The 144179-nt window shown below is 39.6% G+C and overlaps 6 protein-coding genes and 1 long non-coding RNA gene across 12 annotated transcripts; 3 read left to right on the top strand and 4 right to left on the bottom strand.

Moving 5' to 3' along the window:
• Nucleotides 1-52775: 52775 nt before the first annotated feature.
• rpap1 (RNA polymerase II associated protein 1) lies at nt 52776-67133 on the bottom strand. 2 transcript variants are annotated; one of them, XM_078277357.1, is made up of 27 exons: nt 67041-67133; nt 66265-66464; nt 65916-66064; nt 65067-65159; nt 64610-64796; nt 64318-64482; nt 63921-64154; nt 62273-62388; nt 62072-62170; nt 61370-61471; nt 61121-61288; nt 60676-60855; nt 60416-60550; nt 60132-60302; nt 59517-59674; nt 59131-59301; nt 58841-59036; nt 58436-58545; nt 58001-58196; nt 57519-57665; nt 57253-57395; nt 56521-56953; nt 56163-56281; nt 55838-56069; nt 55482-55658; nt 54903-54959; nt 52776-53621 (listed from the first exon to the last, which is right to left on the bottom strand). In XM_078277357.1, exons 2-27 carry the CDS (start codon nt 66458-66460, stop codon nt 53472-53474), a joined length of 4284 nt encoding a protein of 1427 aa, XP_078133483.1. In that variant the 5' UTR covers nt 66461-66464; nt 67041-67133; the 3' UTR covers nt 52776-53471. The 2 variants fall into 2 exon arrangements, with proteins under 2 accessions (XP_078133483.1, XP_078133484.1); XM_078277358.1 differs by lacking the exon at nt 67041-67133 and adding an exon at nt 66771-66990.
• A 130-nt stretch (nt 67134-67263) lies between these two features.
• LOC144535085 (transmembrane protein 151B) lies at nt 67264-72486 on the top strand. The gene is made up of 2 exons (XM_078277359.1): nt 67264-67773; nt 70259-72486. The coding sequence occupies exons 1-2, from the start codon at nt 67654-67656 to the stop codon at nt 71888-71890; spliced, it is 1752 nt and encodes a 583-aa protein (XP_078133485.1). The 5' UTR covers nt 67264-67653; the 3' UTR covers nt 71891-72486.
• Nucleotides 72487-75222: 2736 nt separating this feature from the next.
• Nucleotides 75223-81156, top strand: lrr1 (leucine rich repeat protein 1). The gene is made up of 5 exons (XM_078277736.1): nt 75223-75837; nt 77978-78076; nt 78807-79059; nt 79889-80354; nt 80457-81156. Exons 1-5 carry the CDS (start codon nt 75655-75657, stop codon nt 80710-80712), a joined length of 1257 nt encoding a protein of 418 aa, XP_078133862.1. The 5' UTR covers nt 75223-75654; the 3' UTR covers nt 80713-81156.
• On the bottom strand, nt 81154-83813 carry dnaaf2 (dynein axonemal assembly factor 2). Its single transcript, XM_078277734.1, has 2 exons — nt 81771-83813; nt 81154-81687 (listed from the first exon to the last, which is right to left on the bottom strand). Exons 1-2 carry the CDS (start codon nt 83475-83477, stop codon nt 81283-81285), a joined length of 2112 nt encoding a protein of 703 aa, XP_078133860.1. The 5' UTR covers nt 83478-83813; the 3' UTR covers nt 81154-81282.
• A 1927-nt stretch (nt 83814-85740) lies between these two features.
• klf11b (Kruppel like factor 11b) lies at nt 85741-89422 on the bottom strand. Its single transcript, XM_078277831.1, has 4 exons — nt 89222-89422; nt 88114-88386; nt 86620-87583; nt 85741-86376 (listed from the first exon to the last, which is right to left on the bottom strand). The coding sequence occupies exons 1-4, from the start codon at nt 89258-89260 to the stop codon at nt 86075-86077; spliced, it is 1578 nt and encodes a 525-aa protein (XP_078133957.1). The 5' UTR covers nt 89261-89422; the 3' UTR covers nt 85741-86074.
• An 11841-nt stretch (nt 89423-101263) lies between these two features.
• On the bottom strand, nt 101264-117370 carry grhl1 (grainyhead-like transcription factor 1). Of its 3 annotated transcripts, none has more exons than XM_078276753.1 (16): nt 117188-117370; nt 114768-114957; nt 114419-114492; nt 113460-113593; nt 113135-113370; nt 112458-112540; nt 111974-112127; nt 111759-111870; nt 111228-111322; nt 108168-108411; nt 107391-107518; nt 106107-106135; nt 105799-105881; nt 104153-104238; nt 103542-103606; nt 101264-102691 (listed from the first exon to the last, which is right to left on the bottom strand). In XM_078276753.1, the coding sequence occupies exons 1-16, from the start codon at nt 117205-117207 to the stop codon at nt 102577-102579; spliced, it is 1848 nt and encodes a 615-aa protein (XP_078132879.1). In that variant the 5' UTR covers nt 117208-117370; the 3' UTR covers nt 101264-102576. The 3 variants fall into 3 exon arrangements, with proteins under 3 accessions (XP_078132879.1, XP_078132881.1, XP_078132880.1); XM_078276755.1 differs by having other exon boundaries at nt 113252-113370; XM_078276754.1 differs by lacking the exon at nt 117188-117370 and adding an exon at nt 116646-116991.
• Nucleotides 117371-127915: 10545 nt separating this feature from the next.
• LOC144535325 (uncharacterized) lies at nt 127916-138369 on the top strand. Of its 3 annotated transcripts, XR_013503656.1 has the most exons (4): nt 127916-128196; nt 130363-130633; nt 135717-135926; nt 136448-138369. It is a non-coding gene; the product is annotated as an uncharacterized LOC144535325 (long non-coding RNA). The 3 variants fall into 3 exon arrangements; XR_013503657.1 differs by lacking the exon at nt 130363-130633; XR_013503658.1 differs by lacking the exons at nt 135717-135926; nt 136448-138369 and adding an exon at nt 131867-132840 and having other exon boundaries at nt 127917-128196.
• Nucleotides 138370-144179: the final 5810 nt, after the last annotated feature.

Raw genomic sequence — 144179 nt, 5'->3', positions numbered from 1 at the left:
GCAGCTTGTGTGTTGGGTCCTGCCCGCATGGCATTAGATTGATTGTCAATAGATTGACCATTGATTTTGTGTCTTCTCCCCTCCCGCAGGGAAACTAGTTATTTTACTATGTATTATTAATACATATGCATACCTGTCAGTTATAAGTAGCAAAATTACATTCTTTACATTCATAGCGCAATAATTAGTTATTCCAGTGCAATAAAGGCATTGTATTCATTTATTTATTTCACTTATTTTAGAACATGTAGTTGGCTGTGGTTTGTTTTGCTCACGTTGTTTTATTTCGTTTCCTTTCCCTGTATTTAAAGGTGCAGTAAGTGATTCTGCGCAAAGATTGTTGATATGCCAAACAAATACAACCCCCCCTTCATAAGCTCCGCCCCCTAAATTCACAGACCGATAACTACACAGATAAGCACATTCAAATGGTGCCTCCCTCCCCTCCCGCCCCTACCATCAACTGTGGTTGAAAAGTGTGTTGTATTAACATCACTTACTATACCTTTAACGCACTCTAACACATTCCATGTTAAAGTCCCTGTTGATTGGATCCCTCAGGCTGCTGTAGGGGGAAAGGGGCGGGGCGCAGTGCCCCTGAAAAGAAGTGAAAGGGGAGTAGAGGAGTGTTACTAAAGCGTTTGGCTGGTGTTTAACTGGATGCACCATGTGTGTCGGTTACAGCCCTGATCAGTGTTGATCAGCGCCCATAAATCCCGGGACCCGCTGTCTATTTTTTGGCCACCCGCTCTCAGCAGCAGCCCCCGTTAAAACCGCCCGCTCTCGCGAGATTTGTGTCCTGTGGGACCCCAATCCCAATGCAGTCCTCTACCCTGGAGCTCCTGGGCCTAGGGACCCTATACCTCGGCTCATAGGGCAGAAGTTGGAACTCCTGGTGCAAGGGCGGGATTGGTCGGCCAAGACGGAGGTGGCCTTTCTGACCAGGTGACTGTTGTACAGAGCAGAGACTATTAGTGGACACCCCTGTAATCTGAAAGCAGGTGTTCACCACTCTCTGTGGCTTTGTTTTACTCACCTTAAGATTCTCAAACCAGCAGATCAGGACAAAATTGATTCAATAAAAGATCTATAACACAGAGTCATAACCGTTTTGTCCACATTAAAAAGAGTTTAGCTTCCTCACAAGTTTCTTGTGGTGGACAATTGCAATAAATTACTGAACTTTTAGAGATTTTAAGTGTTCAACAATAACGTTTCCTTTCTTAATTTTGGTTTCCAGTCAAACCAACTCAGATTAATTAATGACTACTTACATTCATGCAGGTAATCATTGCGAGTAATGAGGTTTTCTTTTTGTCTCTTACTTTGGCTGTCCAGATGACGAGGAAACAGCTGATCTGAGAGGTTCTCCTCCAGAAATCTGTCCAAAAGAGCATGGCAGGTACTGCTAACTGAGGAGAAACAGACAGACAGACAGACAGTGAGTGGTTATGGTACTTGTTTTTGCTTATGAGGGCGAGTCATACATGCATACAGTACTTCAAGCTGCTATACAATGCATTTTAATCATTACAATCATTTTGAAAACCGTTGCAGAAACAAACAGGTGCTTGGGTGGAGCTCCAGAGCAACTCAGTTCCAATGTGTATGTATCTGAGGAATACATGGCTGTGTAAACCCTGTACTCTGCCCCTTCCCTGATGTGAGCTAAGATGGGCTCCAGGACAGAAGATTTGTAATGCATAAATAAAAAACTAAATCAAACAAAGAAATAAAGTAAAATACTAAACAAACAACTACAAAAACATAAATGATTTCTGTTATGCAAGATACTCAACACGACTGAAATTCCTTCAACGTGTTTGCTTGATGGCACTTTAGGCACATTTGTGTGACCAACCTCTCTGCATTAGCTGTAGATGAGGCAATTTACCAGTTCTGGGCTCTGGATCATTTGATGCCATTCATCATAAGAGCCTTTATACTTACCTTACTTTGTGGCTTATGAAACACAAATGACCTGATCAGCTATTCTGCAGGATTTCTGATCATTTAAACAGATAAAGATTTGCTTTTGCAGTTTAGAAAGCCACTTCTCAAGAGCCGATGTGTACGGACGTGTTTTTCTTGTTATAGATAATGAAGATAATTTCCAGATGAAAGGATAAAAAAACAATTGCCTGTGGATGTGGTCCACTGGGATGTTAGTCCGACATTCACGCCCACTTCATGCATCGATTAGCCAGAGGTGGGACAGTGACTCCCCCCAAAGGTATCAGACAACACATTATACAATCTAGTTTATTTCAAGGATAACCTTGCCTGACCCTTTAATTGGTCTGGGCAGTATGGAGTCTGAGAAAATTATCTTTAGAAACTGAACCACCTCTGGATATTTGTCGGGGAAAAAACATTTAATCCATATTTTGATTTACAGTTGACAATATGTAATTATACTGTTCTTCTAAAAAGCCACTCAAATTGAACAATAATCAAGATGAGGCAGGAGAGGACAGTTTGCGGTCTATCATTAACTAATAGGTATCTATGTATAAAAGTAAATGTTAAATTTGGTTTATTGCATTAATGATTCAGTAATTTACTGTGCATTGCATTTGTAATTTGTTCGACTATTGCTGTGGAAAGTACAATGACCAACTTAATTATAGATAGTGTATTATTTGTGTGATTGGTTAACATGTTAATGTGACATAAATGTAAAGATATGAAGGGAATAGCATTAACATACTAGGCGTATCTATTTATTTAAAACAAAAACAATTAAAAACCCATTTAGTCCCCATGACTAAAACCAAACCTACACCCTTGGTTGTGCGTCTTGCCTCAGCCCATTGCATGCTGGGAATAGCTTTAGTCCACATAACCCTGAACAATACAAGCTAATAATATAGCTGATGGATGTAAGGACCAAAGAGTTGATCCAGAAACAGGGCCACTGCAGACTGACTAAACACTCTCAAAAACGACCCACAGACATGGTGTTGTTCTGGAGGATGACTGAGAGGGAGGGCACTTTACACATGACATGACGCTAAACATACTAACTAGCATGAACAGTAAACACTGAGGGAGATGATCATGTCCCACTGGGTCATCGCAACGTATCCTATTTAATGGCATCTGAACAGCGACTTTACTGTTCTCTAGGGCCTGTAAGGCAAGGTCACACAGGTCAAGCAGGACAAATTGAGATATAAAGAAGACAGTCTATAAAAAGCAGTTAGTGATGATAATGATAAAGGGTGAGGGGGGTCATGTATTTGAAGGCAGACTAGCTATTCATCTGTAATTATGGAAGAAAAGCAGCTATAGATAGATTTCTGAAAAGAGAAACCGGAAAATTGTAATAGTCCTTAAAGAGGGGGATTCAGCCAAATAACAAACATTAACATTCTATTATTAGCATAAAATAGCATATGCTAGTAGCAGCTAATGTAGCCTCGAGCCGCTAGCCTCAAGCAGAGATGAAGAGCAGACATCTCACAGAACAGATATACTTCCAATTTATTAAATGTAATCAATCCACACTGATGACCCCCTGTACCTTTTTTTACACTTCAAGTCTATTTGTCACGTTTAGTGAAGTGTAATCTACTGTCCATTTTTGTTCAGATCACCAAAACATGTTTTAAAAACAAGTGTAAACCGGGCCTAAAAGGCCAAGAATCCATCTCCATGTTGTTGTATGTAGGTAAGTATGTTGAGTCATTATCTTCTAAGATGTGAACCTTTATCTCTCTACACCCGCTTAAGTCCTGATCTCCTCAAATTCCTTATTTCCCACCGGTAAGACACATGATGGCTCAAGTGACTACAGAGAGAGCCATGATCTAAAATATCCAATAACAACTTTGCTGTGTCAAGTGTGAAGACAGATAGAGGCTAAGAGGAGTCATTGACAAAAGGAACAAATACAGACAGCAACAAAGCACACAAAAACACACAACACCCAACGCTGTCACTAAACCAAATCCTAAGCAGAAGTTGCAAATCTTTGTCAGTGAGATGTCTAAAAACTGGCTGGGGAAGCTTCTTAATGAACAACAATGGATGAAGGATGAGGGCAGTATTTTCTTGGGAGACAGATGGTGCAACAGTGACAGTGAAATGACGTTAAACTGACTGTAGAATTACAGCATTAGCTGGCACTCCCATCCATCGCTGCCATTTACCAGAGCTGTTGATGTCAGAGGAGAGGCTATGTATATAAGTGGATGGTGCACCTAAATGCAGTGAATCATTCACAAATTGTTTTCAGTGAAGCTCATTGGAGAGAGAAAGAGAGAGAGAGAGAGAGAGAGAGAGAGAGAGAGAGAGAGAGAGAGAGCGAGAGCGAGAGAGGCTTTCAGACAGATAACCAGTAACACTAGCCTCGTGAGACCATCCTGATCTCGCGAGCTCCAGTTTTCCACTCGCAGATCAGTCTGGCATCTTGAGACAGAGAATATTTGGGCAAATAACTGCACTGGAGGCTTTTCTCGGAGGAAAAGATGTTTTTGCTCTTCTCCCGACTGGTTTCGGCTAGAGTTTGATACATCATTGATCGGATTGGTTGATTTGGCCCGTCTATCACCAACATAGGTGGTGATAGACAGATGGTTTATCCAATCAGCTAACCAGTATTTTCACCCCTTCCCAAAAGTTCTCCAACGGAAAGTTCCCAGATGAATATGCCGAGCAAATGCGAAGCAATCCATCTGGCGGAGAAAAATACAGTTTTATGATGTGTCAGCTCTCTGATAAAGGTTTGGCTAGGTTTAGGCACAAAAAATACAACTGACAACTCACGGTCTAGCTTCACCGCTTATCTATTCTGGGATAGGTGGAAAAAAGGCTTGACTCTGGCTTGTTTGTATTTCTTTAAACTCTAAGCCCCGGATGCAGCAATGGTGCCCTTGCAAAATAGTGTAAATAGTGGAAGGAGAGGTCTGTCAGACTTTATCCCAGCACTGTACATCCTGTAGCCAGACTATACAGAGAAAGACTATCATTTGGAAGAGGAGACACTTGCCATCAGTCAGTCCTGCAGCCAGCTTTTGGTTTGAAGCCCTTGAAAGCCTGTTTTATATACCTAAAAACCAAATGTATTCAATCTACTTTCATATATGACAAACAAAAGCATCACATCTTCTTAAGTTTGAGATATATATATATATACATACACACACACACACACACACACACACACACACACACACACACACACACACACATATATATATGTCTTTTATGATGAAACAATAATTAAATTTCCTCTCTGGGATCAATGAGGTTTAAAATGATCTAAGTGAATTCTCATACAGGCATACTGCAAGTTATTTGTTATAAATGAATTAGTTGTTATTGGATTCAATACTGGATGTTACAAAAAGACAAAAAGATGAAAAAACAAGCCAGTCATACTTTTGTTATTTTTCTATTTGTGTATTTTTATTTTGCTTATGTCACCAAAGCTAGTTTGAAAATAAGTAAACATTTTGAGGAATTTGTCAAGCACAGCATTTGAAAAACCCTTAAGTCAAGTCAGTTTTATCTAAAAGCCAAAAATCCAATCCTGTCTCCAAGAAATTATGTTGCATTAGCAAGGAACACACCATCAACAAGATGTGTTTAATTTATTAATGAAAAATCTATGATTGGGGTGCGAGGTTTGAACTCACTTGTAGTTTTTCACTTGTGCCTGGATTATGTTCATAGGCAACGTTTTTTAGTATTAATAAAAGCACTACATTTATCCATGGAGGTTGTTGGGGTGGATGATGGACATACAAAGCGCAGGACTTTAACACCAGTGATCTTTTATTGTGCACCCTCGGTCCTTAGAACCGAGTTTCTCAGTCTTGGGGTCAGGATCTCATGTGGGGTCACTCACACAAGCAGATGGGGTCCTGGAAGATTTGTAATATACTGACGTTTGGAAAAAATGGGAAATTTATATATTTCCATTTTATGTGTGACATGTGTGATGATCTCCCTTTATGTCTTAAACATATAATAGTAATGTAAACGATAGTCATGATGCTTTGAGGATCGAACAATAGGGCCGCAGTTGAGAAACTGTGCCTTAGACAATCAATTCAGATAAAGAAAAACTCCCCTGGAATTTTTGTTTTGGTAACGTCAGACATAAAATAATCATTCTTCCAGAGGCGAACAGCTTGTTTGTACTGGTGTTTGATACATTATCAGTCAGAAACAATTAATATGAGGGAGCTTTAACTGTAAAAACATTAGCGTCATCATTTCAGTTCAGGGTTTATTTTTTCAAATGCAATGTGTAGCCATTTAAAGCTTAACTTAACCTTAAACCTTAGCTTTAAACACATTCTTGTTGCATTTTATATTCCATCTCTCAACTGCCTGTCACAAACTGCAAAAGATATTTATGCTCGTCTGCGCTCTGAGGCCCGTCCAAAAGAAGCAAACACTGCTATAACCTCCCAAATCCTCATCTTTTAAGCTCCAGACTCAAACACACATATTTGGAAACCATTTATACCAGTATGACTATGAACTTTCTACATTTAGGCAACTTGAAAACAATTGCTGTAAGCTTTCATTAGCACAATAACTGGCCTTTGCTCAGGGTTATGACTTATGTTTACAGTCAGGGCTGTAGTCAAGTCCACCTTTGTCCAACTTGTCGAGTCCAAGACAAGTCCAAGACCAGGACTAGTCGAGACCGAGTCAAGACTGAGTCCAAAGAGGTTAAAGTCCAAGTGAAGACCGAGTTCAAATGAGAGACAGTCAATATCGAGACAGAAAAAAAAAGAATCCTCTTCAAGACCACTTACTTACCTGTTCATAATGTATGTGATGTGAGAGAGTGTGACAGAGTAACACACTATAGGATCTTTTAGGCCATATTATTTACTTAAAATATAAAATGGAAATGTTCCCATTCTTTAACTTATTACTTGTCCTTAAGACTTCATAGCATAAAGTGCTCACTGACATTGTGTCTGCGGCCAAAATGAAAATAATTGATGCCTGATGATTGAGGTATATGATGCTGCCAGGTGTATACCAGGTGACTAATCTCGATGCCTGTTCTAGATGGATTTTGAATTAAACTAATACCTGTTTTCTGAACGAGTGCACTTCATCAATGGTTTTGTTTTGAAGGAGGAAGTTACTTTAGAACAAAAGCATACAGTGCTGGACTTGGTCAACACCAACTAGAATATTTGGCGAGTCCAATGGCCAAGTCCGAGACAAGTCTGAGTCCAAATACCAACGAGTCCAAGACGATTCCGGGACAACAGAAAAACGTCTTGAGTCCGGATTTACTACAGACCTGTTCACAGTTATTAAATCATCTGGCTTTCATTGAACCTTTAGATAACCTGTGTGTTTCTACTAAAACTTTACTGTAGCACGTACAGTGTTAGATGACATTGAAAAATAAAGCCTCCAAAACTTGAGGAACTACTACGACCTGCAAGGTAAGCCCATACTACAACTATCCTTAATGAATGAGTGAAAAAACTTGGATTATTATAGAAACAAACTGATAAAAGACTTAGCAAGACAAACTCCCTAAAGTATGTCATACCCTTCATTACACTCATCAGATAATACCAAAGAGCAGCTCACACACTGTAGTTCAAAAGACAACAAAATGTTTCAATTCCTATTGAAAACATGTCCATTGTGACATTTTTTATAAAAACTCACAAAATAACATTGACAACCCCACGGCTAGCATGGTGTAATGAATAGCTCACACAGCCTTTAAACATTCAAACAGAATAGCGCTCTAGTTGGACACTAGCAGCAAAACATGTCATCATGGGTCATTGCTTTTCAAAACACATTACCATTTTCTGATGTGACGCCACTATCCTCTTTTTATCAGTGCCTTCCAATCGGTTATATATTACCATTACAAAAAATAGACAGTACAGAGTAAAAATCAGGAAACAAACGGTGTGTCTTCTTTGGCCGAGTCACATGCTTTGTCTCCCATCCATCCAAAACATACAAAGTTTCACAGCCGCTAGAGTTCCTTGCAGTGGTAGATGAAGTATTAAGATCTTCTGCTCACGTAAAAGTAGTAATACCACAGTAAAAAATTATTCAATTACAAGGTAAAGTCCTGCATTCAAAATCTTACTCAAAGTATCTTAAAGTAAAGTAAGTACTCCTTATGCAAAATGACCCCACTCATAGTGATGTACTGTTATATAGTTTAATTAATAATGAATCATATTTTGAAGCTGATTATGTTTTACATGTAAACTCTTGACATGGAAAGTAACTAGTAACTACAGCTGTTAGATAAATGTAGCAGGATAAAAAGTACAATCTTTACCTCTGAAAAGTAACAGAATGTACTCAAGTAAATAATAAGTACCTCAAAATTGTATTTTAGTAGAGTAGGCTACTTGAGTAAATGTACTTAGTTACATTCCACCACTGGGCCTCTGTCAGGTAAACATAACCATACTTAGACCAAATCACCAATGCAAGTTAGTCTGGAACCTCCAAGTTCATTTTCAATTTTCAAAGGAGCGTTATCAATATATGTATACAAAAAGGCCTTTAGATGCGATTTGATAGACAACAACCAATCAGAGCAATGGAACGTGCATAGCGCTGAGCGACAAACAAATGTAAACAGACAGCAGCATGCAGAGATGAGCCAATGATGAGTGATATCATGACTTCGCATAAACATACACGCCACTTTCCTAAAGCCAAGTGGCGTGTTATCTGTACGCATTTTGAGCTATCAGCGTGTATGTCTACGTTCTATACAGCGGACGGCAGTCTGCAACTTCACAGCGTAAACATACGTGTTATCGCGAGGCTACGTGTTATTGCGAGGCTACGGTTGGGTTTAGGAATGTCACACACGGGTTGGGTTTAGGAAAAGAAAAACTGGTTGGGTTTAGGAAAAGAAGAATGGGGTTGGGTTTAGGAAAACAAACGTGGAAAGAAAACATCACACGCGGGACACAAAGTCACACACGGGACGCGACACCCGCTCTCCTGGGGGAAAATCCTGTGTTTTACCCATCCTCCACCATGACCAACTTCCCTTTGTGGATTTTCGTCCTTTCATACTACTCGCTATGGCGTTAATTCACACACAATAGCAAGGTAATGTATGTCAATGGAGGCCAAACGACGTTGATAAACACGCTAAAAAATTAGTAGGCGTCTTGATAACACGCCAATAATGGCATACGAACTGGCGTGTCATACATACGCTACTTCATGAGTTCAGTCTGCACACAGACATGCTGGTTAAGAAAAGTGCACAACATTATATGTAGTATGTAACAATTCTTTAAGTGAAGAAATGCACTTCAGAGCCCCAACTTTGAACTAACTAAGAATGAATCAGTTCACTGGATCTAACTCAACTCCAAAATACAGAAAAACAATATAGAGTATATTGGTGATAAATGGAGTAGCCGAAGAAACACAATAGAAAAGCAAGTTACTATATAGGGATAATAAATAGGGCTGTGTATTGGCAAGAATCTGGCGATACGATACATGGGTCACGATTCAATATATTGCAATATATTTCGTGCGTAAGGCGATATATTGGGATTTTTTTAAAGTGTAATTTTAGAAAAACTAATATTTAAAAAAAGACATGATGTGCATAAAAGTCAAAGAAGTTTACTTTAGGTAAACAATTCAGTACACAGAAAATCCAACTGCCAGTTTGGGATTGTGGTTCACAGGTTCTTATTGAGCAAATTTTTATATGCTAAAGTAGGCCAAAGTTCAGCCATTGCTACATTGTTAGCTTCTAGCAAAAAGTCAGGCACTGCGAGGCACTGTTAGGCAAGTACTCTAGTGGTGCGTCTCAGCATAGCCATCTAGCGGTAGGGGGTTTAAGCACAACATAAACGTGAACCACTGTCTTATGAATGAGTATGAATATTTTTGCACGTAAAAAAAAAAAAAAAAAAAGATCGATAGTGTTTTTGAAAACCGATACAGTATTGCTACATAAAATATCGCGATACTCAAGTGTATCGATTTTTTCTTATACCCTTAATAAGAAATATACGTCAAACATTTCAAAACACTGTTTGTTCTCAAAAAACTCCCTTGTTCTTAGACAATGACTTGAAATAGACACTTTTTTTGGTAAGGGGCTTTCCTAATCTGACATCCAAAAATAAAAAAATTTCACATTTATGCAATCAAACATTGTATGTTGTAACTAGACTACGACTGTGCACGTCCATGTCAAAATATGCATATCTTCGCTGAGACCCTTGAATGTCTGTCTGCATCTAGACACGCTTCTGAAGACCCATTCATGAGCAGTGAATCAGGAGTTCGGTATTTCCAAAAGAATTAAGTCCAATAACTCAATTTATGATTTAATTGGTTGCAGCTTGGCTTCAGTTAGCTGGTATATCATACCGGTATGCAGTTTCTTCTCAGATGGTCCTTAATCAACAAAGATATCCAGACTTTCAGACACACCATGTCGGTTTTCTGTGACAACCATTTAGGATAGGAAGATAAAATGCAGCATACAAATAAGCCAATAAGCATTTTAATTCAAGGTGACCTGGAACAAGGTAGAAACAGAACATGTGATTTTGAGGAGACTAAAAGCATGATGGTGATGGTGAAATGCTTTGCACTTATGCACTGAATTTTACACGTGTAGTATACATTCTTGTATGAAGTCATGAAAGAGTGTGTTTGTAAATGTCAAGTTCTGAAAGGTCAAACCTTTACTGCTACAACTAGAGTCTAAATAAACTGCCGCTGTCCATACATGTATCAATTTGCATTTTGCTCAAGCAAATAGTAAAATCCACAATCCACATAAAAATGAACAAATTCAAACTAAAATCAAGACTGGTATCACTTTCATATTGATTAACAGGTCATATAATAATACTGTACGTTCTGATGCTATGTAATGCTGTTTACATTAGCATTATTTGTTTGTTAAAGATACAGTTTAATGCTTATATTGGATTAAAACAGTGGTCTGTTGCAAGATGTGGGTTTACCGAGTTATCTGGAGTAACCTAAACAACAACAAAGACCTGTTCTAGGTTTGACACAGGAAATCTGTCCAGTTAACTCAGTAAATCACCTTTTTAGAACAGCCACAGGGTGGTTTGTTGAACCGCTTAAAATGAAAATGTTTTCCTGACAGGAACCTCTTGTACAAATAATGACATTGAATGTTGTCTGGCTGGAGCATTGGTGGAATTAGCATTACCTCATGATATTTCCAAGAAGCAGAAGAGAAACAAAACCAAGCCTTAAAAAAGGTTGACATTTTGGGAAATATGCTTATTCACTTTCTTGCCATGAATTACATGAGAAAATGAATAGCCCTCTCATGTCTCTATGCTAAATATGTAGCTACAGCCAGCAGCCAGCTAACTTAGCTTAGCGCAAAGACTGGAAACTGAGGGAAACAGCTAGCCTGGCTCTGTTATCAGTCCTCACTTTATTGTTTTGGTTCACTCTCACTGCTCTCATAAGCGCAGCAGACAGCGGTTTTCAGCGAAAGAGCTCCTAAATCACACTGTACACTACCTGACCAGCACCTACGACAGTCGATAAAGTTAGCAACTAGCTGGTGAACACTGGAGCATCTACGAGCCAGATATTTCCCTCAGGAGTTTGCAGACACCCAAATAGAGCTCACAGTAAATATTGGACACCAAATTAATGCTAATGTTGCTCCATACCTTCTGGATGATATTGGCCACTGTTGGCTATCTCAATCCCAATATCAACTTAAAAGCTGCTAATAAGCCAGTGTTTTGTTTACAGCTTGTTATGCTGCCCCTTAGGGATTAAAAATCAATTACCTATGGCGATGGAAGATCAGAAAACGGTCATATGCACAATCTTTGTAACATTAAAGGTTCTCCAAGGTCTCAAATTCTCCAGACACTGTAAATGTAGCCCAACATTTACAGGATTTGGTTAAAATAAGCCTTCTACAGTACCAACTAGCAGTGTCTGTACGGGAACTGAAGGGACTAAAGCCGTCCTTCTCATCTCTAACCACAAAGTCCAACTCCCACTCAGTCTGAATGCGCTGGTGTGGCACTGTGCGGACCTTCCTTCACATATATCAAACAGCAGTGTCTATGAAATATGTGCAGACACACTTCACTCATAAGCTATGTCTGTGGCCAACCAAAGCCAGCGAAGTCTCCTGTGTGACTCACTCGCTGTGCTCTGGTGGACCAAAACGAATATCTGCTGCCCAGTGATTTAAGACCGATTCTCTTTGATAGTGTGCTACAGCAATGTTTCCAGCAAAATGGAGAACATTTTAATCACAAGGTCAAATATATCAACATACTTCCTGGTAACAAAATGTTGTTTGTCTGTTTGAGCGAAGATTTGCTATAAGAGCACCAGAAGAGTCCCTCTGTTTCTTATTTCCCTGATAGACAGATGCAGATTATTACAGGAGTCTGTTAGTCGCTGTCTCGGCTGTTGATTATCTACCACAAGCTGCAGCTTCAACGTTTCATGCCAAGTCTAACATTTCAAATGTCAGCTTGATGTCATGTTTTATCTCTAAATGTTGCTCCCTGACTGTGTCTCCCTTGTCTATTTATATCAATCTCTCTTTCTTTCTCTGCCGCTTTTGATGAAACTTTAAACAACATCTGACGAGCCTTTCCTCGACCCACGGGGTTGCATGGTTGCCCTTGAACGTGAGAGACGCACAGCTGGCTGCTCATCTGTCTGTTATCCAGGCAGCAGAGTGACACCCTTGAGGCACAGCTTTGATCTGCTATCTCTCTCCTTTTGCAGACTGTAGATACATGATTATACTCTAACTACACCCGAGCAACAGATATGAGACTCTAATCCAATAACATTATTACAAGGACGAAGGAAACACTCTTTGTGTAACCAACTGTTACTGGTTCAGAAGGTGGGAAACAATCAACACAAAGAGCTCAAGCAAAAATAAAGAGTATCACAAGATGAAGTTCCCAAAGCCTGCCAGAGAAATTCTGAGAGGAGACAGACCACGAAAACGCCACATGTTGCAGGGAAAAGAAAAATTCATGGATGCAAAAGGGATAAAGTTTGCACCGCTGAGGAAAGGCTGAACTGAGGGATCATACTGTATTAAGACCAGCGAGACATCTGACATCATCATTTCTTTTGATCTAAAAAAAAAAAAAAAAGTTGTGCACTTTACCGTTTATGCCTCTTAATACGATAAATGTCATACCTAAATTCCACCAACAGGATTAAATCTGACTTAAATGGAATTAAGCAGAACGTAGATGTAAGAGGTGAGTTTGTCGAGAAATATATCAAAGCATGAACTCTGAAGGTCTACACTGGTATAAATGGAATCACCCAAGTGATGGGCTGAGCGACTGCCTGCACTGAGATTCAAACTCGGCTGATTAAGTGCAGATCAGACTCGTCTTTTTTTAACATTCATAGACCCATGGAGACTGAGAGGTGCAAAATAAACACAAATGATTAGTTTATTTTAACGCAACACACGCAAAGTTTGAGCTTCACTGCTCTTAAATTACCAATCAAAACAACATAATTTACAGTTATGACCTGGGCCAGTGTGACTTCTTAAGCGCACATTTTCATTGCAGTCAAACATCCACAGTAATTAACTAAGAGCCTGCTGGTTCCAGTATGAATTAGTAATGAAGTACTGTCTGACGTAACCCTAAATCCGTCTCTGTTGCAGTCAGCCAATATCTTCAATAAGACTAAAAGCTAAAGTCAAATCAAAACTGGGGCCTCTGCTGAAATCTAAGGACGTATTTAGCCTGACTTGAAACTGGGTAGCAAACTGAAAAGGTACATAGACAGAATTACAGGATGGGATTTGACTTTTTGTACCCCATCTTTTTGCATATTTTAATTTTTTTCAAGATAACAAAAGCATTATTTCCAATCCTTGTTCTTGGGGAAAATCAGCATAGGCTTCTCTTTCTCTCTTAATTACTAATGGCATAGCTGCATTTTGGCTGTGCTCCTCTTTGTGCCATTTTGAAAGATGTTACTTGGCATTTGAAAAAGCTGTTAGAAGAGGGGAGAAGGGAACAGTTAACAGTCTGAAACAGTGATGAATACCTCCAGTGTTTCTACAGTACAACATCAGGCTACATAATGTATACAATAGGCCAAAGTGATTGCATTGCCTTTATGTAATTTTTTACTAGAGTACCAACAGCAAGCAAGCACTGAGTGACTGCATGGAAAAGTGATAGAATTCTGCCACTTTTGTTTTTAGCGTATTTCCAAGAGGCTGAAATGAACTACAAAAGGAGCCACATTCTATTCACTCTAGCCACAGTCGTTCTATATTTCAGAACAGTAATCATGGTGTGTCTCGTGCATCAAATCAGTCAACTTTTTCAATATTTAGCCTAGACCACACTCTTTGCCCAAACTTAACCAAGCCTAAACATAACTACTTAATCGTGCTTTAGCTGCTACCAGCAGATAGGTATGGCTACAGTGCATATATAATCATTTTGCTGATAGAATCAGTGTGAACATTTTGCACCTTTTAAAGAAATATTTATTAAAAGCATTGCCTCATTCGGTTAATAAGAAAAAACGTTTCACTTACTGTAAAACCCAACTGCTGTTGCAAATTAGTAGTAGCCTATAAACATATTTTCAAGGAGATGAATGAGAAAATTGTACCTCACTTGCTGCTAAACTAGGCTGCATGTTGGAGAGGACTCAGGAACAGAGAGGGAGGGGGGGTCTGACATAAGACTGTGAGTTTTGGCAAAGCTTGCCCTGGGTGTTCTCCTTTCACTGGTATTGACTGCAGTGAGATCCACTTACACTGGTGCAGCCTCTGTGGCTACTGAAGCCAAAGAGGGCACAAGCCAAGAGACACACTTCTCCTGTCTTTAGTTTAAGAAAAGGTGGTGTTGTTGGAGACGTGAAATAATGAATTCACTGCCATCTTAATAGGAAAGCCTCTGGCATGAAGTACAAATTCAGCAGATACAAGACCCTGGGTGCAAAGCATGTGGGGCCACATTAGAGGAGAGAACCCTGTGTGAAACAGCACAAGCTACATGTGCATTTACCAGACAGTTTCCTAAAAAACAAGCCCTGGCATGAGGCATGATCAAGGGGGTAAGCGTCTCCTCACAACCCAAACCTCCTACGCCATTTTGATGCTAATAAGCACTCACCCCCCATTAGCATTCCATTGACTGCCATTCATTTTGACGTCACTTTGACAGCGAATAACTTTACATCTGAAGCGTTTAAAGACTTTATTTGTCAATTGTTTATTTCTAAAGAAACATGACAATGTATAAAAGGCTCCATTACCTTGTACCTCACGTTGTGGCTCCATAGCAGACATTTTTGTAAAAATAAGCTAACGATTGCGTCATAACCACGGGACTTACTGTCGCATAGTAGAGGAATTACCGTATAGTACAGGAGAAGCTCGCAGACAGTTTCGACTTACATTAGCTGTTTAAGTTTAATTACTAATGTTAACTAGCATTTTAGTTAGCAATAATTAGCTTGTGTCCATGTTATCTCCTTACATATACCTACGCTCTCCGTCTCTGCAAGATTGGGAATGATTGAGATTTCTCTTGGCACAGCTACCAGAAGACTTCCAACTTTCAGACAGGTTGCTCACGTCACATTTACGTCATCTCTCTCAGTTGGAGGCAGCGCAGTAATGCTCGGCGCTCACCGGAAAAGTGCTTCTAATATACTTCACTGGTCTCCATCCAGAGCAACGGGATCTGTTGGTCCATTCTTATATACTGTCTAAGGGCTTCATAATTTCTACGCCCACATGACAAGCCTCTGCAGGTCGTAAACACTCACTCCAATCACATGGTGTTAAGCCTGTAATTTGGATTCTATAAAAAAAAAAAAAAAGATAGACTGATGGGGGATTTTCAAATTGAAAAAAAATTGTGAATAATTCTACTTTTTTCAACAGTTTGTATGTTGTTGTTTTTTCAGTCACAAGCTTAAACATAATTACAAAATTAACAAATTACATCTGACCATTACACTGCTTCATTGCTACCTTAACTTGTGAAGAGAAAGGTCATAGTTTTCTCTATTATTTTTGTTTCTATAAACATTCAAACTAACACTACAATATTGTGTTCCTGCAAACCCACTAACTGTTAAGAGTGCACTCTTGCTAAGTCTTGTAGTCGTGCAGTGTAAATGAATGTAAATCAAATTCCCTAAAGTGTGCCTCAAGAGAATATGACACCTGGACTGATGCCGTTTTTCAAAGTGGATGTGAAAACACCTCTGGAGGTGTGCGTGGAAATGAGAAAGAGAGAGAGGGAGTTGCTGTAACGTTATACTCACAGGCACTCAGAGAGATGAAATCAAACTGCAACAGACTCTGGCTAATTACTGGAGTACGTACTCAACTGGTGATCCCTTTTCCACACGAGCAGCGGCGTGTGTGAACAGCAGCAGCTAATTGATTTGACACATGCTAGGTGCGTTTGCATCAACCAAACAATGTTTGTAATGCTCATTTTCAATTTGCGCATAAAGAAAAACCTGAAAGGAAAAGTTAGTGGATCGATAAAGCCAAATGCGAAAAAGTTAGCCAATTAATCATGATCTACTTCCGACTCATTGAAGAGATGAAAAATGGCGGCAGACATCAGATAAGTGGAGACTGTAAACTTCAAATTAATACACGAAATAAATTATTCTATTTTTCCTAGGTTTGACTGGCACTGTTTTCATCGTGTTGCGTCTTCTTCTGTAACTATTTAATGGCCCCTGTCAGGAGAATTAGCGCCACCGAGTGCTTGTCTCGATGAACCAACTCCTAATGTTAGTGGATGGAAACGCACACAGACTACATTTCTGAAAATTCGGTTAAAAATATGCGCTACGTTTGAATAAAAACCTGTCTATTGTTGGTTAATTGGTTAATTTAATCATTTAAAGAAAACATTTAAAAGTAGCCTAATAAAGGAATGAAGAGGGAAAGGTTGTTGTGTGGTTAAACATTTCGTCTTGCTTCGTAAAAACACTAATTGAGGTAGGCTAAAAGTTAATTACGGTACTTACTTATCAGAATGACGATGGAGAGATAAGTATTGTAGTTTTTTATATAATCCATGGCTCCCTTTTTCCGGCAGGTCCACAGAGAGTCCGTGTAGTTTTTGGCACCTTTATGTCCTCATGAATACATTTACCAACAGGCTCGTGAAGCACAAAAACGGAGACACACACGCGCTCGCTCTTCGCACAGTGTATTGTAGTTGTTTCTCCAAGTTGCGCAGTTACTCATTCCAGTGATGCTGATGCTGCTGCAGCTCCTAGTGACGACAACCCCCCCCTCTCTCTCTCTCTCTCTCTCTCTGTTAGTCACCAGTCATAAAGGCTCTTGGTCCTAAAGACATTCATTTCTCAGGCGTCACTCTTCACTTTTATCTTCAGTTTTTGAGTTTTATCTGTGTGCTCCAACTGCAGGTGGCAGCTTGTCCATAAAGAATAAAGATAAAACATTTAAATCCTTACAACAAACAGCAGAGACCATAGGTAGTTATTATACTTTGGTGGAAGAACCTATTCAGATTCTTTATTCAGGTAAAAGTAATCTAGACCCTACTTATTATTCTATTTTTGTATAGTGCATTTAACATGTTGCCAGGGCCAACAGATGAACTAGCCTTTAGGGCTCATTCTGAGTTTTTTTCAACAGATCAAATAGCATTACCCTGTCAAATAAACAAAATATGTAAATAATCCCCTAATTTACAAGTAAAAGTTCTGCATATAATTTACCTAAAATATGTCTTGTACTTGTTTTAGGTATACTTACAAGTAAAAGAATATTTAGACGGGCCCTTTTTGTGTGTTAAATTATTTGTTTTTGTGTGTTAAATTATTTGATATACACTCAGTTGCAAGTATATAGGTTTATTAGGTACACCTAGCTACACCTAATGCAGTCTAATACAACAGTCCTGCAATAAATCCTATGAAGACCATAATGTTCATATTTTGTTAAATAATAATAAACTAATAAACTGCTCAGACACGTAAACCCACTTTGCCTTTGTGTTGAAGAGGTTTTTCACCTTTGAATGATGATCAAAGATCAGAGTAAACTAAGCAGTCCTCCGCTTATGGTGAACGTGCAAAACTGTGGATTTCTGAGATCTATATTTATGCTCAGTTTGAACAATGCAGATGGTGATGCAAAAAACTATTTAATAAATTATACTATGCCGTCTTAATTCTTTTCAACTATATAATAAACTTTTTGTGAAGTTTATTGATGAAATGCATGCCTTTGTGGTATTTCAATCATTCAAGGCTTCTACCTGTCAATAAGCAGCAGTTTGAGTAGCAGGTTTGTCACTCTTCAGAGCCCTTCACCCTGCAGATTAGCAGAACGACAGTAGAGGTGGCTGTGGACAATAGTAACTTCTTGTTTCAGGTGTAATGTGTCTTTGTGGTTATGAAAGCACCAGGAAATGTACTTGATTTTGACAGGTCATCTTCTCTGAAAGACTTTAAGAGCCTATCTAATTCATCCATCCATTCAATGGAGAAGAAGCGACAACAGATGCTATAGGCTCATTCAAATACACCTCCTCAAATGAACAGAAAATAGAGCACCTATAATGATTCCATGTGTTCCGCCCATTAAAAGGCTTTTAAGACTGGTTTTCAAACTGGCTTTGTTGTTTTGTTTTTTTCTCTCTTCTCTGGAAACTTTTCAATTCAACAAAAAATGATAATAGGTGAAACCATCTTTTAATGATTCAGTATTCCCCCCAGAGTCAGGTATGAGCTCAGAATCCACATATGTTTCTTCTTATCAGGCTTTGGCAGCCATTTTCTGATGTCTGATTTCTGAAGTTCTTGACCCTTATAGTCATCTTTACCTGTTCATGTCTGATCCTACAGCATTATACATCTACACATGTAAAGCCATATGTCAGCCATGGGATTTACTTGATATACCTTCCTATTTCAGTCAGAGACATTTACCTCAACAAATTAATTCATTTCTTGGATTGTGGTGGCACCTGAATTGTGTTTGCAGCTGCTGCTGCTGTGGTCCTGCTCAACGCCCTGCACGCGTTATTATGGAACCCACGCAACTTCTAGGCAAGACCCGTCCTTCAATAGCATTCACACACTACTATTGGCCAGGTGTCCATGCTTACACAAGGTAACGTAACCCGATTTGTTCAGGTCCTATCCCCTGACCAAGCAGCTATCCTAACCTTAACCACTCCAGGTCTGTTAGGGAAAGCTGGAGAAAATGTGGACCCAAAATGCAGAGGCGGAAACTGAGGAACGTTAGATGATTTAATAAAAATAAAAGTATACAAAACCAAAGGAGTCCTGGAAAACTAGCAGGCAAAAACAAGTAAAGTACAAGTACAAGTAAAACGGAAACTAAAACAGGAAAGGCAAACAAACAGGAGACAAAACACACGGGAATGCAAAACTGGCTACAAGACACACACAATGAGCTGATACAAGACAAGAGGAACACAAAAACTAAATACACAGGGTAACGAGGTAACACAAGACAGGTGACACAAGGGCTGGGAAACAGGTGAAACACATTAGGTCTGGGCAGAACAATCAAAAAAGGCGGGAAAACACAAGCCATAAAGTAAAACCAGACTAGACAAGACAGAAAACCAAACTATCAAAATAAAACAGGAAACTGAGCAAAATACAGAACAGAAACAGACTACCAAAATAAGATAAAACACACCAACCCATAACAAGGTCAATGCCTAACCCCAACCAATCGAGCTGCTTCGTAGGGCAGGACTTCCCTAGAAGTTACGTGGGATCCATAATAACGCGCCCTGCAGTGATCTTACTATTATTACTAGTCATAGCTCTATTATCGTTATTGTTACTATAATTGTCACTGTTCATCATGCCCACTGCTATAATTATTATGCATAATATTTCTGTATATCTGTCTCTATGTCCCAACCGGCAGCGGTAGATGGCCGCCCACCAAGAGAGTCAAGTTCTCTCAGAGGTTTTGGCCTGTTAAAAGGAAGTTTTTCCTCGCCACTGTCGCACCAAATGCTTGCTCTTGCGGGAATTGTTGGTAATTTTAGGATATGGTCTAGACCTACTCTACCTGTAAAGTGTCCCGACATAACTTATTTATTATGATTATGATGTTATAATTTTACACTATAAATACAAAAAATGTAAATGAATTGAATTAACCATTTATGGCAAAAGGTTCTACAGTTACAGATTTGGTGGAAAGCGCTTTGATCTTTATGGGAGCTCACAAATTCTAATAATTCCTTAATGAACAAATACATGAACATTGATCAGCAGAATAATAGTGAGAGGTGTCAGATTATAAAGGTCATGTTGCGCCTGTACATCGTTAGATATTGGTGTACTCACCAACCTCCAGTTACTGTACCTGCTGCTGCCTTCAATAAACTCTCCTGACATTTTTCCTCTTACAGGATGTTGCAAAGGAGAAATTCATTTTCATTCTGAAAGGCTGAGGTGAGTGAGTTCAACCCAAAGGTGATACACAAAAACTTGTGTGCCCATATGAACATTTCATGTGAATAATGACCTCCCCTTACAAGATTATGTCAACAATAACTGAGATAATTTATATTTTTGTGTTTTTGTACAGCACTTTATCTTTGTGTATCTAGATATTTTTCAACTGTTTTCAGATATTATATTATCTCTCTCTCTTCAGGAATCGTTCTTAAAGCTCAACGTTTGGACATCCTATTTTCAGCACAAATCTGCCAGCAAAAGAGATTTCCACAGGGCGATCTGGCCACAATGGTTACAGAGCTGAATAAGAGCAAACCACTGATTATGATTGTCTGTCTCATATTCTCCACAGAGGTCTCTACCAAACCGGCTGCCAAATCCTCAGCCAAATCTGACCAATGAATTACTTCAAATTGCCCCTCTGCTAAATCTGATGTTGTGAAGGAGAATTCCCCATGTTTGAATTACAGCCGTAGTTGCCTCTCAGCATCCAGTGTATCATTTTATCATTGTCAGCTTTGAAAGCTGTCCAAAGCAAATATACAATCTGCCACCGCTGCTCATCAGTGTGGTGTGTGCTTTTGTCAGAATCACAAACAGTATAGATTTCTACCTAGAATACAAGAAAATTGTGTCACATTTTGATAAGTTGGGTTTTTGCAGAAATCCAAGAAGACATAACATAAGTGTACTGCATCTAAAAAAAAAAAACATACTAGGGACCGCTCAGTATTTATGGAATGGACCACCGGAGGAAAATAGGGGAGGGTCATGTCTTTTTATTCTTTGTTGAGGAGAGGGTCACCCAACGTTTTTTAGTCTCCAACTTTTGTATTCATGAAAACAGCCACATTTCAAAGTGGCTTGTTTGGTGCATACTTTTCCATGTAGATTTCAGTCTCGGCCCCCCATCGCTAGCAAATGGGTCTGACCCAACAAAAATAGCAACATGACAGAAACACAAGTTTGGAGCATAGACAGTTAAGGACCAACAGATCCCGTTGCTCTGGACAGAGACCAGTGAAGGATATTAGAAGCACTTTACCGGTGAGGGCTGAGCGTTACTGCGCAGCCTCCAATTGAGCTTGAAGACGTAGATGTGACGTGAGCAACCTGTCTGAAAGTTGTAAGTCTTCTGGTAGCTGTGCCAAAAGAAATCTCAATCATTCTGAATCTTGCAGAGACGGAGAGAGTAGGTATATGTAAGGAGATGACATAGGCACAGGCTAATTATTGCTAACTAAAATGCTAGTTAACATTAGTAATTAAACTTAAACAGCTAATGTAAGTCGAAACTGCCTGCAAGCTTCTCCTGTAGGCTACTATACGGTAATTCCTCTACTATGCGACAGTAAGTCGCATGGTTATGACACAATCGTTAGCCTATTTTTACAAAAACGTCTACTACGGAGCCATAACATGAGATACAAGGTAATGGAGCCTATATTGTTGGGTTTCTTTAGAAATAAACAATGGACAAATAAAGTATTTAAACACTTCAGATGTAAAGTTATTTGCTGTCAAAGTGACGTCAAAATGAATGGCAGTCAATGGAATGCTAACAGCGGGTGAGTGCTTGTTAGCATAAAAATGGCGCCATAGGAGCTACGCTTGCCAGACGCTCGCTTACCCCCTTGGTTTGGAGTTGCTTTCTTTGAGACTGCAACTGCGCCACCTGTTGCCAAAGTATCGTCACTGACATGAAGATGGAATATAGCTGACTAGCTGAAAGGTTTCACGTTGCCTCGAGCTGGAGCACCCACGGAAAATACTGAGCATCCACGTGTGCCAGACTGCCAGTAGGCTACATTCATTCAAAATTAAACATTGCAGTTGTGGCTTAGTGGAGCGTGTGAGTCGCGATTATGTGTCAGTTAAACTTCTCATCTTCAATCCTATCTGTATTTGTCAGAAGTGGCGCTTTCCTACTTTACAGCTTTATTATCGAGTTAATAGGCGTGTGTGTTTGTGTCGGCCGCTGTCCATTTCCTAAGGTTCTGAAATTTTGACTACTACTTTGACTATTGACTATTGAGCACCCACGGAGGAAAACAAATTGTCAGTGAATTTAGTAATGAAATAGCAGACGAACAATGTTTAAAGTTTCCAGTTGTAGTTCCAATGAGACAACCTGTAGGGGGACCGTAGCGCGAGCTGCAGTTCCAATGAGACAACCTGTAGGGGGACCGAAGCGGGAAAAGTTCTCTAGTGTTTTAACTTTGAATTTCTGATTGGGCGGGCCAGCTGTCAATATGGGTTATTACCCAGTGTGCTTTGTTGAATGGTCTCAATGTTTTTGTATTGTTTTATTTCATGTGAATACTAGTTTACTAGAGGAATAACTTAGTATTTGAAGTAATGCAGTAATGTAGGAAGTGTGCATTCTTATTTTATTTCCACAACAATGTTAGTGAGTAAATCTACTGAAATGGCCACCATAATTGGAGTTTGTTCACTGTGACCTGGTAGACACAGAAAATAACACACATGAGGACAGGACAGACCCTTTGCATGTTAGGGGAGGGGATCTACATTATATCAGGTGAAAAACGGCCTGATATTTTGTGTATCCCCTATGTATCTTTTGCTATAAAAGAGCAGACATCTCCATATTATCTCAGGCTGTTCACTGTGACCTGGTAGACACAGAATATAACACACATGATGACAGGACAGACTCTTTGCATGTTAGGGGAGGGGATGCACATATCGGGTGAAAAACTGCCCGATATGTGTATCCCCTATCTAACTTTTGCTAGAAAACAGCAGACATCTCCATATTATCTCAGAAAATAACACATGAGGACAGGACAGACCCTTTGCATGTTAGGGGAGGGGATACACATTATATCAGGTGAAAAACTGCCTGATATGTGTATATATATGTGTAACTTTTGCTAGAAAACAGCAGACATCTCATTATCTCAGGTTATTTGTGACCTGGTAAACAATGGAGTGTGGTGTATAAGATGAGAAAGCAGAGGTTAAGTTGTGTATGTCATGGTTGCATCAAAAAAATTTAAAAAGTGGTTATTTTGTACATCTTTGCCAAGCGAAAACCAGTACAGAAGGCATCAATAAGTTGTTGGGGAGGGTCATATCCCCCCCCCAATAATTTTGGAGGGTCATAGAAAAATGTATTGCTGGCGAAAGGAGGGTCAAGTCTATTTTGACTAAAGATACCAAAATTCCTCCGGTATCCCCCCCAAAAAAAACTAACAGTCCCCTAGAAACTGAAACACATGCAGCAAATCAGTTAACAAAATTACGTTTTAACCTATTTTTTAACCTCTTTTCTTCACTTACGCAAAACAATTATCATTTTATAGCTATTTTTGGTGAAAGGGAAGCCAGTGAAGTTCCAACCCTGCTGTGTAAAGCATGCAAGTTACAATTATACTGATGTTCATATTCAAGTTCAAGAAAAGCTGGCATAGATTTAAAATGTCAGTCATTTTTCTTGTAGGTGGCCCTGTTTCCTGGTCTCGTCATTACCTCAATCACTTTGATGCTGTACCACCTTGTTGTTAGGGATAATATTTGTCTTGTTGCTGTGGTGACTTGGGAAACCGAGAAAACAGATCTGTTGCATTTTTGGAGATTGGCGGACCCAAAAGCAGAGACAATTGGCAGTGGAATAGTTTAGAGAATTTAATAGCAATGAAAAAATAAACAAACAAAAAGGAGACCTGGAAAAAGCAGGCAAAAAGAGAGGCGGGGGGAGGCAGGGGGATCCTCCCACACCGTGCAGCGGACTCTAAAGGAGACCATTAGCGTCAATAACAACGACAATGGCACCTGACCAAACGTCCGTGTTTTACGAGATGGGAGTGGGAATGTGTTGGAATGCCACAAAGCTTCTTAATGTTTTTATTTTGGTGCTGTCACCCATCTGGGAGTGAGAAAAAACCCCTGAATAATAGGCTATATTGTTTTACAGATATGCTTACAGTGTGTTTTGACGTCACTTACTTCTTTTTCTAGTTTTTGTCCAGTCATGTTTGTTCTGTATGAACATTTATTGTAGAAAGGTATTTAGAATTAGACATAGCTTATAGAGATTTGTGCATATGGTTGTAAAACATATTCTCGCAATGTGAATACGGGTTTGAAATTAAGCCTAGTCCTTAGGGTAAATTCCCCAAGGAACATTAATTCCCTCTGCTCACTTTTAAGGCAAAGTAGGCTAAATAATAAAACATTTTATTTATAGTGCGCTTTACAGGCTACTCAAAGACACTTTACAGTAAAACCAGCACATTTAGCACATAAACAGATACAGCAATACAACCAACACATAAAACAAGCATATTCAAAGCAATTAAAACACAGTGTACAACTTTATAAAAATGTGGAGTGACTAGTAAGTAGCTCTTTTTAAATCCTTACGCATTCAGTCGGTCTGCTATTGTCTGTTGGGCTTTTTTTCTCTGTCTGATAACAGCCGTATTTCCCTTTCTGCATATTATATGTTTCACCTCCTCATAATTTTCCATTAAAAGCTGCTGCTCAGCGGGTTAAAGATATGCCGCACGTGTCTTCTCCATTTCTGCATCAGTAAATCTGTGATCGATACGGTGGTCTATTTAAGAAAGCTGTGAACGTGCACTTATCCCAGCTATCTACACATGGCTTGACATAGCTTCACCTTCTCATCCTGGCTCGGCAAACGTGCAAACGATTAAGCCCGCAATGAGCGGATCACACTAAGTCAAGCTGCGCTTTTTCAGTTATCCTGGATTTCTTCATTCTACTTTTGTGCAACAGGCCCCAGGAACACTGAGACCAAAACAGGGTAAAGTAACACACATGCAAGCCAAACTGAAAACAGTACAATGATCTGACACAAGACACGGGCAACACAAAGACTAAATACACAGGGTAACGAGGTAACAAGAGACAGGTGACACAAGGGCTGGGAAACAGGTGAAAGACCTCAGACAATCACAAGGGCGGAAAACCAAAAGACAGGAAGTAAAACAAGGACAAGACAAGACAGAAAACCAGACTACCAAAATAAAACAGGAAACAGAAACATACACAACCATAACAAGATCACTGTACTTCAGCACAGCTTTAACAGTAGAATGAGTTTCCGCCATATCTAAGACACTAACTGTATCAGTTGTATTAACTTTCAGTTTCAGCACCACAAAACCACAGAGCAGGAGCTTCTTTCTAGATTTACCATTAAACAAGTTTTTCCTAGCTATATAGACCAGAATGCAATGCAACTTGCAGGTTATTGCAGGTGTTCTTTACACCTATATGCACTTCATAAGTTGGAAACACAGGAAATCACAATCTAAAACATAAGTAAAGCAGGGAGGCCAGGAGGAGGTGAATAACAGCTAGAATGCACATGAACAAACAGATGATAATTATGTAAGATTATGCAGGGGTGGGAGAGTTAATAAGTAATGCTGACAGTATCATGGAAACCAAAAGCAACACAGCCTCTAAATTCATTGGGGTTACTAACAGGCCAAACACTAACAGTGTATCAAAAAAGTTAAAGCAGCTATTTTTATAATAATGATAGATCTATGATGGTTGCTGGCATGAAGCAGACAAAAAACCCAAAACACAACTTGAGAGACAACAAGTTAAGAGAAAGTCCCAAATCTTTAATCTATCTATATTTGTAAAGTAACGGTACTTTATTGTCACATACACATAGCAAAATTCATTCTCTACATTTAACCCATCCCTCAAGGGAGCAGTGGGGAGCCATTTACAGCCCGGGGACCAACTCCAGATCTGAATGAGTGTCTTGATCAAGGGCACTGACGCAAGAACCTAGTACATGTTTTTTGATGGTGGGGGAAACCAGAACACCTGGAGGAAACCCACACAAATATGGGGAGAACATATAAACTCCACACGAAAAGGCCCAGAATGACCGGGATTTGAACCCAGAACATTCTTGCTGTGAGGCCACAGTGCTAACCATTTGCATGCTGCTGTATTTTTGTTTTGTATCTGTTAACTCATTGTTTTGTTTTATGGCCTCCATTAGTGTCATTGTTCTCATTTTCAGGCACAGCAGGAAGATGTTTTCATCAAAAAAGCTTCAAAAACCCACTGTACATCAAACCCCAACACAAACAGAGCTGGTGAACAGAATGGAACATTTAGCACAAAAAAAACCCACAAATATTTCCTTAAGTAGTTAGTCGAGACCAAAACAGAGCCATAACTTGTTTGCCATATCAACTTATCAATCAAAAGTATAATATGCATTATTTTACTAAACTCAATGTATAGACTAATACGGCACTCTCTCTGTCTCTGGCTGTGGAGGAGGGGCCAAGTTTGAACGCTGTGTTTCCAAACAGAAAGCGATACTCACTACAAGCCTTTAAAAGGTGGTGATATGTCAATGTTGTGTTTATAGCTTGTTTCAGCTGCCAGGAAATGTGTTGTTTTTGGAGCTTAATATCCTAGAGTGTTTCTTTGAGGTCTCCTATACTGTGCTGCCCTACAAGCTAAAGTGTTTTTAGAGTGTCTGGAACTTTTTTTGTATGACTGTGCTTTGTAGGGTATTCATCCAACATCCTAGATCCTAGATTTTTTTACACTGTGAGGCCACTCTGGAGGTCTTTTGCTCAGGTCACTGAAATTACTCATTTCATGTGGGCATTTAATATTCCTCAAACTTCATGCAGGCTGTCCAGGTTTTCTGACTATACCTAGTGGCCGAGCTGGAGTTAAGGCAGCTAGCTGTCGTCTTTCTCCCACCACGTTCCCCTGACCTTTGTTTGACTATGTATACCATCTCTCAGGATGATCTCAAATCGAATCATGCAATTCAATTAGAAGAACCTCATTACTTTGAATCGCCTGCAGAAGTAAGGCTTTGTCTCAGGTCTCATTACATGACATTTCTTCTTCCGTGAACAGAGTCTGGTTTGTTGGGTGATGGAGGACGAGATGGTGAGAGAAGTGTAAAAGAGGGGTGTCTTCAATTAAAAAATATTAAGCCCACAAATATGTCTTTTTCTTATAGGAGGATGATGCATTCATCTGACGGCTGTCAGGTGTTTCATAACTTCAAATACAGAAATTTGAAAGGCTCCTTTAATGTTCAATTTCTGTTGAGACAGAGTTAGTGAAGGGTTGATTCAAGTGTTGCTTACTTTGTGTTCGTCTGTGTTTGAGACAAAAATTGCATTTCCACCGCTAAGCATGTGGTTTCAAACATTTCTGTGAGTCACATCTAATTAACTAATTAGAACAAGATTTTTCTTGTTACCCCATTGAGCATTGTTTGGACAAAACGTCTAAAAACATGGCTTGTCATTTTGGAAAGATTCCGACCATTTATGGGTTTGAAAGAAATCATCGCTTGTCAAGAAACAAACACGCTGATTGAAACAAGTTTTTCACATTGTCTGCTTTGGTTTAAGCATTGCTACAGGTATACACTCGCCATGAGTATCCATCTTGGCAGTTTATCGTTCGGCAAATGTAATTTCATTTTTCCTCTCCTGCAAGGAGGTCAGAGTTCTGGGTCATTTGCACCTTTTGTGGAGCTGCTGAGGGTTTGATGTCTTGCTCAAGAGCACTTTAGACATGCCTGCAAATGCAACAATTTGAACCTCTTGATCCTTTGATTGCATGGATGCAGCCAAATAAATGTGTGCTCCAGTAGGCTCTGGTTAACTTGATGTGGCTTGAAATGGAACTTAAGTGCCAGACATTAAATCTGACTTGAGCCATTCAGAGATATTTTGCTGATCATCCAGATTGCTTGAACATCTAATATTCATGAAGTTATTTACATACTCTACAACATTTGTGCAGCTGATGACATGAGGTGAACACAATTGGCCTAAATGTTACTACTTACTGTAGGACGATAACTGTAGGATGATAAATGTACTCTGTGTGTGCATATTTAGAACATTTTACATATTTCTTCTGTTAGATGTGATCCAGATACTGGACTGGTGTTACTGTGTTTCTAAAAATTAGATAAAAAGTAATGGAGGGGCAAAATGAAGATGCTCAATCTAATGAGAGTGACTTTTAAAGCTGCATTTAATTCTTTGTCAATATTCACTTGCCTCATTTAATCCCTTTAGAAGTTTACAATATGCTAAGCCTCTCTTAATGACTTAATTAGCTAACAGACAGATGTATTAACAGATGTTGTCATGCAGCAGCAAACATACAGTATTAACCACAGTTGGCAGGAAATAACTTGTTCTTGATGGCTAATCTAATAAATGTGAAATACGAAGCTGTCTGGGTCTGTCAGGTTGTGTTTCCTCTATCTTTAGTGTGTTTGTCTGTGTGTAAGACAGTCTTATCAGGGCCCATCAGAAAGTCTCTCCCCATTTATTGTGTCACAGTTACTGTAAACTAGTCTCCCTGTACAGTACCTCACAGAGTTGCTTTATGGACCAAAATGACAAATGAGATCAGCATATATATATTTATATTTTTGATGGGGACATTAGTTGGGACAGTAGGTTTACATCTGTGTGAGAGAGAGAGAAGAAGTAGAAATATTTTGTAAATGCACATATTATAATAATTCTCAGTACAAATATGACATTTTTCCAAAATTGTGGTTTGTTTTGCTGATCTTGGCATGATAGTAAAATCTCTGACCGAATATAAGTTCCTTCCTTTTGGCAAAAAATCTAATCCTGAGGCAGACTTTATAACAGTTGGAAGCACTGATGCAGAGCAAACAATGAGGTGATGCCCTCCAACAAATAGAAAATGCCTGAAAGTCAAGGACAGCTACATTAAGTAGCCTATCAACATTGGAAAGGAACAGAGTAGACAAGGTTAGAGGAAATTATGAAATGATCAAAAGAACAGAAAAAACAGTGTCCTGAATTTACTAAAAAAATTTAGAAGTCAGCATTATAAATTGATATATTAAAAGGAGGGCTAACTGTAATAAGTTTATTAACATTACCTGAATTGACATAAAGGAGAGCAGATGGGAAATCCAAAGAAAACAGACCTGAGACATGTGGCAAGTGACATGTGGAAACAAATCAAGAGACAATATAAGAATACAGAGAGAATAAAGGACTGTCTGGAATAGTGATAGGCCGATTAATCCTGCGCTCACCAGGCTGATTAACAGAAATGTATGCAGACACATCGACAGGCAGCCTTGTCAGTGTGGCGGCTGTAGAACAAAGTTAGTGCTCCTCATTGAGTCAATTTCTTCACTCTATCAGCAGACGTCATCATCACAGTAACAAGCCTTCAACCAGCTACATTAGCTTACAGGGCTCGAAAAAAATATTGTATAGGTGTACCCAGCCCCCACTTCTACTCCCAACGAGTAAAACATTTATCAGATTGGTCATTTGGGATGGTGGTGGGGTGGTAAGCAAATGTAACTGGGAAATCTTTTGGGGGATAACGGAATATTTTAAAAAATGACGTGCACAATCTGTGCATCTTTGCAATATTTTGATGATTATTTGTGATCTTGCTAAGAGTTAGATGAGAAGATTGATACCACGTTCATATTTGTCTGATAAATTTGAAGCTAGAACCAGCGACAGGTTAGCTTAGCTTAACATAAAGACAGCAAGAAGAAACAGTTAGCTTAGACTTAGAGACTTAGACTTCTCTTTATTGATCCTTTTGGGATGACTCCCGCAAGGAAATTAGATTTCCAGCAGCAGATTTTAGCAGCTTACAAAACACTCTTTAGATAAAGAGGTATAAAAAATAAAAAATACAGTATAGAAAAAATACAGTATAAGAATAACAATGACAATAAACTTTTAGCTAAATATTTTTTACAAAAAAGTAAACAAACAGTAAACAACAATAAACTACAGATAAATAAAGATAAATATATAGATATATAGGACTATGTATGGCATTGTGTTATTGTACAGTTAATAAATAAATGACATTTAGCATAAATTAGCTTTGTACAAAGTTCAAATAATTAACCTTCTCACTAAAGCTAACACGTATTTTTATATTTTGGTTTGTGAAAGATTAAATGAGATACAACATACATTATAAAAGCTTTAGAGGTGTTAGTGGTGTTACAGATTTTGTTAGGCTACCTTTGGACAAAGCCAGGCTAGCTGTTTCCCAGGTTCCCCGTCTTTATGCTAAGGGTGTACTAACACTTGGCCCAATTGCTTTGAACCTTGCCCGAGCATGATTGTCCCCCACCCCACTCCCCCGCTGGCCTGCACTCACTCTGCAATAAAACATTCAGGGCCAGAGCACGCTTATATCATTACATTGCAGGACTCGCCGACTACAATTCCCGTTCATCTGTAAGGTAAGAACCAGACCTGGGCACGTTTAGGGCAGCGATCACACTGATACGTACCGCACCAAATTCCAACCGAACCGAACCGTGCCCTGGCCCACCCAGGGAACGGATTAGTGTAGCGTGCCCGGGCAGATGAGCCAGACAGGCAGAAAACAGATGAGGGTGTGTTTCAGTGTGTATTCATCGTCAAAACCAGGACTGCGATCAGATCTTTTCTCGTTATTGTTAGCTTACATCTGGCTGCCAGCTCGGCCACACTGCTAATCACAACCTTCAGAGGAAGAACAAGAATTCTGAGCTCAGTGGCGAATATTATTATAAATGTCAAAAAGACAAAACTGAAGAATAATACAATTTTCAGAAGGAAGCCAGACAATAAGTTCAGTCAGAAACACACTACTATAGGCTTCTTTTTGGATCAGCTAAAAGACATATTTTCACTGTCTGTGTATTTGCGAGACAGATGCTGTCCTGGAGGTTAAAGACATATTCCTGTCTGCTGTCCTGCCAAATGTTAAGCTCAGCTCATACTTCCATTTCTGTTAGATATTACAGGAGGAGGTCTTGGCATAGATGTAAAGTAATTTAGCACTGATCACGAAGGAGTGCGGCATGTTCATGAATGGGTTTGTTATTACCTGTACTTTCAGTAGACCACAGTTCTCAGCAGATTAAATTGTCTTTTCCAGAATAAAATCCTCTACAGAAATCCACATAATAACAGAAAATGTACTCACATGTTGGCGCTGACCCTACATCTCTGTGCTTTACATCTACTGTAAGTCCACATCCAATTTAAATATTTAACATATTGGCCTGGGTATCTTTTGATATTCCAATAATAACATTCCAGATAGAGCAGCGCTGCCACTGTAGAGATAAAAATTCTCTAATAAAATGAAATATTTCCATCAATCCAATTCATATAAATAGTTATTGTCTCAGCTGGGAACTTTGTTGTCCTGTGAGATTAACAAAACAATGATAAGAAAAGCACTCTTAATATCAATTTAGACACAAATCATAAAAAGTAATAAAATGTTACAATGCTAAGAGGTAAGCTTTGGACTGAATACACAAAACACACAAACATGCACATAAGATTGTGTACTTTAATCTGAATGATACGGAGTCCCCAAAGAGACATGGGGAATTATAACTTAATTTATAACTTCTCGTCCTAACAGTAACCTTATCATCTTTAAGCTTGTTCATGACACTATCAGGTACATTTTGTTGCGTTTTCAAGAAGATGAATACCTCCTCCTCGGCAGCCATTCGGACAGTATTCAGATTGGTTTCTCCTAAGTATGAAATACTTTCGCTTCTTTTGCACATCAAAAAGTATCTCACACTCACAATAAAGTTTATTGTGGACACCAGAAAAAAAAAGATTCCCCATGTCCCTTTAGTTGCTCTGTAAAACATGTAGAAAAAAATGAAAAGATGTCACTAATAGGTTTCAGTTGACCCAAATGAATAAAAAGTGAGAGTAACAGAATCTTGCCAAACTTTGCTGAATCTAATTTTCACAAATAAAGCATGCCTATATCAAAGACATGTAATCTAATCAGCAGGGGAACGTATAGACTGCAGCCACTGTGCAAAAACAAATCACTTCAAGCTCCAAGTGGCCTACTTTAAGACAGAATGTTTCAGATGAAGTAGGATAATGAAGGAGTTGACTAATAATAAGAGAGAAACAGAGGTGCCGCAGACAGACGGAGTGCTGTGTAACCCATCTGTGAGTCTCTTCAGTAATAGAAGAGCAGTCATAAATCTCAAATCTAAATAAGAATTTAAACTTTACGAATTAAAACAGAAGCTAAGTTTACACAGCCCAGAAGAGATTTTCGCAGCTGTTACCTCCGTCTCAGGTGATATTTTTTTTGAATGATGTCCTGTAAAATACATCAAAATAGGAAGAAATAGGGGTGTGAGACAGAGATTTTCTGCTGTGCTTACAGCCTCACAGTCACCTATTTGTCAATAAAAAACATCTACCCCCCCACTGAGCATTACATTTTGATTATTTGCAGCTCAAGATGTCCAGACAGACTAACTATGGTTGAAAAGTGTTCATCTTTACCCTGATCTTGTACAGCTTCTGTAAAATTCTCTGTTGTTAATATGCAAACTAGATGTCTTAACAAATTTGGGGTTATCAAACAACCTGAGCCCGGTTTTAACCTTGACATCTATATATCTTCTAGTCTGTCGACAGTGTAATGAGACTTTTACTAAAAAACAAGACAAACAATTGTATCGATGGTGCCCTAGAGGTGAAGCCTGTCTATACTGTAGCTCTGGAGGAGCTGACTCGACTCGTTTTAACCACAGACCATTTGCAAACTATATGTGGCTCTTGCAGAAATGTATTAAACCGATATCACATATGCTCATGGTGTAGTGGAACGGATCAGTACATTGGGCAAGTCAATGTCACTGGCGCATTCTGCTCTCAGAATTAAAAGATGTGGCAAACCAACTCCGACTGACGATGGCTGTGTCAAAAAAAAAGGGGCTAGTGGGCAAACATGCTATCACATTCCTGTTAGTAAATGCCATAAACATATTTGTAAATCTTTACAATCATTCACCAAAAGAACCAAGCAGGGCTGCCTTATTGCACGATCCAAGTATCCTTTAAAACTTGCCATTTTCAGCATGTAGGTTGCTAACTCGGATGTTGTTGTTTCCTGTAGGAAGGGATTTTAAAAACGGTGACACACAGGCAGAAGGGGAAGGGCAAAGCCTGACACGCCGGATGTCAGGCTATATCCCTGCAATTTACTTCCTTTGCACCAGACTAGATATCTTTTTTTCTGCAAATCAGAAATATAAATGCTTGCTGCAGTTTGTGTAAGTAACTTGATGGGAGAGTTTTGTGTCTGGACACCTTGGGTGCTCTAAAGGTGCAGTAGACTGATGTCTTCAGAACACCTGCCCAGTTGCCCTTGATTTTAAACCATCCCAGGATAACTATAACCTGGATGACTGAGAACCTTCACAGACACCGTTCCACCAAGTTTCATGAAAATCGGGCCAGTAGCGTAATCCTGCTGACAGACAACAAAACAGACAAACCGAACCAAAAACATAACCTCCTTGGTGGAGAAACACTTGTTGTTGAGAATTCTGGTAATGGCTTGGATTTTTTTTGACCTTTACATCCTGCATTAGCCTCTCCACAGACCTGAAGCTAGTATCTCCTGTTTACCAGACTCACAAACCGACAAAGTGCTTCATGGTCAATAGAAAACTCACTGATGTTCACAGCCAGCCTTCGACATAATTGCCACAATTAAAAACAGGTCAAATAAGCTCACTGACCTGTTAGAGCCTCTACAATTTGCAACAAACAGCTCCATTAAAAAAAAATCAATGGTAAGCCATGCTTCATTTAAGGTTCTTCTAACCAAGCCATAAATACTTTTCCATAGACAGGATTTATAATGCATAAAAAACGTTGTTCCTTTTTATTTTTTATTTCACATGGTCAAGGAATATAGTACAAACATACACACACACACACACACACACACACACACACACACACACACACACAACATAACAATACCGCCAGCTGAAAACACCACAAATTAGAGAAGAGAAACAAACGTTTCCCGTTATAACGTAACTGTATTTTTGATGTTACCATTATCATTACATCAACAGTGCAATTGTGTGAAAATTTGTGTTTATAGTTAATTACCAAACGTTAGCACTTTACTGTAACATACTTGTGAAAAGGCTGCCTTTCTCCCTTTTCACTAGGCCCTGTTCCCAAGATTGATACGGTTTTGTGTCTGCTTAATTCTTGATATCACTGTAATGTTGTAGGTTATTGTTTTAGTGTATTTGTTACTTTATTATTTTACATAGGCCTGTTTGTAAGGTTTTATGGGTTCATAGTGTTTTTCTATGGTTCTGCCTGTGATGTGGGGGGTAGCTCAGCTGTTCACCAGCTTATTAATCATGGAGAGTGGATACAGGTTTGCCTCATGAGGGCTTTTCTGAAGGGAGGGGCTGGGCAATCCTAAAGTGAAGAACAATGGGTAAGATAGTTCTGCAGTAAATTACATGTTTATAATATTTGGGGTGCCTATTGCAGTGGGTATGTATAAATAGTAATGTTAGCAGTAATGGCTCTATCCACTTGTAATGATGTTTTGAGAAACTTAAGTGTTACTGTTGCTGAGGTAAAAGAGCATCAGGAGAAGAAAGAAGTTTGGTTGACAGCTTGCTGTGAGGTAGCCGTTTTGTTTGCTGTTTTTTTCGCCTCAGTTTAATATTCTGTTTTTGTATTTTGGTTTGAATATGTTTTGGTGATGGTTTTGTTAATAAACACACGCATTGAGAACTTAAAAAGCCTCCTCTCCAGTCGTCATTCGTAAGCCTCAGCATTAGCATTATCATTACAGTATGAGCATGTTAGCATGCTGTTATTAGCATTTAGCCTCACGGAACTGCTAGCATAGTAGACTTATTTCCTTGTGTAATCATAATGACCTGATGAAAATATTTTAGTGGCAATTACTCAAATACAACAACCCAAAAAAGGAGAAATGAAAAGTGTGATTTTGTTTCAGAACAACCATTTCTGAAAGGACCACACGAGGACATGTTTTTTATGATATGTGGAAGGGCCAAAATGCCTGAAAACTCAGGGACAGTGAATAAAAATACAATATAAATATGGTTAGCGACAAGCCACTGTGTTTACTATCAGTGCAGTAGTGTGATACAAGACAGAATCAAAATAAAAACACTTGATGGTGTACAGAAAATATGTACACCATCAATATCCAGAAGAAAAAAACTCTGCTGCAATGTGAGCGTCATGTTTCCTCACAAGGGACGCTGATTATTTATTAGCAGTCCTAAAACTGTAGTCATGCAATGTGTTTTAATGACAATAAGTTGGAAAACTGTTCATAAAAAGGAAGAAGAATTATGACCAAGTCATAAAAAATTATGTCCAGTCACTCCAGGTTAGACCACTGTTGTTGAAACTAACACAGAGATTATAAACATGTTAAGAGCAGCAGAGTCCAGATGTGAAGAACACGTATTGTATATGTAAGCTGTATTCCTGAAATGAAAGATGTAAAATGATATTGAATACAACGTGTGACGACTTTCACTTGTGTTTGCCCTCTTCTGTACAACTTACACATGTTTATTCATTCATACAAGGCGGTTAGGATAGTTAGACATTTTGTTTCCTGCAGAGAGTTTCAGTAAAGGCCCACTAAAAGCAGCACGACAGGATAAGCAAATCACTTCGCAAGGCATTGTTGGATTCCAGATAGCACGGGATTGATTAGCGACAGAAAAACTTACTTCAGTATGAGGGAGAAATTCCCATGGAAACCTAATAGCCAAAAAAAAAAATTACAAAGAAGAAAAAGTGCTTACCTGCAGTGGATGAATGTCTGTGAAGGAGATGATCTTTGGGCTGCTGGGCACAATGTCAAGTAAATTGTGGCAGAAAGTGCAAGTTGCTTATTTAAATAATGGTTGCTAATGAGCAAGAAGCTAGAATCCACCAACCACAGAAACAGGTCACAAATTGAACAAAAGTTCAGGACCACAACAAAAACCGGAGTGATGTTGGGCGAGTAAACTTGCAGTACTGTGTGCAACAGTATTTTCGGACAAACTGCTCCTGCTAATCCCGTCCGCTCTCCTCCAGCTCCGGTCGGACAGATAAGCAAAGACAGGCCATCGCTAGAAAAAATGATGGAATTACATGTGATGGGGTCGGTGATCACAGCACCTGCTTTGCATCAATCATTACAACTTTTACATAAAATTGCATGTTTTTTCAAATCTAATTTTGATGCTGCTGTCTAAATGTTACAACCTCAGATACATTGCATTATAAAAAACAGAACAAAATATGTCTAGGCTATACAACACTGACACGTTTGTGTTTGCATGCAACAGTTTGTATTGTAACAGCGGAGCCAAAAGAGTGCAGTGTAGCTACTACAGAAATGCTGACTGTTTTCTATCCATTAAAGGTAGCGATGAGGTAATGGAAATGATGACAGCTCTGAATAAAGGCTGAAAGAGTAAGTGAAAGAGTCTTTAACATGCTTTAACGTTACTTTTTACTTAATCACACACACACACACACACACACACACACACACACACACACTCGCATTTTTGCAGATTGGCTCTCAAAACGTGCTGGGTGGGTGCAACTGAACCACGCATCACTTAGAGAACTCAGAGTAACTGCAAAGCTGCATTTTTAAAGTTCCCATATTATGAAAAAATCACTTTTTCTGGGATTTGGGGTGTTATTTTGTAGCCTCGTGAGACCGTCCTGATCTCGCGAGCTCCAGTTTTCCACTCGCAGATCAGTCTGGCATCTTGAGATAGTAAAAATTTGGAGCCGTTCACCAAACGACCGACCAATCAGCATTGGTTTTGAGGCGGGTTTAGGTGTGATGCAACAGTTGTTTAGACTGTTCAGTAAACAACATGGCGGCTTCCACGAATGAGATGAGCGTAGCTATCGTGCAAGTTTTATCCAAAGTAGAAAGTATTCCTTCATTGAAAGAAGAGCAAAAAACGGCACTGGAGGCTTTTCTCGGATGAAAAGAAGTTTTTGCTCTTCTTCAGAAGTGTACCGTGAAAACGTGGTGGGGATTGTCATTGGTGAGGTTCATGTCACATACAAATGGTAAGTTTAAAAACGTTAACGTTAGCTACGTTACCTAACTTAATTGTATGTTAAACGATGGCATTAGAAGAACTGCAAGGTGCCAAACTAACGCTAGCTACACTAACTTAGCTAGCTTCGTTGATCTTATTGGTTGATTTGGCCCGTCTATCACCAACGTAGGTGGTGATAGACAGATGGTTTATCCAATCAGCTAACCAGTATTTTCGCCCCTTCCCAAAAGTTCTCCAACGGAAAGTTCCCAGATGGATATGCCGAGCAAATGGGAAGCAATCCATCTGGCAGAGTCAGGTTAGTTATTTTGTGTCTCTGGTGCTTCCACACGCATACAAACTTTGAAAAAAATCCATCCATGCTGTTTTGAGTGAGATACGAGTTTCTGAATGTGTCTTGCCTTCAGTCTCCGGGTGAGCTGTTCAAATCTGCACGGCTTTCTACGTAACTAGCTGAGACGAGGGGCCTAGGGGGCTAACCGTTAGCATGCTAGCGCTATCATGCTAGCTCGTTCTCAATGGCAAAACACTGCTACAACACACACAAATTCACCCTAATCTACAAAATAAATTGTATAGAACTACTTACATGTCCCTGTTCTGCAGGTATTCCACACAAAGTTGGAAGTGTGCCCTCGTTTAGAAGAAGTCTCCCAGCTAATCCTGCCTTGTACAGGCCGAAGTTGGAGAAACAGCTAGCTAGCTCATGTAATCCTTACCTAGCTACTGCGCATGTGCGACTGACAATAAAGATGTTACAGAAGTTGAGAGGTCTCACTCTGTAGCTAAAACAGAGACCTGAACACAGTGTGAAAAGAAGAGCTGCAGTACAACAAAAATATGGTATTTTTTGAAAATTAAACCATGTAAACCTATTCCAATACAATCCCAAATTACAATTATGAACCTGATAATGAGCATAATATGGCCACTTTAATCATTCAACCAGTTGTCGTCGACTAAAACAAGACTAAAAGTAAAACCTGAATCTGCAATGTAAAGTAAAGTAATATTTCTTTATCAGGTAAATGTACTAGTACAATATTTTCCGCTGAAGTACAAGTACACTAGCCTGACGTCGTCATACTCAGATTCTAGTCAGAATGTGAGTCCGATACTGCTCCATTGGGCTGTGATTATCATAGACAGTACATACAATGGACCAACAGATCCCGTTGCTCTGGACGGAGACCAGTGAAGGATATTAGAAGCACTTTTCCAGTGAGCGCTGAGCGTTACTGCGCAGCCTCCAACTGAGAGAGACGACGTAAATGTGACGTGAGCAACCTGTCTGAAAGTTGTAAGTCTTCTGGTAGCTGTGCCAAGAGAAATCTCAGTCATTCCGAATCTTGCAGAGACGGAGAGTGTAGGTATATAAGGAGATAACATAGGCACAGGCTAATTATTGCTAACTAAAATGCTAGTTAACATTAGTAATTAAACTTAAACAGCTAATGTAATTCAAAACTGCCTGCGAGCTTCTCCTGTACTATACGGTAATTCCTCTACTATGTGACAGTAAGTCGCGTGGTTATGACACAATCGTTAGCCTATTTTTACAAAAACGTCTGCTACGGAGCCATAATGTGAGGTACAAGGTAATGGAGCCTTTTAAACATTGTCGTGTTTCTTTAGAAATAAACAATGGACAAATAGAGTCTTTAAACGCTTCAGATGTAAAGTTATTAGCTGTCAAAGTGACGTCAAAATGAATGGCAGTCAATGGAATGCTAACGGCAGGTGATCGTTTGGGAGCATCAAAATGGCACCATAGGAGGTTTGAGTTCTGAAGCGAGGCTACCCCCTTGGTGATTATGGGGCGTGTTTCCGAACCAGGAAAAAGAATTCCTCTGCACTCATTGGATAGACCTACAATCAATCAGAGCAACGGAACTCAACTCAACTGTCAACAGAACTCAACACCACCAATGAGACGAGACGGTGTATCATCTCCATAGCAACCTCTTTGCACTTCCATCCTAACTTCAACTTTTAGACTTTTTTGTAGCTGGATATAGCATTTGTTTTGTCTAAATATGAATGTGGATAACGTTAGTGATAGTGAGATACTTGCTACAGTTGCATTTCTAGTGATGAATCGGTGAAAACATGTTTTATTTCTCTGATTCACGGCTTTGTTCTAACGCCGCTGGGCGCTCTCTCTCTTCAGTCACTCTCTATCTCGCACGACAATATAATGGCAGACTTGAACAACTGAGTCGCAGCGACACCATCAGCTGGTTTGAGTCGAGCTGAGATGGGCCGGTTGAGGATTTTAAAATTAATGCGCTGTCGATATCTTCTATAACAGACGCGATGTAAACAAATTCAAGTTCAGACGTTACTGTTACTGATCATCTGTCCATCATCGTATAAAGCCCACCCTGACAATTTGATTGGTCCGAACAGCTCTGTTTCGAGCATAGTTGCTGCTCAATGGATCAAGTCCAGACCGAACTTCCCGACCTCAAATGTTGTGGGCGGGGCTAAATTCGGCTGGCATCCAGGCTACAAGTACACAGTAAGTCAGTAGTAAACAGTTGAGTTGCATATTAAGTGCGTGTTGGGCAGCAATACCACAGGCCAAGCAATCATTTTTCCAAGCAAATTCAGTGGTGTAGTTGTTCCCTTAGAGCTAATCTCCCTCAATTTATACTGTATCAATTAATCCCTTCAAAACCACACTCGTGACATATTCTGTTACCTATAAACCATTTCATACAGCACAGATGTGTTTTAAGAGTTTGTTTTGTTTTGAGCTGCCAGCTGCGGTTTGTATTTGATGTGGTCTATTTATGCCGTTACTAAAAACCAGATGCTGGGAATCTGAGGTTAAACTGGTTTGAATATTGTTTTTCACATTTCACATTTTTGTGTTCAAGCTTACACAGATGACTTGCAGACATGAAAAACTCAGCCTTCAGCCATCATCCTGTATGCACAGTACACCATTTTTTTCAAATTGATTTAGTACGGTTGAGAGTTCTGGATTAGCGGAGCCAGTCTATCATCTCCCATCTCTCTGCCAATCACAAGAATGCATAGTACTGCATGGTCATTGTGTGTGCTGGTGGTTGGTGGAGCAGAGGTGAGCGGGGGCAGGTGTGGCCCGCTGGTGACGTAATCTCTATTGTTGTTGTTGTTGTTGTTGTGGTGGTGTTGTTGTCAGTTTTCTGAGACTTGCAACACATCTGTACATTTTGTCTGCACTGTTTTGAGTGGTTTAAAAACAGGTTAATGCCGTAACCTTACTATTGTCGTTGAGTGGAACATTACAGTAAGCCTGTATACAGAACTGTGAATAAATGGACTGCAGAATCCAAAGTACAGCGCACCAGACAATGGTTTATTTTGCCCAGCAAACGTGCCAAAACAAGTTCACGCGTTCACGCCTCATATAGGCCTACATTACTATTTTTGTGAATATGTTACATTCCATTCCATGAAAATTCTGAACAAAGCCTCTCTCATCTGTTTTAATTGGTAACATAAACTGTTACACTGTCTTCCTTTCTAAAGTTATATCTGCGTGAACCTATCTTGAACCAGTCCTCCTTCCTTTGGTGCCTCTTTCTTATCTATCTAGTCTAGAAATTGACAAAGCTGAAACATTAACAGAAAGAATAAACTTGTTCAAAAAAAGCATTTGTTGAGGAGGAATGCATTGGAACAGGAGTTCCAAAAAGTGTTCATTTGAACTGATTAAACTGGCTGTAATTTAACACTATTAATTATATGAGGTCAATATTGCTACAATTGTTTTTCATACCAAAAATGTTATCATGGAATTGTTTATGTTCAGATTGAGTCGCCTTTATTCAGTACATAAAAAATATAGTGGCAGGTGTTTTAGTGTTTGATAGTTTTCACAAAGTCTCAAATGCAGCTGGTGTTACAACTATTGTTACACCTGACTCAGGTCAGTGGAATATGTGTCCAGTGCAGTTATCTTTGATAATAGATGCCACCAGATTAGCATCACACCAATTTGTATTCCTATTTTTGTGTTTTATTTTCGGTGTTACATTTATCTTAATATATATGGGTATACATTTAATCTATTATCCATTGAAAAAACGATTTACTCAAAAGCAAAAGTTATTATGACTCATTACGTTACTTCAATAACTCAGCTCCGCTCAAAGGTGCCTTTAAACAACTCCAAAGCCTCCACACATCACATTTTATGTATTTAACATGTGTACATAGAAAATGACATATCATGGTTTAAGCAGACAGCCTACATTTTGGAGGTATTTCCAAAAGAAAAGAAAAAAATTATTATATCAAATTATATAAATCAAAAATTATATCAAATTATATCAGGTATTGCCTGACTATCAACAGCTAGGTTAAGGTTAGCCACTGTACTGCACACAGCACTGCAGAAGTCCTGTCTTAATAGTGAAGCTTTGGGAGTGATACCAGAGGATTCCTAAATGTAGGTCTACCAGTTGCTAATGCTAGCATACATACAAAAAATAAACAAGACAACTCACAAGTCACATTTCTCCTCTATTGGTAGAAGCTAACAGCTTCCACGTGCCTCCTGCCTCTGCTAACACGTCCTGGACTAGCTACATTTGTGACCTGTGAAAATCTTAGGGGAAAAAATTATGTTTCGACTTTTCTTCTGTAGCTTGCATGGGGGAAACTATCGAATCATAAAGTAACATACAGAGGGCTGAGGTCATCAATGGGGATAGTCCCAGACCGGTCTGTCCACAAAGAGAGATGAAACTGATATCAACCCTTTATCAAACTCCAAGTATGACAGAGACCAAGCCAACCCACAAATATCAAAGTAATGGCCTGTTACAGGGCTTAATAATGGTAATATAATCACTGGATTTCAAATTGTAAGTCATTTTTTTAGTTACTGTCTATGTTTTTTTTTTAAATCAGCTACATTCGCCAATCTTTTCTAAGGTTGGGAAATAACTGCAATGGAAGACTGGAAACATCATACATATACCACAAATACACACACACTAGACAATGCACCATATTTCAGGTCACAGCCACAAACTCAGTTCTCACGGGTAAATTAAAAGAAGTGGGACACTTTTGGTGAAATTCCACAGCAAATTCACTCTCTGAGCTGAAGCCACAGGCAGCAGATTTTAGGAATAACTTTGGCAAGTTTTGATCAGCCTGAACTCCATTTCCTTACAGATGTCTCCTCCCATGGACTCCACATTTACAGTATTTAAATCATCATATAGAGGAGAGGAAAGAAATCCCAGGAAATGCATTATGTCTACTCTGTAGCTGGTTATATATAAGATCCAGCATGTCAGGAGGTAGGGGGAAGGAAAAAAGGATTTCGGTCCAAGAGGAAACAAAGAACCTCACCCAGCTCCTCTGTATTTATTAAAAGAACATCTCCAGCTGCATTTTTTACATCGTCGAGGCAGTACAACTGCAGCTGGTGTTATTAATGAAGTCTCTTAAATCTGCATTTCATTGTCTAATGTGTATTTGAGGGTGATGGGGAATTAGTTACAGTAATAAATAAGCACAGTGTAGTTCTTTTGCAGGTCCATCACTCCACTCAGTGTATGGAGATCACTTGCTCAGAGATGATTTATGATCCCTTTGTATCTGGCAAAATCACCCATGAAGAATGTGAAAGCGATACCTTGACATTCCTGTTGAGAAGAACTCAAGCCAAACATTTTTGGACATGCATTTATCACTATGTCCTCTTATCCTTACATGACCAGGTATTCTAATCTGCTTTAGGTCAAGTCAAATATAGTTCTATAGGAGCGCCTTGGTAGCCAAGTAGTTACAGCACAAATATAGCCACAACCCAGGTTAGATTCTAGCCGTGGTATATAGCTATAGCCTGCTCATATTAAATCCCTATAGACTTTGAAGGCTGATAACGAGGAACCCACGCTTAAAAAAAAAAAAGGCAAGGCAAAACTTAGGACATAAGAGGAAAATACACATCAGGAAAAAAATAATTAAGGACATACAGGGAGAATTGTCAAAATATTCTGATATCAAACAAGACTACGCTTGTGGCTCTGTGAGGCTGTACGTTTGTTTGAGCTAAATGCTAACGTCAGCCTGCTAACATGCTAAGAATCTCAAAGCTAATAATATATTATATAGGCCTATATATACCAAGACTTATAGAGATATTTCATTTAAAGATATTTCATTTAATAACACAAATATGAACTTCATGGTGACACTAAAGGAAAGGTCAGGGGATCATCAAAGTCAGTTGGATTCATCATCTGGGGAACATAAATGTCTACATACATTTTCATGCGTTATTTAGATATTTCATCATGGACCAAAGCAGTAGACCGAACAACCGAGTTTGAGGAAATTAAAAATACAACAAAAAGATTATAACAGATCTGGTCTGGCTCAATGGATGTACATTGCTTGAATGAAGCCCAACATCCCGCGTGAAATGTCCCTCCTTCTCGCTTTCTCCACTATCGGGCTTTGCGGCACCGAGGACGGTTGTGACTTGTTTAATGAAATACAAAGTACAAACAAGCCAAAGAGCAGCAGATTTCCCTGATAATCCTACCACACGTCCAGTCTGTTAACATGTCCATCCTATTCACTATTTTCCATCCACAACATACACAGTTCAGAAAAAAAACATGCAACTCCAAATTACACTTGAATCTGAAATTCTCATAAAGGATCACATCAAAGCATGTGCAAGTTAGACAGCTGGATCAGGGGGGAAGAAAGTTCAATTCCAGATTTCTCCGCAGCATGAGCTGTCTGCAGCAGCCGAGCTGGAGAGCCGTGCACAGCACAGTGTGTGTCAGCGAAACAGGGACATAATGCAAATGAGAACCAAATGTGCTCAAAAAGGCAGAGAAATGAAGAAAACCTCTCAGAGTGAGTAGGTTTTGGTTGGTATAGGCTACGTGTCTTTAAAGGGGCCAGTTTAAGATAAGGACGTTGTTTGAGGGTCAACATTCAAAAAAGGATTATATAAAGGTGCCGTAGCTAGGATTGCGAAGATCCAGGACTTAGCCAAAAAATGTGAACATTGACAACTTCTCAGTCTCTCTCCCCTTTCCGCTAAAGCAGAAAAGCGGTCTCCCAAGCCCCTCCCCCCACAAGGGAGAATGAATGCGTGTGCATGAGCAGTGATTGACACCCCCCCCTGGCCCTGATTGGTGCATCTGAACAGGGAGCGTTGGATTTTTGCAAATCGCACTACAGGCTGTAGGTGGTGCCAGAGGAGCCCGATTTTTTTTAAATGACCTGCTTCATGTAGTTCTACTCGAACATAGGGTCAGTTTCAGCAAATATGACAGAAAGTTAGTTTTATAAGGCTTACCTACTGCACCTTTAAGGGTATGAGTTAAAGCAGCTACATTGAATATGTTTACGTTAACTACAGATCACATCTACTTGCATGTGAATGGGATCACTTGTAGCAATGAACCTACAGAGACTGAAGTTTCCCTTAGCGCTACAGAGTTGTATAGCATCTTGTGGCATCTTTTAGGTTTTCTGGCCCGCAACTTTACTGTTTTAGTTCATTCTCACCTCTCATCGCTTTCCGCCGCAACAGGCAGCTGTTTTCAGCATAAAAAGCTCTAAAACCCAACTGTACAATACCTGCCAATCACCAAACAGCAGATCACAGCAGACAAAGTTAGCGACTATCTGGTGGACAATTTAATTCCAATCAGTAGACGTTTTATTCTTACACTTGTTTACAATATCGGGGATCCCACCCCACCCCCTTTGGCTGTGTATTATTGTTTGCATCACTGACACTCTAGGATTCAGTGTTTTGGGAGTTCAACCCGTACTATAAGCATGTAGCCCTCTGCTGCAGGAAACACACAGATGGACTTAATTACATTAATAACAACTCTGTTACAGCAATTATTGTAATGCAGTGCAACAGCTTATTTTGTTATTACACTTTTTGGCAAGTGAAAGTGTTTGCTGTGAGAGAGAAAGATCTGGACAATCCACAGAACATGCTGTTAATAGTTTTCATAAGGATTTTTCTTAAGTCAGAATTAAGTTATGTATAGCCTATGTAGCCTAGGATTGTTCTAGAAGATTTTTAAATGTAATTTTCCACTACTACCACAAAACATTCCCTTCCATTGTGTGTTTTTGTTTTTAATTTTAATTTTAATAATGTTGAAGCATCCCATTAAATGTAGTAGGTTGGTTGCATACGTTGTTAAAAATCAACGAGAAAGGACAAAATCCTCACTCAGTCAACTGTGTCTATTGGATGTTCCCAAAAGTCTGCCTCCATGACTCCATTAACTGGGGCGACTAAATCCTAAAGTATGATCACCCTGCACAACTCACACAATCAATATCGCTCTCTGTTCGAAAGTGTGTGTTTGTGTGGTCACATCACATCACGCTGAGGGTGTTTAAGAGATAATGATTAACACAAAGCTGTTGTTCAAAGTGATCACTTCAGTATTGATGGTTTTAATGGGTTTATAAGCACATTCACACCCACCACACACACACACACAGCTCTAATTAATTAGCCTACTGACTCACTCTGAGCTCCTGTTTAATCACATCACTGCTGTTTGTAGGTTAATGGCTTAAATGCAAAAGCTTAATTTACATTTCCACCTTTCCATTTACATGCGTGTTAATGTGTTTTTAATGCTCTTGTGTAAATCAGTTGATTTCACGATGATGTATCTATCTATCTATAAATTGCAGGAACGTCTGTCTGTCTGTGTGGGTGTTAAGCGCATATCTCTCGAACTGTTAGTCCGATGGATTTCAAACTTGACAGGTGTCTTGCTACGGCACAAGTGAGTGCAGTGCCAAGTTTGACGTTCTTTGGATAAGAATTGCAAAAGATATTGTCGGTAAAAGAAGCACACACTGGCTTTTGCTGCTCTAGTCGCTGGCCACTCCACCCCTCTGCTCACTGAGTGAGCAGAGAGCAGGACCAGAGACAGAGAGAGAGCAGCGGAGCTTTGGCAGCTAAAATGTGACATACACCTCAGACCCACAAAAATGTACACACACGCACGCACGCACGCACACGGTCCGGTTCTGGTGGTTGATGAACGCAGATTTGTCTCATAACGGGTCAGGTGGGTAGCACACTGCCATGAGCCCATTACGCTAATGTCTGATTACTCCACATTGTCATTGTGATATTTTGTGTTACATTCTGAATCTGCAGCGTCTCTAGCAGGTAAATATAGTAGTACAATGTCTGCCTCTGATGTAGACGTAGCCTACACTGTAAGTCAGTAGTAGGCTATATAGTGGAGTTGCATTGTGGTTTGGGGTACAAACTGTAAGTAATTTTGGGGTACAATTTGGTTTTACAAGCAGCAATACCACAGACCAAGCAATCGGCCCATTCCAAATTCCAAATTTTGAGATACAACTGAAAACAAAAGTAGTAAAATAGTCTGTTTTCCAAGAGACATCACTGGGTTGATGCATAAGGATACAGTAAAACATTTAAACTATAAAAACCTCAGTAAAGAAGAATAACAATTTATTTCCCCCCATAATTCATGTTGAAAAATCATATTTCTGATATACAACAGCTGTTAAGTTGATGAATCAGTGAGCATATGAGCACATTAAGATCATCCATGGGTGACAGTATGAATTGAATCGTCCTGCAGCCTTAAAAGGCTTCACAAAGCTTCATGTATGTGGGCATACTGAATCCGAAGACAGCTCTGTCAAGCCACCCTTATGAGGCCAGAGGAGTTACGACTGAAATTGATGCAGAAGAAATCCACAAGCTTGAATGAACCCTGTCCAACATTAAGTATCATCAAAGATAAAACAAAAAAAAGAGCATTTGGGGTGTTTATGGAAGATTCAGCTGTGTTCGGTGTAACTTACAGAGGTTATACAAGGATATAACAAATCATTTGTTGTTTCAGAGTTTGACTTGGTCTGCAAGCATACCATTCCTGGCAGTAATAATTTAAGTTAATTGCTGAGATCTGGGAGTGTGACAATGTCTGCAATAATAATATAATCTTTAGCTTTACAATGGATCAAATGACTAAATGTAATGTAAATGTCAATGCTAAAATTGCTCTGTGTCTGCGGAAAGTGCAATAAGGAAATGTTTTGCTAAGACGTTGGTTCACCATAAACAGTGAAGATATGCCAATGTTGTGTTTACAGGTTGTTCCACTGCCCCCAAGTGGCCAAAAAAACAACCTACCAATCAGACTACCAATTACAACTTTTACAAGTGTACTTTTTTTGTAGAAGTTTTTGTTTTGTTTGTTTTTATTTTTTGAGATCTCAGAAATTATATAAGCATGCATTTAAGGATTGTTTTTGGCCACTTGGGAGAAGCACAATAAGCTGTAAACACAACACTGACGTATGAACATCTTTATAAAGTTATAAAGCATGTGAGCAAACGATTGTTTATTTACACATCCGGCAATCATGAATCAATCAATATTAGGTTTCATTTGCAGTTGTGTTTTTATCCACCTGGATGTAAGCATGAGTTTTGACACTAAGCAAAGTAACATGTAGTGACAAGACGTTTTTTAGTTTTTAGCTTCCAACTCTCCACACTTAGAAATTCATCAGAATAGGACAAGATTCACTAGACGGATAGAAATAAAATCAGCATGTGTTGTTAATATGCCCATTTCTCTCTCTCACACACACACACACACACACACACACACACACGGAATTCCCAGGTGTTTCAAGCTTAAAAAAATATATAAATAAAGAAATGAAAAAAAAATTAGCTTCACATCGCTTGACATGCCCTTTGAAAGAGTAATCTGGTGAATCCTTCAGCTTCACACATCTTGGCCAGGCTCGAGAGGCACAGTCCCTCGTTAGCTGGACGTTAAATATTTAATACTTACCAAACTACAAAGAAAGGAGGAGATAGTGGACAAGAAAAAAAGAGATGCAAGCAGCAAATCTGACTCAAACACACAGTGGCAGCGAGTCTGTGGTGTGTTTCGAATATGTATCCAGCAGATGACGTAGTTTGAGGGCGTTAGCACACACTACATCAGCTTTATTTGGAACAGAAAGCATTTTACGTGTGAAGGCAGACACTGATGAACATTTTCTGTCTGGTTTGTTTAATACTTTTTAATGAATGGCAACGGGCATTGAAGTTTGTAACACACACACACACACACACACACACACACACACACACCTCAACATTAAGATTAATGTATTCAGTGTGTTCTTTTTCAAGCACTGAATTCAGAGAGGCTTGGTGGGAAGCATTAATCTGTACCATTAATACATCTTCTATGGATTGTACACATTCTCTCATGTAGGACAGTGAAATGCATGTATGCTGGGCTTTTTATCGACACACATACCCCTTTCAAAAAAGTTTCACACCAGCTGCTCAAGTCACATTTGCATTTCTAGCCTCTTTGCCTATTATTCTTTCTTCTTGTTTTTGACATCAGAGTAGCTGTGGCCTGAAGGCAGGCTTTGTTAGCGGGACATCGTGAGAGCATCATGTCTCCCCTCTAATATAATCAGTTTCAGTGAATTACAACAGCGCCTAATGGCATTAGGACCTGGTGACACTCATTCAGTCCACTTAAGTCCCTGCATGTCTCCGACTTCGGAAAGTTGGAGCTGAGAGAGTGACAGCTGTCTAAACAGCATCTCTTCCTGGTGAAAAAAGAGAATTACAATGCTCAAAGAGCATAATCTCACTCCAAAACTGTCAAAGTCTTCAAAGAGGATCTATTATTTGGACTTATCTGGAAGCACTATCTGAATCTTAAAATACAGTAATTTGTCTGAAGGGGATTTTCAAGGAGTTTAAGTGAATGTCAATTTTGTCATTATAAAAAGGTAACCTATTTTTCCAAAATGCAAATCACAAACCTTGGAGATAGAGGAATGTTTGTTAAAACTCTGAACCAAGAAATTAAAGGAGCCAAAAAGAGACCACTTTCAGTGTTTTCTCTCTTAGCTTTGCTAATACCTTTGAAGATGCTCTGCATGTGATTCTGTAACGATCATCTTCAAAGCTTTACACACACACACACACACACACACACACACACACACACACACACACGCATTAGTAAATTATAAATAAAAAGGCACACTGTCTCAATCTCTTAGGTCAGAAGTATTTGTTGTTAATAACCTCCTGGGCCTCAACAGCTCAAATGTGTGTTTTTATCATTATCACAGAGACCTTGTTAGCCACTCTCTTGGACATGGTCCTTTATTTTTCCCGCAGGAATGAACATCTGACATTCTTTGCATTCCAGTCTCTTCAAACCATCACACTGTTAAATCTTGGTGGAATATTTGATGAAGCCTTTAAAAAAAAAAAAGTGGCCAGCTTTCTTTGACTCAGCATCTTCATGGTCAAACTCCTCTGGGAGCAGCCCTGGTGTATTCATTTTTTATGATTCGACTTCTCTCATGTCTGAGATTTCAGGCACTACAAACCCAGGAACTGAATCCCCAAAAGAGTCTCTTCTATCAGCTGGTCCTTAGACTTACTGATCAAATACAGCCACAATTGTTCAACTTCAGACCAGCACTGCTTTCCCACTACTAATTAGAGTAGACCAAATTATTAAATTAACAAAAGATGGCTATCTGGAACATTTGACGAATCAAAACAAAACTCAAAACAAACTTGTTATGCTATGCTACATGCTATGCTACATAGCTACTGCTATGTGGCATAAACATAAATTGGCAGAGTATCTCTTTACTGTCAGAGATACAAGGCAGTGAGACGTAAAGATTGGAGAAAAAAAACCCAGCCCCATAAGATTTTGCCATGCTGGCTAATGTACTTGGGCTTCTGTAGGACAGATGGGCAGGCTGAAAGATCCTCCAGGGCAAAGATTGAGGTGGAAAGGAAAGAGAAAGGAATTTAAACTGCAAGGAAAAAAGAAGTGACATGGATGATGAGCAGGACAAACTATTTTCCAGAATGTGGAATTATTCCGTTAATGTTTGGGTTTTTACAGTTACATTAAGTAACTTGTTTTTGCAAATCGACACGCAAATAACTTAATTTCCTCTCCTTTAATGTGGGCCAAGGCCTGTTATGTTCGAGGTTCACATTCATAAATCGTCCAATGCAATCAAAACAGAGAGGGGATATATCCCACTGGGCTGCACTGTTGCGGCAGTAACTGTAGATCCAAAATAAATAGAGGTCTTGTAAAAGTTCACTGACATTGTGTTTTTTCTACAGAGGAAAAGAAATGGCTTGAAAAACAGATTATTCTCTAAAGTGGTCTCTTCCGTTTTTCTTTTCTTTTTTTAAATCAAACCTTTTTACTATATCCAAATGAAGAGGTTCATTGAGAAATATTATGTAATCATCTTGGAACAAATCTATGTTTATCATTAAATATTTAATATATAAAATACATTATGTGTGTTATGGTAGAAAAGAGAAATAGCAACCGTACTATTGAAAAAAAAGTAGGCTGGTTTATTGATTTTCAAATCAAGTCGAAGTGTAGTTTCCCTGAAGGTGATTTACTTTTGAATCACATTGGGCAGTTTTACGATTAAGTTAAGTGGGGCTGTTTGCAGATTCCTCACTTTTGTCACGGAACAATCCTGCACAATTCCCCATGAATGAGACCAAATATACAGACCAGATGTGGAGTGAACCGCATGACCACTATTAGTACCCACAGGAGATGCCATTGTCTAATTCAATGGCTAATTACATGCCAAGGAATTTCACTGAGAAACAAGAATCTAGCCGATAAATCAATAGACCTTTTGTCTTAACAATATCACGTCAGTGTGGTCTATCAGAGAGAGCCAAACAGAGGAGTGATTAAACATGACATTAAGCTGCCTGATGCCAGTGAAAGTCAATGGTGAAACTGAAAACCAGAAGCAGATATTACTGCATTGTAGACGCAAAGACAAGTAAAACTGTATTAGAGACAACAACCTGAATGTTTCTTGCCTTTCAAGTATCACATTGCTTTTATTCTATACGTAGTGCAAGAAGGAATTTGTTACATCCCTGGAGGATGCAGGAGTTTAGCATTTAACTAAGAACATCCTGCTAATGTTGACAAAGATGGACTCCACCTGCTTCAGCAGGAGCTTCACAGGACAACAACAACATATACATTACTGTACGAATACAATCTGTTGTGAAAATTATTTACTGAGGTAGACTGATCTCACTTCAAAAACATGAATCAGGGAAGGTGAAGAGAGGGTTTTTACAGCTGCAGTAAAACATGAGATGTGTGGCTATCAAGCATTTAAAGATCTACATTTTGAGTGTTTCTTAGTGTTATGCTAGAAGCAGTGACATAACTTTTAGATAGATTACACTTGGATGTATTTTGCCAGAGGGATATTTGTTTTTACAGCCAGGACACGGAAACATAGCAACACTTAATAGGAGAAAACTAAAATTCAGACCTCCAACCCAACAGCAACCCACTATGGTTCTGCAATATGTGCAAACCCTGGAGGGTGGTTTTCCTATTTCTTTTTCTTTAACCACAGAGGAGTTTGTAATCCTTAAACTGAATAGCTATGCTTATAAATGATTAAAATAACCAAAACATGATTTACAAGGTTTTCTGGTAAACATGTATTTTTATTAAATCTGAATATTTTTTATGTGAATAAGTAATACAAAAACTATATTCACCTCTTCAAGTTGTATCTAAAAAATTCAAATCCAAGTGGAATATTATATATTATTTTAAATATACACAATATTTTTTAGATATAACTCATCCTGTTTATAGTTTTTGTATATACAAAAACTATAAACAGGATGAGTATATATATATATATATATATATATATATTAGTTACGTACGAAGTTTAACTTCATAAATATGTGATAAGTTGTTACTGTTATGCGGTGATACTCGATCCATTCCCACAACTTGTTATCTAACCGAGCACACGCACAGAAAACACACCGGCCACTTATGGGCATTTTCCAAATCTGATTTAACACTGGCAACAGTTAGAGAAGCTTTAATGGAAACCAAATAATAGGGTCTTTGTCTGTGAAGGACTTGAGAGGGAGTGTAATCGATCAGTGACACTGAGAGGTAACAACGCTTATCTCGATAGTCCCAAGAAACCCAGTCTGGATGTCTGTGGGTCTTTAACCACATTTTAATTTGTTTAAACCCGCTAAAAACAACATCTTTGCTGCAGTATTTTAATAAAATTGTGAGCTCCTGCATTTGTGGTGCGGCTGTCAATAAAAAATAGGCCTTACAAACTCAGCTATATTGTACGGGCTGTAATTGCAGTGCTGAGTCAGAGTGATTAAAGAATTAAAAACATTAAAGTTACACAAACTTGAAATCGTGTTTTATTCACAGAAAAAAGACAATTCCAGGAACTTGTAAAGTAGTACATTTGTCTTTACTCCGAGATGCCAAAAAAAGAACGTGGTCTCTTTTTCAAGCCCATCAGACACACATCAACTAGCACAGTACTGGTGTGGAAAGACTGTTTGTTTCTAGGAAAGGTTAATGGGACCTGTGTCCCGCTGCATCTACATTTCATTTTTAGCACTTGTATTTATCCTTTAGGTTGATCTGACTAGTTGTGTTTCAGTTCAGACAGGTTCAAGTAACCTCAGAAAACCAAAACTTACATTAAACCGACTATTTCCACTGACTGTCGGTAAAATATAGTCTCATAATGAAAAATAGACCTGTATTATGCTCGAAGCTGGTTCAAATAAGTGATAGATTATTTGCAATTGGTACTTCATTGAGGGCTGGCCAAATCTACCTCAGGTTAGGGTTCCTTTAAGGAAAGAGGCAACAGAAAATGTTCTTGTGGCCACATTGGCTCTGGTTCCAAGGCCAATCTTAACGTGAAACCTTAAGTAGTTGAAATTATTGTCTTACTTTGTCTCTTTTCTTTCTCAGCATCTTCTTCTCGTGTTCTAGTCTCTCCTTCCATTTGCTCCATACTGTCCCCTCCTCTGGATCTTCTGTTTTTGGCTCTCTACTTTTAATTTTTCCATTCCCTGCTGCCTTCAGTCTCCTTTGTCATCGCTGCTGTCCTGCCGTCTCAGGACGCTCTCCAAACGTTTCTCCCTAATGGGAGGCAACTGTTTGTACGTATCAAAGCCAAACTCTGAGTGCTTTTGTGGCAGACGGAAGAGCAGCAAGTGGTTCCTCAACACCTGGAAATGAGACAAAGAGAGTGAGAAGGAGATGAGAAGAGCAGCAGAGGTGGTGGTTGCCAGGAGTATGTGAAAAGACTGTAGAGTAGCTAATTTGATTTTTTTAATTTATTATTTATATTGACACATTGATTCAGCTGTAACACCAGAACACCATGTGCTGCATTTAAGAGTGCATGAAAACTTGTTAGCAAGTTAGCAGAGAGGTCTAAACAACAATTAGCTAAAAGTAATTGAAATGGATAGCTAAAACTAATGGATAAATAAGTTTCATAGCTTAAAGTAAAAGATAGTCAGTTAAATTAGTTAGCTAGCTTAAAGCAACACTACAGCACTTTTCCCGCTTCGGTCCCCCTACAGGTTGGAAGCGGAATTGTCCATTACCGCTGTCGTAATGTCTCATTATGTCTCATTCGAACTACAGATCCGCTACCCAATCTGGCAAACTTGCATAATGTAATGTAATGGACAATTCCGCTTCCAACCTGTAGGGGGACCGAAGTGGTAAAAGTGCTCTAGTGTTGCTTTAAAAGTAATGAATAAATGGTTGAAATGTCCAAATTCTTCCTCTTCGAGCAGTGGTAGTACGAATCAAACCAACCTTAACACTGACAGGACAACTATATGAAGAACTACTACAACGATATCCAATGTTCTATAATCAACATTGTTAAATAACATTCATTTAAGGATGAATTCAAATGAACATATTACAGGTATTGTCAGTATTCAGATTGTCAGTAAAGGGATACTTTGATCAGACAGAGGAACATCAGACAAAAAAAGGTTGGGAAGCACTGGTTTAAACAAAGTGTTTAGGTAAAGAACCACACAAGGTGTGTGATTTGCGGTGTTGAAGATGGGATGCATTAATTGGTCCGAGTATATGTTGCAAATGTATTCAGTGATACTGAAATTACAGAAAAGCTCTAAATAACCTAGGTGAAACTAAAAAACAAAAACTCTTGGACTCTTGGATGTACTGTAAAACTAATTACATTAAAATATTAAAAATGAGAAGATAACCACATGCATAACTAACACAAATAGAAAACTGAGGAAGATTTAAAACAGTGACTTGGATGGCGGTCAACAAGATGAGAAACAAACTGGGATGTCAGAGGAATGTGGAGAGATTGTGGAGAAAACATCATCAGAAAGTTAGGTGAGAGGCGAGGGGAAGAGTTGGTACAATCAATAAACACACTGAAGGGTATGAGGATCAGAGAGAGACAGAGCGAAGGAGAAAAAGCGATGGATTGCAAAAAAGTAGAGGAGTACCTCATCAGTCAGGTAGTAGATTTTCCTCAGCATACTGTGTCGAGCTGCTTCAACCTCCTGGAAAAAGGAAGAGGAGATTAAAGATCAAAAGCCTTATTGATGTACTACTGCACTTTACATCAGTAACAGTTTTTAACTCAATAAACTCTACACCTGCATACATGAGCGTTTTCGGCCGTACTGCTATATGAATGTGTTTCTTATTATATGGAGTTTACCCCCAAACCTCACAGTTAAATAAAAGTCACATGCCATGTAAGATGAATTTGTGAGACCAACCCAGAGGCTCCTCCATTGACAGTTAATCAATGACATGAGTTTTGCAGACACACAAAATCTTCAAGATTTTGCATCCAATGAGCTCATATTTGGCGCATAAAAATGTGCATAACTCCCTGTAAAGCCACTGAGCCCTTCTCACAAGCTCCTATTCAGTGCAGCTGAAGCCCCTTCTGGATTTGCTAAATCACTACATATGTGGCTGGTTTCATTGTGGCAAATTAGAAAAAGGCCCCAAAAAACAATCTTAACATAAAAACATAAGAAAAAGTGTGGCTTGGATGCCATGCAGTGCTATACCTGTGCTGCAGCGTCCTGAGAGAAGATGAAGGAGTTGACGTGAGACAAAGTAACCACATATAAGAGAGGGCACCAGCGGGGTTTCAGGGTCCCCGTTACCAAAGAGCGGAAGTAGAGACAAAGGAGAGGGAGGGAGTCTTCAGGGGGGGAAGTGAACCGCTCGATAGGAATGGAGAGCTTCAAATGAAGGGACAGAGAGACAATAACTTGATCCAAATCATGTGTTGTATAAAAATAGAATATTTGTGTTAGTAGTAAGAGTCAGACAACAATTGCAAAAATTACTTTATAAAGGCATCTTAACACATGAAAAGGCAACTAATGAGAATAAAAAGCAGCAACGCCCTCATCCTTACCTGTTCCAGAGTGACTCCCAGTGACCTCAACATACCCACATGTTCTCCAAACACAGCAAGCCTCATGCTGGCGCTGTACATCCTTTGCAGGGGTAAGAGGACCCAGCAGCCAAAGAGCCTGTCTCCAAAGGACACAGCTTCGTACTGGGTCAAAAGAGCAAAGTACAAGTCCTGGAAGGAGGCCAGACCCGGAGGAGGCACGTTCAGGTCCAAAGAGTCCAGCCTGGATTGCCTGTAAATGGAAAAGTTACAGTTTAATAACCCTGTTCTATGTACTCAATTCAGGTTTTCACTGCAAGAACAAGGGTATTAAACATGTTCAGACCTGGTCAGCAATCTGAACAGACCCCAGGTCAGTTTCTGAACAGGTCTCTCCAGGAACAAGTCACTGGAACACAGGAACACACAGGACAGGCGGGCGAGCTTGGCGACAGGAAGGATCACCTGCAACATGACAAGATGTTCTGGAGGTTAGTTACATGTACTATAACAAATATAATGCAATACTGCCTGGCAGAAACACACTAGAGGAGAAGCTTGGCCACCAGAGGATCAGTATTAATGACTAGTATTTATTTAGCATAAATATATGGTTATTAGGGCAACAATTCACAATAATTTTTTGATTAATTTGCTAAATTAAAAAAAATTAAAAATTGACCTGGCTTGACTTGTTTCTGTACCTTTAGTGCTTCCTCCCTCCAGACCTCCAGCAGCAGCAGCCACTGCAGACAGTGGGTCACTGCCTGCAGAGCCCCCTGTGGGAGTTCTTCCACCGCTAACCCTCCACCATCGGACACGCCAGTCCGCTCATACAGGCTGACGAGTGGGAGGAAAGGCCAATCAGATGGAACGGTGGGACCCGTGAGCTCTGGCAGGAGATGGGAGCTGATCCAGGGGTTGCGGCCGAGGAGAGCGTCTCGGGACGTCAGTACGGATGGCTCCAGATGGGCCAGTTGAGTGAGGAAGCAGCCTCGTATGGATGGCAACTGGACGCAGGCTTCTCTCAGCAGAGCTCCGACAGTGTGCAGAGAGGGAGAGGTGCGGTGTTGTGTTTCCTCATGGAGTTTCAGCTCTCCCAGCTCTACGGCCTCAGGTCCTCCGCTGTGGCCCTCTCTGGAAAGCAAACAAATGAGTGATACTGTAATAATGAGAAAGCAAAGAATGAGGAACATTACTTTTGGTGGAAAAGGGTTATTGGTTAATTTGATCCAATTCTAAAAAAAAAAAAGAAAAGCTATTTTGAATGTAAAATAATTTGTAAAATTAGACTATAATAATCTGCCCTGTTTATCAAGCACTAAACGATTATTTGGAAAGAAGAATATATTATATGCAGTCAAAACAAGAAAGGCTCTTTAGTTTGATTGGCAATCAATCCCAACTTAAACTTAGTAAAGTAAATGTAAACTTACGATATAAAGTCCTTGCTGAAGATGATGGTGGACAACAGTTCATGTCCCAGGTATTCGCTGCCTGGTAATAACCATGGCAGCAGAACCAGCGCCACCTGGTGGTAAAGTGAGGCATGCTTGGCTACGTCAGGCTCAATTGGAACCTGAGAAAAAAACATGAAATTGGTGCTTCAAGTTTGGTTTGTAACAGAAAGTACAAACAACCAAGTACAACATGTTGCTGACTAAAACAGAGCCTAAACTGAATGTTTCAGGTCAGAGCCTACCAGTCTGTGTGCCAGCCGGAGCAGCAGGTAGAGGAGGTGGTGTTCATGACGGAGAAGCCAGGCTCTGGTGTGAGACAGGGTGGGTGTAGCCTGACTGCAACTTCGCAAGTAACCAATCACAGGTTCTGACAGTAAGAGACCAGTGAACTAGAGAGGGGGAAAAGGGTGGGAGGTGGAGGAGGAGGAGTGGGGATTGGGGGGGGGAGAAAGATAAAACATATGGGATTTTTTGTTTGTCACCACAAGATGGAAGCAAAATATTGTGTTCCTGGTTCAGTGACCGGCCAACATGTGCACTCTACTGCCAAGAGGCTGCAACTAGAGACTGCACTGATTAGTTCTTTCATTTTTGGCTGAGGAATGTGCTTAGCAGTGATATAATCAAAAAGAAAAAAACTGCAGACTCTGTATTCCTCGCCTCGTTATTGTCAGTTCCTGTCCCTGCATTGTATAAAATACTCCCTAAAGCATTTAAACTTTACCTTGCAGCTGAGGCCTTTGTGGATGCCTGTGATCGTTTCCAGGAGGAGCCCCAGGCCTGTGAGAAGAGGGAAGGGGGAGCTGGGAACAACCAGCCCCGGGCGGTCCCTCCATCCTGGGCAGGCCAAACCAGGGAGGCTGGGAGAAGTCTCTGGGCCCTGATGACTGGACTGGACATTACAGACCACCGAGGAAGGCCTGGTATAAAGAATATTGAACAATAATAGAAAAAGCTGTCAACAAATGAAGTTTTGTCAACCGATGAAATTCAGACTGTGCTGTCGAGTACGGTCAAGAACAAATTTTACAAGACAAAACAAAAGCAACTGCCATTTGTTTTCATTACTTAGACATTAATTGTATTATCTGACAATATGACTAGGAATAACAACGAGAACTACGATGACAACACTGGCCTCAAAGTAAATCTGACATACTTCAGGTTCTTTATCAGGCCTTGAACAACATGGTGGGACAGCAGGGGGAGGAGAACCTCAGAGGTCAGCTGCTCCAGTTCTTGAAGGGTCTCTACTGGTTTAAAACAGTTCTGAGGAAGAAAGTCACATTACACTAGTTGTTTTGCATTTTACAGTTACATTTTGTTGACATGTAGCCTGAGCTAATGGCCAACTTTGTTTAATTTTTTAAGTAGTAGTTCATGGATTCATGAACTTGGTAAAGCACAGAGAGTTCAACCATATAGATGTGGACTTATTTCCTCAGTTTCATTCCATGCCTGATTCCACTGTCCTGTCGTTTTTCAGACATCTACTTGAGAGATAACAATATATTTGTAATAAAAAGTTTAACTTGATATGTCCTAACATGGCAGGAAGCCGTACCTGTCTGGAGAGCTGATGGTAGTAAGCTTCTAGGTAGGCCAGATAAGCTGGTATCACAGCCACGCTGCTGTCTTTCTGAACTGGATGATCAAGGCTCTTTACAAAGCCCTTCAAATGTCCCAACAAGGATGCCTGCAACCCTGAGACATGACCCCATGACACTGGAGGGGGAGGAGGGCACTCTTCTCCCTGAGAGCTGTGGTAAAAACACAGAGGGTAACATGTAGATAAAAAGGATTCAAGTGTGTTGTGTGATGATATCATAAATCCACTTTAATCCTCATTTGTACCTGACCATGCCGGCCTGTAACTCCTGGTGGCAACCAGCAGTGTGTGTGACCTGTGTGAGCAGAGAAAGCAGAGCCAGGACCCACTGGAGCTGCAGATGCAACAGAGGATCTGAGTGGACCAGGTCTCTGTGAACTGACTGTAGAGCCTTCGCTAAGCCTGGATACAGGTCTCTGTGGTAACGTAATGACAGTATAGCGATTAAAGACAAGCACGGCGAGAGCAGAGGAGAGGATTAGACGGTGTCAAGTTACTGTAAGTACTTTAATTATGAGACTGTTCTATACAGAGTCGCTGTCTCTAATCAGGCTCTGGATTTTAAATTACTTAGCACTCCTAAGGAGGAATCTTTCTGCCCCTGGAGGCCAGCTTCAATGTGTTAACTTACATGAATAATTTGCAGGCCTGTCCATAGCCGGCTGCCACAGCCCACAGCCTGTAGGCCTCAGTGGTGATCCTGAGGGCCTCGGCCGGTTCCAGCAGCAGCTCACTGGGCTCAGCACTCAGCAGACAAGGCAGACGCTCCCTCACTCCAAGAGAGTTAAACTGGGGATAGGAAAGGAAAAGGTAAGCTATCAATGCTTACATGGTGGGATTGAAGGAATACATCAGACACAAATTGGATAATGATTATATGCTACTTATTGTGAGCAGAGGTTACAAACATGCAAATAAATCTGGAACAGTAAAGTATTTTATTTTCCACTTGTATTTTATCAATTGCGTATTTTACAGACGATAAGTAATTCCAGAAGTTGGATTTCAGACCCATGCACATACTGTACTATGCACAACAAATGAACATGATCAATAAAGAAAGGTGTCTGCACACTTCACACACAACTGGATACTTTCATATATATATGCCAAGCTGTATCTGTATAGACACAGTTCATTTAGTCAGTAAAGACCTCTCTAAAATAAACTGTTATTCTAATACATTATCAGGCAATTAAAAACTGTTGCTAGCACCGGCCCTCACAGATTCCACAGCAGCACTTACCAGTCTGGCACAGGCATGTCGGCCAGAAGTAGCCAAAACTCTCAACAGCTTCATGGCACTGGCCAGTGGGAGTCCATAAACAGACTGAGGAAGGGGAGAAGATGGTGCTGTCCAGGAAATGGGAAGGAACTCTGACACCAACATCTCCATCAAGCGAGGACAGTCAAGCACCTGAGAGTGAAATGCAATTTTACTGAATTTGGCCAGAAGAAAAATATAGACAATGATAATTAATCGTACTACAAGCATGGTAGACAAACAGTTGATTGAGTGAGTGTTGCTACCTGTGTGGCAGATGAGGAGGAGTGCCTAGCAATACGAGTCAGAATCTGCAGGACGTTCTGGACTACTCGAGGAGAAGGTCGGACCACCTCAAGGATGTAACGCAGCCTGGGGAGCAGTTTCATCTTTAACAGACCCTGAAACACAGACAGGAAGAATAATCATTGCACCTCATTTCACCTTCACCGTCTTACTGTACTTTTACAATATATTATAAATATGAAAAAGCCAAGGAAAACATGTAAAATGTAAACCTGTTTACCTTGACAACATCCTGCCTGGCCACATCATGATCGCTCTTCCCATCTTCCTTCTCCTTAGCCGTCTCCTTCATACATTCGGGCAGCCCTTCCTCCTCCTCTTCTTCCTCTTCCTGAGCAGACGGCAGCAGGGGGAAAGAGGCCAGGCCGCGAAACCAGGAGAAGGTGCAGTCCAAACACTCCTGAGAGAGCAAACAAATTAGATATGAATAAGAGGAACTAGGCATTGGATTGGGATCGTCATATAGAAGAACTGTAACAGACAACCAAAGTGTACTCTCTTCTACAAAGCAAGTTTTTGCTTCTGGGTTTCTGACATATTTTGTGATTAATTGATCAACTTTATTGTGACCATACCTTAGTGAGTCTTTGCAGGTAAAATGACATAATGACATGAAAAATACTGAAGGTTTTATTGACAGGCTGTAATGATTCAAGTTGACTTACTTCATCCTCTGGACAAACAAGTAGTGCTTTAAGTGCATGTACAGCTGCAGTAATCACTCCCTCCACACCGTCGTCCAACGCAAAGCGGAGCAGGAAGAGCAGGCCGGCGTCGAGCAGAGTAGACACCACGCTGCCTTGCAGAACTGACAGGTACTCCCCGGAACGTGCCTACAGAGTAAGAAATGCAGCCACATGAGTGACTACAGACATGTGCCTCTGCAGCGACACTGTGTGTGTTTGTTTGTGTACCTTTGAGAGGATGTTGGCCAGAGTGCTGAGGGCCAGACTTCTCTGCTGGATGAGCTGACTCCGAGACAGCAGGAAGAGTTCCTGCAGGGAGTAACCTGCCCGCTGGAGAGAAAGCCTCAATGTCAAGAGCAAAATCATTACAAAGACAAAGACCTGGAGCCTTGTCTAAAAAACGAACGTTGAGATGAATCTGGTTTTCAGTCTCAAAATGATGCTTCACTTTTTTGCAAGTCCCATAAAAAGTGGCATGACACTCTTTCAAAGATAAAGTGGAAATTATATATAACAGCAGGTTATGTGTAAGGCTATCAGATCCAAACCTCTTCACAAATGTGCTCTCTGGAGGAAATGTAACCAATGCTTCTACATGACTCCAAAGTTCTATTTACAAAAACAGACACATTTAAATGAATAAGAAATTAATAAGGAAATTAAAAGAATTGTACTGTACTGGCAGCAATGAGCCATCATAATGAGTTGAAATTCTAACTTCTATCTTGAATCTAACTTTGCAGTTATCCAGTACTGCTGTTGTGCTTTGTGAGCCAACCCCAACTTTTGAATGCAAAAGAAAATCATGAAAAATAGACCTGAAAGGCGTTACACATTTTATTAATACTTTAAACATTAAAAGACACAAAAATTAAAAATATATATTAATAAAAAGGAAACGTTTTTGTTTTTCAACGTTTTGTTACTGACCTCAGGCTCTTCTCCATGGTGGTGCAGGCCTAAATGGGTGGGCAGATCCTCAGTTGGTGGAATCAAGCTCCCCGCAAAGTCAAACCGAGCCTGCATGGCCTATCAGGACACAGAACCACAGAATGTGTTGGACAACACATTTTCTCAACCCAAGATTGATGAAAAGGGCCTCTACTGGTATTGTAAGAAATATCTCCTTACCTTCTTGGTTCCTTTCCTTCTGGGTGAAGGCAAGTCTCTCATCCACTCCAGCTTCTCTGGCTCCAGCTTATCCATGTGGACCCATTCCTTCTGAGGCTTCAGCAGCAGATCCTCCTCTTCACACAGAAGGGCAGAAGCAAGACTTGTAATCCATGTATGATTGCTTGTATTAATTGGTACGACTGTCATCAGCACAAATAAACTCCAACATGTGCCACCACTGTAAACAAACTACTGCTACACTCACTACCCCCCAGCACCCCAACTTCCCTCAGCTATGGTTAAAGATTCTATGCAAGAAGCTGAGGCAACGTTTAGCTATTTATAATCAACCTAAAACAAGTATATGTTGTCTTCTCTAAAAAGGAAGGTAGAGGAAGCAATACAGAATTGCTGGCCAGGATAACAGAAGGACTAAAACCAGCTCTGTTCATTATGTTTAAAAAAAAAAAAAAAGAAGATGGTATAAATGATGTGCAAGATCTGTCTTCATACGATCCATTAGCAACACTTTCATCAAGACAGAGAAGTCTTTGAATGATCTGCAGTAACTTAATTGCAGAGAGTGGCTACTTCTGGCTCACCCTAGCCTTTCTGCTAATCACACAAAGTGAAGTCAATAATCAGCTTTATGTTGAGTTTTTAGCCATGCAGCAGAAGCATCGCATTAGTTAAAGAATGGATGCATGGGAGAGGGGGAGCAGAGAGAGTGAAGGAAAGAGAATCAGGTGAGTGAGATACATCAGGAGGGAGATGAAGGCAGGAATGGCAAACAGCCAGATGTCCTGGTCTTCTTCACAGAAGTACATTTAGGGCTTATCCCTCAAAATACACCACTGATCAAACAATTTGACAGTCTCAGCAGCAAGGTCACAATTTAACAGTGGTGGAAGAAGTATTCAGATCCTTCACTTAAGTAAAAGTACTAATATCACATTTTGAAAATGCCCTGCATTCAAAACCACCGTGCTTAAGTAAAGGTATGCAAGTATTATCAGCTAAATGTACTTAAAGTATCAAAAGTAAAAGTCTTCATTCTGCACAACTATATTGGATACTGGATTCATATTACTGCTGCATCCATGTGTGTGTTGCAACTACTTTAGATATTGTTTGGTCTTTAATCTACAGCAATGCATCATATCCTATTAGATCATCACGTTTGTGAGAACCACGTATCTGACTAAAAAGTAAACTTTTCATGAGCTCAGAAAAACAGCCCTGCTTTCCACTTTGTGACAATGCATTTTCCAGCTGATCCAAGAGAGGTTTTAAAACAGTTTAGGAAGTAAGAGAATTTTCTCAAGCCATAAATGATAATTTCTTACTTCCGAAACATTTACATTCAAAATCAACAAACACAGAAAGGGTATGTAAAATTGTAATCTGAAAAGTAACTATAGCTGTCAGACAAATGTAATGGAGGTAAGATGATCAATATTTCCCTCTGAAATGTAGTGTAATATATGTAAATTTAAACAGGTGTAACCAGCAAGAACATAATGTAAAGTAATGTCAAATATTCTATAGAATAGTAATCCACATAACTTTAATGCTGTTGATTTATTTATATCTCCAGCAGCAGCAGAGACCAGGGACAACTAACAAGGTAGACGTGATGAAAAGGTTGCTTTTGAATCCATCATACCTGTCACAGCAGCTGGTGGTTGTGGTGGCAGTTCCTCCTCTCCTTCCATTTCTACTTCCTGGGGTTTCTGAAACAGCACAGCAGCAGCAGCAGCAGAGGAGTCTGACTCTCTGCTCACATTTTCAAGAGGAAAATTGTCCTTGCTGCTTTTGACCTTGGGTTGTTTGGATACGGAGGCAGAGGATGGGACGCTCTGGGCTTTGCGAGATCTAACAAAGTCCACCAGTCTAGGATCTGGGAAGCAGAAATAATTGTGTTATACGCAGTGGTACCAAGACAATGGAAAAAAGGTTCTGATGTACTTTGCTAGTTAAGATACAAACTCAACATATACTATGTCTTCATCTCAACATATATTATATTAATTCATCATCATGTGGACAACATCATTGCCTACCGAGCTGAGATAAGAGTTTCCTCTGCTCTTGCAGAATCTCAGACTGAGACATGGCCTGGAGCTTAAGCTGGTTCTCCCTGTGGATCCTCATGGTCTCTCCTGAGCTATCTGGGCCCCCAAGCCCCTGACCAGACAGCAGACTGGGACCTGAGCCTGCAGTTAGCTCTGGTGAGTAGAGAGGAGATCAAAATAATGTGAAGAGGGGGTTAAATATCTTTCACCACAGACCAATTCAATTATTCTTTCAGAATTCTGACATATGCGCTGACAGATATGAATTACATTTACTTACGATCAACTGCAGCACCACACTGATCTGTATCCATGCTGTTCTCAGGACGCAGGTTCTGCTCTCTGTGTTCAGGTGTCTGGGCAGCTTTAGGTGCACAATGTGAAGGTGTCTTTCCCTCCTTAAGTCTCTGAGCTGCAATCTGACGTGCAAAGATACTCTTCTTTCCACCAGCGGAAGACAGTGGCACCTGGTCATAAGGATGAAAAAACTTTTAAAAAATCAAGTTGAAGGCAAATATTGTAAAGATACAATGTGTGAGTACGAAAAAACAGCTTGTAATAATAAATCTTCATAAGTTTTGTATATTTTTTTTAAAAAGTAATATGTGATTCTGTATAAAGAGAAGCGGTTTTCTTCATTTTAAATGACCAGAGTTTGTTGCCATTTTTATATTTATACACTTTAAGACTTTAAAAATCACACAACTTATGCAGAATTGGCATTAATGTATTTTTACCTGACTGCTGGTTTCAGAGCGGTGCAATACTTTGGGGAAAGCCATGCCAGTAAGTGGTGGAAGAGATATCGGAGTAGAGCTGGTATCTCTCTCCTTAAACAAATAATAATGTTACAGATCCATTGGGGGTGAAAAAACAAAAACGGAATTGTCTGAAGCTAAACATGATATCAGCAAACTTGGATAACTGAGAAAATCCGCTAAACAAAATTTAAGTGACTGCATGCATGTATGCTTGGAAAGGTCCAACAGGGAAAATTAGCTACTTTATTTAAAGTGCTTATATTATGCTGTTTGGCCTTTTCCCTTTCCTTTATTGTGTTATATTTTTGTGAACATTATAGGTTTACAAAGTGAAAAAGCCCAAAGTCCACCCCAAAGGGACTTACCATCTTCTTCCAGAGAAAACACTGTTCACAAACTGCTCCAAACAGCTCTATTGTAGTCCAGCCTTTACTTCCGTGATAAACGTGCGTCACTTTGTAACACACGTTATAATGCTCGCCTAGCTGCTAGCGTGGCACGCCCTCATACTCTGCAACTGACTAGCTAGCAGTGCTTACCTAAGTACTGCGCATGTGTGACTCCTAACAAAGATGGAACAGAAGCGCTGCCTCACTCTGTAGCTAAAATGGAGAGCTCAACACACAGGGTGAAAAGAGGAGCTGCAGCAATGTGCAGTACAAATAAAATATAGTGTTTTTTGAAAAATGAAATCACATAAACCTATTCTGGTACAACCCCTACAATTATGAACCTGAAAACGAGCATAATATGAGCATTTTAACACACAGTCACTGATTCCCACTTCGCATTTCCATTCTTATATTGGTGAATATAGGTACTTACAACGATCCTGGAGAGAACAGCACTGACGTGAGTGTCATGTCGGTCCAGTATCTCCCCAGCATCCTCATCCTCGAAAGTGACACGACTAGCTTTAAAGCGAGACTTCTTGGGAGGGGCTGGCGTCAGAGACGGTAGTTGGTCTGCAAGATCTAGAGGAAACATAAAAGTTTAACATTAGGTGTTAAATAATCTAATGCATATATGGTCCATTGTTAGACATATTTAAGTGTGTAACTCATACATGTTAAGTACCATCTTAGCCTCATGTTGAGCCTCCTAAGAAAACCCACATGTCAAGTGTCAATGAGTTTTTATTCTCGATAATAAAAAGACCAGACACATCTCTTACCTTCTATGGTGACAACATCCTTCGGTCTTCCTTCATTCTCCCAGTTATGTCCCCCTTCTTCTCCGCCAGCCTCGCCTCTCCTCTTGTCAGGTCGGCGGACCACATTGGCAGCAGACGGGGCACCAGAGGTCAGAAACTTCTCCTGCTCTCTTAGGAGGTCTGCCTCAGAGTCAGTTGGCTTGGGACGCCGCAACATCCCTCTGAAGGACACAAAAGATGATACTAAATACATGTCCACTGTTGTGACTAATTTTCCTATTTATTAGTGTCTCTATACAATTTGGGTGCCCACAAAAATAACTGCGTAACGCCCCTGACAGACAAAGATAAATAACATTGTAACAGAACTCTGGTCTGGCAGATTGGAGACCATAGTAATTCAAGCAAATACTGTCAATTTAACATTATCTCTCATCTGCTGAACTTTGGTTAACGTGGCTAACCTTAAGGCTAACTGACGTTATCTAGCTAGCTAGTAGTGCAAGAAAGGCAAGAAAGCGACTTACTAATTAACCAAATAAATTACCCATATCTAACGTTAGCTAACTAACGGTAGCTGGATATTGCTTTTTCGTTTTCACGTGTAACGTTAGCTAGTTAAGTTTAACGATCATCCGACACACCGGGGATGAATGTAACGTTAACGTACAGTTGGCTAACGTTAGCTTAACGCTCATTTAGCTGAAACTGATACTATCCAACACAATACCAAACAGTATAATTACAGTGTTACTATCTTTGTTGTTGTAAAATGTTTCACAGTTGTGTTAGCTAACCTGCTGGGTCCGTGATACGCAACTCGCTACACCACACGGAAGAATTTGAATGTGACACCAAACTCAACCTTCAAGATAAAAGTTCAGCCAGAATAAATAGAAAGGAACGCGTAGCGACTTTCCCTCCCCCTACATCCCTCTCTTTCTTCTAAATAATAGGCTTCGGGGGCATACACTATATATCTGAGTTGAGGCGAATATTTTAACGCATCTTAGCTGATTTATGTCGTGTAATCTCGCAGGGTTTACCACATACCTAAGCTACATCTCGCGTTATCCTTCCTCCCTCCTCCAGGACACTGGGCAGTGCACCAGCATCTGGATGAAAATTTAGGGTAATGTTTTTTTTGTTTTTTAATGTAATTTAAATTGGACATTGACAACAAGCCTCGCTGACTGCATCATGGTCAATCTCTGCTGCCTTTGCTGCGGTGAAATCCCTCAACCCCGCCCCCCTCCGTCCGGCCAGTCGGCACCCCCGCGGGATCGCCGCTCCGTGCAGCAACAGCAGCCTGCTGGCTCCGGCCCAGACGGTGCGAGGCTGAAGGGGGTACAGAAAGTGAATAAAAAGGAGTGAGTTCATAATCTGTCTCTGACATGCGAAAAGTGCAGCATGCTCTCCTCCGATCTGGACTCTGCGGAGGACACGGCGACCAGCGCTCCCAATGATGCTGAGGAGGGAGAGGAGCAGGAGGAAGAGGACTCACCGGCTGAGAGCGATGTCCTGGAGGAGGTAGGTGTAGCTGTACATGCCAGGCATTCATTATTTGATTTTTAAACAAAACCTTGAAAACATGAAGAAACATCAACTGTGAATAGTTCTGATCAATTGATTACTTTTAGAAAATAAATATAGGAAATAACAGCAATTCTGAACCATAAACATGCTTGTTGTGCAATACAAATAGATGCAAGTTCATTAACCTTAGTTTATTAAATTATTTTGAAAATATACAGCTAGTTTAGATTTCAAACACATGCATTTTGATTTCTGTTCTGTGTATTGCCATCCTCTTCTGTGCCATCACCATGCAACCTTCCACCTGCAGCCGAACGGCCTCTCTGCTTGCTGAAACGTCAGAATAGTCCATTTGTTTCACATAGTGGCAGTAGAATCCAGTGATGTGAAAAGATACTCTCACCTTAACAAACACATGCATTTTATTCAGAGAGTTGTTAAACCAGCAAACGATTTTTTTCTGCAAAGCCAGACCATAATTTTAAGCGTTGATAGGTGAATGTGTCTGTGTTTGCTCCACCATGCCCTCTGTCTTTACTGTCATGGAGTAATTACTGTGATTCAATCTGGGGGGTTGTGTGCAGCCAGCAATGCAGATAGTAAGAGAGCACGAGTTGCTTTACCTCATTGTCCATGTAACTGCTAAGTCCTATTTTATACTGCTGAGTAGATTAAAGTACAATTTTGTTACAATCAACTTGTGTCTTTTTTACAAATGTCCTATTTATCTTTAGCCAACATATTTAGTAAGTTGGGGCTTATATTGTTTTGATTGGTATAACCTTAAATTGACTAGAAATTGTACTTAGACAAACTCTTTAAAGGGAGATTTTTGCACATCTTGTGTATAAAGACATAATCAAAAAATCATCCCATAGTTTTTTTTTTTTTTTTAGGTAAATACGTACGATCTGTAGTCTGTAATGTTTACAGTCAGGGGGCCTGGACTACTGGAAAGTCTGTCTTCTCTGGTACACAAGAATTAAATCTCTGTTCCAAATATAACTGTGATGGAACCAGCAAAGTGACATCCCCACCCCTGTGTCAGTGCAGTAATGGATTGGCTGGTTGTCAGCATAAATCGCTTCACTCCATAAAACACCAGAGGTAGTCTACAAGAACACAGGATACCATGGGGACGCGATTGTCACCACACGAACCAGACAAAGATATTAGAAAGTACCATCAAGTTATTAAGAAGTAATAAATAAATGACTGACAATATGGGATCAAATTTTGAATGTGTGAATCTCCCAAACTACCCTCCTTTGCAGATGCACGAATTAAATGTTGCAGTAAAGGGTTATGCTCTAGCTTCTTTTACTGTTAGTGTTACTGATTAAATAGCTTTAGGCCAGTGTGTCTTTGATGAATGGAACAATTCGACTTCTGGTCAGTATTGCAAATGTGAGCATTTCTGTTTTCTGTTTGTCTGCCCTGAGCTAACCACCCAATACTCAGCAGATTAATATAGAGCAGAGGTGTGTGTGTGTGTGTGTGTGTGTGTATATGTGTCTGTTTAAAAACAAACAAACATTTTACTACTGCAAAAGTAGTAAAGTATTATTAACAAAATGTTAAAATAGGCTACTACTTATGCAGCGAATGTTATATTATTTCAATATATTTACTGATGTGTTAATATATAGGCAACATTTTTCCAGGTGGAGCTCATTTTAACTATTTTACATACATACATGTTGGATAGTTTAATGTTAATGTGTCATATTTCCCTATATATTCACATAATGTATAAACTTCAAAATGTTACTAAATTACACTTGAGTAGATTATAGACTATATTTGACCACTAGTCTGTAAGTGAATGACTACACAAGCCTCAGTGTGTCATGTTGGGCTGCATCTAACAATTATTTGCGTTATCAATTACTATCTCTATATTTTTTCGCTACTTATTAATCTAATTGCTTGTTGTTTTTGACCAACAGTGTAAAAACTGGAAGCGAAGATATTTGGCATTTTTTCCTGGCTGAATAAGTAAAACGTTTAATCGTGCGTCATTTCTGTTAAAGGTGCATACGAGGCTATTTAAAGATTATCTAAGTAAGAAACATAAATTAAAGTACAGAAAAATGTGTCGGTTGTGAATGTGGATTTTGATCTCCAAGGTTTTAAGGATTCTGTCTACATATACACAAGTGTTACCCTGTGATATTAATGTGACAACTTTACCGGCTTGTACATTTGCCCTCATGTAATATATATTCAATTAATTTTAGAGATAGATGTGTGAAAACACTTCAGTTAATATTTATTTATGTCAGCTGCTTTGCCTCGCAGCCTCCCAGGGACACTAATTTAATTCCACTGAGCTTTCTTTAGTTTGATTTACTTTGTGCTTAGGTATGGAAAAACTTGGCAGCCACGTTCATTTGCATTTCTACTGCATGTCGCCCCCAGGTTTTAGGGCCTCATTTCTCTAAGTGCCTTTTCCTCATTACTTTCTCTTTCTCTGCAGCAGCGTCCAGTGAAGCAGTCCCTGGGTGACTGTGTTTGCCGGGAGTCCCATTGGCGCTGCCTGCTGCTCTCTCTGCTCATGTACTGCTGCCTGGGTGGGGTGGCCTGGTGTCAGCTGACCTTAGTCACCAAAATCAGCTTCAACTCCAACCTCACCTTGTCCTACAAGGCCTCCTCCACCTCCTCCGTGCGGGGGGCCTCTGGGATGGGCGTTGGAGGACGCTCAATGATCTACCACGACAGCCCCTGCTCTGACGGCTACATCTACATCCCTCTGGCCTTTCTGTTCATGCTCTATGTCTTATACATGGTGGAGTGCTGGCACTGCAGAGCCAGGAGCGAGCTGCAGAGCAAAGCAGACGTGTACAGTGTGTATGAGCGCGTGCTGCGGATGAGACAGGCCCACCCTTGCATATGGTGGAAGGCTATCAGCTACCACTTTGTCCGACGGACTCGGCAAGTCACTCGATACCGTAACGGGGATGCCTACACCACCATGCAGGTGTACCATGAGAGAGTGAACACCCATGTTGCTGAGGGAGAGTTTGACTACAGCCACTGTGGGATGAAAGATGTATCGCGTGACCTCAGAGGCTTGGAGGGACATCCAGCAACTCGCCTGCGCTTCACCAAATGTTTCAGCTTCACAGAGGCCGGCCCAGAAAATGATTACCTCAACCAGAGAGCCAGGTTCTTCTCTGAAATTGAGGGTTTGGATGATTACATGGAGGCCAGGGAGGGGATGCACTTGAAGAATGTGGACTTCAGAGAAAACCTGCTAGCCTATGTGGACCCAGATAGGATGCCTTGGTACACTTCCCAGGTTGCCTTCTGGCCAGCAGCTCTGCTGATGTTGTCCTGGCCTCTGAGAGTGCTGATAGAGTACCGCACTGCTTATGTGCACTACCGCATAGAGAAACTATTTGGGTCAGAGTACAGCCACAGCAGCCCCTCTCTTCTGGATGAAGACAGGCCTTTGGGGAATAATATTGGGTGTGTTATTCCCAGAGTAGACACACTGGACAGCACTGAAATGGAGTGGCACATACGCTGTAACCGTCAGGTGGTTCCTAGCTACTCAGAGGCCATGCTGATAAACATGAGCACAGCAGACTCTAACTCATTACTAGACACTGAATGCACCTCATCCTCAAACTGCTTCCTTCTGGACAGCAGCCAGACTGCTCAGAGTTACGGCGCTCTGCAAAGCCAGGAGGACTGTGAGCAATGCAGGGAGCCGAATGGACGAGGTGATGGAGGAGGCAGGAGGAGGCCCATCACCAGCTCCAGCTGCTCCTCCATCTTCTCCTGCCGGGGAGCGCTGCTCCACTCGCACCTTTCCTCAGACACGTCTCGCTTCTCTCTCTGCCGCATGTACGGTTCCCATCGCACCGTGGCTCTGTGGAGGAGCCGCAGCAGCAACCTGACTGACCCCTGCTGCGTGGACGAGCAGTGCTGCAGGTCCAACTCCAGCCAGCTGGCACTCAGCGATAGTCCACCGACTTATAGGGACGCCCGGTTCTTCCCAGTGCTCATTGTGCATCGGTCTGAGGGCTGTGGCAGTGAGGACGGGAGGGAAGTGAGGCGATATTATATACGGAGAGGGTCGTCCTGTGTGGAGACAGCTCTGTGAAGGACATAAAGACACCTATTGAGTCGGTATATGAGTCGAGATGGATTCAAATCAGTAATGATGGATGGTGTTGGTCACTGTTTGCTCCATAGACAGAATGACATTATTGAAGATTTATGGAGCTCTTTCAGGAAATTCCACTGTAAATATGAAATAAAATAAACATTTGTACACATTCCCTAAAAGGTCAAAGAGTCCCTCCCTGTATTGAATTGCACATGTCCATATTATTGGAGTTAAATTGTGTCTGCAGGTGTGGGACAAAATGTTTGCAGTGTGTCTAAATGCATCACCTCTGCATTGTCATACCCTCCTTGTGGAAGCAACCTCTACAGTGTGTATAATGATAATAATAACTAACTAAATGGTGCACACTAACACTGATACATTAAAACTGCACGGCCTCATCATCCTACTGTTTTTGTCACTTATATTTTTCAAAAACCACAGGATGCAAAACATCACCAGTTCTTACATTGACCTTGTATGTGTTATTATATGTTTGAGGATTGTGCCACTTATAGGCATATGTAATAATACAAGAAATAAGAAAAGTTGCATGTTATTACCAAATTGTCTTTTCCTTGATAGTGAAACCAAACACTATCAAGGAAAACACCATATAGCTTTTAATGATGAAGGATATGATGAGTAGGAACATAAATTGAGTGTAAAAATGTAAGCAATAAAAGAAGTCCTGAAGGATTATAATTGCTTAACAGTTTATGAATCAGTTTACTCGTAACCTGTCAGATTGAAGGGAATACTTTCAAAGTGGAAAATACATTAAAGGAAATGTCTTACAGGATGGGGTTATATCACTGTGGCGAATTGCTATTTTTGTTTGTTTAAGGTTGCAAACAAATGTACAGCCCCTCTTGTGTGTGTTGATCTAGAAGATGAAAAAGAAGAGAGATAAGAGTTAAGTTTCTCCTGTGATCATGTTGATCTGAGGTGACGATGTCAGACACTCTCAGACTCACAGCTCACTGGTTCCTCTGTTGTCCTCGGGTACAGCTGCAAGGGAAGAAACACTGGAATGACTACGCTGACTTTCAATGATTTCAACCAACAACTTTCCATTGTGGTTGCTATAGGGCGGTTGGTACAAATAAACCATTTATGCCAGCAAAAGTTTAAATTCAGCATGATGTTTCAACTGGAGTGCCATCTGGGCAAAATATAGGAAGAACATAGAAATAGAGCAGAAGAAGAGAGGAAAGAGAAGAAGTATAACCTGTTTTTTTTTCATGAATAACAATAATACAATGTTTTTTATATGTTTTATACCGGTAAATACCTCTTATTCTGTGATCATCAAGGTAAGGCAGTTTGTCATGTAATTCTGGGACCCGATAGATTTTCTTGTTTAAGATTTCAAAATGCATATAAACATAATTATTGACATATGTAGACAAACCCAAAAGTGGAAATTAGACATGGTTGTTTTCAGGCCAAGAACCTTCATTTTAAACTTTATGGCTACTTTTTAGACTATAAATACAGGAACCGGAGTTTCTGTAACAGTTTACATTGTGGAGACTCCATTAGTATAAAGTAAAAAAAAGTCTTGCCCCCCAAACTTAAGTAAAAGTACAAAAATATTATCTGACCTAACATAATTGTAGAATGTTATAATATTATGAAGTATATTACTTTTCTGGATTATTATTACAGATGCATTAATGAGTAAGCAGCAATGTAATGCCGTTGTTGGTTAATCTAGAGGCAATTTTAAGTACTTTTTAAATACTTAGTAGTTCAATCTATAACATTGCATTATGTTTATAAAATTACCGTTTTATTTGCATGGAAAATCTGAATGTGCAAAGTAACTACAGCTGTCAAATAAATGTAGTGAAGTAAAAAGTGTATCTCCCTGGTATAGTTTTTGGGAAAGTCTTTCTTTCTGCTGACCACTAGATGCCACAATTGCTAAAGACTTTATATTTCTGTTTATATATGATCAAATAAGTACATAATTAAAATATAGACTTTGACAAGAAAGAAAGAAAAGCTTCAATTTCTTCTCACAGTTTTCTTCAGCAGATGGAGTTTTTGCTCAGTTGTCATGGAGATACCAGTGCACTGAGCAACATTTGATAAGGAGGACCATGGACAGTTAAAAGCTCCAGAAAAAGCTAGTAAGTGGACCTTGAGTTACGATGTTCTCAAACTTCTTAGCAAAAAGTGTGACTGCATTGGAGATTATTAAAGAGTCCTTTTTTACATTTATATGATTGTGAGACAAACCAACACATCAGTGGTGGAAGAAGTACTCAGATCTCAGAAGTAGCACTGTGACACTGTGGAAATACTTTGTTACAAACAAAAGTCCTGCATTCAAAATGCAACTTAAGTATAATAGCATGATCAAAATGTCCTATACTGTGGGGATATTTTATCTTTTCAGTGTCTGATTGTCTGACTGTCTTAATGAAAAAAAAAACAGATACGTCAGCAATTGTATCTTTTTAATGAACAGAGTCCTAGAGTTCTAGCCTTCTTCCTTGCTAATAAAGGCTGCAAGCAAGTTTCCCAGAGTCCCACAAACAAGCACATTTGATAAGTGAGAAACAAACACCACCAGATCAATCAAAGGTATTCCCTATAGTTACAATATAATTCGGTTATTTGGATAATTAACATAGTACCTATATGTTTATTTTAATCATAGCACACATGTTACTTGCATAACCTTTGTTGTTCCTGTAGTAGATATGAAATGTGTGAGAGGACCCTATGACATCTGGCCTAGCTGAGGGTTTTTCTCCCACAGTATAAAGTAAAATTACTCATTATGCTGAATGGCCCATTTCAGAATAATGTATATAATATTATTGGATTATAATTATTGATGAGTTAATTAGTACATCACTTTAATATTGCAGTTGGTAAAGTGGAGCTACATTTAATTACTTACTAGTTAGTCAGGATAATATCTACTCGTAGACAAAAATAGTAGTCTATGGGCCCACTGCTATATTTGTGATTTTCTTAATAATAAATAATATTTTATTTGTTGATCATATTTTGTATTATTTAGGCCTATCTGAATCTGAATACTAACTACTAGTCTAACTAAAGTTATCAAAATAAATGCAGTGGAGTAAATAGTGCAATATTTGCTTCTGAAATGTAGTGGAGTAGAAGTATAAAGTAGCAGTACAAGTACCTCAAAATTGTACAGTGCATGAGTAAATGTACTTAGTTACTTCACACCACGTATAATATATATTGTTCATTTATAAAAAAAAAAAAAAAGTCATATGAAGACAAACAGGGAGGGGTCTGTCCCTCTCCTCCCCTACGCGCGCAGGCTGAAAAAAAAACGAGCGCTTCCATGACGTCACTTCCCACGCGCGCGAGATTATGCTAACAGCAGCTAACCAACCAACTGACAACCGAAAACTTATCCTTTTACAATTCATTAACACTGTCAAGCTCACCGCAGCTGCCAACTAAAGGCTTAGTATCCCTGCTGTATGCTGTGTCTTCGACAGGCGTTCAGATGCAGCTGCAGCCCGGTACAGAGGGCTGGTCTGGTTGTTGACATCCATGACGAGGACGTGTGTTGTTGTGTCAGTAGTTCCAGTAACTCATAGCTAGATATATAGATATATACGACTATATATCTATACCAGTAGTTTACTAGCTATCGTTACTTTTTCGAGGAAGTTTCTTGATTTTTCTCTGGTATTTAAACCTTTAGTTCACTCTGACTCGGACTTCAAGTGTGTGTTTTTTTTTAGTATTCGGTTGCGATGAAGCTACAGTGTGATGTCGAGGTGGTGAATCGGATGCTCCCCACGTTTGGGATGAAAAGTCGAGGGAAGGGGGCGAGAGCTGTGCTGTCCATCGGGAAGCATTTAGACAAGACGAGTCAACGCAACAACATTTACATGATGATCTGCACAGCTAAAGACAGAGCAGGCTCAAAGTACAAGGTAAGTGTCTGTTGTTATTGTTGATTGTCTGTACTGTACTACTGCTGTTTGTTAAAGGTCCCATATTATGCTAATTTTCAGGTTCATACTTGTATTTGGTTTTTTACTAGAATATGCTTACATGCTTTAATGTTCAAAAAACACATTTTTTTCATAGTGTCTGTAGGAATATACCTGTATTCACCCTCTGTCTGAAAAGCTCAGTTTTAGCGCCTGTCTCTTTAAGCCCCCTCCCTAAAAAGCATCGTCCGCTCTGATTGGTCAGCATTTGTGGGTCTTCCGCACTCTCGGAGTCTCTGCACTGTCTTTGCAGCCGGGGAATGCCTGTAACTGCACAGTAGCAGCACTTTCTACCTTTTATATAGCCAGTGTTGGGAAGGATACTTTCAAAACGTATTCTGTTATAGAAAACATGCCCAAAAAGGTAATGTGTAATGTGTTACGTTACTCAATCTGAGTAACGTATTCTGAATACTTGGATTACTTCCACATTGAATTGCATTTTATAAGTGTAGGAATGCGGCCATCACATACAGCTTACTAAACAGGCCTGCTCTGGTGTGTTCTTCTGTTTCAACTGGCTGAAAGTGTACCTGAACAAGCAGATAGATTTTTGTATTTGTAGTCCTGAACTGCAGTCTAAGAGTTGCAAGAGTGAATAAACTCGTGAAACAGAAGTATCATCATGTAATCCATTGATTTCAACAATGTAACTGTATTCTGAATACCAACTATTTAATTTGGAACTGTAACGGAATACAGTTACTCATAATTTGCATTCTGAATAAGTAACGCCGGTACATGTATTCTGTTACTCCCCAACACTGTATATAGCATAGTTGTGACATCACAACTTGCAGAAGTCCTGACGGCTTGTTTAAAGACACTGTTTCTGAATATGTAGACCCAATCACAATGTTTGTTTACAAAAACTTCCAGGTAGAAAACTCCTGCATCCCTTACATACAATTTAACGGCGCTGATCAAACAGGGACGAGGAACAACTGGATATACTCTCCTCTCATTCATTTAAAATGCATGTTTGATGCTTTCATATGTCAACCCTTTCACTAACGTTAGGTTGGAGAACTAATTTGCCTGTTGGGGCTACAGACGAAAGAAAATGACTCCACCCAATCTAGCAGTCAGTCCGACTGGCGGTGAAATGCTACCATTCGTAACACTAGATTTGGTTTAAATCGTTAAATGTTAGTTCCTGTTCAAAATGACAACAGAAATAAACAAGTTTGCCGATTTTACATATCTCCGCAATTCAATTTTATATGATTTTTGCGTTGGCGCAACGTCACGGTAATTCGGTCTATAGGACCTGTCTATATTTCAGTCCATCCATCCAGGCAGGGGACTACTACACCCTTTCCCAGCATGCATTTGCCTTAAATTTGCCTGAATCAGCCCTCTGATTGACTTGAAGAGAAAAGTTGTACTTAAAAAGAATAAGAAAAAAACTACCATTAAATCATCAAACTGACCTGTTGGGTCAGGCATTTACACATTAACATCAACTCAAGAGAATGAATATATCCCCCTCCTCTCTTTCATTGATGTTTTATGTTTGTGGTGCTGTATAATTTATGTTTGAGTTAATGTACCAGTGTTGTGTCGATGTGTTGTTGTCATTTGGCTCCTTAAACTATCATTTCAAAAAAGAGAATTATTATTTGGATGCAAAAAAAGACAAAATATACACATAAAAAACATTTTAATTTCATCCAATTTACATGCTACATTCCTCTTAGCTCTTACGCTAGACAGAAAATGAGTTTATTATTTATTATTATGATTTGTCAGATTTTGTGCTAGTTTCTTTTTTAAATGGACAGTATCAAATATTGCATATCAAAACATTCCAGCAAATCTACTTTTCCAATTATTCATTATCTTTCCCAGAAAGTCCTGGATTGGAAACCCAAGTAGTATTGTTTTCATGGTCTCAAAATGCTGCCTTCAGGTGCTCCTCAGCTTCTGATTTAAAAAGAAATTAGCTCTGTAAAGATATAAACATGTACGTTGACGAAAAGGTTCAAATGCTTTCAGTATTCCTGTCTACACTTGTTGAGACAGTGAGTCACTCTTGTATTTTTCCATCACTGACATTTGCCAACTTTCTCTTTTGCAGCTGAAAGACAACATAGAGAAGTTCTTCACTTGGTTTGTGGCAGAAGGCAAGGCCACTGTGAGATTAAAGGAACCTGCTGTTGACATTTGTTTAAGCAAGGTACGACATCCAACATGGTGCATTTACAGTCAGAGTTTTTTTTGTTTTTGTCCAGATCAAGATTTTCAGGTTCAATCTTATTTCATTGAAAAATGTGTCACAACTAGACAGACACATTTGGTTGTTTTGACTGCAGCTGATGCCTGGACAGTTACCATAGCAGGCTCGTTGTTTCCAGTTGCTGTAAATTCCTCCTGGCTGTTTGGATACCAGTGGTGACCTTTCACCTAGATCCTAACATAGTTCATCCTGTCACGTTGAAAGAAATGCACTCACACGCACACAGACTGAGGCCACACACAGACTGACGCCACATTAGGCAGAAAAACAGAAGAAACCAAAGTTCCTAAATTGTGGGAAATGTGTAAACCACAGAGGGCCACATTTTCATAATCGTAAATAAATTGACCGTACATTTTAATTAACACCCCAATATGTCTTTTGTGTGTGTGTTTTGTTTGTTTTTTTTGTGGATAATATTGTACTGTACAAGTATTCATTATATTGTGTCTAATCCCTGTAATTCAGAATCACATTTTTATTCCCAGCAGCAAAATGTTCATGTGCATTCAAAAGAAGTGTGTCAAGATATTCCAGGCTAGTGAATTTAGGTTAGATATTTCAAGGAATCCGGTCATACACGACCACCTGAGAAGATACTGCGAGCCTGCTTTTTCTCTTACCTATTAACACCGGTAACTTCATTCATTCTTTATGTATTTATTCGTAGGCCGATGCAAACAGCTTAAAGAACTTCCTCTCAGCCGCTCGTTTGGCAGACAGAGGAAGTGACGCGGGCAGCCTTCCTCTTTCCACGCTCACTCCTGTTCGCGCCAGAGACGTAGAACAACCCAAGAAGAAGCTCAGCATCGTCTCCAGGAAGGACTACCCCCTCACGTCCAATTTCCCCTACTCTCTGGAGCAGCTGCAGGTCTCCTACTGCAAACTGTCCCGGGTGGACATGCGGATGCTGTCCCTTAAAGGTAGAGTGAGTCACTGGGGTTGTTAACTACACACTGATAAGTATATTTTGGCCTACAGGGTAGTGCTTGATTTACATTCTGTTTCTGCACTTTACTCCCTTTTTGTTTTTATAAAGAAGATTACAGAGCATTGATAAGGAGGAGTCCTACTAAATAGAGATGTTCCGATACCGATACCAGTATCGGTATTGTCTCCGATACTGCCTAAAATGCTGGTATCGGTATCGGGAAGTATTGGAGTTTATGCACCGATCCGATACCATGTAATACAGCCCTAAAGAAAATCTACATTAAAGTAGTTTATTTATGTTCTTTTTCCGTTATAACTGACTGTCAATCTGGATAATAAAAGAAAGTTCTGTGACGTTCATTGTTTGTGTTTGTTCATGTTTCACAAAGAGTTTAACCTAAACCAGACCGACAACAAAGATAGAAATAATATCACATCCATACAGGGATAGTATACAGTTGTTAAAACATAATAAAATATATGACACACTGGTATCGGATCGGTACTCGGTATCGGCCGATACGTAAGTTCAGGTATCGGAATCGGTATCGGGAAGCAAAAAAATGGTATCGGACCATCTCTACTACTAAACGTGAAAATAGTTGTATCGTGTCTTCTGTGACTCTGGCGGGAGCTTGAGAAAATAACCTTGATGAGTTGCATGATGGAAAATGTAGGATCCAGTGTTTTATGACCTTGGGACGAAACGTTAGGATATCTCGACTTCTGCTGTTTCGGTTTTGATCATTCTTTTTTTTTTTTTTAAAGGTATGCAAGTGCAGTACTAAATAGTAGCGGTATTTTTCTTTGTTTTTGTAGCTCTCCGCAAGCTAGACCTCAGTAACAACCACATCAAGAAACTCCCTGCCACCATCGGTGACCTGAGCTGCCTCTCTGAGCTCATCCTCCACAACAACCAGCTGGAAGCCTTCAGCGAGGCCCTCTGCCTGTCCACACTGCAGCGGACCCTCCAGCTCCTGGACCTCAGCCAGAATCGACTGCAGTCCCTCCCCGCTCACTTCTGCCTGCTCAAAGAACTGGTGAACCTCAAGCTGGATGACAATGAGCTCGTCCGTTTGCCGTTCCACGTCGGCCGACTCTCGAAGTTGAGGTTCCTGTCAGCGGCGCATAACCAGCTGGCTGTGTTGCCCAGTGACTTCCGTAAGCTGAGTCTGGAGAACCTGGATCTGTTTGGGAATCCGTTTAACCCGTTTAACCACACAATGAAAATTGCAATCCCCCTTCCACTTCAAGAAATGGCTTCCAGAGCTGTGGCCAACCTCAGGTTAGAGTTAAACATGCTCAGTACATATCATACTGCATCTTACACTGGTACTGTGGTTCTTACAGCACACTCCTAATTGTATCTTTCTGACTGACCTCGCAGGTTACCATACGGACCTCACCTCATCCCCGCCCACTTGTGTCGGGACCTCGAAGTAGCTAAGACCTGCGACTGCGGCCGTGTATGCATCAATTTCTACATCGAGACGGCGGTCAACATGAACCTGCACCAAGTCTCTCACACAGTGGTCCTGGTGGACGACATGGGTGGCACAGACGCTCCCGTGCATCAGCACTTCTGCTCCCTCTTCTGCTACTCCAAGTTTTTAGACAACTCCCTCCAGAGAGGAAACAGATGAGGCAGAACAAACTCTTCTGTTTGACAGGAAACACACTAACACCTGGAAATTGCTGTGGATTTTGAAATAGATTGCAAGCTATGAGATACTGCCAGAGGGTACAGTTTTCTGGCAATGCCTATAAATTAAAGGACAATATTGACTCTGTTGAGCTTTGTTATTAAAAGTACTTCAAGTGGCCTGTTTTACACTTTCACTCATACATCTTGTTTTCTGTTCTTCCTGCCTCTTAAAGAAAACTACAGGTACCCCTACTGACCTACTTCTACTAGGAATGGGTATAAAGAAATTAGATGAATTCAAGTTTTTTTTTCCCTGAACAACCGACAGTGGCTCAGGCTCTGAGTGTTGGCTAAAGGGAGTTGGTTTTGACTGTGTTAATGACCCACATTTTTTTATATACATGTGAAAAAAAATCAATAAAATAAAAGTATTCATTCATCATTTTGGAACATTTAATATTGTTGGACACTGCAGACGTTTTTTAACTGATATAACTTGCATTTAAACCTGAAAAAGAAAAAAAAAAATCTTCACAACTTGCCCTGAACCTTCCTCTGCACACAGTCCTCAGTCCAGCTCATACATCAGGGAGTTTTGGAAGATGAACCCAGCAGATGTGGAATGATCACTTATGATCTTTTCATTTCCATCTTTATCAATTTCCCTCAGTAACGCAGGTGGTGGCTTGTTGCCGTGCTCTGGGTTGTGGAAGATTTGCTCTGTTAGCAGGTCGTCTTCGTCTACGCTCTCCATCTTTACGGAGACCATGGCACGTTCCTCAGAGAAGAAAGTCGCCCTGTTGCCTGAACCTCCTCTGCTTGAATTGTTTGCTTCATCTGTTGCAGGCATCTTGCTGGACTCCTGGGAAGTGCAGCAATCCTTTATGTTGTTCCGGCTATAAGTATTAGCTGCTATGGAACTTTGGGATTCCTCAGTGGATCTGAGATGTAGAAATGCAGCATCTGTTTCCACCTAAAACAAACAAAATAAATGCAGCTTAGTTTGATCAGCCACTTATACCTTTTTGTCACCACGATTGTTAGGATTTATCTCACCTCATTTCCATGTACACTCTCTCTTGTCTTTTCAGTCTCCTCCTTGATGTCTGAAGTCTTCATTTTGGGTGTTGACTCTAAACATGAGTTCAGATTTACTTCTCCTTTTCCTATGCAGCTTGAATGTTCAGCAGTGATTAAAACAGGCTGGTATTCTGTCTCAGGTGAGGCCACAAGCCTGTTATTAACAGGCAATGATTTTTCTTCTTCAGCAGAAACAACAATATCACACTGAAGACTTGTTAGACTGGAATCATTTGTATCCTTGTGTTGCTGCGTCTTCTGTAGGTTCAAGTTTCCAACTTCGTTTTCATTTCCCTGCTCCTGCTCTTTCAATTTCTCCTCCTCCTCTCCACTTTCCTCTCCCTCTACACCTTCCTGGCCTTCCCTCATCTGCTCCTCTCCTTTGTCCTGAGCTTTTTCTCCCTCTCCTTCACCTTTCTCTAACCTTGTCTGCTGCCTCAAATCTTTTTCAACACCTCTTTGCTCCTCCACCTCAGTTTTCTGGCTTTCTTTTTCCTTCTCCTTCCAGTTATCCTCTTCCACCTCACTTTTCTCCTCCTGTCTCTCGTCATCACTAACACTAGTGTGAGCAGACCCTACAGCAAAATCAAAAGCTTCGTTTGAAGGAAGAACAGGCAGTGTGACTGTAAGCTGTCCTCTCTGTTTGTTGAACTTTGCCTCTCCTTTATCATCATCCACAGGGTAGGCTAAGGGCAGCTCCAGTCTGTAGGCTGGTTTCTTGGACTCCAGCAACAACAGTCTCTCTTTTACCTCAAGGCTGGCGTCTGTGGCCGCCTTCAGAAGTGGCATGTCGATGGTAAACACTATTTCTTTGGGCCTGGGGCTTTGGGCAGAGTCTCTAGAACATCTGAAGTCCTGTAGATCAATAAAAGATCTATATCGTACAGTGTAGTTTGGCTTGGTAGGCTCTTTGGCTTTCTGAGGCTGGATCTGGGAGCTTTTAGGTTTAGCATCACTGCTGTTTTTTGTTGCGGGGGATTCTGTGGGTTTGGTTTCCTGTGATGTGGTAGGTCCTTTTTCATCTGGGTATGGGAATGCAAGAGGGTCTGGCTCCTCTGAGGGCTCCTTGGCTTTATATTCAAGTATGGGTTTTCGGATGACACAAGGCTGCGGGAGGCCTTTGTATTTTGTATTCATCTCCCTCACATTGTTTTTATCTAAAGTCACTTTAAAAGCATTCTGGATTCCCTGAATGGCTGTGCTGTGAACTATATCCATAAATATCTTGTTTTTGCTTGCAATGTGGAGAGTGTCAGGGTGGAAAATAACATCATAGATCATGGCCTTGTTCCCTTTTGGATCTATGTTTTGTCTCCCTGGGGGCAGACTGTGAGGCAGGGACCAGGACTGTCCTCTGCGACCATCCTCCGACACACCCCATTTACATTCAGGCTTTCCAACTTTTTCATTGGCGCAGATGTTGATAAAACACTTCTGCTTGCCGTTCACACTCGTCCTGAGCGCCCTAAATGGTTCCGGGTGGATAAATTCAATCGTGTTTCCTCTCTCCTGCTCCAAAAGTTTGATCTCCTCTTCATACTTTTTCTTATTCTCAGGGTCTGATATTTCATTGGCGTAATCGCGAAACATTTCCCTGAATTTCTCGTCTTTGAAGGCTTGTGTCAGTCTGTCGACTTCATCCACTGTCATGTTTAGTTCTTTCAGTTTACCTCCGGCCTCCATGCTGATTATTACGAGGAGAAATAGTGAAATTAGCGACCACACAATTTCCGTGAGCTAGCTAGCTAAACGTCCAAAAAATAAGTCAGAAGCGAAGTAAGCTAAATTAAAAAAAAAAAAAAAAAAAAGTGTTACAAGTTGTCCTCTCTGAAAAAACTGCAGAACTTGGTGTCGTTTTATGTCCACTTCCATGGGTTTTAGCTCGTGTTAGGTTAGACCTGCAGCAAACCGTCCTAGTTGTGGTGATGTAACCTAGCAACACAAGGGCCACTGGTGCAACAAGAAAACACTTCCCTGAGAAACATTTTTATTGCCATAAATCCGACAGAGATTTAGAGAGAAAATAGTTTACTGAATAGATATAACGTTAATAGTAAGAATTACAAATGTAGTTTAGTTTAAATAAGATTAACCAAATTAAAATAACCCATTAAAAAACCCTATACTTTTATGCACCAAAAAACATGAATAAAACAAGATATTAACTTTTATGTAATTGCATTTTTAACGACGCATAAATTGAACTGTAATTTTATTTAGCTTTTTAGTTTAAATGCCTTTTAACTCACATTCCATAATTACAAAATCCCTCCTAAATTCTGTTAAGAGTATATTCAGTGCAGCATACAAAATTTCCTTGCAGATGAATAACTTTGAGTTTCTTAATAACAAGTCTACCATTGGCAATGACATACAATCCAGTACCAGTTTTGGCAATGAGCACCAATTGTGAAGTGCATTATGATCACCTCTACTGTTATACCGTTATACTTCTCTAAACATGTCAATCCAACATATTGTGTTGTTCAGCACTGTAAATGATAAAATGACATGAATCCGCCACCAGATGTTGCTGTAGATCACCGCTGAGGTGGCACACAGCCAGTCAGTAAGTCGGTCAGTAAGGCAAAGGGGCGGGTAAGCAGGGAAGAGTAGTGATTGGTCGCACCCCCAACAGTTCATATTTCTCGCTGTCTGATTGGAAGAGATGTTGCTGTTACTGGGTATGGGACCACTGGTAATAAATAAATAAATAAATAAATAAATAAAGAGAGAGAGAGAGAGAGAGAGAGAGAGAGAGAGAGAGAGAGAGAGAGAGAGAACACAGATAACCCCTTTTAATTTCCACTTGTATCCTCACAATTTCTCTAGCTGAAAATGTCTTCCTTCTACTCCCCCCCCATGTGCATTTTTATGGCCAAGGATGGTGTAGACTTAAAGACCATTTTTTCTTCTATTCATTATATTATATTTCACGTTTCATTTACATTACTACACAACCTGTTTGTATTAAAGTATATACATTTTACTATTACTGTACACCTGTCTACCACAGTATTTTATAGTATATGTCATATTTCATTTATATAACTTATGCACTATTTTGTGTCTTTATTAGATTCTAATTATTATTATTCTAATTTGACTTAGGCCTACCTGATTTTCTTTTTTTATACATATTTGTATGTAATGTTGTAGGGAGCATGAGAACTAAGCATTTCATTGCCAATGACTGCTTCACTGTGGATGTATGTGCATATGACAATACTAAAAACTTGGTAATGACTGGTGTTTGCTAAATGATACCAGACTGATATGAGATTTTTGAGTGAATAAAACTCAGTAGCGTATTATGCAAGAGTCACACAGCCCCACCACCTCCTTGTGTTCATGTGACAGTGCTGAATGGGCTCAAATGATTAGTTAATAAACTCTTTAAAAAAGACAAACAAATCTCTGTCTGTCTTGTCTGCTGACTCATCAACACTCTTGCTCTGAGCTAATGAACAGGACACAATGTCCCCAGATGGTGTCACCAAAAGAGCTTTTATAACACCAAAATTCATTCCGCTAGTAGACCAAAAGAGGCCGGTGGGGGGTGAAGCAGACAGGATGTGGGCAGGCACCACTCACTGCATTTCTGCATGAGACAACCGGGAAAGATTGCTGACTATACCTAGATTCCACACTTCTTTTTTCCCGGATTAAATATCGAAAAGGTCACAAAATGCACAAAGAATGACTTAATCTTTTTTTATTACAAATATGTATTAAATAATATGAAAAGTTAGACAGGGGGATATAATCAAGGTATAATCATAGTACTGATGATTAATATTCATATTTACATTATTTTTCATGTTTTCCCAAATATGACAAATAAATGAATTTCATAGTACAACAAACAAGACATTCATATACGTACATATATATATATATATATATATATATATATATATATATATATATATATATATATATATATATATATATATATATATATATATATATATATATCTCAGTATCAACACAAACATAGAGAAAGTGTTGTAGGAAGGGTGGAGAAGGTGAAATGTATAAGACAAACTTCCTACAAAAGCTTTGGCAACAGTGCATTAATATTATCAATTATATCAAAGTAAACAAAATAATCGCTTAAAGAAAAATAAATGTACAAATGAGCAGTAGAAAGGAAAAAAAGTCCAGTGCATGTTTGTTCTTTCATTCCCATGAGTAAAATAGCAGCAGCCTTGTGTGCTTGGCTGCTTCCTGTGTCCCTGTGGTATCTTGGGAGTGGGTAGGATGGCAGTGTTTATTGTCTACTTTGAGCCGGCAGGTACCAGCATGCTTAGTGTGGCAAGGCTGGGTTTTGAGGGAGTTGTTTTGCCAGCAGCCATTTTGTTCAGGCTCCTGACATCAGCTTGCCACGAGGGAATTTTCTTTGTGGTCATATGGCGGCGGGCGTGTTTGGTGAGGTGATCACTGCGCATAAATCGCCGGTCGCACACGGGACACACAAATTTTTTCTCACCGGTGTGTGTTCGCCGGTGACGAGAGAGCTCGTCAGAGCGGGCAAACCTCTTATCACAGCCGTCCCAGCTGCAGCTGAAAGGCTTCTCGCCTAGAGAGGGAAACAGGGAGACTAGGAAGTCAGCAAGTGAATCACAGTATAGTCATAAAAACTTAACACATCACACTGTCCGGGAAATAACAATGAGCTCCCTCTCTTCCCATCAAGAATAACAAGGCCAAGAAAGGAATGTTTTACAAACAGGATGCAACACTTATCTGTGGTCCCATTTTATTCCACATCCTCACCAGTATCAACCAAATCACACACTAAAAAAATGCAGTAAACCCTCACCTGTGTGTGTTCTTAGATGAGCCTTGAGGTGTGAGCTCTTAAAATATGTCTTCCTGCAGCCCGGGAAGTTGCAGACATAGTTTCTTCTGCGGGAAAAGTCCATCTTTGTTGCTGTTGTACTGCCGCTGGGCCCCGCTGGCACATACACGGGGGCCGGGGCCAGAGGTAGTAGCTTGGTGTTGCCCAGGGTCATGACAGTCTGAGGGCAGTGAGGGGCCTGAGAGACAGAGGATTGAGGGAGAACCAGCATCACCGTGCCCTGGGGCATTGCTGAGCCCACAATGAGGGACTGCTGGAGAGGGGCGCCATTAGCTGAGGTGGGCTGGGGGAGGATGGGCGTGGTGGTGGTCCGAATCCCATTACTGGATGTGTGAACCGCACCAGGGATGAAGGCTGAGATTATACCAGATTGGCTGCTGACAGGGAACATCTGGCAAATGATTTGAGGGCTGGGGACTGAGTGCGGGGACAGGGTTGCAGGAGCAGAGGGAGTGGCTAGGCTGTTTTGCAGTTGCATATTGACAGGAGTGGGGGTGGAGACACTGTTCAAACATGGATTTGAGGGACTGGCATGCTGCTCTGTTGTTGAGGCAGATAATGTGGGTGTGAGAGGAGCAGGAGGAGATGGGGGTGTGGTTATCTGCTCAGTCTTTGTAATGCGTTGCTGCTGCTGGCAGACCGTTGCAGCCGTTACTGTGTCTCTAGTTTTCTTTGGATTGGGGGCCACTGGAATGCGGTGTTGGCAGGGGGTGCTGTCTGCGGTGTGGCGGATGACACTGGTCGCCATGGCTCTGCAGGGCTGTAGCAGAGGGGGAAGGGAGGGGTTTTTTTCAGCAATGGGTGCCAGGACAGGCTGATGGACCCAGGACCCACAGTGTTGTGAGGACACAGCCAGGCCAGAGCTTGACTGGAGCGCAGTGCTGGATGCCTCAACAAAGCTGGGGCTGTGAGGGGGAGTCATACACTGGAAAGAGAAGGAAGAGAAGAATTAACCCCAATGCTATTGGAATAGGTGTGTGTTTCTCTGGTTGTACAGCGAAAAGTGTTTTCAGAGATATGCCACACAGGTGGCAAGCAGGTACACACACAAATCACTCTGAGCTATTAAGAGCTATAAACTGTGATTTTTATAACCCTGCCTTTAAGAGGAGAAACTCTGTGTGAAGGTTAAACCACTTACCAGTTTTCTTGCTGCAGCACCTGTCACCTGCCCTAGTCTCATGTCATAAACCATGGTCCCACAGTTATCTTTACACATTCACATCAAAAAGGTCATAGGGTTTAAGGGAAACCTTGACTCTCAGGAATGTTTATTAATTAAACATCAGTAATCTATTAAGTCTATCTAATCGAATCAAGTAAGCTGTGGGTTCACACAGCTCTGTGTAATTTCAGTGCCAGCTATTATTAAGAGGGGGCAGACCCTGATGTTGCTAAACTGACTTACATATTAGTCATTTGGTTGACACCTGTACAGCATGATAAGTCACTTACCAGGGAGGAGAGGGACACAAAGTCCTTTGGGGGCTCTGGAAGTTCTGACGGCATGAGGGAGTCACAGGAATCCGAAGCGGGGGTAAGGGGTCTGGGCTTGCAGGGGTTTGGCCTGCTGCTGCCGAGGAAGTGGCCCCAAGAGCTCATACACACCAGCGCTTCAGCTGCCTCCAGGTCTGTGTACTCCAGGCCACAGGTTCCCCTCGGGTAAGACTGTTCACTGTCATGCCTCCTTCTCTTTGAATTGGACGCACAATGGTCCATATACTCAGTCTGAAAGGAACAATAAATAAACTTCACATAAAAAGAATTGAAATTAAAGTACAGTATTTCCACATCATTGGGTCATCTGGGTTAATTTTAACCTGCATGATTCGCTTTGTTGATTCCACTTTGATACTGATCTGATCGTGGCATAAATGTAAACAAGGGGAAGGTTTCTATTCTATTAAAAAAAAAAAAAAAAAAAAAAAAAAAAAAAATCTATTTCCAGTTATCTGCTCATCACTGTTCCCCAATCTAAATTTCCCAGCCAAACTGGGATGGGGTGTTGGTGACTACACTCCAGCCCAGCATGCACTGCCTTTGGCTTAGAGCCAGGACACCTCCCATTGCCGAATATAGACCAAACAGTGACGTGCTGCGGAGATGAGCCATGTGAAATCCCCATAAAGCGGTTTGCATCAGGAAGTAGGCTTATTACGTTATAACTTCATTATTCATTTTTACAGTAAAAAAAACAAACATAATACTGATCCTCCACAAAACTCAATTAGACAATTAAACAATTTGTCAACATTGACAGGCTTCCGTAATTGTTTAAATTACATTTTAGATTACCATACGTAGGTTATTACTTTTTAAAGAATGACAATCACAATTGCTAAATGAATGTGTGATGAAAACAGGTGTTTACGTTTTAATTGAATATGGTTGATTTGGCATCACTTGGACGTGACAAAACAATATTAACAAAATTGCACAGAAATGTTGAATTTAGCTGATGACTTAGCATTAGTTTAGGTAAATAAGTGAATATTACTGCACTGCAAAATAAATGTCGCGCCTAAGCTAAAGTTACAGTTAAAAAAAAAATGTCTTAACTTACCCCGTTTGAGTCCATCTCTGTAAATGTTCGCGATGGCATTGAGGAATAAAATGTCTTAATATCACTTTTTGTTGTCAAAGCCAGTACAGAACAAAGAGACGGCGGTTGCCAGTGCTGCTGCCTGTACTGGGGTTGGGTTGAGGTCGTCTTTTTCTCTGACTGGCTCCCCTTTTCTCTCAGCTGTGTGTGTAAAACATGGGAAGGAGAAAAAAAGAAAAACAAAACTCTCAACGCGCACTGGCGGGTGGCAACACTTGGCCAATCACAATTGAGTGTGTGCGGAGCTTTAGCCAATGGAAGAGCAGAGAGCGCGTGAACAGTGCGTGCCAGCCGGACGGTTGGAGGAAATAGGGTGCGTGGCCGTTGGTGGGCGTGGCCTTGAGAGTCAGCAGTGTCAGTGTAAACCCGATGAACTGCCATCCGCTTAACTAGGGAAAAGGTCGATCGAGTCTATGCTGCGTTCACGGGGTATGGGAATAACTTGCTGAAAACGACCTGACGGCTCGATGCAACATCCTATAATAAGTCATCCAAAATAGAACATTATTTTAGAAACATATTTATTGAATATGTATAATTAATATACTTTGATAAAGATACATTGCAATTAAAGCCAAAGTGCCAGGACTAGTACACAGCAGCACAAGTGACAAATAATCTAAACCAAATCTCTTTTTCTATACATAGGGCAAATTCACAAAATGACCTACTGTATTGTTACTGTATTTTTGCATAGAATGTTCTATGAAAACGAAGGGAATTGAATGAAAATAATTGACTTAAAAGTTGCTTAGTTTTACATAGGTGGTCCGCTTATATGGGTTTATGTGTAAGTTTGTAATGGTTGCACTGAATTTTTTGTTCTCATTTTTTTTTAAATAAAAGGAAGAATATTTAAGGTCCACGTCTAGCTGAAGTCAAAATACAAAGTTTTGCCTTTTGACTTAAATAAATAATTTCAACCAGCTTTTCAAGATATGAGTTGAGTTTAGAGTTTAACCGTGCAAAACAACTTTCCAGGAAGGATTAATTAGGCTGTGTTGATACACGTTATAAACACTTACTATGTTTTAGGCTATTCGACATTGACATATTCCCGTTGACTTGATTGCATATAACTTATTGTTGCCAATGGACAAGGTCGATCTAAAGAAACCTTTATTTTTCAACTCTATTGTCAACTTGAAAGCGAGGGGGTCAGGAGAAAATGCATATGTACCACATTTATCACAATACCTGAATGCAACACCAGCGTCCAGATGAAACGCGGGTTTCTGTCTTGTTTTTTAGAGCTTTTTGTGTAGCTTCTTCACAGAAAAAGCAGATAAACAAGTGCTTAATTGTCATCACCTTCACATTTTATATCACGACACATAGTCACTAAGCTACAAGTGAGTAAAATGCTTTGTGTTATCTATATTATTGATGTAGCCCTTAACCATGTTACCAGTGTAATAATGTATCATTATCCCTTCAAAATTAGATGTATCAATATTGTTGTGGTTTCAGAGTAAACCAGGTGACCCAAGAGAAGCCACTAATTAAACTTGATAAATTATACATAGATTAGGCAACAATGTAATGGTGTATCCCACTCTTGGTCATGGTTTTGACACTTTTTTTGTCTGTTGGTGCAGCCACTCTTAGGAATTTTGGGGTGGAGACGACCTCAGTGCCCCATTATAAACACATGTACATAAGTATTTATATTACTATTGTTAAATTTGCTGACAAATTCATTTTCATAGGCATTCAAGTCTACTGCACCGATAACCTTTTTTCCTGGGTGCAGAGAAAAGTATATTGTTCTTTGTTCTCCTGATACTAAATATATATTCTTAAAACTTTGTTTCAACGAATCTTGGGCTGTTTTTCCTGTGGCCTATTCTCTGACAATTTCTATGAGATCAATCCCACAAGTACACTTAAGAGAATTCAAATCAGTCTTGACCTACATATGCTGTTATATCACCAACTGCATTTAGACAAAGAAAAAAATGTGTCAGAAGTCCTAGTGAACTTCTGGAAGCCATGAAGGCTCCAATGAGAATTCGGAAATATTACCAATTCAACACAACCAAGATGCTTTGGTAAAAACAGTAGTAGGGCCAGTGTCAATTTCATGAGAATAAGACCCTGATCTTTTCTGCTTATGTATATTTAAAAAGATATGACAACACTTTCACACCTTTTGTGAAATTGGTAAATTGGTGTTTGTTTGCAGCTTGCCTGCAGTAGAAGTGGGTGTAGCAGGTGTGTTGCCCTGGCAAAGGCCGTGCCTCAGTGACTCACATAAGCATGAACCCAGGGAGCATTGAGGGCTTGGAGCTGTGGCAGTGTAGCTGCAGTGCCAGCAGAGAAGAGAGGGAAAGAGGGAGGAGTTTTGAGGAAAACAAGTTAGCACGCCCGTATTACAGCAGCCTGTTTGTGATATAAGTGGGCCAAGCGGTTTCAACTTAGTCAGGGAATCTGGAGGAAAGGTTACTATCTGGGCCTCCACATGTACACCTCCCCTGTCCGGCCAACTCCCCCAACTCAGGAACTCCAGGAGCGAACTCAAAAAGGGGGGAGTTGCCCCAGCAGGGTTAAATATATCACCCAGGGGCTATATTTCACTAACAGCCCCTGAGCTCTGACAGGCAACTATAGGCTGTGTCATCTTGACAAGATCATACTTCCACATGAAGTATATCCAAGTAGAATGTTGTCATATTTGATAGAATTCCATTACAGGTTTGACCATAATCAACACATCATTTATTACAATGTTATTATAAAGTGGTATTATTTTGAAAATGTCTTTCAGATTGCTGAGTGGAGAAACATGAGGCCTTGAGTTCATAAATTCATATTTCTTAAAATAGTTTTCACTTCAATTACAATTCATGTAAGACCGCACAATTTCACAATTCATTTTGAATCATTTAAACTCACATTGAGGACTGCAAATGCATGTGTTTGCAAAGATTTTTTATAAAATGTTAAGCTATAAGAGAGCTCTCAAGGTGGGAATACTTTAATGAGACTGTTTATCTCTGGTTTTATGTTGCATATTACTAATATTTAAAGCTACACGCTACAGAAATTGTATTCAGTATTCCAAAAAGCTCACAAAACTCACTTATATGATTATTCCCTATGGTTAAATGACCCAAAATCCTCTCACACATATTATATTCACTGGAATACATGATTTCACTGAAAGCTTTTATTTATTGCATTGTCAGATTTATTATTTAATTTTTTTGTTAGGACAGCAAACAGGAGAGAACCAATGGAATACCTTAGTGCTACAAAAAAGGAATACTTTGGTGTTGTGAAATCCATTCACTGCACTCTTGTCTTTCTTGTTTTGATGGAATGCAAACTGGATTTTTCAGATTTATTATTATTTTGAAGTAGCACTTGGCTCTTATGCCTCTGAATTGCAAGTTTTTATTATAAATTTACAAGGTTGGATGTTTAAATTTTAAGTCACGGAAGCTATGTTATACATATGTCCGGAATGCACACTTGTCAGTCAACTGCTCCTCCCCACCATCACTACAAGCTGGCATCTAGGTGAAAGGACACAGCCAGCAGTGTAGAAACCCTCTAAAAAGGATCCTTCATCCTTTCTTCCTACCGTTCTTTTGCCCCGCTTTTTTAATTTCAGGTCAATGCAATTACTTGGCAGGGATGGAAAAGAATAAGAAAACTCTTACTCTACTATGAATGGAAAAATGTGATGGAAAAGCACATAACAAAAAAACTTGTTATGCAAAAGATGTACTAAATGACAAGCCAAAGCATGTTGAGTTGATGTGTGCAAGTGCTCTTCCTGAAAAGATGGAATGGTGTTTACTTTATAGATTTTTGTATGTCAGAATGCTATTTTGGCATTCAATGTTTTATTTATGCAGTCAAATAGTGTATTCTGTTTGTGAGAGATGCGTAACTGCAGGAGTAAAGTGCATGGTGTATTTCAAAGGAATATTTCAGCTTAAAATGAAAATTCCATCTTTAATTACTGCAATTTTAATTACTTCAATGTGTAAACCCATTCAGCCTTTACTTCAGCTCCTAAATATTACACATCCATTCCAATACAGCTTCAAAAGATGCAAAATGGGCATTAAATTGATCAGAAATCCATATTTACTACATTATCTCCTACATTTCATGGTATAGTCGTGTGTGCCATCTACAAACTATCACTAATAAGAAAAATATGAGATAAAGAGGTAAATATTGGACTTTTAGACCCACAATTGAATTAGATGGCTACAAAACAAAACATTCGGATAATGGAGAAATTTGATGGCCTCTGGTGATCAGTACAGGTTTACATGGACAATCTTTTCCATCACCAAAAGTACCATGTTTATGTGAATCTCATTGAAATTCTGTTTCAGTACTTTGATAGTACATAAAAATAAAAGCATAACAAAAGCCCACAATGTCAGTGTCTAAAATGCCACTCTGTCTGGCAGAGGTGTGAGAAACGCTTTCATTTCTGGTTTCTGATCAAATTCTATGTACAGTGTACTTAGTACTACATGTGTGAAATTGATTTCAAAATACGTCATGATCAGTTGTTGCTGTGCGTTTGTACAAGTGTGTGTGTGTGTGTGTGTGTGTGTGTGTGTGTGTGTGTGTGTGTGATTGTGTTATTGATAGTAAATATTGCCTAACAACAAACCACAGATGGCTTGTTGTTCGAGCCATCATGTATAGTAAACACTGCATTGAAAGATGCTTTGTGTACCACACTACACATGTGGCCCCACCTTCTCTCCTCCTACACATAAGAATGGAGCAACAACAGGGAATCCTCTACAAACACCTGGCTCCTGATTGGTCGGAATGCAATTCTAAAGCCAATCTGTTGCTATGAGACACTGACTCGTGTGCTGCTAGCTGCTTTCTGTTGTCCTGGCAACATGAGGAACAGGAGGCAGGGTTGAGGGCTCCCTGGAGTAGCTCCCCTGGAGACTGTCTGAGCATGTGTGGTGCCTAATGATGAAGGCTTGGATATTATTAAATAATACACTTTGAATAATTTTCTGTCTGGTTGTCTGGCTGTGCGGAAAATGTTATTCTTTTGTGATGGTGCGCCATACAACGCTGCTATTGAAAAAAGCACACACTGTACTATTCATCATCTCTTTTCAGTGACCTAATGTATTATATTGAACTGTAGTCCATTTTAAGACTGCAAAGGACTCAGGCCTGTTTAGTGTTTTAATATGAATGCCTTTCTACCTATAATTCACAAGACAATAGATTGATTTTATGCACAGATGGAGACTGGAGACTTACTGAGCTTTTGGTTCAGCATTTTAGGCCTCTATTATATAGGACAGCTGAAGATGCTGAAAAGGGAGCGAGAGAGGGGGAACGACATGCAGCAAAGGACCGCAGGTCGCAATTTAACCTGTGGCCGCTGCAACAAGGACTGAGCCTTTATAAATGGGGCGCACGCTCTACCAGATGAGCTATACCGGGCGCCCCTCTTCTAGTTAATTCTATCTGGCAAAAGATCACATCATATGTTGTAAAGCTTATTTTGTTGTATTGAGCTGTGTTACGCCCCAGCTCGCTAGTGGAAGTGGAAGCAACTTAAAACCTAATTGAATTGGTAAACTAAAGTTATTTAGTTATTTATGCACAAACCCTTGTAAACCCTAGTATCTATACTTCTACCTGAGTAATGAATGTGAATACTTTTGACACCTCTGTGTTTGGTTTTGATACCTGTGTGGAAATGTTATGTGGTCATTAACTGATTATTTTACAGTATATCAGATGTGCTGACATAAAGAAGGTAGGCTACATGCTTGCAGCTATGAATGTTTCTTTGCAATAAGAGTCACAGTCTCTCTTTGAGCCACGTGCAAGCAAAAGTGAGCTCCCCTGAAAGCCATGGTATAGTTCACACACTGCCTGAAGGGCCCTGACTAACCAGCTATATCTTCAGCTCGCCAGGTGGGATGGGCAGTGCCTCAACAACTGGAACCAATCTCATACAAGGAACCACACATCCTACTCTGCATACATAAAAAGACAATAATCTATCTATACAGAAGGGAATCTCTTTCTGTGAGTATGTCCGTCTGTCTGTCTTTCATTTGAATATCTCGAGAACCATTCATCCGATCTACTTCACACTTAGCGTGTGTATTGCTGGGGACCCAATGGTGTGCTTTGTGTCCGTGTGAGAGCTTGGTGCAATTACAAAAAATGTCATATCTCATCATCTAACTAACTATCAAAGGAAGGAATCTCTGTCTGTGTTTATATGCGTGTAGAACTGACTGTAGTGCAGTGCCTGTTCGGGGCATGCCTCATATACTAAGATAAAGAAGCATTGATTTTAGAGATAGGTCAAATTATATTCTATTACAGTCTGTCCTCGAGAATATTATTAAAATGACAATCAGTAGGCCTATTTAAACACACACACAGAGCATTCACACGGAGAACTATTATACTTTCTCTCATTTGTCGATGTTCTACTACAAATGGACTTTGTAAGATTCAACAGCATATTTACAGTGTGTGTGTGTGTGTGTGTGTGTGTGTGTGTGTGTGTGTGCATGCGTGCATGCGTGTGTGTGTGTGTGTGTGTGTGTGTGTGTGTGTGTGTGTGTGTGGAGCTGCTGATGGCAAGAGGTTGAATAACAGATGAGAAATGAAGCTATTTTCTGAACCTCATTAGAATCTTGTTTTGGGTTTTAACAATTGCTCAGTTCAATGTAATGCAGAAACTGATTAGAATATGAATTTTAGATGAATTCAGTGACAAATGTAGGTGTGACTGATAGAAGGTGGTCTCTGCTCCACAATATATTCATGTAACTTTTCATAATATTTGAAATAGTGCAAGTGTCCTGGAAGAACAGCAAAAGGTCATGGTTTAAAAGTGTGTGTGGGTAGGTGTGTCTCTATTTTAAGTGCTAGTTTGAAATGATCATAGGCATAGTAGGCACAATGAAAATACATTTCCTGTTACATCACCAAGTCCACAGATGGCGAGTGAATAACTCTACAGTAGGAGGTATTTTTGACTTTGAAGAGTGGTTCTATCAAAAAAAGGTATGAATCATACACAAGAAACATTGGAGCATAATGATTCAAACAGTGAGGACAATGCAGATATAAATATATTTTCCCCTGTTGAATAATATTTGAATTGGCTATTGCTGTAATCGCAAATACATTCGATAGAGAAGATGATTCCAGGAGAAAATGTAAGAAACCTCCTGCAGCACTGTCAACATTAAATCACATTTGTTTGGGGTTAATTTCTTCTTTGAGTATAGGCCTAGTTCTGTAAAAGAAGCCAGTGTTTCAGCAAGAACTTGGAAGGAGCTTTTATCACGTTTATCTGGACTCCAGGCTGAGGCTGATAATATGGAACAGGACAAACCTCAGAGGTGACTTTATACAGTGCTGAAGAAGGAATATGTTTATTTTTCTCAAAGTGTGAAATTAGAGTTGTGGCTATAGCTGCACTTGGGTTGTTTGAACAGCATCAAAGTAGGTCACTTGTGGTCTGCCAAGGGTACACTAAACTGTCATAAGAGTGTGCAATTTAAGAGGGCAGAACCCAAAATGGTGCAGCATTTAACCTCAGAAAAGTCAGTTTTGACTGAATATAGTCACAGTGAGACTGGATATCATGTAACACCATCGTGAGTGCAGAGACAGTGCAAAAACACCTATACTCATGAAAAACATCATTTACCGGCCGGTTTGAATGATGAATCAACTTAATCTGACTCTAAGTGATATTCCATGGCAACTGTCATATGCTGTGTGTACATTTACACTTTGCATCTCTGCCCCAGCTATGTGACATCAGACAACAGCCAATCAATAGTTTATAACAGCTGATTGTTTTTTCCTGCAGAAAATGTAAGCAATCAACTGTAAAAGAGAAGGTCTCCACCCACAGAAATGCAAACTGTATCACAAAATAACAAAACAAAAATCTCAGAGCACAGTGTTAAAAGACCAGATTATATTATCTTATTGTAAAAGAGGTTGCCCCAAAAAATATTGAAACTCACTGGACTCATGTTAGTTGTGTTCTAAAAATATAGACAAAGATTGTTACATGGTTACATTTTCAACTGGTAGCAAGATAGAAAAGTAGTTTCAAAAGTAATTTATGTAATTCCAATCATTAAATTATCATAAACATGTACATAATAGAATAAAATATTCTTCTTTTGTAGTCTTTTGGCAAGCAGGGACTACAGAAATGGAGGAAATTGGATATTATATGAAAAAAAAGGAAACACGCGGCCCTCTGCGTTTGATACCAACACACAAGGCACTCACATGCACTAACATGTGCGTGTGGCTGACCAGCTATCAAAACAGAGGAGCTGGGATTACAACACACACACACGGAGGGAATGGGACTTCATTCTCCGCTCATGATGCCAATACTCTACTATATCTTTACATAGCAAATAGTTGGTTACTGCTATTTTAATGTTCTGAATATCGCGTACACCCTCTTTAAAAATACCATCACTCATAACAAGATTTTTTGTAGTAAGTCCTAATAAAAAACACATTTATTCAGACAAAAAGCTAAAAAGTAGGCAGATTAACAGAGATCAGTGTAGAGATTCAATGTTTGGCCCATATTATTCTGTACCTGCTATTCTGTTGATGTAACATTTGACTGTTAGTAGGAAAGCATGATGGAAAACAAAGAGAACATATGTCCCAGTTGTGAGCCCACCCAGTTTCCTGATCTCACTCAGAGTCATCTATACAGAGGACAGGAGCTGCATCCTGACACTGTAGGTTAAATGAGGACATCTCAGTAGAGAGTGAGAGAGACAGTAAAAGAGAGACAGACCACACTGTGATCCCGAATTAGTTGATTTTACTGGAAAGTTTTTAGAAAGTTTTTACACAAGGTGAAACATAACAGGTCAAGTTGTATTAACACAGTGGTAAATTGATGCAGTAGACAAATCAAGTTTACATTAGTAGTCATTACTAAAAACCATTAGTAAACATAAATAATTCTTTTCAGGAGTCATGTTGTCTAAAATAAGCATGTTCAGTTAAAGCTTTAGTGCGTAACTTTTTTATATTAATGAACGTCTGTTACATTCAATCCATTGCCAAATGAGTTGATACAAAGCTAATGAAGACAATCAGCTCCACAAAACTCTCTCTGTATTTCTCAGTATGGCTATGTTCAGAAACTGTGAAGATATTTTGTCTAGTATGTCAGTCAATGGAATGCTAACGGGAGGTGATGGCTTGATAGCATCAAAATGGCGCCATAGGAGCTATGCGGTCTGAGGAGAAGCTTACCCCCTTGCTAGCAACTGCATGGGGGAGGGGTGGGGGTGGTGCGCAATCACGGAAGGCTTGTGTCATGTGGATGCGCCGACAGTGTTGTCGTCTTTATTTAGAATTCCTCATGGGGGAGGCAGAAACTACGCACTAAAGCTTGCAAAGAAACATAACAAATATTAGTGGTGGGCGGATCGATCCAAATATCGATAATATCGATACTAACGTTGGTATTGATATTGATATATACCAGTGTGATAAGATCGATACTTTAGTTTCAGTTCCTCTTCCGTATGCACTGCTGCGGTTTCGTCAAAGAGGCAACCTGGCTGTCTGTGTAAGTGCCGCTGCTTTAAAGTGCCGCTCCTGTCACTGTGCAGAGCAGGCACACTTTGCTCCTCCTCCCCCCTCCTGTGATTTGATGTTGTACCGTCACGTGACTCAGCGGCGCCAGTCAAATAAGCAAGCAAGCAGCTAGGCGTTAGCCAGCAGCACACACACACTGTGTGGCTATATTTTCAGGCCGAAAATGAAACAACAGCAAGCTGTATTATTTGTAAAAAGGTTGTAAGATACAGTGGTAACACAACAAATTTATACAAGCATATGAACATTATGTCCTGGGTTTTAACTTGTTAATAATCCAAAGGTAACATCACAAAACACTTAAAGGTCATGAAAATTCATTCAGGTTTAGCAATTTGATGATGCATCCATCTTAATTATTAAAAAGTATCAGTATGGGTATCGGCGATACTGGCCCTGTATTTACTTCGGATCGGATCGATAACAAATATTGCAGTATTGCACACCACTAACACATACATAAATAACTCCTTGATTAATATTGTTAATTTTCCTTTATGACAGTATAATTTTAAGATCCATGTATTTGATACATTAGTTTCATGTAACAGAATAGAAACCATACACACATTTCATTGCAATTTTCCAATGCATTATACTACAAGGGAAGTGTCACGAAAGAAACAGAATTATCGGTTTCCAATTTGAGTATGTCCAACTGAACACCTATTCACTGTCCAGACCCCATCAGTCCCCACGCGGGTCTCGGTCATGGTGCAATAATAGATGTAGATAAACATGAACACAAAATCAACCATACAAAACTAAAACCTAGATAACATAAATTCACACCCAAAACATTAACAGAACATTATTAAAACACACTTTAACTAGGACAGAAACCATTCAGAACACATTTTTTTCCTGCATGAGCTTTTGCATCACTTCAGCGCAGAACAGTTCAAATGACCATGCCCCTCCCATACAGACACTTAACATCCTTAGTTATCTCGGTTTAATATGATCTGTGCACTGCATACTTAAGCTGATTATAACAAACAACTAATGTGATTTAGTGGTGAATATGGTTTTTAACAAAACATAATAAGTAGTGACCAGTTGTACCTGCACACCTGAACCTTCAGAGAGTGTCATGTGCTACATAGATAGGTGGTGGCATTATGAGTCCATCATCTGACAGTTATATGAAATATACTCGTTACCATGTTAGTTTAGCGTGTTACATGTTTCAAGTTGGCATGTGCACAACAAATACAGAGAAGCAGTCATTAAAAAATCTTAGATCTCAGTCTCCCTCTAAGAATGCTCATTAAAATGTAGAAAAAGGAAATCATACAAGAAGAAAATGAGAATCTGAGACACACAAATTAAAAGTTATAGGCAGGGTTGATAACTGTTTCCAATATAGACTATTTTGAAATGTTTGAAATGGTCTTCACTACTTGACAGCAATAAATAACTTATGGGAAAAAGATCTGATTTATAGCTGCTGTAATCCTGTAAAAATGCCCGCCAATCACTGCCTTGCGGTCCGCTTGGAAAGAACCAATGAAATGTCTCCTTGCCCTGCTGTGCATAGTCTACCCTTCCTGTGTACGAGCCTGAGCTCAATGTGCGTCGTCCCAGCCTTGCTAACAGTATCCATCTTTGTTTTAAACATTCTGTATGATATTACGTGTTTGCTTACTGGTGAAAGAGACATGAAGTAAAATTGCGGTCCTTTCTCTGCTCTGGTCTGAATCGGCGTTGCTTGTACACGTCTGTGTGTGGGTTGGAGCCCCGAGAGCAGGGGGAGGGGTTAGACGGAGGAGATGCTACTTTCAAATCTTGCTAGCTTTACAACATTACCAACCCTGCCTTTAAGTGATTGACAATAACGAGGGGGGCATGAATGTCTGTTTCAAATTTTATGGCCAACCATCCAATAGTTGTCAGGACATTTCACTCAAACCGCAAATATCAAGCTCATGGTGGAGCTAGAGGATCACCAGAGTCATTAGGATTCTTCCTAATAGATGTGGAAATATTTCAGTCTTGTGGACCGGCTGATTGACATAACCACTGGTGTGGCTAAAATATCAAATAATAGCCTACTTTATGCAAGAATTTGTGGCCAAGTTTCCGACAGAGCAGCTTCTCTGCACCAGGCTGTCCTGTCATGCCTGTTTCCTGTGCACAGGGTTAGGGTTGATGCCCAGACATCTGTTCCTATGGATAGACAGAAAACACTGGCACAGGCACAGTTAATCTCTGCTGAAGCTCAACACATCAACCACAGACCTACTATTAGCCATAGATTACAATTATGTTGTAATATGGGCAGTTTGTATTATGGAAGCCATGTTTGAAAAGGAAAAAAATAGGTTGAACACTATTAGAGAAGAAAAAAGTCTCAGACAACCAAAACAGAAGCTACTGGAGAGCCTTTATTGGGAACTTTGTGCATCAAATCCTTTACATAAAAACAATAACAGTTAAAAACATGTTAAGGTTTTGACCCTTGACATGTAATGTTAGAATAACTTCATATAAAAAGGAAAAAAAACATTATATTAATAGGAATAATAGAAATTTGGATATATATGTTAAAAAAAAAGACCCACTTCCAGCTCTTAATAAATATATACACAATAAGTACTGAGATACAAAATGAGGGATCATAAAGATCCATTTTGTTTTCAGTGGATATATACAACAATATTTCCATAAAAAAATGGTTTAACAGTTAATATGTATTATATACTGTAGTTATGGCAATAGAGGAGATTCATTTTCTGAATTTGTCTGAACCTAGATATGTTATTGCACTTCCAGAACAGCCTGCCTGGACTAGTAGACATTCATCAAACCTTTTCATCAACATTCAGAAAACTACTCTACAGGGGAAGGGTAGCTGTGTTTTAGCATTATTATCAATATATTTACTGACTAATTAATACTTTCAAAGAGGCCATTATCTATATTGATCTGACAAAAAGTCATTTCATTTACAAACATGTATCCTATGTTAAAAAAAATAAACACACACACACACACACACACACACACACACACACACACACACACACACACACACATATTTACAATATTCTACCCTAACTTTTATGATGGTTGAAGATAGTTTTACACACTGAATACTGCCATGTTGTTTAGTATTAATACACTGAACCACTGGGGCTCCATCAACAATTTGCTGTCTTCATTTTGTGTGCTAAATACCCAACTTTACAGATTGTAATCATCAGTGCTATGGTTTTAGTAAGGGAAAGATGAGCTGTTTCTCCTCATTAAAAGAAACACTGCTGCTTGCATAGAATGAGGTATAGCAGCACCACAAATGCTCTGCACAATCATTTACAAAAGTAGGCACTATTATCTGAGGTGCAACTTACTGAATACAAAAAGAAGGTGTCACATCAATCAAACCTCGTCGTCACTTGTTGATTTGTATGCACAAAAAAGGTTTTAAAATGAGTCAAAAATGTATAACTTACATATCTAATCAACATTGCGGTCTATTAAGAGCTATGGCTTTTTTTTTTTTAAATACCTCTTTTGGGACTTTTAAAATCTGCTTGACATTAATATAGCACAAAGACAACATGATTAAAGTTTCAGATGAAGTCCATAATCACTGCATAGCTAGACATGTAAACCACTTCTACTGACAACTCCATTTCATTCGTCCTCCATCCCTCTGATCACCTCCTCCTGTCCAATCAGATTTCAGTGAGCGTGAGTTTGAACATGCCACCCATCTCCTCCATGGTGATCTGGAAGGTGTCTTCGTTGGAGTAATGTTTGATGATGTTGTCGTCCATGTGGACTAGGATCCTATTATAGGACGGATATGGGTGTTAGTGACCTGTATATATATATATATATATATATATATATATATATATATATATATATATATATATATATATATATATATATATCATCCTCATCCAAAATCAAATGAAAGACTAATATCCTGACTTATATGGAAATAAGTTGATTAATTAATGAACACACAAAGAAACTGACAAATCAATCTACTGTATACATATAGGTGTGTGTAAAATACTTGTAAAATTACTATTTTATCTTCTACTTTTAAAGCAATGTTTTGACAATTTGGGAAATACTCATACACTTTCTTCAAAATGTAGCTACAGCCAGCAGCCGGTTAGCTTACCTTTGAACAAAGCCAGGCTAGTCATTTCCCTGTTTCCAGTTTTTGTGCTAAGCTAAGTTAACCCGCTGCTATAAGAGTGGTATCAATGTTTTCATCTAACTTTAGTCAAGAAATAAGCAAATTTTCCAAAATGTCAAACATTCCTTTTAGATGTATTGTACTACAGCAATATTTTGCTCAAGACCACAGTCATGTCAGTCAAGCCTGTATGGATATATTCCTATACTCACAAATTTACCAAATAAATTCCCATTAAGAACACGTTTGAAATTATATATCAGGCAAAATGTCAAATTTGTTTAGTTTAAGTGTAAATGAGTGTTGTGTTTGTCCTCCCTGTAACAGGGATATGACATAAAGAGACAATTTGAGAGAGGCCCTGGGGGAAATCCTGCTGAAGGAGATATTATAGAAGGTATTTATTTGGTTATTCGTTAATGGCAGGTTTGGTCCTTCACAAAGTTTCAGACATAGTGTAGTGTAGTGTTATTGACTTGTACTCACCCTTTCTTGCACTTCTTATAGACCTTTTCAACCTTATCCAAAGGTAATTCATACTTTTCTGAAATCTGGTTGAAAAAAACAAAACACAAATCAATGTATTGCAAGAAACATAAAAGCTTGAACAAAGATCATATGCAAAGAAAAACAAAAAAAAACAGTCTAATCCTTCACAGACACCTGGTTCATCTGTTCATCAACTCCACTGTTGGTTCTCCATAATTACTGTATATGAACCTTGTACCCTAAAGTAACCTCACACCTGCCTCTTTCTCTTCTTCTACACCATTTTTCACACCCTTTTCCCACATTCTCCTCTACTTCTCACTACCCAGGACGTTTCCGCTTCCGCAACTTTTTTTTCCTATCCCTCCCCTCCATTACTGACTTTATGGTTCCCTTGTCTCTCTCTCTCTCTCTCTCTCTCTCTCTCTCGGTCTCTCTCTCTCTCTCTCTCTCTCTCTCTGCCCAATCCACTCCATGTACTTATTCTTCCCGACATTATTCCTGGGTGGGTGTCATGTCACAGCTTATTTAAGCCCACCAATAAGAAACAAAAGTGCACGAAATGCAATACGAGCCACCACCAGTACAATGAACGGAGGACAACTTACAGCTTCCACCAGGCCTTTCAGCGTGGGATTCTTCAGCATGAGGGCATCAAACACCTCCTCCGTCTCCCTGCGCACGTAGAGCAGTACTGTGTGGTGAAAAGAGAAAGAAGAGACAAGAAGGCGTCAAAGAAAAGCACATATGTTCATGGGTCGGATACAAAAACAAACCCCAAATCTGGCCTTAAACAAAAGTCACTGCGTCAATCTGAGCAGCTTGACTGCTGGTTTGGTTTATTTGTGTGGGTTTGAGGATTTGTGGCTTTACTGCATCCCCGTTTACATTTTGTAGCATTGAAGCTCAAGCACATGCACACATATGTTTAATCCATTAGTAAATTTGAAGATGTATTGCATAAATTTGCAGGCCATTTTAACTAAATACCCCCCTGACAGACTGCATGGGCCCTCACCCATATTTAAAGAAGTGGCACTGGGCCCAGACAAAGCACACCTAGGAAGCACACTCGTCATACATGGTCAGACCCACCTCTCATTCACAACACTTAGTCTTCTCAAAATAGATAATGCTCTGAATAGATTTTCTCGTATTGTTTTCCAACCGGTTACCTTGTGATATATTTGGCCTCTAAATATAACAAATACTGAAAGGCGTAACTATGTACACAAGACTTTTCACTAGTTTGAGCTCCAGGATGGAGCAAAACCCCCAAAAAAACAAGTGAAAGCGTTTGGTAAGTGGCTATATGGTGGGGTTTCATAAATGCTACAGCATATATAGGCCACAGTTCATTGTGGTCTGGAGCTGCCATGGATAATGTTTGTATAATTCTTTGTTTGAGAAAGACAACATTGACATAGATTGGCAGCACTCTCCCTTCCAAACCATCGCACCACTGCCAATTTTCCAACTGGAAAAAAACATGGAAAGATTATAAAAACTTCACCTAAACCATTAATTGAATTTAATTTAATTTAAAGTCAATTTAAGGTGACAAATTGAACATGCTTTTTGCTCAATCATCAACAATTACTTCAGAAATCTACTTGTCACCTCTCATAACAGGTTAATGTCTTGTATAGTGTGACATGAGTTGTGAGCAGTTGAAAGACCACCAAAGAGTGATTAATGCTTTGGAGATTGTTAATTTGAAGGACTTTTACAGGCATGATGAGGTGAAGGTATGCAGACATTTCACAAAAAAAGCAGAGGGGGAAAAATACATTATTTTGTGCAACAGGAGCATCTGGTGTCCCCTTGAAACCTCACTGTAGCTATTGATTGGTATGGTATACATCTAATCAGCTCAATCAGTTCTCTGTCGATGGTTTACGTTTCCAGACTTAAATACTGCTGCACAAACATATTTTGCAAAATCTAGTCTGCCTTTGGGAAGCCTGAATATGCAGGTGTATTCAGGCAAAATCTGTGTGAAACAGGTTTTAAATGATCAAGGTAAACCCCAAGACTTTCCTCTTCTAGATATAACAAATCCTAAAGCATTTATTTACATATTTTAGTATTGAAAAAAAGCTTGCTGTATGCCTATGTACAGGATATAGGGTAAAGGGCATAGACTTGTTTGCATGCGTATGTGCAAGTACGCACGTATGCACACACACACACACACACACACACACACACACACACACACACACACACACACACACACACACACACACACTACCTTTCTTTGGTTCCTCTCTTGCCATTTTGTTTGGGGGTGAACCAAACTCATCATCACTGAAAGGTAATCGCTTCATGCCCGAGCTGCAGTGGAAACACACACAAATCACTGCTTAAATGCCCTTAACAACCAGCTAACAGGCTATAAAACTCATATGTACACGCACAAAGCCCAGGGCATTTCCTAGAAACAACACGTGTCTCTATATGCCTTTTAAGGGAAGGTGCAAAAGGTTGTCTCGGTTCAAAACTACTTTAAAAGCAAGTGTGAAAAAAGTAAGGATGAAATCAGGGCCACAGTGAACTCACCTCTCCTCTCCATCTTCTGTCTGGTAAGGCTGCAGAGGAAACAGAAACAGAGAAATGAACTCACATGGAAAATAACAAAGACTAGGCCTGTATATAGTATCAGAGATTACTTTAAATTGCTAATATTAGCAGCTGTAGATGTCTGAGAATAAAGTACCTAATATTCATGGCAATAACAGACATTAAGATTAAGTTAAATATAATTTTAATATATATTCTGCAATGCATGTTTAAAATGTCCTACTTTGCAAGTGCTGCAGTACAAACTTGAATACAATGTTATAATGGAGAAGATCAATCAAAATATCTTGTTTTCTTTTTTTGAGTTTTCTTTGCGCTGCGGCTGTATTGATTGAAGGCTTTACTGTTTATAGAATTCTATTCTGAGAGGGAACCCAGTAAACCCAGAGTTTATCGGAAACTGATAGCAGTTCAGTCAGGTTAAATGTCATTGGCAACAACAACAACAATAACCTCCTGTCCCTCCCTAAGCCTTGCTGGTAGCAATGTAAACTTAGTAAGAGTAAGCTAAAGGGATAAAGGGAGTACTTTTTTTTACTTGTACTTAGCTGGGACTACTCATAATGTGACCAGCAGGGGGCACTCATAGGCCACAAGTATTCCAATTTATTTCACTTTCAATAAAGCAGCTCATCGTAAAAAAACAAAACAAAAAAAAACATGAAAAGGGCCTGAACTGAGCCAAAAACGAATGTGTTCTGGCCGGGTGTACATTCACACACCCCTCTGTAAGTGTCATGTGACGTGTTTGTTCTGACAAGAAGAAGCAAAGCACAGAGTCCAGTCACAGAGAAGATAAAAACCTGACAAACTGCACGCATGCTTAAAGAGTGCCACATATAGCATCTACACATTATTAACAAAACTGCAGTCCTCTCTCCATCACCATTTCCTCTGAGCATCCAAAGACATTAAGTTGGCAGTACAGGTAGTATCTTCTGAAACTCCCCGTTTGTTTTGAGTCACTGGTAAATGATTCATCCTGTGAATAAGTGGTTTGAAATACAGCCATTGGTATGTAGGACTCATATCAGAGCTCTAAACCAGAACTCACTGTTCCTGCCAACTAGCATGCAAGCAAGCAGGTCACCTCAGCCTGCTGGCTTACGAGTGGGTAGAAGCAGAAAAACAACATATTTATGGACAATCTAAGATGCTACAAATATTACATAAATGTAGCAAAACAAAATGTTGATGTCAAAGAAATGACATGTAGGATATGTTAATCCATGCTAGACTTCTGTGTCTGTGACTGGCACTTACATGGCGCTGGAAGGTAGAGAAGTGAATGTCAGGTATGAAAAGGACAGGCTGGGTCTCGTGGTCGGTCATCATTTTGAAGATGGTCACATCGTTGCGTTTCTGAAGGACGGGAATTTTGACATCCACAACTGAGAGGAAAAGACACAACAGGGAGCCATTTAGTCTATCATTAGACATCCATCGGTGTCTATTAATGCAGAAGGACATCTTCAAAGTCTTTGAACCTGCAATAATATATTGTTATGGCCACTTGGGGGCAAAACAACAAGCTAACACCTTATGAGGTTTTAACATTTATGTGTTAGCAAAAAAATGACAATTTACACATCCAGAAAACACAGAGCAACACTGGCATTTATTTAGAGTCGTGTGTCTGGGCCAACAGTCCAGTAAGTTGCAGCCAGTGAAACAAAAACAATGAGCCGAAACAAGCTAAAACGCTCTGTAGGGCTGAGAGGAACTGCAGAGTTGGGTGATAGGCCTATTTCTCCTTGGGTTCATTGACCCATTGTTCACGTAAAAATATGGATTGGTGCAGGTTTTAGACAAAGAAAGATCATCTTATAACTCTGAAATAGGTGATTTGAGGTAAGAAAGAGGCCGTGTGTGGATTTTTTCATCTGTTAAGAAGACTTAACAGATTGTATAACTATACTATACACGAATACACTTAAACTCTGGGATTAGGTAGGAAAAGAATGTAGATCAAATAACAGTGGTTTCAGTCCCCCGCTTGTGCAAGGCTTGTGCAAGGTAAAGTACTACTGAGTGACTCACAGGCCAGGCCAGGGTTGTGCTCAGCGACCTTCCCTTTCCGGCGGGACTGCTTCCTCTCCTCGTCTCGGATCTTCCTCTCAGCTCCCTTGTCACAGAAGACTTTGATCTGGCAGTAGGCGCGGTGGATGGGCTTGTTGCTGCGGTTGTTGTAGCTGTAGGTGTCGATCTGCAGGTTCAGAGGAAGACCCTTCACGCCCTTCTGGGAAGAGAAGTCGGTACTCAGACAGTTGACGGAGATGAAGATCTGTGGAGGGAGGAAGGAGGAACAGTTGTGTTTTGAAGGTGCAGTAGGTAAGACTTATAAAACTAACTTTCTGTCATATTTGCTGAAACTGACCCTATGTTCCAGTAGAACTACATGAAGCAGGTAATTTAAAAAAAGATCCGGCTACTCTGGTACCACCTACAGCCTGTAGTGCGATTTGCAAAAATCACACTATGGGGGTGTGTCAATCACTGCTCATGCACACACATTCATTCTCCCTTGTGGGGGGAGGGGCTTAGGAGAGTTTTGGGCTTTAGCAGAAAGGGGGGGGGGACTGAGAAGTTGTCGATGTTCAAATTTTTGTCCTGGATCTTTGCAATCCTACCTACAGCACCTTTAAAGCACAGAGAAAATGTCCAACATCACCTGTACAAAGTTAGAGAAAGTAAACATAAAAACATCTACAAGTATCATCATAAAGAAGGTTTTCACTGTAATTATTTTTCATTCCAATTAGCTTCATGTGTGAAACACTGAAGGCCTTTCTGCAGTTCAGTCCCCAGACTACATTCAGTGTTCTGTGTTGCCCTCTTTTGGTTGACTCTTGTAATCACAGGCTCATATTTTTTCTTTCTTTTCCCTTGTCCTCCTGGTGCTTGTATTGAAAACAGGTTATCATTGTGTCAACAAAACACACTATCAAAACATAGCGTTTGGCAGCACCTGACAAAGAGGAACCAAGGGTTAAGCAGCAGATAACACTGATATATATTACTAAAAGGGAAGAAATGTATTTTTGTGAATGTATTTGAGCATTGCATTAAGAAAGTAAAATCCTCGGGAGTCCGTCTATTTATCAGTGAATACAGTAAGCATGTTTATTTATAGTAACATAACTTTATATATATATTATGTAGAGACAAGCTGAAAAAAACAGTTGAAAGTGCTGTATCATGTTATGTCATGATCTAACTTATGGCTGTCGAATTGGATTAAAATCACTTAAATATACTGTATTATAGTTGTATTTCTTACATGTCTCTCCTGTATTTGTGTGTATAAATAGTATAACATTATTTTCTACACCCTTGAAGTGTTGTATGATAATATTTGGAGTGATTATCAATAAAGATTTGTACATTTTTTGAAGCACCTGTGGTACTTTGTCTTGTATTGGGAGTTTCTGGCAACTTCAATTATCATTTGTTTAAGTTGAAAAGAAATTATTGTCATTAAAATATGTTTTTTGTGATAACATCAGCAAACTGCCCCCAGAGCAGGTAAACATAAGAGAGAAGCTGCCTTCTGCAAATACACCACAAATACATACAGTATATGCTGCAGAGCAATCACCTCAGGGGCAAGCCACACATACACACCCCGGCTCTCACACACAGAATACACACACGAAGAGCATCCTACGGACACAGGCTTTGAGTCACAAGGCAGTTAGACCCACATCCTGGTGTGTGTGTGTGTGTGTGTGTGTGTGTGTATGTGTATGTGTGTGCGCGCGTGCGTGCGTGCGTGCATGCATGCTTGCATGACAGAAAGGTTTGTGCATGTGACTTTATTTAGGATAAGTGTACCCTACAGAGAGCAAGATGCTCTGTCACGCCACATTGTCTTTTTCGTCTTTTCGTCTGTTAGCTTGTCAGTCGTCCTCCATCTCACACTGACAGTGGATCAGTGGCAGTCTGACATGAGGGTCAACAACAAACAAAAAATCCAAGAGTGGAAGAGAGGACAGGAGCTCCTCCTTTCAGTCACCTCTCCTACTCGTTGAACAGGATTTTACTTGTTAACTGACTAATTTGTCCTCATCATCCCCTGCTGAGTTTCCTCATTCCTGCACTCTTTGTTACTTCTGTAGCCTATGGTGTGCAGAAATACCTTAACACGCAGCATCACAATAGGGGTGACAGGCAGGTTGGACCAGTCAAGAAAACTCACACCACACACCTCCATGTCTCTACGCAACAAGACTAAACACACAAGAGGATGGGAGGAACGACGTGAAAGCATTGTCGCTCTTCTATTTATATTTGTCTTTAACAACTGTTTTGGAGGATCACATGAACAAAGCTGCTGACTATCACCGACAAAGGGTGACAACACCAAGGGGGTAAGCCAGCCTCCGCAAAGCGTACCTCCTATGGAACCATTTTGTTGCTCTCAAGCCATCACCTCCCGTTAGCATCCCATTGACTGCCATTCATTTTGCCACTTTGACAGCGAATAACTTTACATCTGAAGCGTTTAAAGACGCTATTTGTCCATTGTTTATTTCTAAAGAAACACGACAATGTATAAAAGGCTCCATTAGTATATATATTAATTAGCCTGTGCCTATGTTATCTCCTTACATATACCTACGCTCTCCGTCTCTGCAAGATTGGGAATGATTGAGATTTCTTTTGGCACAGCTACCAGAAGACTTACAACTTTCAGACAGGTTGCTAATGTCACATTTACGTCGTCAAGCTCAGTTGGAGGCTGCGCAGTAACGCTCAGCCATCACCGGAAAAGTGCTTCTAATAGACTTCACTGGTCTCCGTGGAAAACAACGGAGTCACGTTATCCATTTCTTTTACTGTCTATGGACAACACCTGAAACCTTAATTCTGGTTCTTAAAAAGACCTTAAAAAAGAAGAGTAGTCTATTTGGCTTAAGGTTGTGTTGATGTAAGAGGTTCAAGGCTCATATTAAGAGTTCAAGACAAGGAAGTATGTGGACCAAACACTATCCTTGTTCTTACATGAATGATGTCAGAAGCAGCCTGGTGACTGGAAGATGGTGTCACTAAGTTGTATACCTGTGAAGCAGTGTGCGAATGTCAGATTTATTGTCTTACTTTGGCCTCCTCATTGGTGTCCCAGGTGAAGGAAATGGCGTTATAGGAAATCTCCTCGATGTTGCCAATGGTGTTGAAGCTCTCCTTGTAGTCAGCTGTGTAAAACAAGGAATTTAGTAATTATGTAGCAGAGTGAGATATACAGCGGAACCAACCAGGCTAGTGTAAAAGTGTATTCAAAACTTTGTTCACTAAGTTACGGTAAGACACGCTGAGGTTTTAAAGGCTGCAGAATAAATCCCTAGCAACACACCTTTTTCTGTCAGCTACTGCTAAGCTGCCCTTTCAACCAGACACTTAACTGTGCAGACACAGGAGGATTACTCAGCCTGCTCAATGAAAACCAGAAATGAATCATTGGATCATTAAAATCACCACAATCTGTGCACCAGCAGTGTCTAAGATGTTACACTTTACTTTATTTGACTCTTTTAGATTTGAGCCTTTGTTGCAGCACTCTTGTTCTGCCAAATAGTACATATTTTTCAATTTGTAATTGACAGCTTAAATAAAAAAAAAAGTGTCTCTTACCAATGTCCAGACACCTCTGTTTGGCAGTGTGCTGTCTAGAGTGCCAGTACTTCCAGTGCTTCAGCTGATCATCTCTGCACTTCTCCTCTCCAAACACCACCATCACTACACTCTGACAATGCATACACACGACAACTTAGTATGTTATAATGTGAATTTAGCATGTGATTAATGTCAGTAATCCTCTGTTGTTACTTGTTTCTGTTCTTTCTTACCCTGACTTTGGTGATGGGTTGCTGCATGCATTTGTTGTCAACCTCCCTGAGGGTGATCGGGTAAAACTGGCCCTTGTTGAGGTACGTCATTGTCCCGTCACCTGTCTTCTGACGCAGAGACTTGGACGCCTCAAGAGTGTACTCAAAGTTATTCCTAAAATACGGTGAAATAGCAGCAGAATTAAGTAACCATCAAGAATAAAATATGAAGAAAGGGCTTTTTTTTTTTGTAAAACTGGAGAAAAATACAACAATAGCATTCAGCATGGTGCACGCTTCTTTTAGCCGCTGCAGGTAAAACATGACCTTAAAGTCAGTGTTTTGGGCCAGATAAAGCCTGTGTGTGCAGACTCTTGTACTTTACACGAAGGGGAGTCTGGTGTCTCCCCTGTGACTGTGATGAATGAGGCCATTCTGCTGTCTTGTGTCAAAAAGCTGAATGGCGGTGGAAGTCGTACGGTGGGCCGGCGGCAGCACAACTTACCCCTGCACGGGGTTAAACTGATTGTAGTCCCGAGGCGACATGGAGGACATTCGTAACTGGAGATCCCCTGGGAAGGAAAACACCTGCAGCGCACAAAGAAAACAGATAAAGAGTGTGAAGTAAGGCTCAGCAAAAAAAGGATATTAAACAGCTACTTTGCTGAAATGATTTATTTTAGTATCCTCTTCTTATAATTCACCAGAGGAATACTTTAATTTAGTGCCCCTCAGGGATTTTCTTCTCTTTCTTCCACCACTTATAACAGTTTGTGTAGATTTTATTAATCTGTTCTTCCCCATTTATTTTAGTTCCCTAACCCACCCCCATCCCCTCCTTTACAGGGGTTTTGTTGGGTTACTCTATTCTAAGGTAATTCCCCTCCAGGTTAAATAGAAAAAGAGGAGAGAGAAAGGGCTTTGGCTATTGTAGGAGAAAAGTACAGCACTTTATTGTGTTGGTGAGACAATGGCATAATAACACACTGGCCGCTATTTTGGCATGTTCAAATAAAACCAGGGAAGGCTGAGCCCACCGCTGGCTCCATGGGATCAGGTGAATATCCTATTGTGTGATGGCAGAGATCTGAGAGTGGAGAGGAGAGCAAAGAGGAGGGGAGGGGGGGGGGGTGTATAGGGAGAGCATTAGTGGGGTTAAGAAAGGGGGATCGAAACACACACCTCCTGGGAACCATCCTTGTAACTCTCAGAGAAGGTGGAGTCGGGGGGCGTGCGTGACTGGGTGTTGGGACTGAACTGGACCGTGTTGTGGGTGAGCTGGCGTTCAAAGACACTCACATGGCCGTCAGTTTCGGCACAGTTGTTTGGCACGGTCACTGAGAAGCCGTGGGTGGGCACCTCTGTCTTGACGGAAGGGTAGTTTGGCATGGCGGCAATGGAAACAGTGACGGTCGTGTCTGAGTAGAAATAAATCAGCAAACTGACGATCAGGTTTTCTGTTTTTAAGCTGCTTGTGTCTTTTTATTTTAAAAGAATGTGAATAGACCTGGTGAGGGAAACTGGGCCCTCTTGTCCTGGGCCAGCTGAAGAATATTGAAGGGCCCCTTAAGGACCTGGATCCTATTCTCCATACCGCCGTCCTGATGAGGAGCCATGGTGTGTCCAGACTGGAGCTGGTGTCTGCATCAAAGTGTTATCCAGCATATTGTGAATCCCATTAACCAAAACTAACATTAACTCTTTCATATACCCTGACATGAGCACATATACCCTTTCAGGACCTATATTCTAATTAACATTAAGATTATATGTTTTTTTACTCATATTTTAACCTGTTCTTAGTGCTTTTTCTGTTTTGTAAATGTGTTCATGTGATTAGTGTTTTTATTTTATGTTTTCACTGCTGTGCAACTAATTTAGAGAGAAACTGATTGATTGATTACCCTTAGATAACCATTTAAAAGGAATTAGTAGCTCTCAGGCTATATTCTTTTATTCTCCTTAGATATTTTAAAGCTTTATCTGTTATTTTGTGTATTTTATATTATTATTTTATATATTTTATTTTCTAAGTGTATTTTGTACACTTATGACACGTATGACTGCTTATATTCATTCTTTTTGTGTCTCAGTGAGATCATCTGATAAAAAAAGTTAGTATAACTGTGTGTTTTAACTTTAAATGAAGAGCAAATCTAGTGGAGAGGCTCCTTAATTGTGTTCAAGCTAAAACCAAGGCTGTTTTCCTTCCTGAAAAGTCTTTTTGGAGAAACAAAGTGGTCCTCCACAGATGAATATGTGTACAGTTTTAAATAGATTTTAATAAATGAGCAGTTAAGGCTGCACACTGTACTGCTTCTACATAAATATGCAAATGCATGCATAAAATTCAGAGAATGTGAAATAGCTTGAATCCCTCTGTTCCTTTCATGCTGTAGATCCCCTCAGCTTTTCATGCTCTTATTTTTTAAAGGGAGGTGGTATTAGGTGAGGGCTGCTGCTTACCTTTTGTTGGGATCCACATCACAGACCAGTGTTTCTGGCTTGCTCTGGGTTATTGTTCTCTTTTCCCTGGGCACCTGTATGGGAGGGTAAACACAGCCGCTCAGCGTCTGACCACATCACATCCAACAAGCCGGGTCATCCTGCTGTCTATAGATGAGTTATATGACATAGGGCTCTGTCTAACAGATGCTGCTTCATTGACGGATGTCAATATGGAAGAAGATCATATAGGTAAAGCCTGATTTGATTGTTTCCGGATCCACTGTGAATCTTTGACAAAAGAGCTCAGAAAATTGGAGAATTATTTCCTGCATGGTCAAGACAGTAATTCATAAGGTTTTCCTGTTACCTTATAGTAGTCGTAGAGCAGGCCGAGAGCTGCTGCGCTATCCTCGTCTCCGTTTATGCTCATCATGGCCTTGGTGGCAGCCGTCAGCGGGTTCTCCAGAAAGGATTTCCAGGCCTCATCTTCTGTGGTGAAGGAGCGACGCTGGCCGCCATAGCCCGGCTCGTTCTGGAGAATCAGGACCGCACGCTTACTGCGAGAAAAGAAGAGGATGTTTCATAAGTTGCTGTGTACTAACCAAATTATTAAGATGCTAATGTTTTTTTTAATGCAGAGATCTGCTTATGTGATGTCATTTGAAACTCTTTATCAAATCATGTTTCAGTTGATGTCAACAATTGATGGCATTACTTTAAATATACTCTATCATCATGTTGAATCATGTTGACAAATAGCAGATATAGACTCTGGATTATATGAGCTTCTTATCAAGCATATAAATTATTTATTTTCCTCACTGACATATACCAGTTTACAAAGCCAAGACGTACAACCACAACCTCGTTCAGAACACACAAACAGGTTATAAGAGCGAGAGATCAACCATGTAGATGTTCTTTATCTGTAAGACCTGTTGTTCAAGCTTTTCGATGATTGCACAATAATTCTCAGCCATCGAACCACCGAAGTGTCTCTAGCAAAAGATGCTCTACAGGCTCATCCAGTGTGACGACTCTGGTTCGGGGACATCTCATTGGCTGAGAACTGACCGCAAGTGACGCACCTGACCCTGTCACATTCCAGCGCCATGCTACTGTTTTTTTTTTTGTAAGAGAATCATGAGTTTTTATTCTAAGTCACTGGCTGCATCCCACTCCTCCTCTTTCGCCTTGTGAGGCCTTTAGAGTCATTGCTAAACAGAACTCAGTTGGACAAATTAGAACACACCGGCTTGTGTTTCTATGTGTCTCATCTGCTTGCAATAGTATTAAAGGGGTACATTTAAGTTCATTGAACTCATGTAAACAGCTTGAATTTGAAAGGAAATTAAGCTTCAGTTTCAAGAAGTGAGATACATTCAAAATGTCAACACTGAACATGCCTATTTACTGTAAATTGTAATGTTTGCTCAGCTTCTATTTACTTAGATGGGTTAAGCGTAACGCCTAAAACAAGGAAAAGTCATTAGTCGAGCTCTTGTTATTAAAGTTTCATATAGATCACTAGCTTTCCGTGTCAAACTTTAGAAACTACACACACATTCAATCATCCTGCCACCAAATCTGTCTGCTGGATTTTCTGCCACAACAAAGTAATTATGATGAAGTACAAACAGACTGGCTCAGTTTCCACATTGAGTATCTACAACAAACATAGCTTTTTTCCCTCTCAGTGGTCAAAGCAAAGTGATAATTAGTAATCTTATATCTAATTGTCCTATTCATATAATGCAACCTGATAAGATCCATTATTAACTGGCAATAAAACTCTAAGGAAATGTAATCCATTACTAAACCAAAACAAAGAACACTTTGATTGTTTTGAGATCAAAATTAGATTTAGCTTGTAGTCAGTAATGCAGCATAAATTAATAGATTGTCACTTTTAATGTACAAAAGCATGAAAAAACCCTTTAACATTTAGAGAAGTGTGCATGTGGTCTCTAATTTTTGACACCCAAAACATTTGAGTCATGTAGTCATATAGCCTATAGTAAAATCCACCAAAACCTCATAAGGCCCTGTGCTTGCTTACATTGTCTGTGTTAGTAAAGGCGAGCCAACGCCTAGCAGGTGTACAATTTCACTCCCCTTAAAAGTCTCCTTGTCATTGACCTCAAAAAACATACAGAATATAGGCTTAGCATTTATACCAACATGAAAATTATTCATCTTTAAAAAAGAATACTTTTTTAGTGAAGCTGTTGATCAAAACTCTTACATGAATAGAATAACCATCTGCAGAGCCAGCTTTCTTTAGCTGACAGCTCCATGCTGCTGAGGTCCATGTTTATTCCTGAATAAACATAATTAAGATTATCCACATAACTTCTAGAGCTTAAAGCAAAACCAAACACTAAACCGCCCATCGCTACGGGACAGTTTTTATTCTAACAGGCGCCTCTGCTCGCACGACAGGTGGAGATACACCTGTACAGGCTTGAACATGACAGGTGAAATGAGCGCAGTTACACCATGGGAAACTATGAGATATAATCGCTTTCCCACTTGGCAGCCCAGTCTTAAAGTAAACTTCCCTTGTTTAAAAAAGAAAGAATCTATAATAAATAATCCTAAAAGAATGCTTAAATATCAGCAGTCGCAGGTCAGAGGTAGAACACAAAGTTTCCTCGGAACCGGTCTGTGCAATGAACTCACAGAAAAAGTGTATAAATTCCAAAAAATATTTACAGTCAGTATTACAAGCTTATAGTGTCTCGTGCTCGTTCGGCAGGCTAAAAGTGGAGCGTCAGGACAACTTACTTGTCATGCTCCTGTGACATCTCTGTCGGTCGAACTGGACTTTCTAGTTGGTACTGAAAATCCGATCCGTCTTCTTTATCGTGAAAAACTCCGCCGCTAACGCTGGATGAGGGCCGCGGCAACAAACAAGGTGTCCCCTAGTGAGAGAACGGGTTTTGTCGGCTTTTCTCGCTTTTTTGGGGCAATGCTTAGATATTAAGCCCGGTTTTACCTGTGACAGGCCCGCGGATTGGATTACAGGTGTCTGGGAGGGCGGGGCCAACGGTCAATTACCCTCTCCGAGGTTGTGATTGGCTCATCTGGTGGCCTACCTGAGAGCTGTAGGAGGAGCAGGGTTTAACAACTGTGATTTTATCATTTGGGTTATTCATTTGGAAAGAAATAATGTCTATGTTCAAATTGGCTAGGCCTACATAATTTGTTAAAAACGTGATTAAAGGGTTTAAGGTTAAAACAAAGGTGATTAAAAGAAAAAAAACGGATAAAACACTAAAGGGAAAAAAAACAAAAAAAAAACTAAAGATGCATCAATATTACAACTGATGAATGTATTTGCACAAATCAGTGGTGGGGTGCTAATTTAAGGACTGCAGGAGCAAGGAACATCTTCTCATGATTACTGCAGCATTATAGGCAGTAATGGTAATTATGTATGTTTTAGGTATGACTTTATGTTCAGTAATGTAGTCTATATGTATGGAATGCCTGTCCTCCAATGAGAATCAAAAATAATAATAATTATCATAAAAAAACGCACGTGTATCTGCAGGTATTGAGTACTGACCAGATACAGTGCTCTCTTTTCCCCAAATGTCAAATCTGTAATCATCACTGCATGGAGATCATTAAAATCAATTTAATGTAAGTTAACATGAGGCTCAAAATTGACTCAGTTTATAATGACATCGACAAAGAAGCTGTTTTTAAAGGGTTGGTTCAACATTTTCAGTCAGGTGCCCACATGGACATTGAAACAGGTTTTACTTGCTGTGGCCATAAAAAAACCCACGCTTTGTTCTTTACATATAGGCTATACTCTAAAGTTTATCTGAAGAAAATATGAGGCTTCAGCAGTCTGACTTAGACAAATCAAGTGAGTATCTTCTATAGTTAATGTCTTTTACAGTAAGTTCAAAATTCAGAGACTGACTTAAAAAATTGTCTACCTATCCTTTGATGTCATGGCCTATAGTCTGCTTAAAAATGTCAGAATCTGAATGGATATCAGTATTGAATCGGTGGATAAAATATGAATATGTTTGGTTTATTGTTTAGATTTATAGTGTTATTGACCTGATTACAATTAATTGCTTGAAAAAAAAATGAAAACCTGAACATCTACAATTTGTATACAGATCCTGGTCAAAAGCTCCAGAACAGAGAGTTTTCCACTAAATGGACCTTGTGGTGAGATGGTTGTTTCGACCGCTAATCAATAGTTTTGAAACCTTTTGTTGGATCACTTGATCATAAAACAATCGATTACAATTTTTGTAAGAAATGTAAATCCTTAAAAATTGAAACGCTCTAGATCTGTCCGTTTACATCTTTGAGCATTTTGTGAGCTTGGAAATTTGGAAAAATCTATTTCAATAAATAAAATAATAAAATGAAGTAAAACAATGTAAAAGTAGGTTTTCTTTTCTCCATTACATCCCCAGAAGACACCGAGAGACTGAATCCTAAAATCTTGTTTCAGATTACCACGTGCAAACTGACAAAATAAAATATACGTAACATTTTCCTCCACATGGCTGAGTCAGTTTTTCATTCTGCTTAGGTTAACTTTCCTCCACATTTTATGAAGAAATACTCCCACCTGTGCCAGTGTTACTGGATGATGACATAGAACATTGTTGACATTCTCATTGAGGACAGATTACCATCAGCCTGCACAGCTGCAGGTGAGAGGCAAATAAGTCCCGAAACCTCCAGAACCATCAAAAGTGCAAATGAAAAACAGCTAACATCTAATCTACAGCATCCTGCAGCAAGTAGCATGAATCAGGAGCAAATTACTCTCAATGGGGTTTTATTGAACGGGGAGTTTTTTTTATGGAAGCCTGGTATGACAAATGTTAACAATTAGTTGCCAACTTTACTGTAAACAAGTTTATCAATCTATCAGATATTTTGAGCCGGTCCGATGTGACATACTGTGTTTGCTTTGGCTTTATTTTTCATAATCCTCTACAACTAGCTGTGATGATTGTGATAAAAAAAGCTTAAAAAACCTTTATAATAAAACCTTAAAACCCCAAAACAGGAGACGAAAAGAAACACCCTGAGTGAAAACAAACAGCTTTGTTAGAGACAGTGGGAGCTTAAAAGATGCTATCAGCAATATTCAAAGTTTCTCCCCACAAACACCACTGAGACAGAAACCCCCCCCACCCACACACACACACACACACACACACACACACACACACACACACACACACACACACACACACACACGCGCACACACACACACACACACACACACACACACACACACACTTCCTCTCTCCGCACACCAAAACGGACTCAACCTCCTGCTCCTGGATCCTGGTTTACTGTTTATTTATCCCAGTGGAAGGACACCTGCTTCTCCTGAAGCTTGTTTGTGTTTGCACTGAGGACATGGGATAATACAGTGAGAGAGGATACGAGGGTGTGTGTGTGTGTGTGTGTGTGTGTGTGTGTGTGTGTGTGTGTGTGTGAGGCTGGGAATATGTGCTCGGAGTGCTGATGGTGGGTCTGACTTGATCCTGACTCGACATGGAGCCGAGAGGCCAAACCATGGGGGGAAAACAGAAAAACGAAAAAGAGTGTGGATCAAAGCGTGAGATCAAACCTGAGAAAAGACCTGCCGAGTTATTCTCGGTAGATGGAAGATAGATAGATAGATTTAGACAGATCCTTGAGTAAAAGTGCAAATGCAGCAATGCAAAAACACTCCATTACAAGTAGAAGTCTTTGCATTTAAAATCCTACTTAAGTAAAAGTTCAGAATTATTAGCAAAATGTATAGTTGTGAGATGATGATTAATGGGAAAGGAAAGAATAAAAAGCAACATTTGTATTCACCTTTTTTTGACTTTTCTCTAAACTCGGTTACATTTTAAAATATTGGATCATTTTACCTCTCTGAACCTCAACTCTTAGACTTGAAACATAACAAGCGTACAGTAGACACTGACTTTCTGGGTCACAAGCCAAAAAGCTTGTAAACCACAGGTTTACTATTTAACAATGCATTGTGTTTTATAATCTTAGCATGTGTTTTTTTATGTAAAATCTAAATCTGTAACTAATTGAATGTGCTGGTAGCTTCAAATACAAAGATAATTAAAGAAAAAATAGGTGTTTAGATAAACATATATTATTAATAAGTAGCCTACCTCTCTTATGGGAGTTTTTCAACTTTGCGTCCTCTGCATCTTTGTCTTGTGGTGTGCCCCAGGGTTCTGTTTATGGTCCGATCTCCTTTGCTTTGTATACATATTAAGGTGTTTTAAAAGTATATATTATCAATCAAAGCAAGCAAAACTTTATTTATGTAGCACATTTCATTTTCCTGTCCTGATAGAGTAGCTAGAGTACAGTGGAGCAAGGCTGCGTCGGGTTTTATATACTAAATTTTATAATCAATGAAACTAACTAGAAACTCATGAAATGTGATCACTGCTATGCAGATGATATTCAAGTAAACATCTCTCTTAACCCTCAACACATGATTTAATTTACATGACTGCCAAAATTAGATTAAAATGTATGGCTGATTCTTTCTACAATTTAATCCTGATAAAACAGAGGTTATCTGTATCCCTGTCGCTCTTGTCCCTGAGGTGCAGGAAAACCTCTTCAACCTCTGTCACTTTTGAGCAGGCACTCATCTCTTGACCAGTATGTGAAGCGTTTGATTTGTTCCTGTTTTTCCAGCAGAGGAATTTTGCTTAACTTGAACCTATTGTGTCTTAAACTGAGATGGAGATAATTATTCATGCTTTTATTTCATCTTCACCTGTCTAATGTAAGCAAACTTCCCTGAATCATTTACAAGCGGTCCAGACTACTTGCTGTTGCAAGGCTTTAGACCAGGTCCCCATCAAATTCAAAACCCAGTTCTTGTGATTACTTTTAGAGGTCTGTATGGTCAAGCACCTGCCTAAATTAGAGATCTATTCCAGCCTTATATCACCAGTAGGTCTCTAAGATTCTCTGATCTGGTTTTATTTGTTTTTCCTTGTTCCAGACTCAGTCATGGCTCCTAAACTTTGCAACACTCTCCTGTTGGATTTAAGATCCGTGCACAACAAGCAGTACATTTTGTTTATTATTTTTATTTTTTATCATTATTATTGTGAAACACTTTGTGACGTCTAACCTACAAAGGTGCAAAACAACTTTACTCCCTTTACTTAAACACATTCAAAAAGGAGTTAAAAACCCTAAAAACATACCAAAAGAGAAAGAAAACCTGTCTTGAAGAGAGAAAATAATCTTAATATCCAAAGCAAAAGAAGTACTCATTGCAAGCTTTTTTTTGTTGTTGCTTTAATTAAACCCACACCCAGGCCAGGCTTGCAGTAGTTGCTGGTGTTCAATAGCTCGAGGCAAAGAGATGATCTCATGACTGTTTGGAAGAGAAACACAAACATACAGCGAGAAATGAAAGGCGGCGGTGCTGCAATAAAGCACAGACAGTGGACATCCAAGCATGTGTCAGTGCAGCCTGGATGCAACATGAAGCCAATCCCAACAGTTTCCAACGACTCAAACCCTCCAGGATGCCTTGTGTGTGCCCCCTTGTCCTGTATCCCATCCCTCTTTTCCACCTCCCTCCTCCTAGAAGGCAGTTGGTATTTAATGCCGTTTCGCCTAACTCCAGGCATCTAACTGGGATGGAAATAAGATGCAAATCCATCCCCACTTTTCTAGCATGTGAGCACTTGTCTGAGCTAAGAGCACTTGTAACTGTATTGAGGTCTGTTTGAATCACACTAAACTGTCAGAGTAGGTTTGAAGTTTGGGAACTCACAGTGAAGCTCACTGTTGTTGGCTAAACAGCTGAAGAGCCTATATGAACAATGAAACAGCATTGTAGTGTGTTTGAAGATCATTATCATGTTGTTGGTCGTTGTCTCACTAAATGTTGACAGACATACTATATATGGACACAGACTGACAAAGAGCAGTTGAGGTTTGAAATTATGTGTAGTTATATTATTTGCATCTGCTCAGTGAGACTGATGCACAAATATCATTTTATTGACTTTGTGGGATTGTCATTGCTACTGTATTTAATTACTTGTGGTTTTCGTTTGACAATACAGCCTCATCAGAATTCCTCCATGGTCATGATACTTTTCAGCGCTTTGCTAAGGCCGGGGTTAGATGGTATCACACTGTTGATGACAGTAAAAACATACACAGACACTGAGGGCACGGCACACCCACATGCTGCTGCGCTACTCCTAAAACACTTGAGCTAATGCACACACACACACACACACACACACACACACACACACACACACACACACACACACACACACACACACCACACACAAAGGAGGAAACAGGTCAGTTCTTTTTTTAGGTGTTATGGGATTCTGGGATTCTTGAGTGTTTGTGTGTTTTGCTTCACAACACTGCTGATGTTTTAGCTCAAACACTACTGACCATTCAGTCCGATTACAGTTTTTCAAAATACACAATTTTCAAAACTCTAACACTTTTTTCAATTGCTTGGATACAATACACATAAACCAAAGATCATTTGTTCATTTAACAAAGATCACCTTTTCAATATGACACAACTTAACATCAAAGTACTACTATTTCAAAAAGCAATTCACACATTACATTTCAGATGATTGTCTATTCATTTCATTACAATGATCTAACTATCAATCGATACAACTACTCAAAAGGATAAGTAACTGTTGCATTACTCTTAATGCATAGTTGTATGGGAACAGACAAACAATATTCCATGTTTAGATCATGAAAGTTTCAAGATAACGAGATTTCAATGGTATTTCACAATAAATTTGTTTATTGAACCAATGATTGTGCAAGTGCAAGATTTATTTAAAGATATGAATGCACAATGCAATGTTTTGAACATTGGACAGCCTGTGTTACAAGTGATGATCGTTTTGAGTTTTGTGTCTAGAGTTTTGAAAAATTACGTCAAGGTTCTGAAATTAGTAGCAAAGTGATTGTAAAAACCTATAAAGGGGTTGGGTCCGCTTTTCGGTAATCTTTTAATTATGATGTTTTTTCTACTAAACATTCCATCAACCATTACATATACACTCACACTTTACTGCTTGTTAACACAAACATCTAATCAGCCAATCACGTGGCAGCAACTCAATGCATTTAGGCATGTAGACATGGCTACTTCCAGCAGGATAACGTGCCATATCACAATGTTCAAATCATCTCAACCTGTTTCTTAAACATGCAGCAACTGCGTGATGCTATATCATGTCACCAAAATCTGAGGAATGTTTCCAGCACAGCAATCTATGCCACGAAGAAGTAAGGCAGTTCTGAAGGCAAAAGGACTTCCAACCCTTTACTAGCAAGGTGTAGGTGTAGGGTCGGCATAGATATCCCAAATACTCTGAAACCCCAGTAATTCCTTATTTTCCTTTTAAGTTTAAAAACACAGTCATAACCCTAAATATTTAAATATCCCACCAAATGTATCATATGCAGCATACATTTACTGAGACAGCACCTGTTGGTTGATGGTGAAACAACAGAGAAAGTGAAGCTGCAATTTGAGAACATTCCAACACGTTCACAGACTTGATCCGATCCAGTAAATAGCTAATGTCTAATTCTATCAACAACAAAAAAAAACAGGCTAAAAACTTGAACAAAGACCCTCCAGGGTGGGTGTCTCATGCCTCATATTGTAAAACAGACTACTGCATTAGAACTGTAAGCCAAATTAATGTTTACATCTCCTTGCGTTCTTGTGACTTCAGCTTCATTTACCTAAGGTTTCATTTGGAGGTGAGATGATGATCTGTGAAACGTCAGTGTGGGATTCAGCCACCTGATAAATAGAAAACAACCGTGTTGTGGAGGAGCTCCTCAGGCTCGGAAATTTCCATGGGTAAATGTAGGAGGATGTTTGCAAGTAGCATATACCCAAATTACACTCAACACATATACTATTGCTGTTATTAAAGGAAATGTTGTGTGCATCCTTTATCTTCCCAACTGCAACTGTTGGGCTAAGTATCTATTTAGTAACATGTTTAATTCCATAAAAAGTGACTGTTTTTGTACTTACAGTCAGCTATAAGTGTAAGGTGAGTGAGGTTTGAGTAATGCAGGCCAACAGAACACATAACATTCTTGAGTGTACATGGTCGCTTCAATGTACTATTTTAAGACTTACATCCATGGGAAATGTTGTCACCTTCATTTAAAACACACATAGAGACATACTGTATGTCTTGAGACACAATAACAGAACTCTTTAAATTTACCTGTAGAAAAACAAAAACAGCTCACTATTATCAGCTGGGATCATGCTCTTCAGTTTTAGATAGCATAGTATCAGATGCAAAACCAATCCACTATTTTTAGTGGTGAGTAAGTGTGATGTTGTAACTCAACCTCTGCTGCTGTAACATGCTGATCAGATGAGATCTCCACAGTTGAAATCCCTCAATCTTCTAATCAGGCCTCAGACACAAGTGGTTTGTCTGGATCTGTCTCTCATTTTAGGGTTCTTGTTCTGACATTTACGTAGAGCCTTGCATGTTAAGGCACCTGTGTACATCTCGGACCTGCTCCGTCCGTATATTACCAGTAGGTTACGGACGTTCTGTGGTCTCTGTTGACGCTTTTAAAGCTGAAGCTGAAGACGCACCTATTTAAACTGGCCTTTGTCTCATGTCAGTAATTTTGTTAAGTTGTATTTTCCATTTTTCTTTTATTCTTTTTCATTGCTTGTTCTTTTTACAGTTTTTTGGTCTAATTTTTAACACTTTTACTCTTGTGAAGCACTTTGTGACTGTTCTGTAAAAAAAAAAAGTTTGATCTGCAAAGTAGCTACTGTAGTAGCTACAGCTGTGAAATTAATGTAAAAATCCGCTTCTGAAATGTAGTGAAGTTGGAGTAGACGGTTACATAAAATGGAAATATTCTGGTACCTCATCGTACTACTTAAGTTCTTGAGTAAATGTACTTTTAACCACTGTATTGACTATTTGGCACACATGTCGTTTCCCCCCAGAGGGGACATACAAAGAACTGCAGCCATCAAAAAGTAAAGGGGAGAAAGGAAAGCTGGATTTATGCACGCAGTGGTCTCATTTTTAACACTTTTACTTGTGAAGCATTTTGTGACTGTTCTGTAAAAGGTGCTAAATAAACTTATTATATTATTGTTATCTGCTTGAATTGTAGATTCTACATTGTTTGGCATTCTATGGGAAGCAAAGGAAGAATGTCATTGTACAGGGGAACATGTTTCCTTACTGTGCATATGACAATAAAAACTTTGAAACTTGAAACGTGAATGTCTGGATGTTTACAACCTTCACAGGTCTTATAATATCAATGTTGATAAAGCAGCCAAGGTTTAGAATAATCAAACAAAATCCTCTTTTTGCCTTTTTTTCTGTGGTTGATAATTGCTCAACCTTTATTAATTGCACTGTTGTGACTTGAGAAACATGCAGACAAAACTGTGGGCCTTATTTATATGTCACATGGGAGCTGAATGTAGTTCATGGATGGGAGCAGTGAGGGGACTTGTGACTGAAGGCAGTTATTGTTGAAGAAAGCGTGGGAGACTGCCAAACAAGCTCTGCCACTTGTCACCTGGTTCAACCACCCAGTCTGCCCAGTCCAGTTTTCTTTCTGCTGTGATTGATTCTAACTAATTGCAGCAATAAGCAGCAATCACAGCCTCCTCATGTTTCATTGCACTGAAGAAGTAGTCAGTTTTTTTTACTCAAGTAAAAGTAGCAATGCTACAATGTAAAAAATATATTTTGATGTATTTACTTAGTTCTACTACTTACGTGTCAGAAAAATGTACTTAAGGTATAACAAAGAAAAACAGCTGTGAGTGTGAGTGTTCTACATCTGTATATCATTGGACTGATGCATTAAAATGTACGTAGCATTTTAATGTTGTAGCACACCAAGGTGGTAGTCATTTTAACTTCTTTTAAAGATTAAATTCAAACGTATGAAAAAAAGAAATTAAATTATGAATATGTATGTAAATTATGCATATGCCACAATGTTAAGGCAATCTACTGTATATAATATATGTATACAATTTTGCACATGGTCAACTGCAAATATGCAGGACTATGCAAAGGATTTACAGAGAGCAATGTAGACATTTTTGATAGTGTTGTAGATTCAATGCAATTTATATCTTTTGCTCAATAAAGGTTTTTAAAAGTTTGATCTGCAAAGTAGCTACTGTAGTAGCTACGTCTGTGAAATTAATGTAAAAATCTGCTTCTGAAATGTAGTGAAGTTGGAGTAGACGGTTACATAAAATGGAAACATTCTGGTACCTCATCGTACTACTTCAATTCTTGAGTAAATGTACTTTTAACCACTGCATTGACTATTTGGCACACATGTCGTTTCCCCCCAGAGAGAAGACGTACAAAGAACTGCAGCCATCAAAAAGTAAAGGGGAGAAAGGAAAGCTGGATTTATGAGCGCAGTAGGAGTTCATGTCACATTCATGTACTCAGGCATACGTACGTTCACTCTCACCCACACACAAACACACTTGCGTGACAAACTCAGTCACACCACGCAGCAGAGAGGAATCCTTCCTGAACAGATTTGCTGTCAAACCTGAAATGTGTCTTCAGGAGGAAGCAGGAAACAAAAAGATATTTTACATGTTTCTGGAAAATGTACTTTGTTATAAAACAACAGTTTGACATTCCCAGTCATTTTGATTTGGCTGGATGTTTTCCTGTAGCTTTAGTGTAATATCTCTTAGATAAATGATGTCTTTAATTTACTTTCACAGCTGTCAAAATGACACGATATATAAACACATGATGCATAAACCCCACGTATCATCAGTGATGTTTAGGTGAACTGAGGGGACTTTGACCAGACCTGATGTAGTTCCTTTTCCTGCCTATTGGTAGAGACGTTTCAACACTCCTCAAAGTGGAATCGGGCCTTCTTTCTGTTTCACTGTTTCCCCCTAAACACATTCCACAGAGGATACGACAGTACAACCAGAACTTTGTAAGGTGGCCATTTGTCTTTGAGTTGTATTTCAATGATTCTTTTAACAGATGTTAACAGCTTTATCATGCAACATATAGTTTGATGTTGTTTTTATCTATGGGTTTATTATTAATTTCTGATGTTTTGTTAATCTGTGTGGGTTGATTAGGATGGAAGCATTGTCATTTTGAAACTTGAACCTTGAAAAGTCTTTTATTTTGTAATTATCAGAGGTCAAATCCCTCTATTCCTCCAACTTCACTCTATTTTTACACAGGGGAATACCTGTGAGGAGAGATTTTACACATAAAAAGTGTCATCACATTGTGGGGGGTTTGATTTTCATAGTGTTCACAACAATCAAAAGAGGTTCAGAACAAGAAATATAGGAGAAGTTTCACTCAGGGATTATAAATCACACACACACACACACACACACACACACACACACACACACACACACACACACACACACACACAGTCTCAGATTTAATTTCTCTGTGGTGATACAGTCAACAGGATCTCAGAGGGCATGTATAAACCTGCAGCAGTTTCTGTTGTCTTCAAGCCAACCGTTGCTTTTTGGCGATTACTGCGATCTTCATGTTGTGAAGGAGCTGCTGTAGTGAAACCCATTTGTCCTCTCCACCTGTTTAACCTGTAACATATAGAAAGCATCAACTTCGCTAAAACGCTGAGCAGGACCCTGCCTCCTCCTGAACAGGAAGATTTTGGGGAATCCTTGAGGAACTCCAAAAGATAGGTTGGAGGTAAGTGACAAGACAGCCACACTAAAAAAGTTCATGTTAGGCCTTGACAGAGAGTGGAAGAAAACAGAGGAGTTTCACTTGAACCATGGCCAAACTGGGGGAGGTGAGAAACAGGGAAGGTTTTTCAACACACTACATTATGGTAAAATATAAAGTTGATTTGTAGTACAATATGGCGGACAGTTTCCTCATCTGCAGAAATGTATATGCTTTAGTGAGGTAGTTTACAGTTAAAAACGTGTCCATTTTGTAATAAAGGCCTAAAAATGCCACACACAAAAACAATTCCAAAAACATGTCTATTTTGTTAGACTGACTCGAAAAATCAGACTATTTTTAGAACAAATAAATAAATCAATAAACATTTCAGTATTGCCCCAACAAAATGTTATTCCTGGCAGCATGGAGAGATTGTTGTTAGGACATTAATAACCTCGCCTTCCTGAAAGGTCCTGAATTTCCTAATAATTTTGTAGGAAATAAATATACAATATATAATCCATAGGTACAGTAGAGAAAAAAACTAAAAACAGGTCTTTTAGCTAGAGATTAGTTAGTGTGGTTGAGTTTATGTTGCAAATGCAGAAAATACAATTGAGAAAATATTATTAATTTAAAAAAAATATGTACTAACATTAATCGCAAATTTTTAACTCTACTTGATAATCATTTTACTTAATAAGCGTTGGAATCTTAATAATCTATGTAGTTGATAAGCAGTTTGATAACAGTAAAGCAGTAAAATTGCTTTAGTCTCGATTTTCTGCTATCTGTCTCAACATCAGGTTTTCGGCTTTTACGTGTGAACGGAGCGCAGAGCTCAGAGGGAGTGTGAAACTGCTGCTAAAACAACTTCTTTACATGAATGGCTATTGTTAGCTGATCTACAGACCAGTCAAACCAGCAACACCTCCGTCCTTGTTCTTACCAGGGTGGAGCAGAAAAATCACTGCAGTTGACAAGCTGGGTTAGGCTAACTGTCACCTTTGTTTTGGGATTTTTATGTGGTTCATTGTTTCAATTTGTGTGCTGTTGAGATATGTCCATAGAAATGTATGTGGCACGTGTATGTAAACGCACACATACACACAGAAAGATCCAACTGCATGCTCTCACAGAAAATCTTGAATAATTGTTTTTTTTTTCATATGGAATATTCTTGTTTTTATTCACTTTTGAGTATTTTGAACTCTGTAAATCAATTTGAAATTATGTCTGGAGAAGACTGCTGTCAAGACTCAAAGATTTGGATTTTATTCATCACCAGACATCACTTCTTATTTAAAGGCACCTAAACAGCCGGGCTATAAATGCACACCAAAGTTAGTAGAACCCAGAGATGTTGTTCTAATGACCTGAGATGCCTAGTGGGTGTATATGCAGGCCCAAAGCTATAGGAAACTGAGGTCATATCCTCCCATTTTTGGGGATGTGGGAGATTTAGAAACCTGTTGCCATGTGTAAATTTTAAATTTTAGTCAGAATTTTACTAGGGTTATAATCACTTTCAAACTTCAAACAACTTTCAAAGAAAAAGGTCACATATGTGATTATTAAAATAAGATTAACATGATGTATGTCAGCCTATACACCTGCTTTTTTACAGCCATGTTTGCACTTTTTCGAGCCTTTACATGAATTCCCTTTTAAAACAATGTGTCTGGAAATGATCAAATAGTTTCATTTTTACAATTAAACCAGGCCGAAAAGGCTCATCTAGGATTTACCTCAGTATTTCTGATTAAAATCCCTGTTTGGCAGCAATTTCATGATATATGTTGGACTCGTGTTCGGCACTAAAAGTCATTAGAAGTATTTTGAATTCAATCCTAAATTTACCAGGAAGCCAGCAATATGGCACCTCTGTAGACTCTTATGTAATCATGCAGCATAATTTAGAAAATACTGTAATGGTGGCACCGTTTTTTTGGCTGAAACAACAAGACGCTGCATTACAATGGTCAGGATGAGAGGAGACAAAAGACAGGATTATTTGTTTTAGGGGTTGGAAAGGTCAGAAGAAGTGTAGTTTTACAATGTTTCTTTCCTGGAAATAACTAACATTTTTCTTAAAAGTCAACTGAAAATCTAAGGTGATCAGTTAAATACAATAAATGCACAGTAGAAGCACAATGAAGCTAAACACAACGTCTGTTTTTTTTTTAGACACCTCTAACAAGACGGCAGACACAACAATGCATCATTATGATCCACCCTCTCTGCACTCACAGAGACGAGGCAGCACCATCTTTAACAGTGCAGCAGTATCAGTTACAGGCCAGATGAGGGCAGCATATGATAACATTTATGTGAAATCAAAATGCAGTAATCAAACCCATTCCACATATTTGAAAAAGAAACAGGTTGTATAACATTGATCTTTTTTAAAGATCTGTTTCAACACACCTTCTGTCCTGTTCTGCCTTCAGGCAATAAAGTGAGCTTCACACACACACACACACACACACACACACACACACACACACACGCACGCACGCACGCACGCACGCACGCACAAACGCACACACACACACACACACACACAAACACACGCACACACATGCACTGCCTCATACAACGCATCTTCACACAACTAAAGAGGGCTTTATGCACGCTCAGCCTTTTCTGACCCCTCTATTTTTATGTAAATATCTTCCTGTAGGGACAGTGTATAGATGCTCTTGTCTATGGAAATTAGTAGCAGGCTTAAACTGACGCTGCAGATAAAAGAAAATGTTTGATATGTAAGGGCCTGGTCTTAGGAATAACACTCACTCACTCACACACACACATGCATGTACTGTGTCTAACTCTTTGTCTCTTTCTTTTCTGCTCGCCTCTCTTTTTCTCTCTCTCATGAATATTTCACCATTTTCATGCTTCTCTCTCTAACCCCTTCTTCCTCTCTTATCTTATTCTCCCCTCCTTTTCCTTTTCTTTCATCCTGATGAGTGCGAGTAGGGGGTATAGCATTCATCTGTTAGTGTCCAAAAAAAAAAAGTATTATCACAGATAATTACACCCGTGAACAGGAGGGCGAGGGAGCTACCTAAACAGCAAGGGGTCTGTAACCCCAAACCTTGCGCTGATATCTGCAAATGATTTCTGCCGCAATTAAGAGTCTATTTATTAAAGGGGAAATACGTTCTGTGCTGCATGTTCCACATACATGCACTGAGGCTGATAAGGCAGTATATTATAACAAGACAGATGGAGAATGAACAGATACTCCCCTCCACTCAGGAGAGGAAACAGGAAACAGGATATCAAGACGGGAAGTGCGGCAACATCATTTTCCCTTCTCCTCCTCCTATTCCTCCTCCTCTTCCTCCTCCTCCTCCTCCTCCTCCTCCTCTTCACCACACTCACACACAGTTGTCCCCATGTAGCCTACCTCTCTTCCTTCCCAATACCCTGCACTTGTAAAACGTTGGCGTGCCGCTGGTAACCATGGAAACTGCTGCATGTCGGGCCTGCTTGAAAATGTATTCATAAGAATCACGCAGTGGGGAAAAAAAGGGGACTGTCCCGCCCACTAGAGGGAAAAAAAAGGCTGTATTCATCCCCATGACGAGGGCAGTGTGCTGGGTGTTGATGTGGTCGGCTTTACTGTCCACACAACACGTAGAGTCCAAGAATAACATATCCTCTTGTTTCTTTTGTTCCACAGCACACATGGATGTATTATGTCCAAGAGAAACAATGGCTTAAACACAAGAAAGATGTGAACATTCAATGTTGCATTTGTCCTTCCATGTGTTTCAGTATTGTCCCTGTTGAATAAACAAACAAGTACAACCAATAAATAAACTTCTCATAATAGGCCTAATAATGAATAAACCTAATAATAGTAACTTAAAACCTAACCTTCTTTCTAATGTCTTTTTCTCCTTCTCCTTGTCTCTAAATAAATTAATCCACAGTAGTTTAACAGAGAACTAAAAGGTCCACAATAGCTTTTTCTGGAGCTTCTCATCTCAGGGTCTTCCTCTGTGGATTAAGTTTGCTTCATTGTCACGGACAACATGGACAACATCCATGACAACTAAAGAGATGAGGTCACCTGCATATATTTTTATTAGGGCGTCCCGGTAGTCCAGTGGCTAAAATGCACACTATATAATCGCAACATTCCCTGTGCATCTTTGTTGCATGCCATCCCCATCTCTCATCCAATCTACTGTTTGTATCTACTAAACTTTTAAGTATATTACTATTATTCCATGTCCAGAAAATGACAAAAACACAACAACAAAAAAAATGTTTGTGAAGAAAGGTTTTGGTTTTTGAAAAATACTTTCTAAATGACATTACGTATACACACCTTCCTGTCTTAGTCTTTCTGTCTGCTTTCTCTTATTGTGTCTACTAGTGCACACTGTGGTCGAGTTATCAGCCCAGTTAACGCCCTGGGACAACTGTCATGGTGGAATGTAAACAGCACTGATGGAGTCATATCAAGAGTCACGATTAAAGAGAGGGAAAATAACCTCTACTTAATAACACTAGAAGCCACAGTGAAGCCACAGACTCACCATTTATTGTCATTCTTCCTTTGTGTGTGTATTACCAGGTGTCTGCCAGATTACTGACCAGTCAGCAGTGACACACTCTCTTGGCATCCTCCCGCTGTCTGCCCCCCCCCCCAAAAAAAAACAAACAAAAAAACTGTCTGTCTCCATCTGTGTTTGACTCTCTTCATCTGTCTGTCTGTCTCTCTCTTGGTGTTGTATGCACCACATGCCCTCACTGCCAGGAGATCACACAGTGATGCCAGTGAGCATGTCAATGTGTTTTTTTACTGCCCCTGGTTTCCATGGCAACAGTTAGGGAGTAAGTCAGGGAGTGGGAGAGAGAAAAAGCAATAAGAGACAGAGAGAGGCAGGTTTTTAGAGATAAATCTCAACAGGATGCAGACCATTTTAAGCATTTAAAATGTGACTGGATGAGCACATTCACTCTACATTAACAGATATACACTTAATTACCCAGGTATTAAGTACACTTAGCTAAAACTAATGCAGTTTAATACAAAAACCTACCTCTATATAGGATTTAATTTAGAGAAGTGTTGATTCAGGGTAGAGGATGCGGTTTTAGGTGCTGTTTGAGGGGTGTTTCGATTATTTAGTACCCTCATTGATATAAATGGGCTGAACAAAATATTAAAAATACCTCTCAGTGTAATCTAAAACAGTTTAAACAAAAGTATCTATTTTGAGGTGGCTATTTTAGGACAAGAGATCAGAAAAAGGGGATACAAAATGTAACTGTGACTTCCTGCTTAAATAAAACATTTTAAATTGCAATATGGGTGTTTAGTATGCAGGCTACAGAGTAAAAAAAATGGTTTATGGTGGACAGCAGAAAAGGACAAACAACAGATGACAAAGGAGAGGAGTTTGGTGCAAAAGCTCTCTGCTGCATCATCACCGGGCAGGGTCACCTTGGGTGAGGAAAGGAGGAGGAGAAGAGGAGGAAAAAATAGAAAGGACAGCAGAGTGCTCGTCATTAGAGCAGAACGTGACCTGAGGCCTGGACACAGATTGAAGCCTCTCTCTGTCTCTCTCTGCTCTGCCGTCTGTGCTTCTCAGCCTTTTATCCAGATTACCTCAGTGAAACAAAGCCGTTGTGTCGACAGTTTTGTGCTTGTGGAAAAAAATCATCAAGTGTCAAAGCTGAAGACCATGCAGATATCCATCTGTGTGTGTCTGGTAGTGTTGCATAATCAGACAATAGCAGACAATAGCCTAAAGTTAAACAAAACAAACTGATTTACTGACACTCCTGTCATACACAGGACATACAACAGTGTTGTAAATATGTTTTTAAAGAATAGAATGTTCTCTAGAATAGAATGTTAAAAAAACATAAAATGATGAAAATATGGAGGAAACACACAACAACAAGCACCAAACATCGTATCAGATTTTCCATATTTGGTTAATAAATCACTTCCTGTTGAAGCATAGTGTCCAGAAGACAGTGTGGCAGTTCTTCCTCCAGGGATATCCGTTGTGTGTTCATAGCCACAGGATATTTGTACCAGTCCTGGCTCCTTGCCTATTCCAAATATAGCGTTTAGCATAGTAATAATAATAATAAGGACATTTTAGACCACTTATTCTTTATCAGCCACAGTGACAGTAGCTCAGACCGTAGGGAGTTGGGTTAGGAACCAGAGGGTCGCTGATTCAAGTCCCTGTATAGACAAAAGTACGGAGTGTGGATTGTAAGCTAGAGATGCCAGTTCGCCTCCTGGGCACTGCCAAGGTGCTCTTAAACAAGGCACCAAACTCCCCCCATCCGCTCAGCGCACCTTCGGTGGCCTGCGACTGCTGAGTCACTGTGACATCTCTCCATTAGTGCATGTATAGAACCTGAGCATGTATGTGTGTAAATTGTAATTTCCCCATTGGGGATCAATGAAGATTATAAATGGTTATTGTTATTATTATAGAATAACCTCTAATAATACAGAAAAAGTGGGGAATGAAAGTTTCTGGGAGCTGCCTGGAGAATGTTTTTAATTCTTTTCGACAGAGCCATTGTCTTTCAATGATAATAGAAAGCGTAGGCAGGCAGCTCACATTGCTATGGTGACAAGACCACAGCAGGAAGTAAGCGAGGCAAAAGAGTAGGAATCTTTAACATGAGAGTGAAGAGGGAGCAGATCAATTGATAAAATGATAATGAACCATGGTGGAAATAAAAGCATAGACATGGCGATAAAGGGGCTCACAATATGGCAAAGGCAACGAGCCTCTCATATCATCTCTAAAAGAAGTGTAATGTTGTAGAGGAAATGTCAGCAGCTCAATGGTATCTACAGCAAACACTTTAGCTGAAGGGCCTTGGTATGATGGAGTGATTTGTGGCAATAGGTTACTGGAATTTTGAAAGATGTGTTTGCTGAGGATTTTGTTTGTGTTGGTTTTCTTGCCTGTACTCAAATGTTCATGTTCTTTTTTATTTAACATGTTCAAAACTATATAAAAAAAATTGGGATACATGTTTATTTGCATTCTTGCTGAGAGTTAGATGAAAAGATTGATTCTTCCCTCATGTTTATATGCTAAATATAAGGCTACAGCGAGCAGCTGGCTAGCTTAGCACAAACACTGGAAACAGGGGGACATAGCCAGCACTGCTGGTTCAAGGGTAACAAAATCCACCTTCCCACACCTCTAAAGTGACACGTTATGGTTCACAGCTGGTTACCTACCAGACTATAGTCTTCTCATCTAACTTTCATAAAAAAACTAGTTTCTTAAACATTAATGATACGTGTACAGTGTTTATCTCGTTTTGTCTTCATTATGTCCAGTAAAATGCTTAACAAGCCAAAAGAACTAACTAACTTTTTTCTGTAATTTCAGTGTTCAAGCTGACCTGTTTTACCTGCTGTGTCTCATATATTCTGGCATAAACTGCATCCCCCACTCACTCACTTTTCCTCTTCTCTTGCTCTCTCTCTCTCTCTCTCTCTCTCTCTCTCTCTCTCTCTCTCTCTCTATTAGGGCTGCAGTCTGACCCGGCTAGCGGTTGCTAAGTTTATCTCTGTGCCAATCTGTGCCCCAGAGGCATGCAGAGGCAACCCAGAAAAGACAGAGTGCACTGTCAGTTAGAATAATCAGGGGAGGGAGGAGGGGATGAAAACTCATGATGGCCTGCTCTGTTTTACACAAACTGCAGAACAAGAACAAGGGACTGTGGGCGAGCATCTGCATGTAAGCGAGTGGTTATGTGAGCGCATGGGTGTGTGTGATGGCTAAACGTGAGAATACAGTAGCATCAAAATTATTAGCTGCAAATGATAGCAGGGTACTTTTTAATCATTAGAAATTAGCTTGATGCCCTGTTCCCGGTGACCTTTCTGCTGCTATTTGCCTGCTTTGGAATTGACTCAGACACTTAATAATTAACACCAACCCCCCAAACCATTTCATGTGGTCCATGATAATTATGCCAGGGTTACAGAAGCACAGTATTGTGTGAACTAGGTTTCCAGTCTGCCATGCTAGAGCTCGGTATAATATGTACATTACAAAAACAGGTTACAAACTTGCGTCTTTCTCCACTATGAAACTCTCCAAGACTTGACTTGTGGTTTCTTCAGGAAACCAGACGGCCCAGAACAGCACAGCAAATGAACTATACTGTTTTAACTGGTGCACCGGAATATACTCCAAATATATTGATCCAAAGTGAGGCATCCTTGTGAATAATTGAGTCCGTGACCTCTGTGCAGTGAGCTGACATCATCACTCTGGGTCTGGAGCCAAATGCCCTGCCGCACTGGAAAAGCCCCTCTGGCCAGGACGGGGAGATGCTGGTGGTGTGCTGCATTGGCTGCAGCTGAGAGCAGGATATGATGCAGTGGCTCACAGGGGAGTTTTGGCTGAGGCCTTAGAGGTAATACTGCACTGCAGCAGGGTGTTCTTTACTTTTACCTTACCTTTTTTTTTTTATGATTATGCAACATGTCGCTGCTTCGTCTTTTAAGTTATCTTTGAGGTCGAAATTGTTTCTGGGGGGTGGTAATTGATACGAAATTCACCTGGTTTTCACCAGGTTTGAGTCCAAATTCAGTAGAGACAATTTTGGAGGAAAGAACCTTAAATTCAAAACACAATAGTTTAAAGGTTATCCTCTGTTTGGTGTTTTTAGCAGTCAGTAACTGGTTTAGGACTGGTTTAATTTAGAAGGTCTCTTTTTTTATAAGGTGTAATTTCATATGTATTGTTTTTAGACGTGTTCTTTTTAAGATTTCAGTTTATATTTAATATTAATTGTGCGAAATGATCTAATTGAATGCAATCTAATCTAAAAATTGCTATTATGATAATCTCTTCATTGGTTTCTAAAAGCTTCATAGTCCTGTCATGTAACTATAAAATTACATTTCCATGACTCATCTTTGATTTAGCTGCAGGCACTTTCTCTTTGGGCATGTTTAAGCACTGTTAGGGCAGTGTCTATTTGCCTTCTGGTCCAGTGGTTGAGCCCTGCCCTCTGATGACTCATAAAACACTAAAGACAAAAAATAAAACACACATCCGTACAGGCTTCTGCACTTTGCAATTATGCCCATGTCTTGGTCAAATTGTTGCTATTTTGTTTGTCACAAGCAAATGCATGTACCCTGCATTTATTAGTCTTAACTGCTAATCTGCGCCACAGTCACACAAGGGACACACCCGGCCACACATTACAGAGCATGACTGTGAGGGATACTGCAGCTCGCCACCTCACCTATGAGTAAACCACAGGGAGTGGCCGACGTACCATAAAAACCAGCTTTAGTAACTTTCCATTACAGTTCAGTTCGCCTCACTACAGAGGAGGAAGGGAGAGGCTTGTGTGATAGCCAGACTCCATTATTGAGCAATGGGTAGTTTTATTGTCTGAATATAATCACATAAACCTCCTTAATAATATGAATTGGAAGGACCATACCAGTGTTTTTGTAATTATTAATCATGATCAAAACATGCTGCACATTTGCATGTGTCATGTAATCTATCATAGTGAACAAGTCTGCATTAGCATTTTTGTCAAAGTTACCTTACTGTTGTGAGGCAACACAGTGCAGACTTTTTCTATCAATCTGAGCATCAACTACATTATTATGCAACAATAATGTACAAAATTAATCCAGACATGATGTTTAGAGGAGTTAGGGGGTTAGTTGTCACATAGGTTAGTTGTCACACTGCTCATTACAGCTGAACTAGAGGGCACTGTGACAATGTATTTGATATTAAACAGTTGTCCTGCTCATTTTGAACTGGTCGTTTTGTGAAACACACACAAAACATTATGAGGTGAGGAGATATTTTGTGATTTTTATGTGTCAGAGTAATTTTTCATGTTGGTGTTGTTTTTGTATTAAAAGCTTGTTGGTTATTAGTCATTTAGAACTTAAAAATGTATTAAAAAGTTGAAATTTATAGCTTTGATTTGAGTCAACTAAAAGCTAGCAAGCTATAGCAATGTGGTAGCTAGCTTAAAATGTTTGTCAAGAGGTCAGTTGGGGATGGTTGTCTCACTGCTCTGGGGGTTGGTTGTCACATATGTGGAGATTAATCTATTTCTCACTGCTTTATTTAACTTATATTCATGATGAATTGTTATGAAACAATGGCTTTAATAAAGGCTAGATTTTTTTCAGCACTGTAAATTTCTTTATTTTACTTCTCATTACAGAGAATAATTGAAACAAAGAATTACCTGGTTCAAATGTATCGTTTAAAGTGCCCATATTATGAAAAAATCATTTTTGTGTGTTATTTTGTGTCTCTGGTGCTTCCACACGCATACAAACTTTCAGTTTTCTACCTCACTAGCCGAAACGAGGGGGTTAGGGGGCTAACCGTTAGCATGCTAGCTCATTCTCAATGGCAAAACACTGCTACAACACACACAAATTCACCCTAATCTACAAAATAAATTGTCTAGAACTACTTACATGTCCCTGTTCTGCAGGTATTCCATGCAAAGTTGGAAGTGCGCCCTCGTTTAGAAGAAGTCTCCCGGCTAATTCTGCCTTGTACAGGCCAAAGTTGGAGAAACAGCTAGCTAGCAATTATGAGCTTACCTAGCTACTGCGCATGTGCGACTGCCAACAAAGATGCTACAGAAGTTGAGAGTTCTCACTCTGTAGCTAAAACAGAGACCTGACACAGGGTGAAAAGAGGATCTGCAGCAATGGGCAGAACAACAAAAATATGGTGTTTTTTGAAAATTAAACCATATAAACCTATTTTGAAACAATCTCAAATTACAATTATGAACCTGAAAATGAATATAATATGGCCACTTCAAACACAAGGGGCATTGATACGTACTATTATAGATAGGGTATCCTTTTCAAAACTTTTTTGGTGTTCCTATAAAACATTTTTTACTGAAACCCCATTCATAACAATAGAGAAAACCAACCCCATACCTTGTGACAACCAACCCCGCGATGGGGTTGGTTGTCACAATGTGTCAGAGTGTCTTTGATGGTTAATTACTTCTGGTTACAATAGGTTGCGAAAATAAAAGGGATACCAATTTCAAGGCATGATATTAAGCTTTCATTCAATGTAGGAATGACTATTGAAAGATGTTTAATTGATGAGCAATTTACACAAGAGTAAAAAGTGTAACAACCAACCCCGGTCTCCCTACTGTGATGAATTACAGAACTCATGCAAGTTTCAAGAATCTGTTTATAGATTTTTATATTGTGCAGAAATTAATGGAAACCAATAGATGCCCGGAACGGCAGATAAAAGCATCCAAATTACTAAAACACAGCAGCAGAGTTTGCCAAATAGTAAATGTAAAATACAGGTGATTTGTAGTAAATGTGCTGCAAACAAACACTCATTTAAGAATTAAGTTACTCTAAGCAAATGCAGAACTAGATCACTCCAGGGATTAAACATAATGTGTACATAAAATGCTTTTATGCACAGCTCTGCTTTCTACCACTATTACAAAATGCACTCCCGCTAGCACAGCGACACTACTCCCCTTAGGAGACACATGTCCTTATCATTTGCACTTCCTGGGAGAAAGCGTTCCCTCTTTTTTTTAAATGTATTCTTGGCTGCATTCCTGTGCAGAGTTGGCTGCATCTCATCTCTGCATGTCCACACAGGGGCCCATCAGCCATCCTGTCTGATCTCCCTGACAACATGCACACTGAGTAAGGGATGGCATTTGGGTGTGTACATGCATAAAGTAACACTGCTTACTACAAAGATAAATGGATGTTCTTTCCCATGGTGATATTGCATGGGCCTATGTTGCATGTAAGCTAGCAGCACAAAGCAAAAATATATTGAGGGAAAAGAGAGATGAAATGAAACAATGCAATAGAGACAGATGGCAAATAAAAGAGAGGTAGGAGCACTTCAACCTACTCCTATCACTGTTTCATTTGGCTGAGTCTCTGGTACTGTAGCATAGGTGGGAGTATTGGAAACCCACTTGTTGTGTAACACCTTTTTTCCCTCCTCCACACTATCGCCAAACTGTGCTACAACAAGGTTGAATCACAACAGCTTTTATCTTGTCATCCAGTGTGGGATGTTAAAAAAATAATGCTGTTTTTTTGTTCCCCCGTCTCCCCACTTCCCCCTTATCAATACTATTAATATAAAAAAAATGAACACAGTTCAGTCAGAGAATCACAACTGTCTTCCGTCAATCAGTTGGACCGATAGACACAGATTATTCCTAACTCAAAGAAGTGATTTCAATATGTATTGCCCTGGGGAAACTGGTTGCCCTGCATTAAAACATATGACTCATCTGGCACTGCAATGACAAATGTTTCAGTGGACAGCCATAACTGAAGTCCTCTGCTGACTGTCTTTCTCAATGTGCAACTTTCTGTAATCTCAAAAGACTTGTTTCTGAGAAAAGCTGTAGTGCTGCAACAGATTTTTGGCCCTACTTTCATCTTGTTTTATGAATTGGAATAATGTTTTTTTGTATGCTTACACACTTTAGTATGCTTTTTTTTCTCTGGCTCTCCTTTTTTTGAGTTTAAGATTTCTTAAGCATGTAAAAAAGAGAATAAATCTATCAGTAGCCAAAAAATATATATATACAGTACCTGGTTTTGTAAAGAAATTATTAAAACTCAACTCATTTTCATAAAATGTTTCCTATTTTCCTAGTACCATTATATTATTATTATTTTTATTATTATTTATTTCATAATGGTATTTTTCTCAATAACACTTTTTTCATGTATTTTATGTCTTAATCTAAGCCCAAACATAATGTTCATGTTCCATAAAGCTGCTGTACATGGGGCAATGACTTACACTGCCATATTGCTAAAGAGCAATTATGCTTTCTGAGGAGCCTCATTGATTTTTTTTGTTCTGATCTGCTCTTCGTTGACCTCGACAATAGTTCTCTATAGTGCTGAGTTGGAGATTGGCTTCCCTGCATGTGCAACTTCAAGATCAATGGAGACAGTGATCAAACAGCCTCTACATCAGCATCTAATTGTAACTTCACTCTCTTCTCTTACTGTATTGGACCAGGCCAATAACACCACAGCTGACTTAGCCAAACAGCTGATTAAACCCACAGAAATCTATATTCAAAAGCATTAGTTTTAATGATAACCTTCATCATATTATATACCTACATCTTTCATCTGTCTTTCACTTTCTCTCTTTCACTTCCCTCTAGCCAACTGCCTCTCCACTCTGCACCGAGGTGGAATGATGCTTGGCACGTTGTATGTGTGTGTGTGCATGTGTGTGTGTGTGTGTGTGTGTGTGTGTGTGTGTGTGTGTGTGTGTGTGTGTGTGTGTGTGTGTGTGTGTGTGTGTGTGTGTGTGGGAGTGATGGGGGAGAGAGACACATTAATTTAGGTGCTTCATCCACGCTTGTTAGCTCAATGGTGTTTTAAGCCTCCAACGTCACCTTCCAGGCAGCTAACCCTAACCTTAACCCTAAACATAACCATTGCCGCGTTGCCTGGAAGGCGACGTTGAGGGCTTAAAACACCAAACACCCACTTGTTAAAAGAACAAAACATGGAGAGGGAAAATGGGCACACCTCTGAACAAGCAGTGTGATTTTCTGCCAGTGATGAGCCAGTGCATCAGCCAGTGTGTCTGAACATGTTTGAATGTCGAGCATCCACGGAAAGGCTGAGTCAGTCAAGAGAAACATAGCGAGAGATGGGAGGGAGAACTGGCACTGAGCAGACTCCATACATTATGAAAGCAGAGGAGGTGGGAACACTACAGAGGACACTGTCTGAAGGGTACTGCATCTTGATTATTTTCAATATACTTCTGTGCAGAAGAACCATAGCAAAGGGTTTCAGTCTCATTTCCTCAAAAGCACAGAATTCAGGATTAAAAATCAAAACTATGATCTCAGATGCAGCCTTATATGAGTCATGATGGTTGTACCAATCTGTATGCAAGGTGGAGTCACGACCATATATATGTATATAATGCATTGAAAGAATTTAAACATAAAAAACAATTTTTTTTCTATGGACATGACTTATTTGTGTACTGCATTTAGCTATTGGATCATTATATATACAATCTGCAAAAGTCAAATGTTTCCAAATATTCATGTCATTGTTTGAATGTGATTGCTATGTAGAAGAATGCACAGGTTCTGTAAGCCCATCATTTGACATAGAGCTGTTGTTCATCATTTGTATTTTTGGGTACTTTTATTCAATTACTTTCCAAAGAAATACCATTATTATGTCAATCAGTGAGGATAGCATGTGTCAAAGTACAAAAGACTTCCTGCTATTGTCAACAAGCGACCATGGAGACAAATCTCTCAGTCGTCATCACAATCCTATAACTCCTCCTTAGATCCAAATATAAACTGTAGAGGTAATTTGCGTTTACTTTAACTGCATAGAAATGTGTGTGTTTGCTCCGGATATTCTTTGTCAACAGGACAGCAGAATTAAATGTAACTAGCGCAAATCTTGGTGTGTCAAGAAAAACTTTCACTGCTGAAAAATATGAAGGTCCTTCCTATTTACTTTTTGGGCATCCAAGAATGATTACTCATCCGTCTCAGGATGCCACAATATAAAACTGCATTTACTTTCCTAAATATTTTATTTAAAGAGGAGAAGGCTAGTAAATATAATTTACCTGACCTTTACCCTACCTTGTACAGTGTACAGTGATGGCTGCAGTAAGCATATCCTACGCTATTTGACAGAAAGGCCGACATGCATATGAGCACCCACCCACATAAATTTATATACATATATATATATATATATATATATATATATATATATATATATATATATATATAAAGCTTTGGTGTTGTGAAGCTCTACAGTAATGTGCACTTTAGTGAGAACAGGTGATGTATTATTCATATAAGCAGTCAAAGAATAAGAGAGTGAATGCAACCTGCATACCAAGCTATCTAATGCACATACACACACTCACACACACACACACACACACACACACACACACACACACACACACACACACACACACACACACACACACACACAAAGCAGTTTATGCAGTTAATCTTCCACATAGGCCTTCCTTAGCACATCAACTCTGTTTAACGAGCAGTGGTTGCAAATGTGCAGAAGCTGATTGCCAGTGTAAAGACAGATACAGTAAGTGGAGAGGAAGCTCAGCACGTCAGCACCAGTGAAATCTGCACAAGCTACACGGAAAAAGCATATCGACTTTACTGGAATTCTGGAGCAGAGTTTAAATCCTACTTGATAATTCAGTGGCGTTCTTTGTTGCATTTAATTAGAGCCTAGATCCTTGAACTCCTGGTGTGTGTTTGCATCTGTGCAAGTATGTGTCTGCATGTGAGAGAGAGTAAAAGAAAGTGTTTTAAATACCTCTAATTAGAGCAGAGAGATGGGCTGAGTCAACCTCCCACCACAGCATGGTGTGGAGTGAAGACCACCTTCTACTCTGACAGTCAGTCATTTGGCAGTCACAAACCACTACATTACGTAACACAATGAGGTTTTCAATCACACCTACATTTGTCACTGAATTCATCTAAACTTCATATTCTAATCAGTTTCTGCATTACAGAAAAAAATTAGCAAAGTATTGTTAAAAACAGATTATTAAAGATGCCTCTTAAACACAGAAAGAATTTAATGGTTCAGAAATATACACAATCTCCATTTGTCCAATGGCAGTAGCACATCAACAATGAGAGAAAGTATTTAGGTGCTCCATGTTTGTGTGAGCACAGCGGTGGTTGTGTGTATGCACAAACTGCATGCAATTTGAATGATATTCTCAAGTAGATAGTCTGTAACAGAATATAATTTGATATCTCTAAAATCAATGTATCTTTATCTCAGTGGATAAGAAGGCTATGCATATCCTTTTAATCAAGCAGCAAACCTGTACAAGCCATTAATGTTCCTTTCCATCTCAATACAGCAAAATGTACAGTACTGGATGTGGCAGACCTGG

The sequence above is a fragment of the Sander vitreus genome, chromosome 20 (assembly GCF_031162955.1).
Source record: "Sander vitreus isolate 19-12246 chromosome 20, sanVit1, whole genome shotgun sequence".
In the NCBI taxonomy this organism is placed as follows: Eukaryota; Metazoa; Chordata; class Actinopteri; order Perciformes; family Percidae; genus Sander; species Sander vitreus.
Note: the sequence above shows the minus strand (reverse complement) of the source record. Positions and strands in the feature narration are given on the sequence as shown.

What these genes read in the sequence shown, in the direction of transcription:
- rpap1 (XM_078277357.1), bottom strand. Translation starts at nt 66,460, where the DNA reads ATGTTGCGGCGTCCCAAGCCAACTGACTCTGAGGCAGACCTCCTAAGA. An exon ending in TTACAGGCCGGCATGGTCAG is followed by an intron (nt 59,037 to 59,130) that starts GTACAAATGAGG and finishes TTTTTACCACAG; the next exon opens with CTCTCAGGGAGAAGAGTGCC. An exon ending in ACAAAGGCCTCAGCTGCAAG is followed by an intron (nt 57,666 to 58,000) that starts GTAAAGTTTAAA and finishes CCCCCTCTCTAG; the next exon opens with TTCACTGGTCTCTTACTGTC.
- LOC144535085 (XM_078277359.1), top strand. Translation starts at nt 67,654, where the DNA reads ATGCTCTCCTCCGATCTGGACTCTGCGGAGGACACGGCGACCAGCGCT. An exon ending in AGAGCGATGTCCTGGAGGAG is followed by an intron (nt 67,774 to 70,258) that starts GTAGGTGTAGCT and finishes CTTTCTCTGCAG; the next exon opens with CAGCGTCCAGTGAAGCAGTC.
- lrr1 (XM_078277736.1), top strand. Translation starts at nt 75,655, where the DNA reads ATGAAGCTACAGTGTGATGTCGAGGTGGTGAATCGGATGCTCCCCACG. An exon ending in GAGCAGGCTCAAAGTACAAG is followed by an intron (nt 75,838 to 77,977) that starts GTAAGTGTCTGT and finishes TCTCTTTTGCAG; the next exon opens with CTGAAAGACAACATAGAGAA. An exon ending in TTGACATTTGTTTAAGCAAG is followed by an intron (nt 78,077 to 78,806) that starts GTACGACATCCA and finishes ATTTATTCGTAG; the next exon opens with GCCGATGCAAACAGCTTAAA.
- dnaaf2 (XM_078277734.1), bottom strand. Translation starts at nt 83,477, where the DNA reads ATGGAGGCCGGAGGTAAACTGAAAGAACTAAACATGACAGTGGATGAA. An exon ending in AGAGTGTACATGGAAATGAG is followed by an intron (nt 81,688 to 81,770) that starts GTGAGATAAATC and finishes TGTTTGTTTTAG; the next exon opens with GTGGAAACAGATGCTGCATT.
- klf11b (XM_078277831.1), bottom strand. Translation starts at nt 89,260, where the DNA reads ATGCCATCGCGAACATTTACAGAGATGGACTCAAACGGG. An exon ending in CAGAGATGGACTCAAACGGG is followed by an intron (nt 88,387 to 89,221) that starts GTAAGTTAAGAC and finishes TGTTCCTTTCAG; the next exon opens with ACTGAGTATATGGACCATTG. An exon ending in TCATCTAAGAACACACACAG is followed by an intron (nt 86,377 to 86,619) that starts GTGAGGGTTTAC and finishes TTCCCTCTCTAG; the next exon opens with GCGAGAAGCCTTTCAGCTGC.
- grhl1 (XM_078276753.1), bottom strand. Translation starts at nt 117,207, where the DNA reads ATGTCACAGGAGCATGACAA. An exon ending in GATGTGGATCCCAACAAAAG is followed by an intron (nt 113,594 to 114,418) that starts GTAAGCAGCAGC and finishes ACTTTGATGCAG; the next exon opens with ACACCAGCTCCAGTCTGGAC. An exon ending in TATAAGAAGTGCAAGAAAGG is followed by an intron (nt 102,692 to 103,541) that starts GTGAGTACAAGT and finishes GTCCTATAATAG; the next exon opens with GATCCTAGTCCACATGGACG.